Source organism: Palaemon carinicauda, chromosome 28 (assembly GCF_036898095.1).
Source record: "Palaemon carinicauda isolate YSFRI2023 chromosome 28, ASM3689809v2, whole genome shotgun sequence".
Classification (NCBI taxonomy): Eukaryota; Metazoa; Arthropoda; class Malacostraca; order Decapoda; family Palaemonidae; genus Palaemon; species Palaemon carinicauda.
Window position 1 is genome coordinate 56,841,675 of NC_090752.1, and position 122,301 is coordinate 56,963,975.

Here is a 122,301-nt window from a genome sequence, read left to right on the forward strand (position 1 = left end):
TTCCTGGGTACCCTCACTCTCTTCCTCACTTGCCGATTTCGTCAGGTCTTCGAGGTCTGCGTCAGTTAGGGGCTGGGAATGGCAGTCCAACAACTCGTCGACGTCTTCAGTCGTCATGTCGCCAAACCCGTCACCCCCAATTATGGCAGCCAACTGCACAGATTTCCGTATTGCAGAGTGTTGGATTTCCGACGGAGTAAATCCCTTGTCGTCGTAAACAATATCGGGCCACAGCTTCTTCCAGCTCGCATTTACGGTTGCAGGTTTCATCTCTTGAAGTGCCTTTTGAATATTCTGCAGGCACGTGGCTATGGTGTACTGCCGCCAGTACGCCTTCAAGTTGAAGTCTTCATCCTCGTCATCTTGGGCAGCATCCACACACGCAACGAGGTCCGCCAAGGTATTCTTCGTGTAGAGGGCCTTGAACGCCCTGATAACCCCCTGGTCCATTGGTTGAATTAATGACGTGGTGTTGGGTGGCAGGAACTCAACCTGAACGCCCTCACGCGACAGGTCAGTTGCGTGTCCACCAGCGTTATCCATAAGGAGAAGGATCTTGAATGGCAAGCCCTTCTCTAAGAGATATTCATGGACTTGCGGGATGAAACACTGGTGGAACCAGTTGGAGGTCAGCATCTTCGTAATCCATGCTTTTTGATTATGCATCCAGTACACGGGAAGGAGATTCTTATTTTTGTTTTTCAAAGCGCGAGGATTTTTCGACTTATAAATAAGCCCCGGCTTTAACAAAAATCCAGCAGCATTGCCACACATCACGAGGGTAACGCGATCCTTGAATGCCTTAAAGCCAGAGGCTTTGGCTTCCTCTTTGAACAGGAAAGTTCGCGACGGCATTCTCTTCCAAAACAAGCCGGTTTCATCCATATTAAACACTTGTTCCGGCTTGTATCCACCTTCAGCGATAATGTTCTTGAAAGTCTGGTTCACGTAAGTTTCAGCAGCGGCAGTGTCAGCGGAAGCAGACTCCCCATGCAGGGAAACGCTTTTCAGGGCGAAGCGTTTCTGAAACTTCGCGAACCATCCTTTGCTGGCGGAAAAACGTTGTTTCTGACGCTGGGAATCAGTGGAGGTCCCTGGTTGAGGATCATCTACATCATCATCTTCTTCAGCATGGTCGCCATCGTCGTCATGAGGTTCCTTTGCCGCAAAATTCTCATACAAGCTCAAAGCCTTTGTTCGGATGGTGTTCGTATCCAACGCTATGTTCTTCTTCCGACAGTCGGCAATCCACACAGCTAAAGCACCTTCCATGCGTACGATCGTTTTATTAGCGTTGTAACGACTCGCTTCGCTGATCTGCTAAAGGTGATTGCAGCAGTCTTTCTAATGTTCGCCTCGTCCTTCTTGATGTAGCGAACGGTGGATTCGTTGATGCCAAAATGGCGGCCGGCAGCCGCGTAACTTCTACCATCTTTTAACATGTCGAGAAGCGTAACCTTCTCAGCTATCGTCATCATTCTTCGGTGGCGTTTAGGCTCACTACCAGCCTTACTAGAAGCAGAACGCTTGGGAGCCATTGTAACAGAAAGTTCAACAAAAAGTTCAACTTAAAACAGTCGCACACAGCACAGATTAAACTTCACAAAGTTAAGAACGTCTACTCAGCAATACGCGGAAAGAGAAAGTGAACGATGCAGACCCGCGAGAACTGTGATGCTGGAAGTTGAAGATGCGGGCAAAACACCAATCACAGGCTAGATAACAAAACTTGAGTTTTGATTCGTCATCTATCAGCGCTTGAACCAATCACAACCCGTCTTACAGTACATGGTGCGTTGGTTACTCATAGAAGATGCCCCGCGCATACTGAACGTACGTAGATTAAGTACAAGGGTACCGTAATAATAATAAATAATGATAATAATACTGTACAGTAATAATAATAATAATAATGATTAATAATAATAACAATAATAATTTTATTAACAACAACAACAATAATAATAATAATAACAATAATAATAAAAATTTACGTACGTACGCTATTTTACGCCTCTCTCTCTCTCTCTCTCTCTTTCTCTCTCTCGTACGCTTACAGTACTTATTCGAAATGTGATTTTTGCAACAAAGAATATTATTGGATGCAGTACTGTACTACGTACGTATACATACAAAAGATTCATGGAAAAGAAGCACATCCATTACAGTACACACCATTCTAATATGGTATGACTGCATCTGATTTGCGTTTCATGTTCGATTTAATTTTACTACGTACTGAATTATCGTATGATCACATTCTCTTTTCGTGTTTTATTTCTTTCTGTGCTGAATTATATATCATATGTAATGCAATGAACAATCAGTAAGAGCAGATATTACTAATTACAGTATTAATGGAATTACAGGTAACAAAATATCGTATTTGGTTATCTTCAGATTTCGCGGTATTTTCGAATTTTCCGGAAAATCCGCGATATGTATATATATATGGGTTATGGGAAAACCCCGCGAAGTGGTGAATCCGCGATTGTCGAACCGCGAAGTAGCGAGGGTTCACTGTAAAAGCTAAAGACGATATAAAGGGCTCAATGTTGATTAACTTCGGTTTCCAAGTTAGGACCGCCTACTCTCAGGAAGGGTCTATATAAACAAAGCATTAAAATTTATTTTATATGTTTATAAAAAATGGAAAGTTAATCGAAGAGGCCTAATAAAGGCGGAGAGATATAAAATATATAGAGGAAAATCTTTAACGTGATAAGATAATTACTAAAAGCCTAAACACACTTCCGTCTAAGGGAAGGGTCGGCCATTTAAAAGTGAAAGAAAGTCCATACTCTCTTTGTCACCATAATTAAATCTATCCAAAACGAGTTCAAGTTTTGAGATGAAGATAAAACACCTGCATAGCGAAAGCTCAAAACTAGAATAGTGTACTTCACCAATAGTTGTGAAAACAAATCCAGTTAGCACAGCGAATTAGTAGGTCTTGCCGGTAGCCCGACAGAGAGAAAATTGAGTTCTTTGTTTACATTGAGTACTGAGTACCTGCACGACAGATGGCGCTGTTGAAGTACACCCCCTACCTGCATAGCGATCGCTGGCGGATTTTTAACGTAGAGTTTTCTGTCGAGCAACAGAGTTGCAGCTTATATAATCACCGGCTAAGTTAAATATTGAAAAACTGATATTCTTGACTATTCAATGGTTCTGTAAAGTGACCTTTACAAAGGTTACATGTTGTTTCAATAGTTAGAAATAATGCACTTATATACAGTATGTTCTTTCAAGTGTAAGAAATGCTGAACCTGTATCCTATATGTTCTTTCAAGTGTAAGAAATGCTGCACATATATCCTATATGTTCTATTAAGTGTTAGAAACAATGCACTTGTATCCTTTATATTCTTTCATGTGTATGAAATAATGCACCAGTAGCTTACAAGTTCTTTCAAGTGTAAGAAATAATGCATCTGTAGCCTGCATGTACTTTCAAATACAAGAAATAATGTACCTGTAGGCTGTAGCCTATATGCCCTATAAAGTGTAAGAAACAATGCGCCTGTAGCCTAAATGCCCTATAAAGTGTAAGAAATAATGCACCCGTAGCCTACATGTCCTATAAAGTGTAAGAAATAATGCACCTGTAGCCTACATACCATATGAAGTGTAAGAAATAATGCACCTGTAGCCTACATATTCAATTAAGAAAGGCTGTACCTGAAGCTTACATGTCCTTTCAAGTTAAGAAATGCTGCACATGTAGACTACATGTTCTTAAAATTATATACCCATTTCCTACACTTGATTTGTTGCTTCCAAAAAATTCAGTTACAAACTGACAACTTTGCTCAACAACAAAGTTGAAGACAGAAATGGATGAGATAAAAAGAAGTATATGAATGGATTATTTAGGTATAAAACGAGAGAAGCAACAGAACTACGGTAGTCAGGTATTCTCAAATTTTATTGAGTGCTGAGAATAAATACTGTATTGCAAGGAGGATTTAGTGAGAAAAGGTGAACCAATTTTACCACAAGATTGTGTGTACAATTGGCAATCTAAAGGCAAGTGTCTATGGAATAACAAACTATTGTGCAGTGTAAAATTTGATTCGGAACTAGTCAATTCCGTAATCTAATTGTGTAAAAAAAAAAAAAAAAAGTATAAGAACTGCAACATACAATTGAGAAGAGGATGTGCTAAATGAAGTAAGAAAAAACATAGGGTAGAATTGCTTGAGCAGATTATGTTTATGTTGGAAAAATGCTAAGAAAACGTGTTAATTTCAACAGAAGGTTGAAGAGATCACAAAAAAATGGCAAGTTATAATCAGGCACTTGCAGAACAACAACAGAAAAATGACGAGAATAGTGTTTAATCGCCAACAATCAAAATATGACAAATTCGGAGATAATTTGTATTTTTCCTAACCATACAAACCTTAGCTATTTACATAGGGTTTACTTTCGGCGTAGCTGAAATGACGAGCCATTATAATTTAACGAGGGTGTATTACCCCCGCGCTAGTTAGCAAGGGGGTAGGGGAATGGTAGCAAGCTACTCCTCCCCCCCCCCACACACACACCGGTGAACTGCTTCACTTCACTTAGAGGTAGGACTTGCCTCGGGGGACAGGGCTGGCGGGCAAATATGTGTAAATAGCTAAGGTTTGTATGGTTAGGAAAAATACAAATTATCTCCGAATTTGTCATTTGTTCCGTAACCGAAATACAAACCACGCTATTTACATAGGGTGACTTACCCTTAGGAAGGGTGGAAAGTCCCCAGCCTTACTGGCTTTGGCTTACCCGGGGACTCAGAATCCGAGTGAGCAGCACTCGAGAAAAATGAATGATTTAAAGTTTTCAGGCATCCTGACATCTAAGGTCATTGACGCCGGTAACATTTAATTTATGTATACAAAAATAAAAAATGAAATAGAATAAAAAATTAAAGAGTATTCAGTTAAAATCTTAAAAATTGAATGTCATAAAAGTTAAATATTTTTCAGAAGACCTGCTTCTGAAATAAATCTAAAAATGCCACTTGCATGGAAGGACACATCATTTCCAAGAATCTTGGCAAGGATGAACCTGCCACCCTCACCTCGAGCCTCAAACAAATATCTATTCCTCAAGTTGTTATAATTGGGGCATTCGGTCAACAAATGCCTTACTGTTAGAGGTACTAAACAGCTGTCACAATACGGTTGGTGTTGGCCCTTCAGCAGAAACTCATGTGTCAACCGAGTGTGACCAATACGGAGACGACAAAGAGACGTCTCCCATTTTCGGGGCATCATATTATACCTCCAAGGAGATATGTCATTTGTTATCTCTCGCATTTTATTGCCATCTTGACTATCCCATTGCTGTTGCCATTTATTGCAAACCAATTTCTTGATGTCAGGTAAGAAATCATTACAGGGAATGGGATACCTTCTTGGCAGCAACTCGGATGCAGCCTCCTTAGCCAGTGAATCTGCCTTCTCATTCCTGGACACACCTACATGTGCTGGAACCCAACAAAATTGAACTGTTATACCTCTCCGTCCAATAAGGAAAAGCCATTCTAAAATCTTTAAAACTAGAGGGTTATTAGAATTAAAAACTTCCATAGCTTGAAGGACACTCCTTGCATCACTAAAAATTGTAAAATTACCCTCCTTCTCCAACGCTATTTTCTCAATAGCGGTTAATATGCCATACAGTTCGGCAGTAAATATGGAAGCGGTCAGAGGAAGTGCACCTCTACAATTAAAACCATTACTATGTACTCCAAATCCAACGCCAGCATCAGATTTGGAGCCATCAGTATAGATAAAAGTTGATCCTCTATATTCTTTAACATGTTCATTAAAAAGAGACCTGGCTTCTAGGTCTGACATTCTTCTTATCTCCAATAAAATATTTACAAAAAGATATCTCTGGTAACTTCCATGGAGGCGTTGATGATACCTTGAATGGAAGTACCTTATTTCTAATTATATCCAGACTATTTAATAATCGTTTCACCCGAAAGCCATAAGGTTGAGGAGATTTTGGGTGCAACTCAAAGTATGATGCGTATCTTACAAGGCTTGCAGTCTGAAAGGCTAGAGAGTTAGGGAGTCTTTGCAATCTAAACCAATACCGAAGAATGGAAGACATTCGGTAAAGGTCTAGAGGTAACTCTCCAGCATCAACAAGGAGACTTGGGATAGGGGAGGTTTTAAAAGCTCCAGTAGACAATCTAATACCTGCATGATGTATAGAGTCTAATATTTTTAACCGGCTTGGGGTGGCTGAAGAATATGCCTCACAACCATAACTAATTTTGGAAAAAATCAAGGCCTTGTATAATTTTAAAATAGTATTGCGGTCTGCCCCCCATGATGTATGGGACAATACTTTTAAGATATTCAGAGCTTCAACACATTTAGCTTTTAGCGCTTTTAGGTGAGAAACCCATGTAAGTCTACAGTCAAATATCAAACCTAAAAATTTGGTTTCCGATACACATGGTATCCGTTGACCTTTAATGTATATATCCGGGTCTGGATGTACTCCCCGGATACGACAAAAATGGACAATGGTATTTTTACTTGTCGAGAACTTAAATCCATTCATGTCAGCCCACTGGATAATTTTATCAATAGAGAGTTGGATTTTTCTCTCAACCATTGCCATTCTAGTGCCAGCAAATGATATTGAGAGATCATCCACAAATAATGTTGAGAGAACATCCTGGGGAATGGCTGAGGATATCCCATTAATTGCTAGTGCAAAAAGGGTTACACTCAGCACACTACCCTGAGGAACTCCTTCTTCCTGGCACTTACTCTCTGATAGAGTTTCCCCCACTCTCACTTGAAAAACTCTACGTGAAAGAAATGCCTGAATAAATAGTGGCAGCTCTCCTCTCAATCCCAATTCATGAATGGTTTTAAGAATACCATATCTCCATGTGGTATCATATGCCTTTTCAAGGTCAAAAAATACTGTAACATGGTGCTGTTTGGAAGCAAACGCTTCACAAATAGAAGACTCAAGTCGTATCAACACATCAGTCGTTGAGTGCATTTTTCGGAATCCACATTGAATCGGTGATAAAATACCTTTCTTTTCAAGGTACCATATCAGCCTTGCATTGACCATCTTCTCCATGATTTTACATAAACAAGATGTCAATGCAATAGGACGATAGTTTGCAGCTAAAAACTTATCTTTACCGGGTTTTAAAAAGGCTAAAATAATGGCTAGTTCCCAAACACTTGGGTAACTATGATCATGCCATATTCTATTAATAATGCTTAAAATAAATAGCTTTGTATTAAAATGTACATGTTTAATCATTGCATATGGAATTCCATCGGGTCCAGGGGCTGTATCGTTGCAATGAGCAAGTGCGGAATCAAATTCTCTTTCAGTGAAAGGAGAATTATACGACTTCCCTTCTTGTTGCAAAATCTAAAATTTTCTTTTCTTCAGTGCTCCTATACTGGTGACCAGGGGCTCCTTCACACTTGCTGGATACATTTGAAAAATGATTAGCCAGGGCATTGCTAACTTCATTTGCTTCAGTTACATACTGGCCATTCACCTTCAACACTGGTGGTGGGTTGGGGGTGAATTTGCCAGCTATCTTTTTTACTTTCCTCCACACAGAATATGGTGGTGTTCTACTGTTAATGGAGGAAACAAAAGACATCCATGACTGGCGCCTTGCTTCTTTCATGGCACGACGGAACTGTGCTCTACATTTCTTGTACATAGTTAAATTCTCATCAGTTCTGCGTCTACGCAATCGTGTTAGAGATGATCTTGTGGCTCTGTGGAGTGCAGTTAGTTCTGAAGACCACCACGGGACTGGTCGTCGTTTGAATAACCCTGTTGTTTTGGGAATTGAATTGACTCCTGCTGTATGAAGAGTTCCATTCAGTAGGTCTATGGCATCGTCAACACTTTCAAACTGTTCTGCTCTCCCTTCGATTTCACTTAGCTCGGAAAATTTAACCCAGTCTGCCTTGTCTAGATTCCAACGTGGCGATCTTTGCAAAGGCGGACCCTTGTTGGTGTTTATAATGATTGGTGCATGATCACTAGTATGCCAATCATCTAATGTCCTCCAATCAAAATCAAGAAGGCAGTTAGAGCTTGCAATTGAAAGGTCAATGCATGACAAAGTACCTGTCTGAACATGGAAGTGTGTGGGCTCTCCTGTATTAAGGAGTCCCACATCCTCATTCTCCACAATTGATGAGATAATATTGCCCCTAGTGTTGGCCAAAATATCACCCCATAAAGGATGTCTACCATTCATATCTCCCAGTAAGAGAAAAGGTTGAGGGAGTTGTTGAATGACCTCTGCTAAATCATCATACAAAATATTATCATTTGGAGGTAAGTACAGAGAGCATATTGTATATTTTCTCCCTATATCAATTTGTACAACAACTGCCTGCAGGGTTGTACGTATAGACATGGGTATTTGGGGAACATCTCGACGAATGTACACGAGACTTCCGCCATGGGTCCCTGCTTGTTGATTATATGGTGTTCTATAGCTAACATACTCTCGAGGACTAGGAGTGTTAGAATAAAGCATACTTTCCTGTAGACATACAATTATGGGGGAATGCTCATGAATTAGGAGCTTAAGTTCTTCATATTTCGCCCTCAAACCCTGACAGTTCCATTGCAAAATGGAGGAGAAAACTATGGATTATTTCTGGAAGACATCTTGGATGAGGTCTTCCCATTAGCAGTTTTTAATTTAACATTATTACCAGTAGGTTTCTTCAGAGGTGGTCTTGTTATGTTGGGTTTAACGTTGGTGTTTTTCTTTGTATTCTTTTTATCTATTTGTTGAGGTGGATGGTGGACCTCAACTTGAATTTCTGATTTATTCAGTCCATCTTCTGGTTCATTAGAAACATCAATAGACAAAACATCAAATTTATTTGATGTCATAACCTTAACGTTTCTAATGGAGGGTGGAGAGAGAGATGGAGGTCTCTCTCTTTTGCGATTAATAGATGGTGGGATTCGAGGTTTTTGCACCTTTCCCACAACAGGTGCATCAGGTAGGTTAGTCTTAAGTGGAACCTCCATCAGATCAGGCAGGGACATGGCCTGAGAGAGTTACTCGAGAAAAAAAAGAGTGTGTCCCTGCACCTCACAAGTTTCTTGCTACGCAAGAAACGTGCGGCCTACATAAGCTTGTGTGTGGAGGGAAGAAGTGTGACTTGTCCTAGGAAGTCGACCTTAAGTCCTTTAGCTAGAATTCTGGGCTAGGACGTTCCCAATACCACCTCGTCAGGGTATGGGGGACGCGACAGTATTAACTTAATACTAGGAACACAAGGAAGCATAGTTTACCTGCAGAGGTTTGAGGTCAGCTATGCAGAGAACCCAGGATGCTCTTTCCCCAAGAGAAGGGATGATGAAGAAAGAAGTAAGGGCCAGACATACTTCTTTCATTCATGCAGTCTAAAACCGGATAACAATGCCCTCAACCTTCTGCTACCTGTCCATTAAGGAGCCTGAGGTTAGACCAGCTGTTGTGTAGCCACCACAGGGCCGATAGAAAACGTATCGAGGCTCCTGTAGGTCATGTCCTGCAGGTAGTGGGCTGTGAAGGTTGTTAGATACTTCCAGACCCCAGCTTGTAGCACCTGCGTCACAGTAGTTTCTCTTGAAGGCCAGGGACGTTGCAATGCCTCTGACATCGTGTGCTCTAAGGCGACGTGGCAGAGGAGGATCTGGTTTTAGGGCGTGATGGATGACCCTTAGAGTCCAGGCTGAAAAGGCATTCTTGATGACCCTCCTCTCCGTCCTCCCTGTGCTCCCAAACAGGGCTTACACGTGAGGACGAACTGCAGCTGTTCTTCAAGGTAACCCCTCCAACTCCTTACTGGGCATAGGAGGAGGTCTGGGTCATCTGTTACAGAACGGAGACTCAAAATCCTGAAGGAGTCGACCGAAGGTCCGGGATTCCCAGATTTTGAGTCCAGTAACCAACTCAGGGACGACATCGTAAGAGAGACCATGAAGTTCGCTGACACGCTTGGCCGAGGCCAGGGGGAGCAGGAGCACCGTCTTCCAGGACCGGTGACGATCAGAAGCCTGGTGTAATGGTTCGCAAGGAGATCTCTTATGAGCCCGAACCATGTTCCATGGAGGAGGTCTCGCTTCCGACTGGGGGCAGGTAAGTTCGTAGTTTCGTATGAGCGAAGAAAGATCCAGCGAGGAGGAAATGTCTATTCCTTTCAGCCTGAAGGCCAGGCTTAAGGGTGAGCGATAGGCTTCCACCGCCGAGAGATGAAGGTGCATTTCCTCCCGCCGATATACAATAACTCCGCTATGCTGGAATAGTGGCATCAAGGGGAGAGGTACCGCTCCCACGACACCAGCCACAGAAGACTCTTCACTTAGCCTGGTAGACCCCAGCGGAAGACTTTCGCAGGTGTCGAGACATCCGCTCCGCAACTTGCTGCGGAACGCCCCTCTCTGTGAGGAGATGCTGGATGGTCTCCAGGCATGAAGCCAAAACGATGCTACAGCTTGTGGTAGATGTTGCAGTGTGGTTGTTTGAGTAGCTCGTGTCGTGGGGGAAGCTCTCTCAGGAGTTCCGTCAGGAGATGCAGAAGATCCGGGAACCACTCTGCATGATGCCGCAGCGAAGCTATCAGAGTCATCGACAGGTTGACCGATAGTCTGGTCTTGTTGAGCCCCCTTCTCAACAGACAGAACGGTGGGAAGACGTAGACGTCGATGTTGTCCCACCGTGTAGGAAGGCATCTTGCCAGAGTGCCTTGGGGTCTGGGAGTAGTACAGCGGCAGCTTGAAAATTCAAGGCTGTCGCAAACAAGTCCACAAGGTCAGGACTTGTTGGCTACCAGGGGGGGCCGAAGACCACTCAGTACTCTCTATCTGTGAGGCCCTGCTCAGACTGACGGAGAGCACATTCCTTTGTCCGGAATGAAGCGAGCCGATAGGGTATTGAGTGGACTTCGGTTCATCTCAGTATCTCTACTGCAAGATGAGAAAGTTGTCGTTCACGGAGTGACTCGCCAGGGTCTGTTGGAAGTGTTGAAGGGCCAGAATACGGCCTTCATTCCTAGCAGATTGATGTGGAGGTACCCTTCTGGTTCCAACCATAGGCCTGATTCAGAACGTGGCCCCCCCCCCCCTTGTTTTGACGAGTCCGAGAACAGGATCAAATGTGGGGGAAGGATGAGAAGATCCATTCCCTTGCAAAGGTTCCCATAGGTCAACTACCACTGCAGGACCCTTCGTTCCGCAGGTCCCAAAGCAGGGATCTCATCCTGAGGCGGCCGTTGGAACTAGCCTGGCCAAGGAGGAAAGGTGACCTAGGAGGCATAACCAAGGTTGGGCTTGAAGCTCTCCTCGTCTGAGGAAAGGTTCTGCGACTCTCCTCAGCCTTGCTATCCTGTCATCTGATGGGAAGGCTTGGAGATTGGAGTCTAATATCATGCCTAGATATACCAGTTGTTGAGATGGGAGCAGAGAAGACTTCTCGAGAATTACCATGATCCCTAGATCTTGGCAAAGTCCCAGAAGCTTGTCTCGGTGTTGAAGAAGGGTCGATTCCGAGACTGCCTGGGTTAGTCAGACATCCAGAAAGTGAAGGAAACGGATGCCGCTCCTGTGTGCCCATGAAGATAACAGGGTGAACATTCTGGTGGACACCTGCGGTGCTGTGGAGAGATCAAAACACAGCACCTTGAACTGGTATAACTTGTTGTCTAGGGTGAATTTCAAGTACTTCCTGGAAGACGGACCAGTGTGCGCATGAAGTCTTGTGGTCTCACTACAAGCCTGATTGACTCTGCTGTTCCACGCTGCACGAAGTTTGTTCGACAAACTTGATCAGGGCTGAGAGGTCGAGACAGGTTTCCAGCCTTCCGACGCTTTCTTACAAGAAAGAGTCGAATGGAGCAGCCGGGGGGGGGGGGGGGGGAAGCCGTCGATGACCTCTTGGAGAGCATACTTCTAGAGCATGGTCTCGATTCCTGCCCGAAGGGCTAGCCCCTTTGCCGAACCCATGGGATAGGAGTTCAGAGACGCTGCATTCACTGTCAATGGAGGTAGAGATGTAAAGAACGGGACGCGATATCCTTAGCTGACCACGGAGATCGTGCAAGAATCGACCCCGAGTTGTTGCCACCTGAGCGCGCAACCTTAGGCATCCCCCTACTGGGGACCATGCAGGGGGGTTGCCAATCCTAGCATTTGCGGCCTCGGCCACTACCTCAGGATTATTGCCTCCCCAGGAGGACTTCCCGCCCTTCTGCTGGGGCCGGTTCCGATGTCCTAAGCTGACGAGGCTGTTGTTGTTGAGGCGCTGGAGGCTTGTAGGGTCTGGATGTAAGCACCTTGGAGGAACGAATAGTGATTCGACTTTCTCCACCTCTCAGCTGTCCGTTCCCCATCCTTGGGCTCAGACCAAGGTCTGTCCAAGGGTGGAAGAGTGACTGAGCTTGCCGACATCCATGGTTGGGACTTCCGAGAGGAACCTCTCGGTCACTGCATCTCAATGCTTCAACATCGAGTTTGCCCACAAGTTCGAAACTTGGTGAGCCGGGAAGCGATGGTGTTCGTGCCAGAGAAGAGGAAAGTTTCCATGGCCTTCCTGGAGCTCTCCTTGGATAAATTCTCGGATCGCAACAGGATGCCCAGAGATTATTTCAGTGAAGAAATAATCTCCGTGCCTGCGCCCAGATCCAGAGATCGTGGGCGCGAGGGCGAATGTTGGCGCTCATTGCGCACATCAGACGAGGGCGTTCAGATGTGCGCCGGCGAGCAGGCGATCGTGGGCGTTCAGGAGACTGTAGGCGCACATGGCGCGTAGCCGCACAGAAGGTCTCAGAAGAGTTGGCGATCAGGAGATCTACGGCGAGACTCAGCTACAGGAGGTCGCTGAAGTGTTGATTCAGCAGAAATCTGGTCCACAGCAGGAGAGCATTTGTGAACTACTCGCCCGCAGGAGAACGAGGTTGCACAGGTAAAACCTAGCACAAAATGGACTTACTCACACCGTGAGATAAGCCTTTTGCCCCGAAGGGACCCGTGCCCATTTGGAAAAAGGGGAGGACTGGCGCCCGCAGCGCTTCTGCGTCCAGGAACGGAGAAGGAAGACAAGAAGATCTGGCAGGTGTCGGAGATCGCGAACGAACTGCCGACAAGAGTAGCGAAGCAGCTGCAACGGTCTGTTCTCGTCAAGGAAGATCCTCTGCGGCTGAAGATGAAGATGACCACGGACAGGAGCACCATCATCAGTCCTCCGAAGAGGAGTCTCTGTTAGTGAACTCCCCCGAGGGGGAGAGACACTCGCAGGAGAGACCGTTGGACTCAGCTGCCACCTCGAAGGATGTTCGGAGGGGGAAACTGAGCCTTCAGCAACAACAGCAGGTGAAGGTGCCCTTAGGGCCGTTGGATCAGCATGCTGACCATAAAGAGCAACCTCTGAAGAGGAGCTCCTGCAGCTGCTCAGCCCCTTGAGCATAGCTGCAAGTGCGACCGCTCAGCACCAAATGCATAATCGCACAAACACCATGGTCCGGCCTTGCAACCGCTCAGCCCCTTGAGCATGGTTACAAAAGCGGTCGCTCAGCACCAAGAGCATAACCGCCCGAGGATCAGAAAAAATTAAGGTAAGAGAAGTTGCCCCCCCTGAAGGGAAAAAACTCATACCTGGGAAGGGAACCTCCCTCGGAAGGGAAGTTACCCACCCATGGAGGCGAACCTCCTGAGGGTTCTAAATGAACTAAGGAGCTGACAGTTGTCACGGGAGAACTTCTAGGAGAAGGGAACACGCCCATGACGAAGTCGTAGAGGAAGCGGTAACAGCAGACTCCCCAGGCCCCAACAGGACAGCTCTGCTTCGTTGGCACAATAGGCAAACGAAAACTAGATAGATAACTGTGAAAATAAAACCATTAGTTAACATTAATTCCCCCGGGGGAACTCCGAACAGGAACCCCTGAGGGAAAAGAATATAAGAATTACACACCAGGAATGCGCCCTCCTCCCCCACTGACACTCACGGGAAGGGGGGGAAGGCGGAGAACTGTACCAAAACAGAATTAACAATTATAATTATGTAATTCATCTAAGAATGTTCACTAATAGTAAGAACGAATAAACCCCGAAGGGAAGCGTTCTACACAGAAGCTGAAAAGTTAACAAATACAATTAGATTTGATTAAAAATAATTGAGACAAAATAAACGGAGTAGCAACTCATCCCGCAACGCGAAGGAAGCTACCGTCATACGTAGTAGAAATAAAAGGGTGAACGACCTCAAGGAGAGAGAGAGACCGTAGTCAACTAAACTCCCATGTTCCCTACGCTGAGAGACCAAGTTCCCCGTAGGGAAGGAGGAACAGCGGGAAACAGATAATAAATAATGTCCAGCGATGACGATTCCCCATGGCGCCTGCCGAAGGGAGACCGAAGGACCAAGGAGAGATCGCGACCCATGAAATGTCACCGTGGGGGCCTAGGACCACACAAAGAAGTTGTCGTACAATGAGTGGACTTCCTACACACACACACAGCACAAACACTGAAAAGGAAACTTACTGTATTTCTATACTCAAATATATACATAAACATAAGAATGTTTACATATATATTAAGTATAAGAAAAGTAAGTAATTAAGTAAGACAAAACATTAATGGCTGCCATGCGAGGACGGGACAGAGACGTCTATTCATTGTCCGAGCCAAAAGTGAAGTGAAGCAGTTCACCGGTGTGTGAGGGGGGGGAGGGGTAGCTAGCTACCACTCCCCTACCCCCTTGCTAACTAGCGCGGGGGTAATACACCCTCGTTAAATTCTAATGGCTCGTCATTTCAGCTACGCCGAAAGTAAACCCTATGTAAATAGCGTGGTTTGTATTTCGGTTACGGAACAAAACACAATTGGGCTAAGAAAGCTGTGCCAGAGAGGCTCATCAAGTTAGCGATGTCAGTATACTGAAAGACAAAATCTGGAGTGAAGAGCAAGGCAAATATAATGGAAGAATTTAGGATAAATGTTGAAATCCATCTGTATACACCATAATAATGGAAGAAACAACAAAGAGTGAGATAGCCTTAGAAGTTCCTATATATAAATGACCTTGTATTATCAGTACAATCTGAGGTATGTATGTTAAGATTCATCAAGATGAGTGGGATAGAAAAAAATAGAGAGGAAATCAATACGTATGTCATATAATACTTATGTAGCCATGTGGATGCTGAAAAGGATGTTATAGTAAAATTAGTGATAGTTTCATGTCGAAAATGTTACAATTGTTGATACAAGATGCCCACAATTTAGAATTATAAACAGTATGGCATTTATTATGCCTCAGTGCACCGAGAAAATACATTATAGATGACTCATCATACAGTGGTGTAAAGGAGGACTATGAGAAAGGTAGAACATTTACCTTGGGAACTGACTGGAGCAAGATGCATTACTAGAATTGCATAAAAAGATGTGAAATCACCAAAGTGGGAAAACTATTGCATTAGTAAACAGAATGTGCATATGGCCTTCACAATTCTACACAGTAGTAAAAAATGTAGCTTGAAATAAATATAAGGGTTTTGAAGTGTGACGATATGAAATTGCAATCATTATGGTATAAATGAATAGGTCGAAAAATCTACAAATTCTATATAGATAATTAGAATTTTTCCCATAGATACAAACCAGAGTAATTTATATGGGTTTACTACTAAGTCATTTAGTTACAATCAGAATTAAAGAAGTTGTGCGATCCTGGTAACATTGTATGGTTACCAACTATCTCACCAATGCTGGGAACGAGTGACCAAGTCAACAAGACTGCCTCACTTATCATTATCACTAGCTAAGATACAACCCTAGTTGGAAAAGCAGGATGCTATAAGCCTAAGAACTTCAACAGGTCAATAATAGACCCATGAGGAAAAGAAATAAATAGACTACAAGAGAAGTCATGAATAATTTTAAGAACAGTTAAATTGAAAAACATCTTTCATATATAAACTATGAAGAGGCTTCTGTCATCCTGTTCAACAGAGAAATATTTGCTGCAAGTTTGAACTTCTGAAGTTCCATTAATTCAACTGCTCAATTATCAAGATCATTCCACAGTTTGGTTACAGCTGGAATAAAAATTCTAGAATACTGTATATTGTAGTATTGAGCCTTATGATGGATATGTCAGGACTACTAGAATTAGCTGCATACCTAGTATTACAAGCAGAATGGCAGTCTGAGAAGATCTGAATGCAGAGGAGGATCAGGTTTATGAAAAAACTTAAAATCTTATGTGATAGGCATAAAGAACTAACAAAGAGGGGGCCAGATAATATCTAGATCAGGAATAATAAATTTAATAGACGGCACACTGTTGCCTAACAAATTAAGATGAGATTCAGTAGCTGAACACCTGACGGGAGAACATTCGAAACAAGGCAAAATGAAAGAATTACAGTACAACACTTATTCAAAATAGAATGATCACCAAAAATCTTGAAACACTTTCTCAATAAGCCATTTTTTTGTGCAATTAAAGAAGAAACAGACAAAATATGTTTCTCAAAAGTGAATTTGCTATCAAGAATCACATCTTGAGAGGTGGACGAATCAGGACATTTTAAATAAATGACTCCGGTTTGTATAAAGTAGCTTGGAAAAATACAAATTATCTTTAAAATTTGTAGTTTGTTCCTAAGAAAATACAAACCCTAGTCATTTACATGGGGAGTCCTCCTCAGGTGGGAGGAAGTCCTCTGCAGCAGACGGTCATCTGTCTAACCCTTAACCCAAATGAAATAAAGATGGAATTCTAAGACTGGCTTGTAACAGAGGTGAGGTCAAGAAGTCAGCCCCAAGCAAATGACAGGGTCCCTACCCTCACAAGGATTACATGACCATAGCAATACTATAATTTCCTTTTAATATGTTCCAAAATTATTTCAAGTTGAATGTCACATGATAAATCTCTTTACCTGTATGAGTGTTTCTTAAATGGATATATTCCCGAGTGAGGGATGTCCAGTAGAAGAAAGGAAAAGAACTCATTCATTCTACTTTCATACTAGCTTATCCTGAACATAACCAATATTATGGCCAACAGTTAGGTGTCCCAAAAAGGCAATTCTTAAATTATCTGTTGAGCAGCTCCTACTGGACTCAAAAAAGTGTCAAGTGATCTGTGGATACAGTCTTTAGATAATGTGCAGTAAAGGTGATCTGCATTTCCAAGACCCCAGCACTAAGACTTGGGATACCGAGAGGTTTTGTGGAATGCCAAGGATGCAGCAAAATCACAATGTCATGAGCACTGGGAGGGGACCCAATTGGTATTTCTCCTGGGGATTTATGGGTTTTAAGTATGACTTTCTGCACCCAAAAAGAGATGGCGTTCAAGATGTGTTCTTTGTTACCGTCTTTCTGTTGTGACCTGTACTCAATAAGTTACACATTAGGACGAAAAGGAGCAGTTCTCTCAAAGTAACGTCTCTCCACTCCCACAGGACAAAGTAACAGACTGTCTGAATCACCAGTTACCTCTCTAATGGTCGAGATGGAAAAGGAATCAAATCTGTTGTCAACAACAGATGAATTCTAGGTTTTTTGCCACAATCATTTTGAGTACAAACTGGATCAAGTGGGAAATGTCTACGACAGGTTCCCAACCCCGTCAACTTTTTCACCAGAAACAGGTTACTGAAAAGTCCTGGGAACCTGTCTAAAACCTCCTCTATTGCACCCTTCACAAGCATCTAAGACACTTCCTTCTCCAGTAGGTCTTTCCATGATGAATAAAATGAGGATCATCAGAGTCAGAGGAAGGCAATAGCTCCTGAATGGGATGCGATACTCATTGCAGAGCAATTCTACTTCCCAAGGACCCACCCTAAAACAATTGCCCCTTTGTCCAGTGACAACAGGCAACCCCCTTCTGATGGTAAGTTGGGAGACCTGCCCTCCCTAACGGTAGCCTCAACAGCCTCTGTTGATTCGTCCAGAGAAGTGCCCCCTGCGTTGAAGAGAGTGTCTGATCATGTTTTTTGGAGATATGTGCGTTGGCTGGTTCTGGTAGCAAACAATGCTGTTGAGACAATGGCAAAGGCTTACAGACATGGGAATCTTGAGGCTGCAACCCTTGCAGGGAGGGGGAAGAAGTGTAGGGTTGTCAATGATACTTGAATTACTACGAAAAAAAAACGTGTTACTGGGAGTCATCTGTTTTGTGAATTTAGTCAGAACTGCAAACCACCTTTAAAGGACAGTACCACCAAATGGAAGCAGTCTGGTGAAGGATAAACTCCAGTGCTTTTGGTCTTGACCGCACTAGCTTCTCGACTACTTTCTGACGTCTGGATCTATAAGATTTCTTTAAAATTACGAAAAAAAACTGCTCCTGAGTGGTGTCTCAGCTGGGGGTAAGTTTGGAAAGACATGCCAGCTACCTATATATATCTGCATCTCTGATGTCAGGAAGGTGGATGGAAGGTGTGAGAGCTTGTTGCTTGAGACTTGCGGAGTGAGGTTAGCAACATCCATGTTTACTCGGAGAAGGCTCAGATGTGTGTCAGAGTCAATATAGAATTTTCTCTGCATCGGTAAGACAGGGTGCAGTTTTGACGATTACTTGATCTAAGCAAGTTTACTGTTGCTGATGCCTGGTTGTTAAGTAAATAAATTGTGTCCCAAGCTTTGTTAGAAAGGGAAACATCAAACCTGTTACTAGTATTTTGGGAGTTAGAAAGGGAAACATCAAACCTGTGACAAGTATTTGGGGAGTTAGAAAGGGAAAAATCAAACCTGTGACGAGTATTTGGGGAGTTAGAAAGAGAAACATCAAACCTGTGACGAGTATTTGGGGAGTTAGAAAGGGAAACATCAAACCTGTGACGAGTATTTGGGAAGTTAGAAAGGGAAACATCAAACCTGATATGAGTATTTGGGGAGTTAGAAAGGGAAACATCAAACCTGATACAAGTATTTTGGGAGTTAGAAAGGGAAACATCAAACCTGTGACGAGTATTTGGGGAGTTAGAAAGGGAAACATCAAACCTGTGACGAGTATTTTGGGAGTTAGAAAGGGAAACATCAAACCTGTGACGAGTATTTTGGGAGTTAGAAAGGGAAACATCAAACCTGTGACGAGTATTTGGGGAGTTAGAAAGGGAAACATCAAACCTGTGACAAGTATTTTGGGAGTTAGAAAGGGAAACAGCAAACCTGTGACGAGTATTTGGGGAGTTAGAAAGGGAAACATCAATCCTGATACAAGTATTTTGGGAGTTAGAAAGGGAAACATCTAACCTGTTACGAGTATTTTGGGAGTTAGAAAGGGAAACATCAAACCTGTGTCAAGTATTTTGGGAGTTAGAAAGGGAAACATCAAACCTGATACAAGTATTTTGGGAGTTAGAAAGGGAAACATCAAACCTGTGACAAGTATTTGGGGAGTTAGAAAGGGAAACATCAAACCTGATACAAGTATTTGGGAAGTTAGAAAGGGTAACATCAAACCTGTTATGAGTATTTTGGGAGTTAGAAAGGGAAACATCAAACCTGTGTCGAGTATTTTGGGAGTTAGAAAGGGAAACATCAAACCTGTGACAAGTGAAGATTATTTTAGAAGTTAGAAAGGGAAACATCAAACCTGTGACATGTATTTTGAGAAACTGGAAATAACCTATCAATCGTCCACCTTTTACTCGTGACCTGGGTACGAGGGGGTTACCAAAGCTATTCCCTTGCCTAATAAGGCTCATAATTTTCATGAGGTGCAGCACTTGGGACTTCCTGGGGATACCCGATATGATTGGAGGTAACCTCTGGAGACACTTCCGTTGAGTCCTCAACAGTAATAGAAGCTGGTGTGGACATCTGGTGTTCCTGACTAGTCACCACAGTTCTAGGTTCATGGTTAGGGAAGGACCTCTCTAACTTTTCCTACAATATTTTTCCTTTCTCATTTCGTACCTTAAAATCAAGATGAAATTGCTGAAACTGACTGGGGCAAGCTTTGACTCCCAATTTTTTGGCAGACTCTCAATACTCACCGGATACTTCACCTGCAAGTAAGAGCAATCTTGGTATATCACATCTGAAAGGAAAATATGTCCCACCCCAGCTAAGTAGGCTCGCACATGGCGATGGGGACCTGTTGAGGTTCTCAATCTGAAATGAACAAAACCTGTACGGTCTCTTGCTCTGGTTGGACAAGGGGCAAAGTCAGAGTATCATTATGCGTGATGTCGGGTTAACTTTGCCCTACAGGTGACACTACATCTCAGTTTAGGATCCTGAAAAAATGGCCATGATTTTTTGGATACTGGAGTTTTGGAAAGCCTTGGCAAAGGAGGATCTGAATGGGAGATAGCATATGTCACCAAAGATTTCTGTTTATTGCCCCAAATAGGGCATTATATATCTCCCACTGGAAAGGCGGCCACTCCCTGCAAAACTCACAATTAGAGGAAGGGGCACAGCGCTTACCTCGACAACTTGATCAGACCTCGACCCGGTTCATGAAGGTATCATTCAGATGTCCATCTAAGCTGGGACAGGTTCTCATACTAACTTGAACAGCACTAATAAGCAAAAACAAAAAGCACAAGCACAGTGCGGAAACAGTCTTAAACACATCTGACTGCTAGGATATTCAGCATGGGTGGAATAGTTGGTAACCTTACAATGTTACCACAATCACACATTTTAATTCTGCTCTTAACTAAATAAATTAGGAGTAACCCACATAAATGACAATGGTTTTTATTTGCTTAGGAACAGATAAGCTTTAACCAGCTAGAAACAGATCGTTATCAGAAAATTGAAAATGGTAAATATGGCTAGAGATGCATTTCAAGCACATGGAAGTCTCTAACATTAGGGGAAAGACAAAATCTATAGAAGGTATGAATTAAGTCAGAATCTATACAAGATAGAAGACAACAGACAGAAATCCTTCAGACTAATCCTATGAGGACAAATTTGATATAAAAACCTGAATATCAGAACTTTGCTTCAACCATATTCTTTCATTTCTGAACCCAGTGAACTAAATGAAAAAAAAATCTTTCGAAATTAAAACTATTCATTTTAAGCAAAAGCCTTCGTGGATCTTCTTGACAGTGGAGTCAGTATCAAAATAAGCTTCGTCTTGAAACAACTTGGCATGCAGGATTATTCCAACTTGGAATGCAGGATTATTTCAACTTGGCATGGGGGATTACTCCAACTTGGAACGCAGGATTACTGTACTTCAACTTGGAATGCAGGATTACTCCAGCTTGGAACGCAGGATTATTCCTTGCTCGCATCCTCCTTGATATGATAACCTTGATGAGAGAAAATACAGATAAGATAATCCTATTCACACTATGCAACTGATGTAATATACATTTATGTGAATCAAAATCCTCTATTTTGAGAAGAGAAAATTTCATAAGACGCTAACTTTCTTAGTTATCAAAATATTTATACAAAAAGGATTTGCCATCCATTATTCTTCCAGTAAAAAAAACGCTAAAAATTAACACAGCACAATATTATTATACTGTAATTCTGTACATTATTTACAATGTTGTCTGGCTATGAAATTGTGTGTGCTGTTCAACCAAAACCTCCCAAGGTACGGTGGAAGGTAACATAAGATACACTTGACAAATACATGAAAAATGCAGCTGCAGCCTGAATGGTCTGATAAAAAAAAATAATGCTTATAAAGTAATTGAGTTTGAAATGTAACTGTAACCAATAAACCTGACAAATATGTTTAAACTTACATGTATCACGAATTGATAGCAAAATGGCAGGCTTGACTGGACTACAACTGGCAGAGCAGCAGAACGTTTTAACATAGGTTGAAGAATCGAGGACTTTCTTGTTAACTGTGTCCTGAAAAAGAAAAGAAAAAGTGTATTTAGACTGGTGTATTAATTGTAGTTAGATAGTCGTAACAAATGAAATGGAATGGATTTATGAACTCTAGCCATAGGGCCTAGAACTGGGGCATAGGAAGTAATTCAGTACCGATGTGCAAGTGGGAAAAACACCGCAATTTCTGTATGAAGTAAAAATTAGAACGATTGGATAGCAAGATGGAAGTTAGGAAGTTAGGGGTAAAAAAAAGACACTGCAGACCTTAATACATAAAGTGCACCAATTGATGTGCACTGATGGCAGTAGCCTCTACATGATCAGATGGATGAAATGCATCGATGATACATGAAAAAAAAAGACAGTACAAGTCACCAATTTTCAGATATCTGAATTAACAATAAAGAATATTCTTTAATACTAAATGATCTTCAAAGACAACATAATTATAAACAAATTAAATTCTTATACTGGGTACACTTCTAAACATACAGTAGGCCTACAGTATACTTTACTTTCATCTTATTCACAGCTTTTGACACACTGACTGGTCCAAATATTAGTTACTTTCTACAGTAGCTTGATCAAGAAACATGTCTATACCATCCTTAAATTGTGTACATAAATTTTGAATTTTTAAAAAATTCAATCAAATTATTTTCTAAAGTACAGATAACTTTTAACAAGTTTTCCTCAAAAAATAAAAATCATGAAATCTGCAGGTACTGTACAGTCATCTCCCCTTACTTGTGGGGGGAGAGGGTTAGGCGTGAAAAGCGAGAATCCACAATTGACTTAGGGTGGATTAATGCCTAACCAACGACTCCACTGCCCATTGCCTACGTGCGGTCAATTAAAACGCTAATTAACCCACTATATTGCCCAATATTATTTTCACTTGGATTCTACCTTAGTACAAGTGTTGTGTTAATGAATAAACACATTTCAGTAAGTGTACAGTACACTTAACCTTTACACTCCACCACATACACAGGAAGAGTACGGTATACAACATGAATCATCGCCACACTTAAACGTACAAGTAATACTGTACTGCATTTTCTTGTAAGGAACAAAGTTTTTGGTTTATTGAGTTACTTTTACTAATTACCCAATTACCCTGTAACTATGAAAGTGAGAGGAATTTTAATAAAATATTACATATACGCATTCTCCATTGCCATATGAGGCTGTGATTTTTTTTTCTGGAGTTAGTGTTTTTCTTCCTACACATACATACATATACTAAGGCATTTCTCCCAAATTTTTGGGGGTATCCGACATCAAACAAATGAAATAAAAAAGGGAACCTCTCCTCTACGTTCCTCCCAGCCTGACAAGGGACTCAACCGAGTTCGGCTAGTACTGCTAGGGTGACACAGCCCACCCTCCCCAGTTATCCACCACAGATGAAGCTTCATAACTCTAAATCCCCTACTGCTGCTACCTCCGAGGTCAACCAAGGCACCAGAGGAAGCAACAGGGCCTACCGGAACTGCGTCACAATCACTCGCCATTCATTCCTATTTCTAGCACGCTCTCTTGCCTCTCTCACATCTATCTTCCTATCACCCAGAGCTTCCTTCACTCCATCCATCAACCCAAACCTTGGCCTTCCTCTTGTACTTCTCCCATCAACTCATACATTTATCACCTTCTTTAGCAGACAGACATTTTCCATTCTCTCAACATGGCCAAACCACCTCAACACATTCATATCCGAACTAGCTGCTAACTCATTTCTTACATCCGTTCTCACCCTCACTACTTCGTTCCTAACCCTATCTACTCGAGATACACCAGCCATACTCCTTTGACACTTCATCTCAAACACATTCAATTTCTGTCTCTCCATCACTTTCATTCCCCACAACTCCGATCCATACATCACAGTTGGTACAATCACTTTCTCAAACAGAACTCTCTCTACATTTATGCCCAACCCTCTATTGTTTACTACTCCCTTAACTTCCCTCAACACTTTGCATCCTTCATTCACTCTCTGACGTACATCTGCTTCCACTCCACCATTTGCTGCAACAACAGACCCCAAGTACTTCCTTCTTTCACACACCCTTCCAAATTCTGTCACTAATCGGCCAAGCTTCTCTTCTGGGTCCGCAACCAGTACAGTATCATCCGCAAACAACAACTGATTTACCTCCCATACATGGTCATTCTCATCTACCAGTTTTAATCCTCGTCCCAGCACTCGAGCATTCACCTCTCTCACCACTCCATCAACATACAAGTTAAACAACCACGGCGACATCACACATCCCTGTCTCAGCCCCACTCTCACCAGAAACCAATCGCTCACTTCATTTCCTATCCTAACACATGTTTTACTACCTTTGTAGAAACTTTTCACTGCTTGCAACAACCTTCCACCAACTCCATATAACCTCATCACATTCCACATTGCTTCCCTATCCACTCTATCATACGCTTTCTCCAGATCCATAAACACAACATACACCACCTTACCTTTTGCTAAGTATTTCTTGCATATCTGGCTAACTGTAAAAATCTGATTCATACAACCCCTACCTCTTCTAAAATCACCTTGTACTTCTATGATTGCATTCTCTGTTTTATCCTTAATCCTATTAATCAGTACTCTACCATACTCTTTTCCAACTACACTCATGCACATCTCCCTTACCTTTATATAGGGGTACAATACACGCACAAGCCCAGTCTACTGGTACAATTGACAACACAAAATGACAAATTCGAATATAATTTGTATTTTTCCTAACCATACAAACCTTAGCTATTTACATTGGGTTTACCTTTTAGCGCAGCTGAAATGACGAGCCAATAGTTTTAACGAGGGTTAATTACCCCCGCGCTAGTTAGCGGGGGGTAGGGGAAGGGTAGCTTGCTACCCCCCCCCCCCCACACACACCGGTGATTTGCTTCACTTCACTTAGAGGTAGGACTTGACTTGGGGGTCAGGGATGGCTGGCACATATGTGTAAATAGCTAAGGTTTGTATGGTTAGGAAAATGATATTTTACTTATAAAATAAATTTTTGAATATACTTACCCGGTGAATATATAATAGCTGACGTCTCCGACGGCCCGACAGATTCCAAAAACTCGCGAGCAATCGCCATGAAGGTTGCGGGTGTGCCCACCAGCGCCGACTATCGGCCAGATACCGCATATACTTCTCAACCACTCCAGTTCTTCTCAGTCCGCTGGGTCTCTATCGGGGAGGAAGGGAGGGCCTTTAATCTTATATATTCACCGGGTAAGTATATTCAAAAATTTATTTTATAAGGAAAATATAATTTTTAAATATTAAACTTAGCCGGTGAATATATAATAGCTGATTCACACCCATGGTGGTGGGTAGAGACCAGTATTAATACAATAAAGGCTTATATGCTCAAGAGTTTTTTGACAAATATTTCATAAAAAACCAACTTAAGTATAGGTACCTGGTAAGGAAGCTGACTCTGATGATTACTCTGCCTCATTAGTCCGCTTTCCTCATGAAGCCCAGCCATCCTCTCAGGATGCTGAAAGACTCCCAGGAGCTGTTATATCCAGGGCGAACACCCCTATAACAGGACCTCATCAATACCCTTAATCTGGGCGCTCTCAAGAAACAACATTTGACCACCCGCCAAATAAAAAAAATTGCGAAAGACTTCCTAGTCTTCCGTACAACCCAAGACAAGATTAAAAAACATTTCAAGAGAAGATTAAAAGGATATTGGGATTAAGGGAATGTAGTGGTAGAACCCTCACCCACTACTGCACTCGCTGCAACGAATGGACCCAGGGTGTAGCAGTCCTCATAAAGAGTCTGGACGTCTTTTAAGTAAAATGAAGCGAACACTGACTTGCTCCTCCAAAAGGTCGCGTCCATAATACTTCGAAGAGATCTGTTTTGCTTAAAAGCCACCGAAGTTGCTATTGCTCTCACTTTGTGAGTCTTGACCTTAAGCAAACAACGATCTTTCTCATTTAAATGAGAATGTGCCTCCCGCATTAAAAGTCTAATAAAGTACGATAACGCATTTTTAGACATGGGCAACGAGGGCTTCTTAACGGAGCACCATAAGGCCTCAGAACCACCTCGTATAGGTTTAGTTCGAGCTAAGTAAAACTTAAGAGCTCTAACGGGGCACAGCACTCTTTCAACTTCATTACCTACGATTTCTGACAGACTAGGTATTTCAAAAGATTTAGGCCAAGGACGAGACGGCAGTTCGTTCTTGGCCAAAAAACCAAGTTGAAGAGAACATATAGCTTTATTCGTAGAGAAGCCGATGTTCTTACTAAAAGCATGGATCTCACTGACCCTTTTAGCCGAAGCCAAGCTCACCAAAAAAAGTGTCTTGAGGGTAAGATCCTTCAGGGAGGCTGAATGTAATGGCTCAAACCTGTCTGACATTAGGAACTGTAGGACCACGTCTAAGTTCCAAGCAGGAGTCGACATACGACGCTCCTTAGAGGTCTCGAAAGACCTAAGGAGGTCTTGGAGATCTTTGTTATTTGACAGATCCAAGCCTCTATGTCTGAAAACAGACGCCAACATGCTCCTGTAGCCTTTAATGGTGGGAGCAGAGAGGGAGCGAACATTTCTCAGATGCAGGAGAAAGTCCGCAATTTGCGCTACAGAGGTACTGGAAGAGGAAATAGAGGAGGACTTGCACCACTCTTTAAATACCTCTCACTTCGACTGGTAGACCTTGATAGTAGATGATCTCCTAGCCCTCGCAATCGCTCTGGCTGCCTCCTTCAAAAATCCTCGAGCTCTTGAGAGTCTTTCGATAGTCTGAAGGCAGTCAGACGAAGCGCGGGGAGGCTTTAATGAAGTCTCCTTACGTGAGGCTGCCGTAAGAGATCCATCCGTAAGGGCAGACTCCTTGGGACGTCTACCAGCCATAGAAGTACCTCTGTGAACCACTCTCTCGCGGGCCAGAGGGGAGCAACCAACGTCAACCTTGTCCCTTCGTGAGAGGCAAACTTCTGTAACACCTTGTTGATGATCTTGAACGGCGGAAATGCGTAAGCGTCCAGGTGAGACCAGTCCAACAGAAAGGCATCTATGTGGGCCGCCTCTGGATCTGGGACTAGAGAGCAATAAGTTGGGAGCCTTTTGGTCAGCGAGGTCGCAAAGAGGTCTATGGTGGGCTGACCCCAAGTCATCCAAAGACTCTTGCACACATCCTTGTGGAGGGTCCATTCTGTAGGGATCACCTGACCTCTCCGACTGAGACAGTCCGCCAAGACGTTCAATTTCCCTTGGACGAACCTCGTCAACAGTGAGATGCCTCGATCTTTTGACCAGATGAGGAGGTCCCTTGCGATGACGAACAGAGCGTGGGAGTGAGTGTGCCTCCTTGCTTGGAGATGTACGCCAAGGCCGTGGTGTTGTCCGCATTCACTTCTACCACCTTGTTTCGAAGTAGACTCTCGAAACTCGTCAGTGCTAAGTGAACAGCCAACAGCTCCTTGCAGTTGATGTGAAGGCTCCTCTGATCTGTCGTCCAAAGACCCGAACATTCCAGACTGTCCAGAGTCGCTCCCCAACCCAAATCCGACGCGTCTGAAAATAACACGTGGTTTGGGTTCTTGACTGCCAGGGACAGACCTTCTCGAAGACGTATATTGCTGTCCCACCAGCTCAGGCAAGTCTTGACTGGTTCGGAGATCGGGATCGAGACTGCCTCCAAAGTTTTGTCCTTGTTCCAATGGGAGTCTAAATGGAACTGGAGAGGGCGAAGGTGAAGTCTCCCTAGAGAGATAAACTGTTCCAGGGATGATAGCGTCCCTAGGAGGCTCATCCAACTTCTCACAGAGCAATGGTCTTTCCCTAGTATGAGACGGACTTTGAGCAAGGCTTGCTCTATCCTGGTGGCAGACGGAAAAGCCCGAATAGCTAGACTCTGTATCTCCATCCCCAAATAGAGAATCGTTTGGAAGGGAGTCAGCTGAGACTTCTCTATGTTCACCAACAGGCCCAACTCCTTTGCAAGATCCAACGTCCATTGAAGGTCCTGCAGACAGCGATGACGGGACGACGCTCTGAGCAGCCAGTCGTCCAGGTACAGGGAGGCTCGAATCCCCGACAAATGTAGAAATTTTGCTACATTTCTCATGAGCCGCGTAAAAACAAGAGGACCAGGGCTGAGGCCGAAGCACTGTGCTCGGAATTGGTACACCACATTCCTGTATACAAACCTCAGATATGGTTGAGAATCCGGGTGTATAGGAATGTGGAAGTACGCATCCTGCAGGTCGAGAGAGACCATCCAATCTCCCTCTCTGACTGCTGCTAGAACGGATTTGTTGGTCTCCATCGTAAATTTTGTTTTGACAACAAAAATGTTGAGAGCACTGACATCCAGCACCGGCCTCCAACCTCCTGTATGCTTTGGAACTAGGAAGAGACGGTTGTAAAACCCCGGTGATTGAAGGTCCGAGACTTTCACCACCGCCCCCTTCTCTAGCAACTGAGACACCTGCAGATGTAATGCCTGTCTCTTTGACTCCTCTCGATACCTGGGAGAGAGGTCTATAGGGACTTTTACTAGAGGAGGTCTCCTTACAAAAGGTATTTTGTACCCCTCCTTTAGCAACAAAACAGACTCCCGGTCTGCACCCCTCTTCTCCCAGGCCTGCCAGAAGTTGGTCAATCTGGCCCCTACCGCTGTCTGAGGACGTGGGCAATCAGACTCTGCCACGGGAGGACTTAGATCCTCTCCTCTTACCTCTCTTACTATCGGCACGAGCGCCTCCCTTACTGGGAGCTCTGCCACGAAAGGGCGGGATAAATCTCGTCGCTGGAGTATCGAACTTAGGTCTAACGACATAAGAGGATGAAGGAGCAGCCTTACACGCTGACGTAGCCATCAAGACATGGGTATCCTTTTGTACTAGAGACGCTGCGATATCCTTAATCAACTGCTGTGGGAACAAGGCAGACGACAACGGCGCAAAGAGTAGCTCTGACCTTTGACAGGGAGTTACTCCTGCAGACAGGAACGAACAAAGAGTCTCCCTCTTCTTAAGGACTCCTGCTGTAAACATAGCAGCGAGTTCATTAGAGCCATCACGGATAGCTTTGTCCATGCAGGACATAATTTGCACAGATACATCACGGTCAGCTGAAGAGATCTTCCTGCTCAAGGCTCCCAGCGACCAATCCAAGAAGTTAAAAACTTCAAACTATAAACCCCTTTGAGGAAATGATCAAGGTCTGAAGAGGACCAGCAAACTTTTGAGCGTCTCATGGCCAGACGACGAGGAGAGTCTACGAGGCTTGAGAAGTCTCCCTGGGCAGAGGCAGGTACTCCCAAGCCGAGAACTTCTCCCGTGTCATACCAGACGCTCGCTCGAGAAGCCAGTTTAAAAGGGGGAAAAGCAAAGGCTGTCTTCCCCAAACTCCTCCTGGTCATCAACCAGTCGCCTAGTAAACGCAAAGCTCTCTTAGAAGAGCGAGAGAGCACTAGCTTAGTAAACGACGGCGTCGAAGCAGCTAGGCCCAGCGTGAACTCTGATGGAGGCGAACGAGCAGCAGCAGTCACAAAATGGTCAGGAAAAAGTTCCTTAAAAATCAGCATGATCTTTTTAAAATCAAGAGAGGGCTGAGCAACTTTAGGCTCCTCTCCATCTGAAAAAGTTCCCAAAGGCATATCAGTTGGAAGGGGATCAGCGACTTCCTCATCCGATGGAACTTCGTCCGACAACTGCCGAGTCTCGTGATACGGAGAGACATGCCGAGGAGGCAACGCTTGACAGGCAATGTCAACAAGCGACGGAGCAGCAGCAACAGCTGAGGAAACGACGTCACGCCGCGGCTGAAAGGACTGAAAGTCTTGTGACTGACAAACAACAACAGCTTGAGTTGATTGTCGTTCGACATCACGTCGAGACTGCATTGACTGCAGGGTCTGAGCGGGCAAAACAACTTCCGACTGCGGTGACAGACGCTCAACGTCACGTCGAGGCAACGGAGTCGGTCGGCGAACGTCAGTGCGGGGCTGCGGTGGCAGCTGCTGAACGTCAGTCCGAGACTGTAGCAAAGTGGGTTCCACGTCACGTGACTGACGTGAATGACGAGGAACACGACTAGCATCGCGTTTCAAAGCACTAGAAACGTTAGCACTAACATCAAACGAACGAGAAAACACTCGTTTATGCGGCTGAAGGCCAGAGTCACGTTCATCGCACTGGCGAACCGCAAGCAAAGGATCATCGTGAACCTGTTCATGCTCATAACCTTCCATAAGGGAGGAAAGCTTAGACTGCATGTCCCGCAGGACAACCCACTTCGGGTCAACGGGAGTCGGAACGGGCCGTGACGTCGTTAACGTTTGCGCTGGCAAAACATTGCCTCTACCGAGACCCTCGGACTCCGTGTTACGCTTTCGCTTAACAGGCGAACAGTCATCCGATGACTGCAAGTGGTCAGAGCTGCCCCAATGGCTACAGCCAGGACGCTGGACCTGTCCTGAAGGGACTGACTTGCACTTTAAGGGCCTAGATACCTTGCGCCAAGGTTTCTTATGCGACAAGTCGTCGGAGGACGAGGAGAACTTAGTCTCACCCGTCTTATGGTAAGGACGTTCTTGACGAGAAACGTCTGATACCAAAGAGGGAACGTCTGTACGCTGGTTTACACCTCTCGCCCCCTTAAGTCCTACGACATTACTTCTCCCTGGTGCAGGGGAGCCTAAAAGAGGTCTCGGACTAGGGGAGCGACAAGCACGAACAGACGAACCCTCGGTCGCAACACTAAACACATTTTGCGCACTTTTCACTTTACCACTTAAGATTTTCTGCTTTACCACTTTGGCACTTCAACAACTTAACATCGGACATAAGTTGGTTTCTGTCCGAGGCTAAGGACTCAACCTTTTCGCCTAATGCTTGAATCGCTAAAAACAGATCCCGCATAGACGGTTCATGAGTGCTAGCAGGGGGTTCAGGAACAACCACTACAGGGGAAGGATTAGGTTCAGGGGCATGGGAGGAGGAAAATTCCAAAGATCTAGATGAGCTTCTCCTCACCCTATCTCTTTCGAGCTTACGAGTATACTTTTCATACTCTAGCCATTCAAATTACGACAAGACCACGCACTACTCACACCGATCTCCTAATTGGCAGGATTTACCCCGGCAATTAGAACAAACAGTACGAGGGTCGATAGAGGCCTTGGGAAGACGTTTGTTACAATCTCTCGCACACTTGCGATATACAGGAGAAGGGTCAGCCATTTTGAACAACCAGAGAAAATCCAAATCAAAGCCAATTTCATCAACAAGAAACACAAGCCAAAAAAGGGTTTCAAGAGTTTTATTGAAGAAACACACCAACACAGCGAAAGCCAATAAAACAACCAAAACAAAGTACTTCACCAATTCGGTAGAAAACTCGAGGTCTAAAGCGAGCGGAACCAATGTTGTCGGCGACACCGACAGAGAAGAACTGGAGTGGTTGAGAAGTATATGCCGTATCTGGCCGATAGTCGGCGCTGGTGGGCACACCCGCAACCTTCATGGCGATCACTCGCGAGTTTTTGGAATCTGTCGGGCCGTCGGAGACGTCAGCTATTATATATTCACCGGGTAAGTATATTTAAAAAATACAAATTATCTTCGAATTTGTCATTTGTTCCGTAACCGAAATACAAACCACGCTATTTACATTGGGTGACTTGCCCCTTAGGAAGGGTGGAAAGTCCCCAGCCTTACTGACTTCGGCTTGCCCGGGGGCTCGATCCCTCAGTGAGCAGCACTAGAGAAAGGGAGCCCTTGTACCTCACAAGTTCCTAGCATCGCTAGGAACGAGTGGCCTACATAAGCAGTGTGTGGAGGAGAGTGTGACTCGTCCTATGAAGTTGACCTTGAGACCTTCAGATAGGAATTCTAGGATAGGACGTTCCCAATACCACCTCGTCAGGGTATGGGAGACGCAACAGTATTAAGCTTAATACTAGGAGCACAAAGAAGCATGGGTTACCTGTAGGGGTCGAGGTCAGCTATGCGAGGACCAGGATGCTGCTTCCCCAAGAGAGGGGAGAATGAAAAAAGAAGTAAGGGTCAGACATACTCTTTCATTCTCGCAGACTAAGACCGGGTAACAACGCCCTCAACCTACTGCTACTTGTCCAATAAGGAACCTGAGGTTAGACCAGCTGTTGTGCAGCCACCACAGGGCCGATAGAAAACGTATCGAGGCTCCTGTGGGTCACGTCTTGCTGGTAGTGGGCTGTGAAGGTCGTTTGACGCTTCCAGAACCCAGCTTGAAGTACCTGGGTCACAGAGAAGTTTCTCTTGAAGGCCAGGGATGTAGCAATACCCCTGACATCGTGGGCCTGAGGGCGACGTGACGGAGGAGGGTTAGGATTCAAGGCATGGTGGATAACCCTTCGAATCCAAGCTGAGATGGTGTTCCTGGTGACCCTCTTGGTCCTGCCTGTGCTCACAAACAAAACTCGCACTTGAGGACGGACTGCAGCCGTTCTCTTCAGGTAGTGCCTTAGATATCTCACTGGACATAGTAGCAGCTGGTCTGGGTCGCTTGTTACAGAACGGAGACTCCGATCCTGAAAGAGTCGAAGCGAGGATCCGGCACTCCAGGATTCTGATTGATTGATTGATTGATTGAAAGTTTTCTGGCATCCTGACATCTAAGGTCATTGACGCCGATACCATTTACTGTATATAAAAATTAAAAGCAAATTCAATTAAAACCATAAAAATTAAGAAGTCATTACAATGGTTAAATAGTTTTCAGAAGACCTGCTTCTGAAATAAATCTAAAAATTCCGCTCGCATAGTAAGACACATCATGTCCAAGAATCTTGGCAAGGATAAACCTGCCATCCTCACCTCGAGCCTCAAACAGATATCTATTTCTTAAGTTAGTAAAATTAGGGCATTCGGTCAACAAATGCCTCACTGTTAAAGGTACTAAGCAGTCCTCGCAATACGGTTGGTGTTGGCCCTTCAGCAGAAACTCGTGTGTCAACCGTGTGTGACCAATACGGAGACGACAAAGAGTCGTCTCCCATTTTCGGGGAATCATGTTATACCTCCAAGGTGATATGATATTTGTTACTTCCCTCATTTTATTGCCATCTTGACTATCCCAGTGCTGTTGCCATTTATCACATACCAATTTCTTGATGTAAGGTAGGAAATCGTTACATGGAATGGGATACCTCCTTGGTAGCAACTCGGATGCCGCATTCTTCGCCAGTAAATCTGCCTTCTCATTCCCAGACACACCTACATGTGCTGGAACCCAACAAAATCGAACAGTTATACCTTTCCGTCCAATAATAAAAAGCCATTCTAAAATCTTTAAAACTAGAGGGTTACTAGAATTAAAAACTTCTAAAGCTTGAAGAACACTCCTTGCATCACTAAAAATTGTAAAATTACCCTCCTTTTCCAAAGCTATTTTCTCAATAACGGTTAATATGCCATACAGTTCGGCAGTAAATATGGAAGCTGTTAGAGGAAGTGCACCTCTACAGTTAAAATCATTACTATGTACTCCAAATCCAATGCCAGCATCAGATTTGGAGCCATCAGTATATATAAAAGTCGATCCTCTATGTTCTTCAACATGTTCCATAAAGAGAGACCTGGATTCTAAGTCAGTCAAATTCTTCTTAACTCCAATAAAGTATCTACAAAAAGATATGTCAGGTAATTTCCATGGAGGCGTTGATGATACCTTGAAAGGAAGCACCTTATTTCTAATTATATCCAGATTGTTTAATAATTGGTTAACCCGAAACCCAAAAGGTTGAGGAGATTTTGGGTGCAACTCAAAGTAGGTTGAGTGCCTTACAAGGCTTGCAGTTTGAAAGGCTGAAGAATTGGGGAGTCTTTGCAATCTAAACCAATACCGAATAATAGAGGACATTCGGTAAAGGTCCAGAGGCAACTCCCCAGCATCAACAAGGAGACTTGTGATAGGGGAGGTTCTAAAGGCTCCTGTGGACAATCTAATGCTAGCATGATGTATTGAATCTAGTATTTTTAACCGGCTTGGGGTTGCTGAGGAGTATATTTCGCATCCATAACTAATTTTGGAAAATATCAAGGCCTTGTATAATTTTAAAATTGTATTGCGGTCTGCCCCCCATGATGTATGGGACAGGACTTTTAAAAGATTCATAGCTTCAACACATTTAGCTTTTAATGTTTTCAAGTGAGAAACCCATGTAAGCCTACAATCAAATATCAACCCTAAAAATTTTGCTTCACTTGCACATGGGATCCGTTGACCTTTGATGTATATATCCGGGTCTGGATGTACTCCCCGTATACGACAGAAATGGACAATTGTAGTTTTACTTGTTGAGAACTTAAATCCATTCATATCGGCCCAATGGATAATTTTATCAATAGAGAGTTGGATTTTTCTCTCAACCATTGCCATTCTGGCTCCAGCAAATGATATGGAGAGATCATCCACAAATAATGTTGCAAGAACATCCCGGGGAATGACTGAGGATATCCCATTAATTGCTAGTGCAAAAAGGGTTACACTCAGCACACTCCCCTGAGGAACTCCTCCTTCCTGGCATTTACTCTGTGATAGAGCTTCCCCAACTCTCACTTGGAAAACTCTATGTGAAAGAAATGACTCGATGAATAGTGGTAGCTCACCTCTCAATCCGCACTCATGGATTCTTTTAAGTATACCGTATCTCCATGTGGTATCATATGCCTTTTCAAGATAAAAAAAAACTGTCACATGGTGCTGTTTGGAAGCAAAGGCTTCACAAATGGAGGACTCAAGTTGTATCAGCACATCAGTCGTTGAGTGCATTTTCCTGAATCCACATTGAATGGGTGATAAAATATTCTTCTTTTCAAGGTACCAAATCAGTCTTGCATTGACCATCTTCTCCATGATTTTACATAAACAAGATGTCAATGCAATAGGTCGGTAGTTTGCTGCTAAAAACTTGTCCTTACCGGGTTTTAAAAAGGCTAAAATAATCGCTAGTTCCCAAACACTTGGATAACTATGATCATGCCATATTCTATTAAAAATGCTTAAAATAAATAACTTTGTATTAAAAGGTACATGTTTAATCATTGCATATGGAATTCCATCGGGTCCAGGGGCTGTATCGTTACAAGTAGCAAGAGCAGAATCAAATTCTCTTTCAGTAAAAGGAGAATTGTATGACTCTTGCTTTCTTGTTGCGAAGTTTAAAACTTTCTTTTCTTCATTGCTCCTATACTGGTGACCAGGAGCTGCTTGACACTTGCGCGATACATTTGAGAAATGGTCAGCCAGGGCATTGCTAACTTCGGTTGCTCCAGTCATATACTGGCCATTTATCTTTAACACTGGTGGTGGGTTTGGGGTGAATTTTCCTGCTATCTTTTTTACTTTCCTCCACACAGATGATGTTGGTGTTCTACTGTTAATGGAGGAAACAAAGGAAATCCAAGACTGGCGCCTAGCTTCTTTCATGGCACGGCGGAACTGTGCTCTACATTTCTTGTATATGACTAAATTCTCCTCATTACGGTGCATGCGCAATCGAGTTAAAGACTTTCTTGTGGCTCTGTGCAGGGCAGTTAGTTCTGACGACCACCAGGGGACTGGTCGTCGTCTGAATATCCCAGTTGTTTTGGGAATGGAATTCACTCCTGCTGTGTGAAGAGTTCCATTAAGTAAGTCTATGGCATCATCAACACTTTCAAACTGTTCTGCATTTCCTTCAATTTCACTTAACTCCCGAAATCTATTCCAGTCCGCCTTATCAAGATTCCATCGAGGTGATCTTTGTAAAGGTGGACCATTGTTGGTGTTTATAATGATTGGTGCATGATCACTAGTATGCCAATCATCTAATGTTCTCCAATTAAAATCGAGAAGACAGTTAGAGCTTGCAACCGATAGGTCAATGCAGGACAAGGTACCTGTCTGTACATGAAAATGTGTGGGCTCTCCTGTATTGAGGAGTCCCCAGGATTCTGAGTCTTGGCAACAAACTCAGGGACGAACCTGAACGTTACCTCCCCCCATCCCCTTGAATGGGCGATGTCGTACGAGAGACCATGAAGTTCACTAACCCGGTTGGCCGAAGCCAAAGCAAGTAGGAAAGCCGTCTTCCAAGACAGGTGGCGATCGGAGGCCTGGCGTAATGGCTCGAAGGGAGGTCTCTTAAGAGACCTAAGGACTCGAACCACGTTCCAAGGAGGAGGTCTCACTTCCGACTGGGGGCAGGTAAGCTCATAGCTACGTATGAGTAAAGAGAGTTCTAGCGAGGAAGAAATATCCACGCCCTTCAGCCTGAAGGCCAAGCTTAAGGCTGAGCGATAGCCTTTCACTGCCGAGACAGAAAGGCGCATTTCTTCCCGCAGATAAACGAGGAAGTCCGCTATTGCTGGGATAGTGGCATCGAGTGGAGAGATACCCCTTCCACGACACCAACCACAAAAGACTCTCCACTTTGCTTGGTAGACTCCCTCAGAGGACCTTCGCAGGTGCCGAGACATTCTCTCCGCAACCTGTTGCGAAAAGCCTCTCTCCGCGAGGAGACGCTGGATAGTCTCCAGGCGTGAAGCCGAAGCGAGGCTACGGCCTTGTGAGGGACGCTGGAGTGGGGTTGTCTGAGAAGCTCGTGTCGTGGAGGAAGTTCTCTCGGGAGCTGCAGAAGATCCGGAAACCATTCCGTGTGATGCCATAGCGGAGCTACCAGAGTCATTGAAAAGTTGACCGATAGTCTGCTCCTGTTGAGCACCCTTCTCATCAGACAGAACGGTGGGAAGGCGTACACGTCGATGTTGTCCCACCGTTGCTGGAAAGCATCTTGCCAGAGTGCCTTGGGGTCTGGGACTGGGGAGCAGTACAGGGGCAGCTTGAAGTTCAAAGCTGTTGCGAACAAGTCCACAGTCGGGGAACCCCACAAAGTCAGGACTTTGTTGGCTATCTGAGGATCCAAAGACCACTCGGTACTCACTATCTGCGAGGCCCTGCTCAGACTGTCGGTGAGCACATTCCTCTTGCCAGGAATGAAGCGAGCTGATAGTGTTATCGAGTGGGTTTCGGTCCACCTCAAAGTCTCTACTGCAAGATGGAATAGCTGCTGCGAAAAAGTGCCTCCCTGCTTGTTGATATAAGCCACTACCGTGGTGTTGTCGCTCATCACCACCACGGAGTGACCCGCCAGGGACCGTTGGAACTGCTGAAGAGCCAGAAAGACGGCCTTCAATTCCAGCAGGTTGATGTGTAGGCACTTTTCTGATTCTGACCAAAGGCCTGAGGCCCGCTGGTTCAGAACGTGCGCCCCCCACCCTTCTTTTGACGCGTACGAAAACAGAGTCAATTCCGGGTGGAGGATGAGAAGACTCACTCCCTTCCGTAGGTTCTCGTCGACCAGCCACCACCGCAAGTCCACCTGTTCCAGAGACCCTATTGGGATCCGAATGTCCGGGGAATTGGATCCTTGATTCCACCGGGACTTGAGCCGCCATTGAAGGGATCTCATCCTGAGGCGGCCGTTTGGAACCAGACGAGCCAGGGAGAATAGGTGACCTAAGAGACGCAACCACGATTGGGGGGGGAGTTGTTCTCACCTGAGGAAGGGTTCCGCCACCCTCCTCAGCCTTGCTATCCGGTCGTCCGATGGAAAGGCTTTGTGGAGATTGGTGTCTATTAGCATGCCTAGATAAACCAGTCGTTGGGACGGCTGCAGAGATGACTTCTCGAGGTTTACCACGATCCCCAGATCCTGGCAAAGATCCAGAAGCCTGTCCCGGTGCCGAAGAAGGGTCGATTCTGAGTCTGCTAGGATCAGCCAATCGTCCAGATAACGAAGGAGACGAATGCCGTTCCTGTGCGCCCAAGATGAAATCAGGGTGAACACTCTGGTGAACACCTGAGGAGCTGTGGAGAGACCGAAACACAGCACCTTGAACTTGTAGATCTTGTCGTCTAGGCAAAATCTCAGGTACTTCCTGGAAGACGGATGGATTGGGATCTGGAAGTACGCGTCCTTTAGATCCAGTGTGCACATGAAGTCTTGTGGTCTCACCGCAAGTCTGACCGTGTCTGCTGTCTCCATGCTGAACCGGGTTTGTTTGACAAATCCATTCAGAGCTGAGAGGTCGATGACAGGTCTCCAGCCTCCAGTAGCCTTCTCTACAAGAAAGAGTCGACTGAAGAAGCCTGGGGAGCCGTCCACGACCTCCTGGAGAGCACCCTTCTCGAGCATGGTCTCGACTTCGGCCTGAAGGGCCAGCCCCTTTGCCGATCCCGTGGCATAGGAGCTCAACGACACTGGATTCGCTGTCAGGGGAGGTTGAGATGTTGTGAACGGGACGCGATAGCCTTGGCCGATCACTGAGACCGTCCACGCATCGGCCCCATGTTTCTGCCACCTGCCGACGCAACGCTGAAGGCATCCCCCCACAGGTGGACACGCAGGGGGATTGCCACCCCTAGGGCTTGCGGCTGCGGCCGCCACCCCTAGGAGTCTTGCCTCCCCTGGAGGACTTACCGCCCCTCTTGACCTTGGCTGGAAAGGGCTGGGGCTTAGACACCACCTTCTTAACTGCCGGTGCCTGCTTTGGAGCCTTACAAGGCTGCTGCTGCTGTTGCGACAGAGCTGGAGGTTTATAGGGCCGAGCTGTAAGGGGCCTATGGAGGAGGGAATCCGTGCTGGATTTCCTCCACCTCTCAGCCGTACGCTCCATGTCTTGAGGCTCAAACAGATTCTCCCCCAGAAGGGAAGCATGTCGGAGCCTACACACATCCACGGCGGGGACCTTCGGATGGAATCTCTCGGACACAGCATCGCGACGCTTCAACACCGAGTTGGCCCACAGGGTGATAACCTGGTGCGCCAAAAACTCGATGGAGCGGGTGCCCGAGAGCAAGAAGGTCTCCAGGCCTTCCTATTGGTCTCCTTGGACAAGTCCTCCAAGCGCAATAGGATGCCCAGAGATCCTAGCCAAAAGTCCAGCCACGAAGTGGCCTGCATGGCACACTTAGCGACCTTCTCGTGGCTAAGGATCTCTTGCCGCCGAGAACGAAACCTGCCGGGCAGAGAGCTTCTCAAGGGAAACTCCCTTCGCCAGCTCCTCCACAGAGGGATGGAGAGGAAGAGCGAAGTTGGGCTCACCCAGAATCTCGAAATACCTCCTCTGCTGAAGACGAGGAGGAGGGATGAGCTTGTTCCCGGCAGCGGAACGACTGGAGGAGGCAAGAAGCGCGAGCTGAGCGTTGGCCCTAGCTCTGGCACTCTTCAGACCCCGAGACCAGGGCAGAGCCGCACTGGACTTCGGGGCCTTCCGAACGTCAAACACTTCAAGATTGTGTCTTTGCCTTCACGGGGGGCGATGACTGGGTCCATAAGCCCGTTAAGTTGCCTTATCAGGCTTAGGACCTGCCAGAAGGCATGTTTGGATTCCTGCTGTTCTCCTCCCTGCGGGCTGGCAGCTAAGTCTCCTGCCACAGGGATCTCTTCCTGGGGTGAAACGTGGACATTCCCCCGGGGAGCCGTGGGTTCCTGGCGAATCCTTGAAGAAGATTTCGGGACGGTCTTGGAGTCCTTGGATTCCCTCCTGGGAGGGATACAGGATCCCAACAAAGAGGTTCGAGGGGCCCCTTCCTCACGAGATGATTCTCCTCCATGAAGCGAAGTCTCCCCCCTTGGTGCCGAGGGGAAGACTACCGCCCCACTGGACTCACCCGAGGACGGAAAGGCCTCGTCCACGGGAGAAGGAGAAAGCACTTGAGCAGGAGAAGGGGCCTTCGCGACCGACCTCTTGGGAACCAACTTCGCCCTGGGGGAAGTCACCACGAAGTCCACTCCTCTCTTTCTCTTCAGCGTAGGAGAGACAGCCGTTGGTTTGTTACCCTAGTCGGCGAGTGCTGGTTTCATAACCCTCACTAACGCCTGCGCCAGAGGACCAAACCAAGTCTGTTGCTCCAAGGACGCAGAGTCCGAAATCCTCGCTAAAGGGAAAGGGATCGGGCGATCCTTTGGAGTGGACACCACAGTACCTGCCTGAAAAGAAGGTGGGGAAGAACGATGTACTGACCTCTCCTCAGTAATATCCTTGTCCTGCACTACAATCCTGTGTTTGGGTGGAGGCGATCCCGAGCGTTGCCTAGGAACACGCGTTCCTGCTGCTACCACCGGCTGCGGAAATCGCCACGAACGATGGTCGCGCGAGGGCGAACGGTCGCGCGGGAGCGCGGATGAGCGATCGTGCGGGCGCGCAGGCAAATGATCGCGCGGGGCGCGCAGGCGAGCGGTCGCGCGGGCGAGCGGGCGCGCAGGCGAGTGGGCGCGAGGATGGGCTGGTGAATGAGCGCGTGTCCGAGGCGGCGAACGAAAGCGTTGGCGCGATGGCGAGGAAACGCGCTGCCGCGTGGGTGAGGAAGATCGCTGGCGATGTAGATCAACAGGCGATCGGTGGTGAGCTGGCGAGCGCTGAGCGAAGGTGGGCGATGGCGCGTTGTGGCATGGTGACGCGTTGGCGAGCGATAGCAAGCAGCACGCACCGGTGAGCGATCGCGCGATGGCGAGCTAGTAGCTGGCGAACCATGTCCCTTCTGAACCTCCGGTTGACGAAGCGTTGGAGAACGTATGCGCGCAGGCTGTAAAACACGCGGGCGGTCCGGAGATCGCCGAGAAACAGGTGATCGTTGGCGCGTAGAAGAACGCTGGTGAATAGGCGATACCAAAATCACCTGTGCGCGCTGACGAGCAGGTGAATGCTGGCGATCAGGTGAACGCTGGCGCGTAGGCGATCGTTGACGCGTGGGAAAACGCTGGCGAATAGGCGATACTAAAATCGCCTGTGCGTACTGGCGAGCAGGTGAACGCTGGCGAGCAGGAGATCGCTGGCGAGCAGGAGGGCGACGCGAGAGATCCTGTGAAGGGACAGGTGGCGCGGCGCGTTCACGAACAGGAAGATCGCGGGGGCATTGGCGAACATGTGCTTTTGACACACGCGCTGGGGAACGTGAACGATGTTGCGTAGCCACAGGATGAGAGAGCTCAGGAGACTGATGGCGTGCAGGGAGCTCAACAGGAACTGTAGGATGGTCAGAGACCGCAGGGCGATGATCCTCAAATGAGCGCCAACGCTCAGAAGAGAGCTGACGAGCAGGAGAGCGCTGACGAGGAGGGCGAACATCAGGAGAGCGCCGACGAGCAGGTGAGCGCCGACGAGCAGGAGAGCCTTGACGAGCAGGAGAGCGCTGACGAGCAGGAGAGCGCCTGTGCGCTAGCACTGCTCGTGGAAGGGAAGAATCCCTTTGCCCCGGAGGGACCGTCGCCCGTCGGGTGACGAGTTCCCCAGAAGGTGAAGATCTGGCAGGAGTTGGAGAACGGTCTGCAGAGAGGTCCAAGGGAGACGGAGCTGTAGGCTGAGGCTGACGAGGAGAGTCCCCTTCGGAGGAAGAAGATCCAAAAAGGCGCCTCTTAACCCCCTTATAAGGGGAAGGGAGGCCCTTGCGACGCAGCGGACGGTGAGCCTTACGGCGGAGGCGGCCACGGGGAAGATCATCGGGACCATCGGTCCTCCGAAGGGGAGTCTCAGTCAAAGCACTTCCCTTAGAAGGAAGCTGAGCCACAGAAGAGCCCGAAGGATTCGCTTCCCCCTTCGAAGGATGTACGGAAGGGGGAGGAGAGCCCTCAGCACCATCATCCTCAACTGCACCTGCGGAGGATTGCCCAGCCACGTCGGAGGCCTCTGCCACCACGACGTCGACGATAGACAGAGGGTCTACCTCTGCTACCGCCGGCGACTGCTTAACGGCGGCCCCCAACGAGACAAGGTCAATAAAGGCGACCCTGGAGGGCAAGCCCTTAAGCCCCAGGGAAGACCAAATCTGCAAGAGATCATCATTAGTTAAAGCATTATCAACAACCTCCCCCGGAGGAGGAGGGGGAACCGCCTCGCTATGGGAGGCGACGCCCTCTCCCCCCACCCAAGGTCGGGAAACAGAACTAGGGCCTGCGCTACCACTTGGCCGACTCTCCTTAGGAGCCGGACGAGGGGGAGCTTCGGAGGAGATTTGGGCGGCGGAAGAAGAATCCCGAGAACCTTCCTCCTTCAAGGCAAACCCCGAAGGAGAACGGTCTCTCTTGGACTTCTTCTTATGCCAGCGGCCAAACCTCTCCCACTGGGAGGCAGACCACTCCCTACACTCACAGCACATGTTCTCCTGGTCACACCGTCGGCCCCGACACTGAGGGCAAAGGGTGTGAGGGTCCGTAGCTACGGCCGACATAAAGGTCCCACAAGGGCGGCCGGCAACACCAGGGCATGTACGCATTGTAAAATAATAATAATGAAGGTCAACTTCCAACCAACACACAAGCTGTAGAAAGAAAAAGCAGAAAAATTAAAGGCTGTCACGAGGACGATGAACAGACACGTCTGATCACCGCCGACCCAAAAGTGAAGTGAAGCAAATCACCGGTGTGTGTGTGGGGGGGGGGGGGGAAGGGGTAGCAAGCTACCCTTCCCCTACCCCCCGCTAACTAGCGCGGGGGTAATTAACCCGCGTTAAAACTATTGGCTCGTCATTTCAGCTACGCTAAAAGGTAAACCCAATGTAAATAGCGTGGTTTGTATTTCAGTTACGGAACAAACACATTTTAAACAATCTCACCAACCATTCAAGTACAGTCACAGCCCCTTCCTTCAACATCTCAACTCTCACACCATCCATACCAGATGCTTTTCCTACTCTCGTTTCATCTAGTGCCCTCCTCACTTCCTCTCTCGTAATCTCTCTCTCATTCTCATCTCCCATCACCGGCACCTCAACACCTGCAACAGCAATTATATCTGCCTCCCTATTATCCTCAACATTCAGTAAACTTTCAAAATATTACGCCCACCTTTTCCTTGCCTCCTCTCCTTTTAACAACCTTCCATTTCTATCTTTCACTATACAGTACCCCCATATATTGGTATACCAACTGGGACACTTAATTTTATGAGTGGAGCAAGCCACCATAGAGCAAAAACCGTTAGAAGCTTAAAAATATATCTACGAAACAATGACCTATAAGGCGTGCGAGTGCAGCTCAACAATTACCGCTTGGCAAAACGGGAACAGGGATGCAATGTTAACTTTGCAAACGCAGCGAGCCACGGTGGAGCAAAAACCATTGTTTAAAAATATATCTGCGTAATAATGAAACACGGGGTAAGGAACCACAGCTCAACATGTACCGCTTGCCAAAACAGAGGAGCAGGGATGTAATGTTAATTTTGCGAATGAAGCAAGCCACAGTGGAGCAAAAACCATGGTAAATATATGATACTCTAATTTGCATCGAAACTGGAATTCGCTATAAGAAATGGACGAGTGCTTGCTAGTTTGGTATTTTTCTCTGGTAATTGTGTAGGAGACCTCCGCGCTCGATTTAAAAGTTTCTAAAAGTAGAAAACGAAAGAAAACAGTAAATTAGAGCTACAGTTACCTTGAAACTGTGAGATAATCCTCCTACAACCACCTAACTCTTACACAGAAAATGTAAGCATAAACCTACTACTACAATTATGGGGGACCCCAGTGGGAAGCGGGGTTTTTGGTTGGGGGGAGGAGGAGAAAAGTGATTTTTCGGGGCACTACCGAACCTAATACAACTACCTACCCTACCCTGGGGGCCATGTACCCCTACCTAGGCCTACCGGGGGGGGGGGGGGGCTCCGCCCCCCCTGCGACCCCCCCTTAAGGCCACAGTAATTTTCAGGGCACCACCGAACCTAAGACACCCACCTAACCTAGCCTATGGGGCCCTGTACCCCTACCTAGGCCTACCGGGGGGGCCTCCGCCCCCCCTGCGACCCCCCCCCCTTAAGGTCACAGTAATTTTCAGGGCACCACCGAACTTAACTTTGCGTTTCCAAACCATGTACCTTTGAAACAAGACACGAAAAAATTGCACCTCCTCTTCCTTTTCCCACGAGTAACCACACTACGATCACACCGGAATGCTAATTTGTTGTAATCTATACGGCACACATTTTCACAATTGGGGCACTTTTTCTCTGCCAAAATCAAACCATGACGTTGAGCAAATGCAATTAGCAAATCAACTTTCCCTGAATAATGTACACAAAAATCCCCATAAGAAATAAAACAATTGTCACAAGTGACACAGTCGGAACGGGATGAAGGTCCTGCTAATTGCTCCATACTTCACGGCAAAATAAGCTTTTCAGTTTGAAGGGAGATCCGAGACGTGCAAAAATATTCCTCCGCGGAACTTCACGTAAACTGTGGTAACTGGTGGAAAAATAGCAGGGATAAGTGAAGTAATAAGTGTCAGCATTGGCTAGATTTGTAAAAACCGCCATGATTGGTTTTCAAACAGTGTGACGTCAAGAAAACACCTGTTATTGGTTAGAATAGCATTGAGAACTAGTCTGCCATACGTAGTAAGGCGGTGAAACAGCTCATTTTAGCCAAGACATCACACAGTAAACAAAAACAAACACTTAGAAAAAATCCAAGTGAAACATAACTATACACACGAATATCTTCGTTAAATAGAAGCTGCTCATATATTGACTATTATATAAGCGTTCTATATGATATAATAGTGAATTGTAGGTGTTTAAATTCTTCAAGATCTTCCGCGGAGCTCTCCTACACATTTACCTTTTCTCTATATGTTTAATAGGGGCTGGAGCATAACTTATGTATTGGTCTATTAAAATGTGAAGTATGTTTTTCACTCTGCGTCCATTAAAGTTTACATCTGAGAGACTGAAGGGGACTTATTATGTATGCATTTTTTCCCATGGTTTGGGAAGCTTTCCGTGCATTTACAATGACGTATTTGTCAGGTGGTTTTTTTAAACCAATTAACAGCTTACAGGTAATTCTTCCTAAGTTTCCGGATGTTGTTCTACAAGAGCCATTTTTTTTTATCAACTTCCCCTTCAGTTTCAACTTAATGACCATCACATAAAGACGTCTCCAACAGGGAGCTTATGTGAAGTACATCAATCTATTTACAAATTTAGTGTAATATCCTTATGTCGCCAATTGATTATGGTGGAAATGCTCTGCGTTTAGTGTAAAGCTATTGTCACTCGTTTAAAATTAAGAAATAACAGCGAAATAATTCTAAAGGTCTGAGTCTGACTTAATTTTTGCGAAGGCAAGCATATTTTCTACTGTAACGCTTCTGTAAAGATTGCCAAAAAAAAAAAAAAAAAAAAAGTCAATCATAAGCTAGGTTAATTATTTGTGGTTTGCCCTCCAGCTAGGGGCTGTGACCTGGGAATGACTAGGTTAGGTTGGGTGGGTTTGTTAGGTTCTGTACCCTTTTACAAATCTCAAAAGTGTTAAATAATCACGTTTTGGCATGTTTCCAGCCACTTACATGAACCATATATTTTTCCAACTGGTTATCTTGTGCTTATTTTGCATTTCTGGCATAGTTATTGCTGCAAATCACTCATTTATTATATTTCTCCACCCAAAAAACCCCGGTTTCCCACAGGGGTCAACCATAATTGTCTTTATACAAGGGGTCCAAAAACTCATGAACAGGTGATTTGCCCCAATAATCATGGTCATAAATGCATAAAACACAAGATAGCAAGCAGGAAAAATACATGGTTCATGTAATTGACTAGATATTAAAGTATCATATTTACCAAAGCCATTAGATGTTTAAAAATAGACCTCTGTAATGATGAACCACGGGGTACGTGAGCGCAGCTCAACATGTACAGCTTGCTAAAACAGAGGAGCAGTGAAGTAATGTTAATTAGCGAGCATACCGAGCAAATGCGGAGCAAAACACATTAGAACGTTAAGTGAATCAGAGATAATTATGATACTTTAATTTTCAGCCACTTACATAACCATATATTTTTTTCCACTAGTTTTCTTGTGTTTATTTAGCATTTCTGACCACAATTATTACTACAATTCACTGTTTTTTTGGCATTTCCCCCACACAAAAATTTCCAGTTTCCCACTTGGGTACCCCATAGTTGCCTTTACATGAATGGTCCAAAACCTCCAAAGGGTGGTTTGTCCCAAATAATCAAAGTAAAAAAGGTATAGCCTAAAACACAAGATAGCGCGTATGAAAAATATATGGTTTACGTATTTAGCTATAAAATACAGTATATATTTACTAGAAAATTATATGGTTCATATCAAGTCAAATGCACGGTCAGAGATAGATAAAATACATGATAATCAATAATAAAAATGTATGGTTATGTACTTGGCTACACAATGTATCATATATTCACCCAACCCTTTACTTATTAGTTGAAAGAGAGACTAACCTTAGCTACCAGTAAATATCATGAAACCAAAATGGCGTTTATTTTACAGGTTATCTTTGCAGAATTGGTTTAGGCTAACTACACAATTTTCTCTTTTTTCAACTTAATTGTCTGAACATTCGTGAAAATTACTGTGGTTTAGAAGAAGCTTACCTTTAGGAATATTGAAGTTACATGCAGCCATAAGTATTTTTTTTAACAAAATTTGTGTTTTTCTTAAAAAAATACAAACGAGCAACACGAACGACAGCCAAACAGGAACAGGGAGTCACTAGGAGTGTGTTCCTCGGCAGTGTTGCCAGATGGGTTAGTCTAAAAATCCCCAAAAACTCATGATAAAAGATCCCCAAAAAATCCCCATTTCCACAAATACATTTTCTTCTGATCATGTAGGCTTTCCTAATATAGAAATTACTCACTATACTTTATATGAGTGTAAGTAAACTGATTCCAACAATATAAAGATGTACTCAACATTGTTTCTTCATAGAAATTTGTACAGAATATCCCCATCAGACATCCAAAATCCCCAAATCTAGGGATAAATTCCCATATCTGGCAACGCCGTTCCTAGGTTCCAATAATATATACAGCTACTGCCTTCATTTTGGTGATTTGAAAAAAGGCTATTTGCTCGTTAACTCAATTCTAATTTTAGTCATCATGTATCGCTATACATAACAAAAATATTGATATAATACTTGAGTAAGTAAATTCTGGAATTTCTTAACAGAAACTTTTTAAAATTTATGCACCATATAAGTTATCCAAAGTTTTCGGAAAAGCATCCACTTAAAAAACAGTAACTTACACCATAAATATTCAATGAAAATGTAAGATAGCAGGAATTAAATATTTATACTAGCTAGTAAAATACAATAGTAAATACGGTTAGTAATGGTACTGTGATAACTAATAGAATTAATTATCTAAACATACCAAGCAACTTTTTAAAATCAACATTACAGACAAAAAACTATGCTAATTAAGTTTAATTATAATACACAAAAACTGTATTTCATAATATCGTAATAAATATGAAAAATGCTCTAACTTTATATCCTATACATTAAGAAAGAAATTACATGGAAATAAGGTCATATAGTTGATAAGAGCAATTTGAAGTGTAGCAACAGGATTTAAAAATTCCAATAAATTAAAGTGTTGCTTTTCATATTGATAAAGTGAGTGTAAAATGTTTCTTTTAATACAAGTATCTTCCTTCCAATATTATAACGTATCAATGTCTTTGCTACAGTAAGGGAAAGGGTTCTAGTTATAGACAATATGTTCTACCTTCTTTCTGCTTCACTTAGATTCGGGGTTTTTGTACATTATTGGTAATTTCCGTAAGATAGCCAAGAAGTAGGCATACGCGTAATTATTATTATTATTATTATTGTTATTGTTATTAGCTAATATACAACCCTAGTTGGAAAGCAGGATGCTATAAACACAAAAGCTCCAGCAGGAAGAAATAGTATGAAATCACTAAATATAGATTTGTAGCGGGTTTGTATAAAAGTAATGACAATTTACTAAAAGTTTTAACCTTAATGCCAGAATCTATTAATAATTTTCTAAATGCTTCTTTATGTTTATATTGAAATAAGCTTTGAGTTATGCAATTATTATTACAGCTGCATTGGTATAATTGTTGAGCCTATATTGTTGTTACTATTCTATCAGAATTCAGATCAATTGATGAAGCATAAATATAATATGGTTAGCCCAAAATCCCTAGTCTTTGTTACATAAATAGGGGCTTAGACTCACTTACCCACTCTCTCTCTCTCTCTCTCTCTCTCTCTCTCTCTCTCTCTCTCTCTCTCTCTCTCTCTCTCTCTCTCTCTCTCTCTCTCTCTCTCTCTCTATATATATATATATATATATATATATATATATATATATATATATATATATATATATATGTAAATAGATAGAAGACATCATCTTCAATCCGGAAACATTGCCATATTTAAAAGGCACAACCTGACTCGCCATTATGAAATACTTCTAACAAAATTATACCAAATTGCTAGCTAGTAACTATTTTCAATAATCTTTGCTAAATCTTAAAAAGGTAACTTAAACTTTGAATTATAAATTGAATAAGTATTTACCATGAATCCTTAGATACATAAAGAATTTTGAAAAAAGTGCCTAAATAAATATGATGAAAAATAATAGGAAGCATCTTTAATGCGTACACAAAAATAACTATTGTGTTTGTATTTCAATGTAATATTTTCATTTCATTTTTTAAAATAAATTTGTATCAAAGTGAATTTTAATTATTTCAAATGTATTTTTTCGTTAAAGATTATATCTCACTAAATACGATTTTAAGGCTATTTGCCAAAACTAGTTGGTAATATTGTAGAAGAAACAGATAAAAGCCAATAATACAATTATACCAAAATAAATAAAATGGCGTGATTTTAAATGCTACTAACTGTAAGGTGGGAAACACCTTCCAATATCTTTACTTTGAATACGAATCATATATGAGAGAGAGAGAGAGAGAGAGAGAGAGAGAGAGAGAGAGAGAGAGAGAGAGAGAGAGAGAGAGAGAGAGAGAGAGAGAGAGAGAGAGAGAGAGAGAGAGAGAGAGAGAGAGAGAGAGAGAAATAGCCGTATTTACTTAGTTACCCATAAAAATTTTATCGTACCATTTTTTAAGACGTCGATATTCATAGAAAACGATAATATTCATAGTGTGTATGACACTAGAAATTTGAAATTATTATTTTTTTTTGGGGGGGGGGGGGGAATCTTGTGTATGTATTATAGCTTTATAATTTTTTTTTACGGCGTTAAGTCTGAAATGCGGATTATAAAATTACTATAACGGTCAAATACACACACACGTATATATATATATATATATATATATATATATATATATATATATATATATATATATATATATATATATATATATATATATATATATATATATACATATATTACAAAATCTATAAATTTCTCAAAATCTCGAAACTTCTGAAGCAGTTTGCCACAATGGCTTGGTATTTGAATGCAGAGAGAGAGAGAGAGAGAGAGAGAGAGAGAGAGAGAGAGAGAGAGAGAGAGAGAGAGAGAGAGAGAGAGAGAGAGAGAGAGAGAGTTATCTTTTTTCAATAGCTACCCAAATTACTGATTACATTAAACAGTTTTGTTTCCCACATTTTTATAGGAAACGATACAAAATAATTCAGATTACTAGTTTGGAATGTTTTTCAACTGTATTTCATAACTTTTTCATGAAGATATTTTCTACCCTTTAGACCATAATCACGATTATTGAAGGCTAACTGAAAAAAATTCTACTTATTGCTAAGCAACAAGCCACTGTATTGGAGATTCCTTAAATCTAAAAGTTTTCAAAAGATTTTCAGAGGAATTTGCAGCTGTATAGCAAGGTTTTCCGTAAGTGATATTCACTAGTATGTACATCAACATTTCACATGTTTCATCGACACAGGAATATAACTTCTCCTATCTCCACTAATTAGATGAACTAAAATTCAAAACCGAAATATTTGGCGATGTTTAACCAGGTTTGGAAGTAATCGTTTCCAATAGAATTGTCTCTAATCTACGTAACTGGAGGTCCAGTAGAGAGTAGGGTTTCTGGGTTTCCCTGCTGTATATGACCAGAAAAACCGCCATCGAAGTAACACAGGTTTCAAGTTCATACCACTTACATTTCACTACTTGGAATTTGAAAGTGCAAACGCCGTTGTTATTCTTGACTGCCCCGGAAACTATTACAAAAGCTTGTACATACCACAAGTCTGGTAAAAGCAGAAATGGACCACAATGAGGTGTCAGAAAGGGAACACTACCAATAAATTGTCACTTATCTACACTAGATGTCCAAGGTATAGGCTCTTACTTAAATGTCGTGCCTAAAGTTGCGATGTTGTACAATAATCCTTTTGTCAGTATCTTAAGAATCTCAACATTTGTTTCTTATTTTGTCCTCACTTGAGTGTCATAATACTTTAATTTTACTATTGAATAAAGCCAACTTTAATTAAATGTAATCAAGATGTTTAGTTTTGGCCAAATGATTCCTTCCTTATTTCTTTTTTTTTTTTTGCTTACAGTGGCAGGGGTTTTGCTATAAAAACACAAATTGTACATATCATTCAAAGCCTTCTGCAACATAGCAAAATTTTTCTTGGCCTTCAATTTTAAAGCTAATACTAGTATACGTGTCTTTTCTTTCATTTCTCCAGAGGAATATCCACTAGATCCGTCAGTCCTTTATATTCTCCTACTGCACATTGAATTCAGACTCTTCAAGGAACTACATAGTTCTATTTATAGACTTTACCACTCAAGTACCACAGAGCCCTTTATTTTTCGAATTTAACTCGTATTCTTCAAACTTAATTTCCCATGCATGTTCACAGAAACTTTTCTTTTTCATATGGGTATTCTGCTCTGTGACACGATTTGTAAATCGAGTTTCTCCTTGTTTCATGGTTTTTACATTAAAAAAGTCCACAAAGTTATATGTAACAGGTTTCTTGTTTGACTGAGTACCTGTAGGCTATGTAACGGAGCCGAGAGAAGGTTGTGAAAAAGAAAGTTGCTTTCACCCTGCCTTTGACTTCACAACCTCCTCTCGGCTCCATTACATTGGTGATCGTGTGACACACGGTTGGTACAGCTATTTGGAGACACTACGACTGTGTAACCATGTCAGGGGACTGAATGAAGTCAACCTGTCGGTGAAACACTTCAGTAGCTTTCGAAAGATTACCCTTTTCGCAAGTAAAAATGTTTTATACTATTAGATCCTTACTGCAAGATAAAAGTTAACTTTTTAATTGGGTCTATTACTGTTTCAGAATCTCTCACTGTATATGGACACACTCACAAATATATCTATATTATTTTTTTCAGAATTTTAAATTTGAACTTTGAATGTAGCATCTGGAGACAACCGTATTTGAAGAAACAACTCAATATTAATCCCATATAGAGTTGATAAGTAAAGTTGCAAGCCTTTCTCCAGAGTGAGGGCCAAGCATGTGGTAATATTACATTAGGCCTTTTATTTGTAATGGTTGCAGAAGAGCCCTGGCTCTATGTTGAAAGCTGTGGTAATTTTGTTGAAGATACTAGCTAGAATAGCATGGTTGTAGTCAAATAATGACTGCCAAAGTTTGGTAGTTTAGGGATAATAAGGTTCTAATACATGCATCTCAATCTTGCTGGTCATATATGAATGAAGATTGTTGAGCATTTACACTCATTAAAAAATTATCTAAATTCATCTGGTATTGCTGAAATATTGAGCAGGGCTTAAGCGAAGACTTTCATAATGAACAATTTCCATTTCAGTACCGTTTATACATTTAATGCAGCTTCTATATGGATAAGTCATACTCCCAAAATGTCTTGTGGTGAAGAGCCAATTTAAATAATGCCATGGTGATTTGAGGGACTAAAAGTAATCTATATTGACTTATTATGCATGCAACTCTTGTTCCCTGACATGATAAACTGTGTACTGTAGGCTACTTAGTGTTTCATAAAACTGGATCTTGAAACTCATGTTAATCACAATTTGGTCTCCTGGGTTACAAATGGTGAAGCCTTTCAGTCGAACAATATTTTTGGATATGATGTGTACACTATCTTCAACTTTTGCTTTTGAAAATTGTATCAAGAAAATGTCCTCTGGTTTATGTTACATTCCATAAATGATGCCTACTATTGAAGTTTCCTATGAGGGTTAATATCCAAGGAAGGTGCTGCATTAATGCAATCAAATCCTCTCTAGTATCCTATTAAGGAAAAGATAATGGAAACATTAAATAACGTCCACATTTTTCTTAGATGTTTTTGTACTGGGAATACTAACATTTAAGAGGCAGAAAAAGAGCAAGATGGATACGACAGCAAACAAAAGTAGAGGATATTTTAATATGTAAGAAAAAGAAATGGACATGGGCAGGACGTATAATGAAAATGACAGACATTAGATGGACAATAATAATAACTAAAGACTGCAAAAGAAAAACAGGGTAAGGAAGAGAAGACGATGGATAGATGAACTAAGAAAATTTGTGGGCAGACTGGAATCGAATACCATAAAGATGTGAATGAAAGGACATGACCGAAGCCTGTGTCCTTCAGTGGACTAGCAACAGCTGATGATGATACTATAGTATGCAATGGAGTAGAGATTGATAAGGAGAGGTGGGATATAAGGTAAGATTTGGATAAGGCATCAGCTCTGACTTTCCACTTTCAAACCATACAAGGATCTAAAATGCATGTATTACCTTTGGCATAATGAATGTTTGTTTAACCTATTCTCCTGCACATACATACATACCAGAGAAATTTAGTTCAATGGCACCATAAGCTCCTCATAATTGTTCCAAGTCCCACAGTAATAATGAAAAGAATTCTAATAGCTGTAAGACCAAGAGATGTTGCAGTCTTTTTTTTTTTTAATGGATTGGATTCACCTAGCACTGGGGTTTGTGAGAGCTATCAAGAGTCAGAGAAGACTGCCGAGACTCTTCAAGGAAATTGAGGTGTACAGAAGGCAAGAAGCTCTTGCAAGAATTTTCCAATTAGTAGGTCTTCAACTTACATACATAAGATACAAACACAAATACAACTAAATCATAAATATGCGATATTATATCAAAAGTTCATAATGAAATACTGTTATAAAGCTATATCATATACAGTAATTTAATGCAGTAAACAAGAAGACATTTGCAATATTTAATGGGACTATTTGTTGATTTTTGCAGCAGCCGAAAATCTTAGGCATATGTTTGGTGAAGCCTAAACTTAGCCTAAATTTAACAAAATTCAACTTACAAAGAGCTTCTTGGAACCTATCAAGTTTGTAAGTTAAAGACTTTCTGTATTGAACTTTAAACTAGTTTATAGACAGATTGTAAAGTAAAGATTAATTGTTGAGGGGTACCATAGTGATTACCAGAACATAGTTTTTTATTCCTCTTGGACTTTTAATAATATATAGCCTATGCATGGTTTATGATTTGGCATAAAAAGACAAGTGCAATATACTATTATCAGGTTACAATAAAAATTCCACTCTAGAACCCCATAAAGCAATACAGTTTATTTTACTATCTACCATAAAATACCATATAATTTACAAATAGAAAAATATCCAGAAAGTTATCTTTTGTACATGTGTAGCATTGTTTAAATTGAAATCTCAATATTTTATAATTTTCACAGATTTTTTCCTTAGGAAGAAGGCAAAATTATCCTCTTGCTATGATACAAGAGCAGAAGGATGTATAATAATAAAATCTAAACATACTAAAAAGAAGGTGGCATTAAAATTTTACTCGGAGAAAAAATGATGAAATAACTAAACACAAGTTATATTAAAGATTATGTTCCTAAATCAATGGCAGTTCACAAACTTATTTTTTCCCCCCTACCAAACAATATCATGTCATATGCAGACAATTATGAAAAAAAAACTCATTCGTATCGTTACCAATTTTGAAACTGCATATTCATTATTTAAAAATTTGCCAAATATTTCCTCTAATTTCAATAATTTCATACATATGTTCATTCTTGGTAACTCATGTTAAGAACCTCTTGTATAAATGCTTATTCAAATGAAAGGACAGGGAATAGCAATTTCTGCTGAAGATTTTTTCTCCAAAATTAATCATCAAATAAGATTTTTGGAGAATAAATCTGCTGGGCCTGGGATACATTTTAGAGAAGTGTTTCTAAATGCTTCCTTAGCTTTACTACTGGCAAGTTTTATATCTGCCTCATTAGCTTGGATAAAGAGCAGTTTCTCCTTGATATCCTCCGCAGACTTGATTTGCGGCCGACTTAAGATGGTGTCTTTGAGCTTCTTCTGTTGTTCAAGTACCTCATGTATCTCTTGCAGCTCTTCTTCATATCGAGCTTGCATGTATTTTTCCTGTAAGAAATAGACATCCTTCAGCTGATAAGCATTACTACAGATATCTTAAAAATATTTTTTTTCTTTTTAAAATACTCAATATTTCATTGCATACAAACTTATTCTATGGTACTTTTACATTCAATCATCAGCTGGGAAGGGAAAAATATCAATGAACTACACCTGTGTGTTATTTCATGGATAGAGGGAAGAGAACGGTCCTTCAGGTAACCTGTACATACTACTACTTAAGCAGGGTAGTCAAGAGAAAATCTTCCATTGCCTTCATAGATTTCTCTAACTTTCCAAAATAACAAGCAATTTCAATCCATACTTCTCTTGGAGTGTATAGAATAAGGGACCAGGTAGTCTAATTACTCCAATCCATGCTTTAGGGTCTGGATAAATGAACGTTAAAAGCTTCATGTTACCGACGCTATCTAATGTTCAGTATTTTTGGCCAGACAACAAGAGCACTGTTTTCAAAGCCTATTGTGATGCATAGCTTTGTGTTTGTGTGTGTCCTCTACATTATTATCTGTGATCATAGCCTAGTCACTTGTTTACAATGTCCTCATTCAGTCACTGGGTCTATACAGTAGTTAAAGGGAATCTCATTAAATGATAATAAATTTATAAAAATATTCTCTCTCTTTCTCTCTCTCACTCAAGTACAGTATTTTTTCCTGACATTGAGGGTAGAACAAGTCAGTCTACAAGACAAGTGTTGTGAGTAAACGGTTGAGAGAAGCAAAAAACCATCATGCGCACCAACTACCCAGCGAGATGCAATTTACCAATTTCTATTTGACTGTCTGGCCATAGAGAATAAACCCAGAAGTTTGTATCTGCCAAGGAATAAACGACAAGTTATCTTTGACTGTGATGAACAGCTGGGATTCTAATAAGAAATTAAACTACTTTGTAAAAATGTTATTTTTATTAATAAAATAAATTTTTGAATATACTTACCCGATAATCATGTAGCTGTCAACTCCGTTGCCCGACAGAATTCTATGGAGGGATACGCCAGCTATCACAATACTAGAAGGGGGTGTATTTACCAGCGCCACCTGTGGCCAGGTACTCAAGTACTTCTTGTTGACACCTCCTCAATTATTCCTCGGTCCACTGGTTCTCTATGGGGAGGAAGGGAGGGTCGATTAAATCATGATTATCGGGTAAGTATATTCAAAAATTTATTTTATTAATAAAAATAACATTTTTCAATATTAAACTTACCCGATAATCATGTAGCTGATTCACACCCAGGGGGGTGGGTGAAAACCAGTGTACAAGATTAAAGGATAGCTAAGTATCCCATATTTCATATAATCAGTTATCCACAATAACAATGAAATAATAAGTACCTGGTAAGGAAGTCGACTTGAACCGTTACTCTGCCTTTAATAAGATCGTCTTCCTTACTGAGCGCAGCGTTCCTCTTGGGAGGCTGAATCAACTCAAAGGTGCTAAAGTATACAGGGCTGCAACCCATACTAAAGGACCTCATCACAACCTTTAACCTTGGCGCTTCTCAAGAAAGAATTGACCACCCGCCAAATCAATAAGGATGTGGAAGGCTTCTTAGCCGACCGTACAACCCATAAAAAGTATTCAAGAGAAAGGTTAAAAAGTTATGGGATTATGGGAATGTAGTGGCTGAGCCCTCGCCTACTACTGCATTCGTTGCTACGAATAGACCCAGGGTGTAGCAGTACTCGTAAAGAGACTGGACATCTTTGAGATAGAATGATGCGAACACTGACTTGTTTCTCCAATAGGTTGCATCCATAACACTCTGCAGAGAACGGTTCTGTTTGAAGGCCACTGAAGTAGCCACAGCTCTCACTTCATGTGTCCTTACCTTCAGCAAAGCAAGGTCTTCTTCCTTCAGATGAGAATTTGCTTCTCTAATCAGAAGCCTGATGTAGTAAGAAACTGAGTTCTTAGACATTGGTAGAGAAGGCTTCTTGATAGCACACCATAAGGCTTCTGATTGTCCTCGTAATGGTTTTGACCTTTAGATAGTACTTAAGAGCTCTAACTGGGCAAAGTACTCTCTCCAGTTCGTTCCCCACCATGTTGGACAGGCTTGGGATCTCGAACGACTTAGGCCAAGGACGGGAAGGAAGCTCGTTTTTAGCCAAAAAACCGAGCTGTAAGGAACATGTAGCCGTTTCAGATGTGAAACCTATGTTCCTGCTGAAGGCGTGGATCTCACTTACTCTTTTACCTGTTGCTAAGCACACGAGGAAAAGAGTTTTTTAATGTGAGGTCCTTAAAAGAGGCTGATTGGAGCGGTTCAAATCCTGATGACATTAGGAACCTTAGGACCACGTCTAGATTCCAGCCTGGAGTGGACAACCGACGTTCCTTTGAGGTCTCAAAAGACCTAAGGAGGTCCTGTAGATCTTTGTTGGAGGAAAGATCCAAGCCTCTGTGGCGGAAAACCGCTGCCAACAAACTTCTGTAACCCTTGATCGTAGGAGCTGATAGGGAGCTTACGTTCCTTAGATGTAACAGGAAGTCAGCAATCTGGGTTACATTGGAACTGGTTGAGGAAAACTGCATTGGCCTTGCACCAGCTTCGGAAGACTTCCCATAAAGACTGATAGACTCTGAGAGTGGATGTCGTCCCTGCTCTGGCAATCGCTCTGGCTGCCTCCTTCGAAAAGCCTCTAGCTCTTGAGAGTCTTTCGATAGTCTGAAGGCAGTCAGACGAAGAGCGTGGAGGTTGGGAGTACCTTCTTTACATGAGGTTGACGCAGAAGGTCCACTCTAGGAGGAAGAGTCCTGGGAACGTCGACCAGCCATTGCAGTACCTCAGTGAAACATTCTCTCGCGGGCCAGAGGGGAGCAACCAACGTCAGCCGTGTCCCTTTGTGAGAGGCGAACTTCTGAAGTACCCTGTTGACAATCTTGAACGGCGGGAATGCATACAGGTTGAGATGGGACCAATCCAGCAGAAAGGCATCCACGCGAACTGCTGCTGGGTCTGGAATCGGAGAACAATACAAGAGGAGCCTCTTGGTCATCGAGGTAGCGATGCAATAGATGTGAAGTGTCCTTTGCTCCTGATTCCATGTTCCCGAGCATTCCTGTCCGTCCAGTGTCGCACCCCAGCCCGTGTCCGATGCGTCCGAGAAGAGACGGTGGTCGGAGGACTGAACAGCCAACGGTAGACCTTCCTTGAGAAGAATGCTGTTCTTCCACCACGTTAGAGTAGACCTCATCTCTTCGGAAACAGGAACTGAGCCCGTCTCTAGCGTCATGTCCTTTATCCAGTGAGCAGCTAGATGATACTGAAGGGGGCGGAGGTGGAGTCTCCCTAACTCGATGAACAGGGCCAGCGATGAAAGTGTCCCTGTTAGACTCATCCACTGCCTGACTAAGCATCGGTTCCTTCTCAGCATGCTCTGGATGCATTCTAGGGCTTGGAAGATCCTTGGGGCCGACGGACAAGTCCGAAAAGCTCGACTCTGAAGATCCATACCCAAGGAGACAATGGTCTGGGATGGAACGAGCTGAGACTCCTCAAAATTGACCAGGAGGCCCAGTTCCTTGGTCAGATCCATAGTCCATTTGAAAATCTCCAGACAGCGACGACTTGAGGGAGCTCTTAAAAGCCAGTCGTCTGACGGAGCCGGACACAAGATCATGATACTGCTGCACAGTCTGTAAACTGTCAATCATGGGCAAGCGAGGAAGTACAGTGACAACCCGAATCTGTCTAGACTGTCTGGGTCGTACAGACAACTCCTTAACGGGTTGCTGAGGTTGCCCACTGCGTCACAACAAGTCCCTTCTGTTGGTTGTTGAACGTCTTCCCCGTGACACATTGACTCCGTAAACAAAAAATCCTCTAACAAGGACTAAGCTTGGACTGCATGTCATGCAACACAGCTCAAGGTCTATGGGAGCAGGTGTGGTAACAGACGGGATTAGCGGCTGAAGTGTAACCATTACCTTCCCTGTAAGCATGTAATGCTTAAATAAAAGTCCATAAGAGGTTATGCAGCTAAAGGCTCCCTCCAAATGACAGAGTCCTCCAGGGAATATCAGAAGGAGGGAGAAAAGAACTTTCTCATCTACAGGGACCTTATCCTAGAAAAGCTAAGTTCTCTGAGTGAGGGTTCACTGGTGCAAAGCAGCAGACTAGAAGGCAATGTTATGAAACTGCTTGACAGTCTAGTGAGTTGGCAACAACCCAAGATGTGTTGAGAAGCATGCGGTAAGGTATGCAGAGCATGATGTATGCAGAGTATGCTGTATGCAGAGCATGCTGAATGCAGAGCATGCTGTATGCAGAGCATGTTGTATGCAGAGCATGCTGAATGCAGAGCATGCTGAATGCTGAGCATGTAGGAAGTAGAGCTTGCTGTAAGCAGAGCCTGCTGAAAGGAAAGCAGAGCGTGTGCATGGCGTTAAACATTTCTCAGAAATTCCATGACCAGTGCTAGAGTGCTTAATGCATGCTTGCATGGGGTTTAAACCATGGTATGCTGAACAGCAGAGTCAGAACGAGCTGGAACAACAACAGAGGTTTCCTCAACTTGAGGGAAAACCTGAGGTTCAGACTGCATAGGCTGAACAACAGACGGAGCAGAAGGCAGGTGCAAGGGTGAAGGAGGTTGACTCCTAGCAAGAGTTGCACCCAAGGATTGTACCAGCTAAGAGAAGGTTGAGGCTGCGCAGAACAAGGTAAAGTTCTAGCAAGCTGAGGCTCCTGAGGCGCAAGTGCATGGTGTAGATGAGCTTGCCTAGATGAGGGTTGAACTCGGTGCAGCGCTGGTTGAGCAGACAGACTCACGGAGGGGAGAGGTTGTTGTACCCCAACCGAGAGTTGCACCACTGGAGGAGCAGCAAGGGGAGGAGGAGGAAGAGTGTAACTCTCCTGATCCCAAAGCAAGGGTTGCCTTAAAGAAGGCTGAGGCTGAACAACACTGTGAACAGCAAACTCCGAAAGTGGTTCAACCTCGTACGCCTGGCAGATGGAGCTGCGACTGGGTGCAGCGAGTGCAGGCGGGTGCAGCACAGGCTGAACGGGTGCAGGAGGTTGGTGCACCACTGGTGCAGGCGGGTGCAGCATAGGCTGAACGGGTGCAGGAGGTTGGTGCACCACCGGTGCAGGCGGGTGCAGCACAGGCTGAACGGGTGCAGGAGGTTGGTGCACCACCGGTGCAGGCGGGTGCAGCACAGGCTGAACGGGTGCAGGAGGTTGGTGCACCACAGGTGCAGGAGGTGTAACACTCTCAGCACGACACTCACGCATCAAGTCCGAAAGCTGTGCTAGACCGAAAGTTGTGACTGTATGGACTGCAGTAGAGTTAACTTGGGGTCGGCAGACACTAAGTTCTGCTGAGGTAAAGCCTTAACAGCAGAGATCTGTTGTGGCAGAACCTTTCTCCTCTTAGTCGAAGTGAGATCAACTGATGACTTAGGAGAGTCAGAGCTAACCCAACGACTGCATTCGGGTTGTGAACTTTAACTTCGTACGTCTGGCATAGGTCTGGACTTAACGTTTAAGAAGTCTTGAGACCTGAGACCAGCGTTACTCTGCCTTTATTTTCTCCCCTAATCTCTTCTGCAGACGAGCAAAATAAGGGCTCAATCGTCTGCGGGTGGGAGTGACGGTCTCGGTAAGACACGCCCACAACCACCGAGAATACTTCTGTGCGCCGATCAAGGCCTGCTGAACCCTTATGCCCTTCGACATTGCTTCTCCCCTGGGCTTGGGAGCTTGCAAGAGGTCCCGGACTGGGAGGACGACTGGCGCGCACAAAAGTACCCTCACGCACTAATCACTTATCACTTTGATTTCTGTTTGCACTTATTTCACTGAACTCGAAACTTAAGTGGTTTGTACCTGAAATACGCAATTCTATCCTTTCTCAAAGTTAGTAATTGCGAAAAACAGAATTACAATGTAACAGAAAAATCTAATGAAAGATAAATCAGTGGTTGGAAAGAGACTAAACACTAGATCACTCTAGAAACGTTTAGTTTCTTCCCCTAAAGAGACTAGGGAGAAGAGCAAAAATCGATAATGACGTTACTCGTACGCCTGGCAGGCTTGAATGAAACGTTTATCCTCTTTCTCCCTCCGTCTCTATCTCTCTCTCTCTCTCTCTCTCTCTCTCTTGACTTAGAACCTGAGAGAAGAGCCCAATCATATATATCGTTAAAACATATTCTTGTTAAAGGAAAAAACTGAAAAGTTCCTTTATTAGGATCAAAACCATTAAGTTAAGAAAGAATGAACAAAACGCTAGACACGGTTACTCTTACTGCAACGTGAAACCGTGAACATTCTTTCTCTATCGTAACGATAGAGTGCAAGTTGAACGTTCTGAACGTCAACAACTGCAGAGACAAAACAAAACGTTAGTTCAGCTTTGAAAACAGTACGAGACTGTCAAAGAAAATCTTTCAAACTCTGTGGCGGAAATAGCATAATATGTTAACAGGTAAAACCGAAATGACGGGCTCAAAGTTTATTAACTTCGGTAAAAGACCGCCTACTATTAGGAAGGTCGAATATAAACAAATATAAAAATTAATTTTAATGAGTTTATAATAAAAGGAAGTTAATCGAAGAGGCCTATAAGAGGCGGAGAGATATAAAATAAATCTATAACTTTGTTAAGCAAAATTAAGAAAGAGAGTCTATACTCTCTTAGACACCAACACTTCCGTCTAAGGGAAGGGTCGGCCATTGAAAGGTGAACGAGAGTTCATACTCTCTCGTCACCAAAATTAATCAAATTAATTCCAAAAGCTAACTAAGCTAATATAGAAGTTTTCCAGTAAAGCGACAGCCGAAATCAAAGAGAAATACTTCACCAAAGTCGTGAAAATACTCCAAGAACATAAGCGTATCCCAGAACGTCTTGCCGGAAGCACGACAGAGGAATAATTGAGGAGGTGTCAACAAGAAGTACTTGAGTACCTGGCCACAGGTGGCGCTGGTAAATACACCCCCTTCTAGTATTGTGATAGCTGGCGTATCCCTCCATAGAATTCTGTCGGGCAACGGAGTTGACAGCTACATGATTATCGGGTAAGTTTAATATTGAAAAAAGTCAAATTACCTCTGTACTGCCTAGGCTGGTACCATGGGACCTGGGAGGAGAATAGGGAAAACATGGGACAAACAAAAGTCTGCGTTCTGGAAAATTATCCCAAGTGTTTCTGTACCAAATTTGTCTTTAAGTCAAAAAAGGCACTCAAGTACCCAAATTAGAATTGGACTGACAGATAGCCTGGCCACCTATAAAAAATGCAATTTTTACATACATATATATACCAAGGCCCTTCCCCCAATTTTGGGGGTTAGCCAACATCAAACAAATTAAACAAAAAATGGGACCTCTCCTCTCTACGTTCCTCCCAACCTGACACGGGACTCAACAGAGTTCGGCTGGTACTGCTAGGGTGCCACAGCCCACCCTCCCCTGTTATCCACCACAGATGAAGCTTCATAATGCTGAATCCCCTACTGCTGCTACCTCCGCAGTCATCCAAGACACCGGAGGAAGCAGCATGGCCTACCGGAACTGTGTCACACTCTCTCGCCATTCATTCCTATTTCTAGCACGCTCTCTTGCCTCTCTCATATCTATCCTCCTATCACCCAGAGCTTCCTTCACTCCATTCATCCACCTAAACCTTGGCCTTCCTCTTGTACTTCTCCCATCATGTCTTGCATTCATTACCTTCTTTAGCAAACAGCCATTTTCCATTATCTCAACATGGCCAAACCACCAAAACACATTCATATCCACTCTAGCTGCTAACTCATTTCTTACACCCGTTCTCACCCTCACTACTTCGTTCCTAACCCTATCTACTCGAGATACACCAGCCATACTCCTTAGACCCTTCATCTCAAACACATTCAATTTCTGTCTCTCCATCACTATCATTCCCCACAACTCTGATCCATACATCACAGTTGGTACAATCACTTTTTCATACAGAACTCTCTTTACATTCATGCCCAACCCTCTATTTTTTACTACTCTTTTAACTGCCCCCAACACTTTGCAACCTTCATTGACTCTCTGACGTACATCTGCTTCCACTCCACCATTTGCTGCAACAACAGACCCCAAGTACTTAAACTGATCCACCTCCTCAAGTAACTCTCCATTCAACATGACATTCAGCCTTGCACCAACTTCCCTTCTCGTACATCTCATAACCTTACTCTTACCCACATTAACTCTCAACTTCCTTCTCTCACACACCCTTCCAAATTCTGTCACTCATCGGCCAAGCTTCTCTTCCATGTCTGCAACCAGTACAGTATCATCCGCAAACAACAACTGATTTACTTCCCATTCATGGTCATTCTATTTCTGAAATGGCTTTTTCGGATTCTACCGTGTCATGATCTATTTGTCCCTGACCAAAACAACTGTGCAAAAATGAGTAATGACAAGGAAGAAAGGATGAAGGGACAAAATTGTGAAAAATTCAACTCTATACAAGAAAAGATTACGTTGGACAGGGCATCTTGAAATACTAGAATAGAACCAAATTCCAAATATACGAAGAGGGAAGAAAGCTTTAAAAAAATGACCTTGGTTAGTTATCAGAGACAGTCAGACAACTGTCATGTTGGTGAAGAGTCAATCATTCATTCACATGAACTACTACAGTACTACTATTAACAAGGTATTTGAATTCCAGAAATGGCAAAACTCATCAGGTCATTTATAAAATAATGGTGTACTCAGTATAAGTAACTAAATATACAATTTATCTTCCTTATAACAGTACGTAAAAATAAAAATATCACTACATTATACAAATCTAAAAAAAAATCACAAACTTTTAATATCACAAAAAAGGAGAAATAAAATGGCTTCATGATGAAAATTAAGCACTAGCTACAACTTGCATATAATAACACACTTATATACAGCATATAAATATGACAAATTCGTAGATAATTTGTATTTTTCCTAACTATACAAACCTTAGCTATTTAATAGTGGTATTACTTTCGGTGTAGCTGAGATGACGAGCCATTAATTTTTAACGAGGGTTTACAACCCACACCGCTAGTTAGCGGGGGTAGGGGAGGGTAGCTTACCGTCCCCCCTCTCACACACCTGTGCTTGAGCTCACTTTGCTTGGAGGTAGGACTTCAAGGGGGATAGGGCTGGCGGGCAAGTTTGGTTAAATAGCTAAGGTTTGTATAGTTAGGAAAAATACAAATTATCTACGAATTTGTCATTTGTTCCATAACTGAAATACAAACCACGCTATTTAATAGGGGTGGACTCACCCATTAGGAAGGGTGGACGTCCCAGCCAGTCTGGCTTTTGGCTTTGCCCGGGACTCCTTATTTGAGTGTGTAAGCACCTAAGAAATAGTCCCTGCACCTCGCTAGAACCTTGCTACGCAAGGTCTGCGGCCTACGCAAGCTGTGTGTGAAGGTATGAAGAAGTGTGACTCGTCCTAGAAAGTTGTTCTGAAGTTCTTTAGATGGAAACTAGTAGACTAGGACTTTCCCAATACCACCTCGTCAGGGTATGGGGGAATGTAACAGTGTTAATTTTAATACTAGGAACACAAGGGAGCATGGTTTACCTGCAGTGGTTTGAGGTCAGCTATGCAGAGAACCCAGGATGCTGCTTTCCCCAAGAGAGGGGATGATGAAGAAAAGAATAACGGCCAGTCAAACCTTTTCATTCATGCAGACTAAAACCGGGTAACAATGCCCTCAACCTTCTGCTACTTGTCCAATAAGGAGTTTGAGGTTTTAAACCAGCTGTTGTGCAGCCCCAACAGGACCGATAAAGAACGTATCGAGTCTCCTTTGGGTCACGTCTTGCAGGTAGTGGGATGTGAACGTAGTTTGACGTTTCCACACCCCAGCTTGAAGAACTTGTCACTGAAAAATTTCTTATGAAGGCCAGGGACGTAGCTATGCCCCTGACATTATGTGCTCTGGGGCGACATGACGGAGGAGGGTCTGGATTCAGAGCCAGGTCAATGACCCTGCGAATCCATGCAGAGATGGTGTTCTTGGTGACCTTCCTCTTAGTCCTTCCTGTGCAGACGAATAGTGTTGGCACGCGAGAACGGGCTGCGGCTGTTCTTTTGAGGTACAGCCTCAAGCTCCTTACTGGGCATAATAAGAGATGGTCTGGGTCATCTGTTACAGTACGGAGACTAGAAATCCGGAAGGAGTCGAATCGAGGATCCGCTACTCCTGGATTCTGAGTCTTAGCAATAAACTCAGGGACGAAGCTGAATGTTACCTCCCACCATCCCTTTGAATGGGCGATGTTATACGAGAGACCATGAAGTTCACTGACTCGCTTGGCCGAGGCCAAAGCTAGCAGGAATACCGTCTTCCACATTAGGTGGCGATCTGATGCCTGGCGTAATGGTTCATAGGGAGGTCTAACTTCCGACTGAGGCCAGGTAAGTTCATAACTACGTATGAGTAGAGAAAGATCTAGCGATGAGGAAATGTTCATTCCTTTCAGCCTGAAGGCGAGACTTAAGGCTGAGCGATAGCCTTTCACTGCCGAGACTGAAAGGCGCATTTCTTTACGCAAATACACGAGGAACTCCGCTATTGTTGGAATAGTGGCATCGAGTGGAGAGATACCCCTTCCACGACACCAACCACAGAAGACTTTCCACTTTGCCTGGCAGACTGCTGCCGAAGACTTTCGTAGGTGTCCAGACATCCTGATCGCAACTTGTTGCGAAAATCCTCTCTCAGAGAGGAGATGCTGGATAGTCTCCAGGCGTGAAGCCGTAGTGAACCTACGGCTTTGTGGAAGATGTTGGCGTGTGGTTGTTTGAGTAGATTGTGTCGTGGAGGGAGTTCTCTTGGTGGCTCCGTTAGGAGTTGCAGAAGGTCCGGGAACCATTCCGCGGGATGCAATAGCGGAGCTATGAGGGTCATTGAAAGATTGACTGATGTTCTGGTCTTGTTGAGTACCCTCCTCATCAGACAGAACGGGGGAACGGTTTAAACATTGATGTTGTCCCACCGTTGTTGGAAAGCATCTTGCCAGAGACCCTTGGGGTCTGGGACTGGGGAACAGTACAGCGGGAGCCTGAAGTTCAGGGCCGTTGCGAAGAGGTCACAGTCGGAGAACCCCACAAAGTCAGGACTTTGTTGGCTATTAGATGATCCAAAGACCACTCGGTACTCACCATCTAAGATGCTCTTCTCAGGTTGTCGGCGGGCACACTACTTTTGCCCGGAATGAAGCGTCCTGATAGTGGTATCGAGTGGATTTTGGCTCATCTCAGTATCTCTACTGCTAGATGGTATAGTTGCTGCAAAAAAGTACCTCCTTGTTTGTTGATTTACAGTAGGCCACTACCGTTGTGTTGTCGCTCATCACCACCAAAGAGTAACTTGCCAGGTACTGTTGGAACTGTTGAAGGGCCAGAAAGACGGCCTTCATCTCTGGGAGATTTATGTGGAGGTACTTTTCTGACTTTGACCAGAGGCCTGAGGTCGTGTGGTTCAGCACGTGGGGCCCCCCTTTTTTTTTTTGAAGCGTCCGAAAACAGCATCAAATCCGGGGGGAGGACGAGAAGATCCACTCCTTTTCATAGGTTCTCGTCTGCCACCCACCACTGGAGATCCATCAGTTCCGCAGGTCCCATGGGGATCTGGATGTCCGGGGAGTCGTACGCTTGATTCCACCGGGACTTGAGTCGCCACTGGAGGGATCTCATCCTGAGGCGACCATTGGGAACTAGACGGGCCAGCGATGAAAGGTGACCGAGGAGATGTAACCACGATTGGGCTGGAAGTTCTTCTCGTCTGAGAAAAGATCTTGCGACCTTCCTCAGCCTTGCTATCCTGTCGTCTGATGGGAAGGCTTTGTGGAGATTGGTGTCTAAAATCATGCCTAGGTATGCCAGTCTTTGAGTGGGAAGCAGTGAAAACTTCTCAAGATTTACCATGATCCCCAGATCTTGGCAGAGTCTCAGAAGTTTGTCTCGGTGTAGAAGAAGGGTTGACACCGAGTCTGCTAGGATTAACCAGTCATCCAGATAACGGAGGAGACGGATGCAAATCCTGTGTGCCCAAGATGATACTAGGGTGAACACTCTGGTGAAGACTTGTGGTGCTGTGGAGAGACCGAAGCACAGCACCTTGAACTGGTACTTTCCATTGTCTAGGCTGAATCTTAAGTACTTCCTTGAAGAGGGATGGACTGGGATCTGGAAGTACGCGTCCTTTAGGTCCAGTGTGCACATGAAGTCTTGCGGTCTTAGTGCTAGTCTGACCGTGTCCGCCGTCTCCATGCTGAACGGAGTTTGTTTGACAAACTTGTTCAGAGCTGAGAGGTCGATGACTGGTCTCCAGCCTCCAGATGCCTTCTTTACAAGAGTCGACTGAAGAAGCCTGGAGATCCGTCGAGGACCTCTTGGAGAGCGCCCTTCTTCAACAGGGTCTGGACTTCTGCCCGAAGGGCTTGCCCCCTGGCCGATCCCATGGCAAGGGAGTTCAATGACACTGGAATCGTCGTCAGGGGAGGTATTGATGTTATGAACGGGACGCGATATCCTAGGCTGATCACGGAGATTGTCCAGGAATCGGGCCCCGAGTTGCTTCCACCTGTTTGAGCAACTTTGTAGGCATCTCCCCACTGGTGGACATGCAGGGGGACTGCCTATCCTAGCGTTTGCGGCCTCGGCTGCTCCCTCTAGGATTCTTGCCTCCCCTGGAGGACTTTTTGCCTTTCCTTTCTTTGGCAGGAAAGGGCTTAGACACCAAGGTCTTTGCTGCTGTTGTCGTCTTAGTGGTCTTGACTAGACGGGACTGCTGTGGTGCTGGAGTCTTATAGGGCTTGGATGTTAAAGCCCTATAAAGGAGGGAGTCTTGATGAGACTTCCTCCACCTCTCAGTGGCATGTTCCACATCCTTAGGCTCGAAAAAGACGGATCCCTCTAGGGAGGAATGTCTGAGCCTATTGATCTCTGTGCTAGGGACCTTCTGATGGAATCTCTCAGCTACTGCATCCCAAAGTTTCAGGATGGTATTTGCCCACAAGTTCGAGACTTGGTGGGCCAGAAACTCGATCGTGCGAGTACCTGAGAGAAGGAAGGTTTCCATAGCTTTCCTGGTACGTTCTTTGGGGAAATCCTCAGAACGTATCAGGATACCTAAGGTCCCCAACCAGATATCGAGCCACGAAGTGGCTGGCTTGCATAGCACACTTCGCAACTTTCTCCTGGTTGAGGATCTCAGCTGCCGAAAACGAGACCTGCTGGTTGGAGAGCCTTTCACGAGGGACTCCCCTAGTTAGCTCTTCAAGCGAGTGGTGAAGAGGAAGAGCTAAACAAGGCTCCTCAAGGATCTCGAAGTACCTCCTCTGCTGTACGTGAGGAGGTGGGAGGAGCTTGTTGGTGGCACTGGAACGGTAGGAGGAGGACGTCTCTGAGAGCTGTAGTGAGATCTTGTCCCTGCTACTCTTAACCCCTTGAGACCAGGGCAGTGCTGCACTGGTCTTGGAGGGTTTCTGAGTACCAAAGACACGGTCCAAGACCGTGTCCTTGCCCTCTCGAGGAGAGATATCTGGGTCGCAAAACCGGTTGAGAGCCCTCATGACTTGTCAAAACACATGTTCTGACTCTTCCTGGTCTCCTCCTGTTGTAGGACTTGCAGCGAAGTCTCCTCCTGTCCCCAAAGGCTCTTCTTGGGGAGAGTCGCGGACGTTCCCTGAGTGGCTAGCTGGCTCCATCCTAGATCCTAGTCCTAGTAGAGGACTTCGGCAATTTTTGGAGTCCTTAGATTCCTTACAGGGAAGAATGTAGGACTCCAACATTAACGAGGGTGGCATGTTCCTTTCAATCCCCGACTGAGTAGACCCCTCGGCGCGAGGAGAGGTTTCCCCCATTGGTGTGCTGGGGGAAAGTCTCTCTTCACGTGATTCCCCTAGGGACGGGAAATCTTCGACCGAAAGGGAAGGAGAGGCAGTCTGAGGAAAGGAAGGAATCTGCCTCGAAGGTCTGCGTGGAGTCAGTTTCGCCCTTGGGAAAGTGACTGCGTCTGGAACTCCTCTTTTTCAGTAATCTCGCGCGCGAGAGGATATTGACGCTCGCGCGAGGGAAAATAATGGCGCTCGCGCGAGGGAGAATAATGGCACTTACGCGAGGGAGAATATCGGGGCGTGGGCACGCGGGAGACTGTTGGCGTGCGTGGGGGATACTGTTGGCACACTGGCGCGCGCGAGGGAGACTGTTGGCGTGTGCGCAAGCGCGCGTGCGGGAGACTGTTGGTGCGTGCGCGCGGGAGTATTCGCACGCGCGGGCGCGCAGGATCAATACATTGAGTGCGCGGGAGAGAGTTCGCAGGTGCATGGGAGAGAGTTCGCGCGTACCTGTACCAGCCGTAGGGCGCGCGATAGAACGTTGGCGCGCATCCTTTGGAGAGGATAGGCGAGTGCGCGCGTATCCTCGCAGATGCGTGCAGAGAAGGCTGGAGCGAAGGTGAGCACTGGCGCATGGGAGAAGCCAGCTTTGTTGACTTCCCAGCAGCACCATGTCCAGTAGATCGTTGGCGCGTGGACAGGAGACTGATGGCACGCGAGAGACCGCTGGCGCGTAGGAGGTTGATGGCGTGTAGGTGAATGTTGGCGCGCAGCTGGGCACAGGCACGTAGGAGAATGTTTGCGCGTAGGCTCAGGCAAGACCTGGTGCGCAGGAGAACGTGGGCGCGTATGCGCATGAGGCGCATAGCGCGTGATGGAGCTATGCTCCTGTTGGGACGTATGCGCGTGTTGGGACGTATGCGCATGTTGGCGCGTACGCCCTTGATGCCCTGTGTTAGGGTTTAGTGATGGGGCCTGACGAGCTACTAAAGAGCGTTCTTCAGGTTTTGTTGACGCGTATCTGGTTGGCGCGCCTTAGCGTGCTTAGGTGAAGCCTTGTTATGCCCATGTAGAAAAGGTGACGGCAGGCCGGCAGGTCTGTCGGATGGAAGGTCGACGTGCCCTTTAAAAGGACGACCTTCAACTGACGGAGATCGCGAATGATCTGCAGAAAGGTCAGGACCAGTGCAGGAGCAGTGATAGGTGATTGGTCTCGAGGCTCCTCTGCGGTAGACTGCATCGAAGGTGTTGAACCAAAGAGGCACCTCCTCATCGCAGGTGAAGGAAGGCCTCTATGGCGATGAGGAAGGCGAGTCTTCCGACGAATGCGCCCTCTGGGGGCCGTTGGATCAGCAAGCTGACCTTCTGCAGTCCTCCGAAAAGGAATCTCTGTAACTGAACTCCCCCGAGGAGAAGAAACACTAGCAGGAGAGACTGACGATGGACTTAGTTTCTCCCTCGTAGGTTGAACAGGAACGGGAGAAACTAAGCCGTCAGCTACCGTAGGGTTTGAAGAGGCAGAGGTGATGGGTGATACTGCATTGGATACCTCTGACACCACAACATCGACAAGAGACAGCGGATCAACCTCTGACGGTGACGGCGATTGCTTGACAGCGGCACCCAATCGGATGTAGTTAAGCAAAACCTCCTTGGAGGGCGAACCCGTAAGCCCCAAGGAGGACCAAGGCTGAAATAAAGTTAGTGACATATCCTCCCCCGGGGGGAGAGGTGGAGCTGCTTCGTTAGGGGAAGCAACGTCATCTCTCGAGCCCCGAGGTTGGTAAACAGTACATCGGTCTACGCTACCACTCGACGGTCTCTCGAAAGAGACCGATCGAGTGGGGGCTTCGGAGGTGGTTTGGGCAACGGAAGAAAAGGCCATGGGTTTTTCTCCTTTCAAAGAAACCTTCGAAGGAGAAAAATCCCGTTTGGACTTCTTCTTCCGTCGTCGCGAAAACCTCTCCCACTGGGAGGTAGACCACTCCCTACCCTCACTACACCTGTTGTTGCTATCACACCGTTGGCCCTTACAAGAAGGACAAAGGACGTGAGGATCAGTCTCGACCGCCGACATGAATGTTCCACAGGGGCGGTCGGGAAACCCAGGGCAGGTGCACATGATTGCAGAGGCCAACTTCACATACAGAACTAGAAAAAGAAAAGACAAAAGCAATTAAATGGCTGCCAAATGACGGCGAGGATGAGAGCGGACACGTCCGACTACCATCCGCGCCGAGAGCAAAGCAAGCTCAAGCACAAGTGTGTGAGAGGGGGCGGTTAGCAACCTACTCTCCCCTACCCCGCTAACTAGCGGTGTGGGTAGTAAACCCTCGTTAAAAATTAAAGGCTCGTCATTTCAGCTACGCCGAAAGTAATACCCCTATTAAATAGCGTGGTTTGTATTCCAGTTACGGAACAAATACATACATACATAAGTAACTTAACTTACATTCTTTAACCGTATGTGTAGACTATCAATCTCAGCTTGTAAAAGAGTAATATCTGCAGCGGACACTTGAGCTACTTGCTCCATGTCACTTGGGAGAAGAATGTGTGGAGGTATTTTCATGAGAGTGCCAAGAACAATATTCTGCAACAAGAAACTGAATTAGAATACAAAATAATTAATATATGTCCTTCCATAATTATGAAAGAGAAATTTCCAAGAAACTCATGTAAAGAGGAAAATCATTTTGAAAAATATAAGAAATATAAATATTGGAAAACTAGAGACAAGTTACAAATAAATTTGACCATTCATGTAGGCAATTGAAAATATGACAAATTCCTAGATAATTTGTATTTTTCCTAACTATACAAACCTTAGCTATTTACATGGGGTAATTACTTCGGCGTAGCTGAATGACGAGCCATAAAGTTTTAACGAGGGTTTCCTACCCTACCGCTAGTTAGCGGGGGGTAGGGAGGGGTAGCTAGCTACCCCTCCCCCCTCACACACACCGGTGAATAGCTCACTTTACTTAGAGGTAGGACTTATCTTGGGGGACAGAGCTGGCGGGCACATAACTGTAAATAGCTAAGGTTTGTATAGTTAGGAAAAATACAAATTATCTACGAATTTGTCATTTGTTCCGTAACTGAAATACAAACCACGCTATTTACATGGCTTTGGCTTGCCCGGCGATTCCATATTCGAGCGATCAATTACTCGGACAATAGGGAATCCCTGCTCCTCGCTGGCGGTTGTGAAACTGCCGCGGCCTACGTAAGGTGTGTGCGAAGGTGAAAAGTGACTTGTCCCAGGCAGTTGCCCTGGAGTCCCTCAGAAGGAAATCCAGGCTAGGACTCTCCCAATACCACCTCGTTAGGGTATGGGGACATGACAGTATTACACGTAATACTAGGAACACAAGGAAGCATGGTCTACCTGCAGTGGTTTGAGGTCAGCTGTGCAGAGGACCCAGGATGCTGCAATCTCCGTGGGAGGAGAGGATGAAGAAAAGAATAAGGGCCAGACAGATCTTTTCATTCATGCAAACTAACACCAGGTAACAATGCCCTCAACCTTCTGCTACTTGTCCATCAAGGAGCCTGAGGCTTAGACCAGCTGTTGTGAAGCCACCACAGGGCCGAGCCTCCTGTGGGTCATGTCTTGCAGGTAAGGGGCTGAGAAGAAGGTCTGATGCTTCAACATCCCCGCTTGCAGGACCTGCGTCGCTGAATGATGCTCCATGAAGGGCAGGGACGTAGCTACGCCCCTGACATCATGGGCTCTAGGGCGAAGCGATGGAGAAGGGTCAGGACTCAAGGCCGGGTGTAACACCCTGCGAATCCGGACCGAGATGGTACTCCTGGAGACCCTTCTCTTCATTACCCAGGATCCACAAACGAGGCTTGAGCCTGGAGATGAACTGCAGCCGTCCTCTGAAGACGCCAACTCAGACTCCCTACCGGCAAGGTAGGAGATGGTCTGGGTCATCTGCTAAAGGACGGAGACTCGAACCCTGGAAGGAGCCAAACAGCGGGTCCGGCACTCCCGGATCCTGAGTCTCGGCAACAAACCCAGGGACAAACCTGAATGTTGCCTTCCCCTAACCCCCTGAATGGACGAAGTCATATGAGAGACCATGTGACTCGCTTGGCTGAAGATAGGCTGGCAGGAACACTGTCTACCCAGAAAGGTGGTGATCTGGGGACTACGTAATGGTTCGTCAGGGGATCTCTTTAGAGACTTGAGGACTCGAACCACGTCCCAAGGAAGAGGTCTCACCTTCGACTGAGGGCAGGAGAGGACAAGGCTTCGTAGCGAAGGAAGAGTTCCAGCGGGGGAGAAAAGTTGTCCCTAGAGCCTGGAGGCAAGACTTAAGGCTGAGGGATAGCCTTTCCCAGTCGAAACTGAAAGGCACATTTATCCCGCAATCCCACTAGGGGCTACGCTATTGCTGGTAGCGGCATCGTGTGGAGGGATGCCCTCTCCCCGACACCGGCCACAAAAACTCGCTCTTTCGCCTGGGAGACTACTGCGGAAGACTTGCGCAGGTGTCCAGGCCTCCTTTTCGCCACTTGTTGTGAAAATCCTCTCTTCCTGAGGAGATGCTGGATAGACTCCCGGTAGGAAGAGGAGCAAGCTACGGAAGGCATCCTACCAGGGGGCCTTGGGATCCGTGACCGGAGAGCAGTACAACGGGAGCTTGCAGCTCAGTGCTGTAGCGAAACGGTCCACAGAGGGAGCCCCACCGAGTCAGGACTTGTAGGCTACTAGAGGATCCCAAGACCACTCGGAATGTGGTGCCCGTGTCACACTGCTCAGACTGTCGGCGAGCCCATTCCTTTGCCTGGAATCAAGCGAGCTGCTAAGGAGACCGAGGGGGACTCAGACCATCCCGGTATCTCTACCGCAGGATGGGATTGTTGTACTGAAAAGTACCTCCTTGTCTGGGCCAGACAACCATCACTGTGGTGTTGTTGATCCTCATAACCACAGAGCAGTCCGCCAGGCTAGGTGGAGCTACTGAAGTGCCAGAAACACGGTTTCCATCTCTAGTAGGTCTAGAGAAGGTTCCTCCTGGTTCTGACCACCGGCCTGAGGACCCGTGGATCCGAACGTGGGCCCCCCCCCCTTTCTTTGACGTGTCCGAAGACAGCATCAAGTTTGGGGGAAGGACGAGAAGGACTACTCCCTATTGAAGATCCTCATCTGATTCCCACCCCTATGGGTCCGTCTGTACCGGTTGTCCCCTAGGGGACTCGGCGCCTGGGGAGACGTGCCCCCGACTCCCCCGCGCCCCGAGTTGCCACTGGAGAGAACTCATCCTGAGGCGACTGTGGAAACCAGACGGGCCAGGGAGGAGAGACGCAAAAACCTTAGGTTGGTGGGGAAAGGTCTCGCGACCTTCCTCTGCCTTGGTACCCTGTTGCCTGAAGGGAAGGCTTCGGGAGATAAGAGCCTAAGACCAGGCTCGGTATACCAGACTCTGAGAGGGCTGCGGGGAGGACTCCTCGAGGACCACCATGATCTTTAGAACTTGGCAAAGTCCGAGGAGCTTGTCCCGATGACGAAGAAGGGGTGCCTTCGAGTCTGCTAGGATCGGCCAGTCACCCAGGAAACGGAGTGGACAGATGCCGATCCTGAGAGCCCGTGAAGAGAACAGAGAGGAAGTATCGGTGAACTGATGAGGTGCTGTGGAGAGGCCGAAGCACAGCCCTTGAACTGGTATATCCGCCTACAAGGCAAACTCCAAAGTACTTCCTTGAAGATGGGTGAACCGGAACCGGAAGTACGAGTCCTACCGGACCAGTGTACACATGAAGACTTGTGGTCTCAACGCAAAGCTGACCGCGTCTGCTGTCGCTATGCTGAACGGAGACTGTTTGACAACCCTGTACAGAGTCGAGAAGGGAAGGAGACGATTAAAGAGGCCTCGGAACCCGTAGGCCACCTCTTGGAGGGAGCGTATCTCCGACATGGACTGGACTTCCGCCCAGAGGGCCCGTCCCCTCACCGATCCCTACTCAGGGAGGAGGAAGGGGCTCGATACCAACCGGGACTGTTGAAGGAGACAAGCTCGGAGAGCTGGCCCTCGGCCTAGTCTCTGGCGCTCTCCATTCCCTGAGACCAGGGCAAGCTGCACTGGCGTAAGGGAGTCCTTGGGTGAGCAAACTCAGTCCAGGACCGTATCATTCCCTTACCGAAGAGGAATCTCTGAATCTGGGATCCCCTTGAGGATTCCCCCGAGCGCCAGAACCTGCCAGAATGCAAGTTCCGACCCCTAGAGCTCCTCCTCTTGATGGACTGGCAGCGAGGTCTCCCGTCCCTGGAGGCTCTTTCTGGGGAGACTCGTAGACATGCCCCCAAGGGTCCAACTGGATCCTGTCGGATCCTGTCGGATCCTTGCGGAAGACTGGGCCTTAGGATCCCTCCTACGAGGGAAACAGGACCCCAGCGATGAAGGATGTAAGGCTTTCGCCCCCTCCGCACGACAGGACTCTCAGGAAGAGGCGGGGATTCTCCCTATGGAGTGAAGGGGGAGAGGACCGGGTCTTCCGACCCTCCTGGGGATGGGTAATGCTCATCCGCAGGGGAGGGGAGATGAAGTCTGAGGAGGGCTCATCGCCTGCGTAAGGATTCGCGAAGGGACAGGATAGTCCTTGGGGGAGATACCATGCCAGGGATTCCTCTCACCCCCTTCAGGGGGAGAGGAAGCTGCTACTGATTAGTGACCCCAGTCAGAAGGCACAGGCTCATTGCCTGCATGAGTGCTCTGCCGACAGCATCCCACCAGGGATGCCGACCAACCCTCGCGCTGACAGGGAGTCCCTCTGGATGGAAGAGGATCGTTCTATCCTCTGGGGGAGATGACACATGAGGGTTGGCCCTGTAGAGAATCTGCAATGAAGGGAGAAGAGACCTTTGACCTGTCCGGAAACCTCACCCCCTCCGAAGAGGGCGCTGCCCTGCGCTGCGGGGGAGGGAAACGCGGAGGTGGCCTGACCGCCAGAAGCCTTGATGTAATCAGGGCGCGGTCGCGTCGGAGAACGGTGCGCCGATCATGCTGACGATCGCGCGAAAAGCACAGATCTGGGTAGCGCGTGAATAAAACATGTGTAGCAGTATAACCGCGCCCGCATGCACGCGTACCCACGTGAGCGTGGGTGTATCGGCGTCCGCGTGAACGATCCCTGCGCGTAAGAAGATCGCTGGCGCTTGCGCATGAAAGATCGTGGGCGATAGCAAGGGAAACCATCCCACGCGTGGGGGCGATCTCGGCGACAAAAGATCGCCGGAGCTAGCGCCGTTGGCGATTGCGTGTGGGAAACCATCCCACGTGCGGAAAAAATAACGCTGACGATCTTCGGCGCTTATGCGAGTACGAAGATCGTCGGCGCTAGCGCGAGAGAAGATCGTAGGAGACAGTGAGCGGGAAACCATGGTGCCCGCGTGCGTATGAACTCCAACTATGTAAGACGATCGTCAGCGATTCGCGCGAGCACGCACGATCTTCGACGCTCACGCGTGCGAAGATTGTCGGCGCTCGTGCGCAAGAGAAGATAGTCGGCGATCGCGAGCGGGAAAACCTCAGTGCCTGCGCGCGGACGATCTACGAGGATCGCGAGCGGCAAACCGCGCGATGATTGCGTGAGCCTCAATGGTCGCGCGCGGAAAACCATCCCGTGCACGGAACGATCTTTGGCGCTTACGCGTACAGTACCGTGAAGATCGTCGGGGCTCGCGCGCCTAGCGCCGAATCTGAAGATCGGCGGCTAACGGCCGTCGACGAATGCGAGCGGAGAACCGCGCGCGGACGGCATCGTTGTCGTGCGCGGGAAAACCATCCTGCGCACAGAACGATTATCGGAGCTTATGCGTACTATGAAGATTGTTGGCGCTTGCGCGCTTAGCGCCGGATCCGAAGATCGCCGGCTAACGGCCGTCGATGATCGCGTGCGAAGAACCGCGCGCGGACGGCCTCGTTGTCGCGCGCGGGAAACCATCTTGCGCGCAGACCGATCTTCGTCGCTTACGCGCACTAAGAAAATCGTCCGCTTGCACGCCTAGCGCTGGATACGAAGATCGCCGGCTAACGACAGTCTCCGGGCGATCACGCGCAAAAGAACCGCGAGCGGAAGGGCCTTGAAGATCGCGCGCGGGCGATCTTCAGCACTTACGCGTTAGCGCGTATCAGAAGATCGTCGGCTAACGATCCTCGACGATCGCGCTGAAGGGCCTCGAAGATCGCGCGCGGGCGATCTCCAGCGCTTGCGCGCGAGTGAAAATCGTAAGCCCCTGTGAAACAGAAGATCGTCGGATAGCGCGCACACGCGCTTGGTTGAAGGATCGGCTAACACGTAGATCAGGAACTGGGATGTGTCCCTAAAAGGGAGGGCATCCCCTGAAGAGGACCAGGAGGTCTGCTTCAGAGCCGACGATCAACTGAAGTACTGCTAAACACTCCGAGGAGTGGTCTCTGTGAGGGACCTTTCCCGCGAACGGGAGAGGTGTCCTTCGTAGAAGAGACTTAAAGACACCGCAGGCTGAACTGCTGGTGAGCGCCTGTGCGCTATCTCAGGAACCCCAACGATGTGCGCAAATGCGCAGGGAACGTTGGTAGCAGCCTAAATGAATTACTGGAACAGGGTGTCTCTGGAAGGCAGTCTCAGGAACAGCAGGAACAGCAGCCGAGCGCTAGCGCGCAAGGGAACGTTAGCGCGCAGGGGATACCTGGCACTAAGGGACTTACTCACGGTGTGAGAAAGTCTCTACTGCCCCGGAGGGAGGAGCCCGTTGGATAACGGGGGGCGTGGGCGCCCAAGGCGCGTCAGCAGTCAGGACCGGATACAGCAGGCAGCAGGTCCACTGAGGGCACGAGAGACCAAAGGTCTAACGTAGCCTGAGTAGCGAGGCCCCGAGGGGATTAGTTGCAAGACCCCGAAGGGTCAGCGCAACGAGAAACCGAAGTTTCTCCGTCACTAATCACCGAAGTGTAGAAGTGACTAAAGTTACGAGAGCCCGAGGGAACTGCGTAACTAAAGCTCCGAGACCCCGAAGGGTCAGGGAAAAAAGGGAAACCGAAGTTTCCCTGTCACTAAACACCAAAGTGCTAGTGACTGATCAGCAAGCTGTTGTCAACAGGAACAATCCTCCAAAGAGGAGTCTCTATGAGTGGCCTCTCTCGAGAACGAGAGAGGTGAGCACTTCGTAGAAGAGACTGGTGATGGGCCCCGATGGGCCGTGAGATCAGCTGATGTAAATAGGAACAATCCTCCGAAAAGGAGTCTCTGTGAGTGTCTTCTCACGCGAACGGGAGGAGACACTTCGTAGAAGAGACAAAAGGAGCAATCCTCCGAAGAGGAGCCCTTAGTGCGGCCTCCCTCGCGAACGAGAGAGGTCCAGACTGATCTTGCAGCTGCCCAGCCCCTTGAGCATAGCTACAGAAGCGACCGCTCAGCCCCGAGAGCAAAATCGCTAGTACCAGGGTCCAGCCTTGCCACCGCTCAGCCCCTTGAGCGAGTCGCAAGGGCGGTCGCTCAGCCCCAAGAGCATAACCGCCTAAGGACCAGGGAAAAGTAAAAAGGGAAGTTAACTAACTACCCTGGAGGCGAACCTCCTTATCGTTCTAGGATACACTGAAGAGCTGGCAGTAGTCACGGAGGAACTTCTAAGAGAAGGAAACGCCCCTGACGATTGTCTTGAGAGACGGCGGCGAAGCCGACTCCCCAGGCATAAAGAGGACAGCTCTGCTTCGAAGGCACACAACAGGCACGAAGAAACAGCATCGTAAACTGGAAAATAAAAAAGAATAATTATCTAACAGGAATTCCCCCGGGTGAAACTCCGAAGAGAAACCCCGAGGGAAAGAAAACGTAAGAACGAAAGAAGGTATCCCCCCCCGCCATGCCCGGGGAGTGAGGGGCGAAAACTTAACAAAAACAAATTATAACATTATAATTATGCAACTGACTTTGAATGTTCCAAGGCTCACCGACCCTCGAAGGGACGTGAGCCCCGGCTAAAAAGTAAAAAACAAAACACAATTATATTCATAAAAATAATTGAGACAAATAAAACGAAATAGCGACTCGGTCCTGAGAAGCTATCGTAGGCGTATTACGGAGTAAGAGGTGAACGACCTCAAGAGAAGGGCCGGTCTCCACGAAGGCAACCATGGTGGCCTAGGAGTTAAAGGCCGTGATCAATAAAAGATCGTGGTGGCCTGCAAAGCCAGCGATCACTCTCGTAGACGAACACAACACCGAAAGCAAAGGAACTTACTATTTCCTATACACAAAAATATATATAAACATCAATAATGTTTAAATATATTAAGTACAGTATAAGAAAAGGTAAGTTAAAAGACAAAACAATAATGGCCGTCAAGTGAGGATAGGAGCGGAGACTTCCAATCGCTATCCGAGCCAAAAGTAAAGTGAGCTATTCACCAGTGTGTGTGAGGGGGGAGGGGTAGCTAGCTACCCCTCCCTACCCCCCGTTAACTAGCGGTAGGGCAGGAAACCCTCGTTAAAACTTTATGGCTCGTCATTCAGCTACGCCGAAGTAATTACCCCATGTAAATAGCGTGGTTTGTATTTCAGTTACGGAACAAATGTAAATTTATTCATCTGAATACAGTATGCCCCCCCCATACGACATTAATCCGTTCCGGAGTTGGTATTGTATGGTGAAAATGTCATATGGCGGGCAATAGAATAGCTAATGCGTGCAAAACCCCAGGAAAAAACATTGAAAATTAGTACAGTATATAACAAAATAGTATAGTAAGCACTGTACAGTACTACAGTATACTTATATATGATATACATGTAATGTACAGTATATTATTAAATAACATTACAGGATAAATAAAAATTATATACTGTACAGTACTGTAAAGGAAAAATGAAATTTTATTTTCCTTTGGAGTGACGTGACTTGAGTAGGTAGTGTGTGGAGGCAGAGGGGGGAGGAGACGGTAGATATAAAAACGTATCGATGCTAATTATGTTATGTGCACTTAATAATAAATTTATTCTTACTATTAAACGCTTAAAATTAAAAATGCTTTTTTTTTATTTATTTTTTTCTTATGAAAAATATTTTTAATTTTTTTAGAACTTAGGAAATTACTCTTTTTTAGCTTTTTTAATAGAATCACTTATCATCTTTGCTTTCTGACACTTCTCTTTTGAGAAATATCTATCCAAAGAAGCCTGTTTCTGACAATTCCTCAACATATTTCTAAAACGACTCATACACTTGTCATTAACACTCTCCATAAGACGACTTGTGAGAAGTTTTTCTGGGCGTTTCTTTTCAATGAAACTCGTAAGGTTTTCATACCAACCGATAGCTTCCCTTACTTCTGCCGATGTCGTTTCTTCAGTCTCCCCCCGTCCTCGCCACCACTAGAGCTGTGCTCTTCTTGAATGATGGTCAACTGCATTGCCTCCAACTCCTTCAAGTCTTCAGTCGTAAGCTCCTCCCTGTGCTCCTCGATAAGGTTATGGACGTCAGCCTCATCAACAAAAAGCCCCATGGACCTCCCGATTGAAATTATTTCCTCAACATCCCCCTCAGGGGCAGGATCATCAATGGCCTCGTCTTCGGTTGAGGGATCGAAACCTTCAAAGTCTCGTTCTGCCACAACAGCTGGGCATAGTTTCTTCCATGAGGAGTTCAAGGTGCGCCGTGAAACCTAATTCCAAGCTTTGTCGATCATCTTCAGGCATTGAACGATGTCAAAATGCCCCTTACAAAATTCACAGAGGGTGAGTTGAATGCTTTCAGTCACTTCGAAGCATCTCTTGAATAGTTGCTTCGTGTAAAGCTTCTTAAAGTTGGCAATCACTTGCTGGTCCATAGGCTGGAGGAGAGGGGTGGTGTTTGGTGGCAGATAGAAAACCTTGATGAAGGAGAAGTCAGGATGAATGATGTCCTTGAGGCCAGGAGGGTGAGCAGGGTCATTGTCCAGTACCAGGAGACATTTGAGAGGAAGATTGTTCTCTTCTAAAAAGTTCTTGACAGCAGGACCGAAGCAGACGTTTATCCACTCAATAAATATGGTCCTCGTGACCCAGGCCTTGGCATTAGATTTCCAAAATACCGAGAGCCTCTCCTTCGTGATATTTTGTGCCTTGAAGGCACGAGGATTCGAGTGGTATACCAGTAGGGGCTTAATTTTTAAGTCCCCACTGGCATTTGCACAAAATGCGAGCGTAAGTCTGTCCTCCATCGGTTTATGGCCAGGAAGTTTCTTTTCTCCAGCTGTGATATATGTATGGCGGGGCATTTTCTTCCAGAAAAGGCCAGTTTCATCACAGTTAAACACTTGCTGAGGAACGTAGCCTTCTCTGGAAATTACTTTCTCAAACTTCTTGAGGAATTCTTCTGCTGCTTTCTTGTCAGAACTGGCCACCTCTCCATGCCTGACGACTGAGTGAATACCAGTCCTCTTCCTAAAGCGATCAAACCACCCATGAGAAGCATTGAACTCTTGGGGGGCTTGCTGCGATGTTCCTTCGTCTCCGCCGTCTCTCTGGGCTTCCACGAGATCGGCAAAGATGGCACTCGCCTTGTGCAAAATTACCGATTGCGTGAGTGTATCACGAGCTATTTCCTTCTCTTTAATACATAGAAAAAGGAGTCTTTCCATCTGGTCATTGATTGAGGTCCTTCCACTGGCATGGACAGTCATGCCTTTAGAAGACTTACTTGCTTTAATGGCTTCCTTATTCTTGATAATTGTACCAATCGTAGACTGGTTACGGCCATACATACTAATGAGGGTAACGATGTGCATGCCTTCTTCATATTTCTTTATGATCTCCTGCTTCGTTTCCATAGTAATCATCTTCTTACTTCTCCCTTTAACATCACTAGCAATCTTGGGACCTATGGCTAACGAATTAAAGTTATAATTAAGCACTAAAATGCACAAAAAATACGATATCGCAGGCACTCACACGAGATCAAGTCTTTACGAAACGCACCCGAGATTTTGGACTGAGCGCGCGTATAACAAAGAGAGAGAGAGGCAGCATCTCTCTCAGGCACTGTGGGAGGGATTTCGGCCAATAGCGTATCGGCATCTTAGTGACGCCAACCAATAGCAGACCAGCTTCTTAGTGACGTATGCAGTGATGTATGAGCGTGGTGGTAAGCTAGTGACTCGCACAGTTGTACGTGTAAAAACCGCCAAATTTGAGTTTTCGAATTCGATGCCGTGAGGTGGGGAAAAATGTCGTAACGAGGGGACAAAAAAACATCGTATTCCACACCGTAACGTGAAAAAAACGTAAGCTGGGGATACCGTACCCCGAGGGTCTACTGTATACAGTACCTCTCAGAGAAAGCTAGAATGGATTTAGAAACCCGGTAAACGAGTTGCTTAACTAGGGACAAGCTGGTAAGGTAAAGGATATACTGTGCTACCTCTTACATACGAGGCCTATAGGAATAAGTTGAAGATAATGAGATTGGTTTCAGGTAGGATTGTATCCTAAATCTGCTTATCCTCCAGATTTCCAATTTATTCCAACACGTATACAACCAATTGTTATTTATAGGAACTTGCTTACTTGGATAAGAGGGACAGTTAATGAACTAACTGGTATGACCATCCATGCCTAGTAATGTCAGTTTCCAAGTCAAGAACACATGCAGGAGAAAAATAACGCCTGCATACAGTACCACCTATGCAAACCTGACATACAGATAGCAAGGCTTGACAAGAACACATGACATTATATGTTGTGTATGTAGCTATACTTTGGAATATTAAAATACTGAAAAAAAAAATTGCCATCTAGGAAGGTAAAAATACTGTATCATGAAATCGCTCGACATATATGGTATCCTGCCTCGTTAAAAAGGCTGAAGGGGTCTCATTCTCTCAAAATTAATTGTCTAGAAACAGGTCATACTGTTGAGTAAGCCATCTACAGTCCATGTTGCAAAAACATGGCCTGTAGCAATGAAGCTACGACCAGCAACTGTCGTACAACCTTTCATTACGATAAACCTAAGATGAGATTCTATTTAGTTAAATACTGACCATCATACTTATGCTACCAAAAAGTTCTTTTTAAAATGTAGCAACTGGCAATGCCTTTTAACTCTGTGATATCTTCATCATGGTAACAAGTTGGCACCTTTTACTGAAGCTTCATATGCACATTAAAGCATGAAGTCAGAAAGTGTTCTCAGACATCTCTTTTGTTCCTGCTGGTGCTAATGATCCATGTCTTTGACACTCGAACCTAAGGTGTTAAGTCCTTTGGAGACAACTATGCAAAACTCTCCCCGAGCACGACAGTATCCCATCAAGATTAAACCAAACAAAGCTCTTAGGGGAGGGGATTGGGTCTCTCATCAAGAAGTGAAGGATTCTGGTTTTTCTACACAAACTTTAAGAATGCATGAAAACGGGTGATTCCCATCTATTAACAACGTACCTAGTACAATAGGTGGAACATCTCCATTTGTAGCTTCCATCAGGAGCTTGAAGTATACAGGGCCTGGGTGAGGTTACACATGACACTAGGCATCTATCTCCATAGATCTGTAGGTAAAAGTCCTTGAAGCTCCTCAAAAACATTAAGGCTACTACTGAAATAGAGAAGTCTGAATCCTTTAGTCAACATACCTGAGAAAGGGAATATAGCCTACCTGCCTGACAAACTGCCTAACTAAGTACCCCTCTTCCCAACCATTACCAAAAAACCCATCATCTCAATGTGCCACCAGTATAAAATAAGGCACTCCGATTTCATTACTGTTGATATGCAAGGAGTGTCATTCTGTTCCATGTCCCCGAGATGACGAATCATTCATCTGCATGCCCGTCCCTATTATGACAAGTTTGATAACAGAAACATCTTAAAAAGGGGAAGTCAATGTAACTCCCAGAAGGGAATCTATGTCTTCCATCCACCAAGAAAGATCAGCCTTCACTATCTGACAGAGTTGATCTAGAAGAGTGGGAAGACCTACAGAGGATGATCAGTGCCGCTTCAGGTGCCACTAAAGCGACAGATGGTGGATTTGCCCACAAGGGTCAAACTTCTCCAAGGACATCAGGTGGCCTATAACAATCTGTGCAAATCGAGATCAAAGGCTGCATTGACACTGCACTGAACTTAGGATTCGAGAGTTTGTAGGTAAACTTTCAATGCATACTTATTAATTAACAGGTGCAGACAATTCGTCTCCCAATTGGGCAGCTCTCACTTTTCCCAGTTTATAACTTCAGCAATCGCTCTTTGTAAGACACAAGGATCAGCCAGCTAAGATACTGGAGATGGATCATAAGCAAGTGAACCAAATCCTGCTTTAGCAATTTCCCTTTCTCTTTCATTGATTGCTCTTCTTATACCTTTTGGACTTTGAATGCCTTTTATTCCATTCACATTTTGTAATCCTGAGCATTTGAGACCCCACCTGTTATAGACAGTAGAGAGTTACATTCATACGAAAGCACTACCTCTGCCCCTTCATGGCATCATTCCTAACTGGTTCTTTTATTTTACTTCCTTTCCAACCACAGTAAGCTTTGTTTTACCTGATTTTTAATCATCTCTTATTCATTAACCGGGGTTTACACTGTCGAACGGTTAGTTGAACCTGCTTGTCAAATGGTTTGAAGAGATGGAGTCACCCAAAAATGCATAAGGTTTGTGGACAATGAAACCCCGCCCACAAAAGTCAGGCGAGAACAGACTTTCTTCGAACAGTTCAACAATCAAATACAGTGATACCTCGGTACTCGACCATAATCCGTTCGGGATCAGTGTTCGACCTCCGATTTGTTCGAGTACCGAAACCTTTTTTCCCAGAAGAAATAATGGTATTTATTTTTATACGTTCTTACGCACTCCAAAATGGCCAAAATATTAATAAAACGTGTACCTAAACAACAATAATTATTTAAATGTGTACGAAATTGGTCGGAAAACTATATAAAACAATTTTAAACCATTTACTGTACATACCTTTGAGCAGCGGTTCGATGGCATACAGGAATGGATGTGGAGAGGATGGAAGGGGGGAGGTTACTGCTTGGAAGGAGAGTTTCCTTCCATGATGTGGCTGGGTAGTTCTCCTTCAGGGGTTTTTTCTCTCTGCAGTAAAAGGTCGGGCAAATCTCCTTCAGGGGTTTTTTCTCTTCTGTTTCTCTGCTTTGGAAGGGAATCAGGCTGGGATGTAGCAGCTCTCTTTTCTTTTATGAAAAACATGTCAATTGTCAGCTGCTTCTTTCTCTTCTGCACTATTCTTCTAAAGTGAGACATAACATTATCATTAATGTAGGTATTGGCCAGCATTTTCTTCCAAAATAACCCGGTCTCATCGCAATTGAAGACTTGCTGCGGGATCAAATTTTGTTCCTTAATGTATTGGTCGAATTCATCAACGTATTTTTCAGCTGCCGCCTGATCCGAACTGGCTGCCTCCCCATGCCTAGTCACACGGTGAATACCAGTTCTGTTCCGGAATTTCTCGAACCAGCCCCTGCTTGCTTTAAAAGTAAATGACGAATCACTTTCACTAGTACTGGCCCTTTTCTTCACCAATTCTTCATAAATATGAAGAGCTTTCTCGCAAATGAAAGCTTCACTTATACTTTTCCCGGCCAACTGCTTTTCTTTAATAAATATAAGGAGCAACTTTTCCATTTCCTCAATTACTTGTGGCCTTTGCTTACTAATTGCTGTCACTCCCTGTGCAACATTAGCTTTCTTTATCAAAAAGGTCGAAATGGTCGACTTCGCCATGCCATACTGTAAGGCTAGATCAGACTCTCGTACACCATTCTCGTATTTCGCAATAATTTCCTTCTTCAACTCGATCGTTGTTCTCACCGTTTTCCTCTTATCCTTCCCCTTATCACTAACTTCCTTGGGGCCCATTATTATCGGCAAAAAAAGACAATAAAACGCACTAAATCACAATAAATTCTCAACACGTGTTGTCGGACTGACGCTCTCTCTTGAAATGATGCTACCCGACCAAGCGAGAGTAGCCGAGATGGCCGCTCATCTCACTCGGCCACGCGTTCGGCTGTTCAAGTTTCGATTTTTTGTTCAAACACCGCAGCAAAAATTACTCGAATTTTTTGGTCGAACTCCAATTTGTTCGAATTTAGAGTCGTTCGACTACCGAGGTATCACTGTACCCTGTTCACACGTTCGAACACCAATTCAAACACAAGTCTGCTGAACCCCGTTCAGCCGTGTAAACCCGTCTTTACACAAATCTGACATGAATAACATGGGGCAAGGTATGGAGCTCCAGGATAGGCGTGGCGAGTCATATCAATGCACACAGATGGAGCGAGAAGTACCACCATATTGGAGAACCCATGCTACCACATTTATCATCAACCGAGTAATATCGAACGTCATTGGTTACAATGAGCTGCTGAGGTTCAAGTTATTTTGTTTATTTTTCTTACATTAGTACAGCATCTATAACCTTCATGTTGAGAGACAAATTAAACCACCAATCAATCAAATGTAAGTGAGGACTTTACCAATAATTCGGATAAAACGATGTGATTTCTGCATAGCAGCCCCCAGGGGCTTTCTTGGTGCCCTCATTCACAGTTTCTTCTTACTACACTGAACTATAATTACTTCAATGCTGATGCTCGATGAAAACTTAAAATGATATTTTAATTATAAAATAAATTTTTGAATATACTTACCCGGTGAATATATAATAGCTGCTACTCAGCGGCTCGACAGAAAACACACTCAAAAAACTCGCGAGCGATCGCTATGAAGGTTGCGGGTGTGCCCACCAGCGCCAACTATCGGTCAGATACCACTCTTGCATGTAAACAAACCCTTCAATTCTTCTCGTCCCGCTGCGTCTCTATTGGGGAGGAAGGGAGGGCCTTTAATTTATATATTCACCGGGTAAGTATATTCAAAAATTTATTTTATAATCAAAATATCATTTTTAAATATTTAACTTAGCCGGTGAATATATAATAGCTGATTCACACCCAAGGCGGTGGGTAGACACCAGAGTTAATTAAGTTTACAGCGTATAAGCTAAGAGTTTTTGACAGTTATCAATATAACAAAACCAAAATATATAGGTACCTGGTAAGGAAGTTGACTTAGACGATTACTCTGCCTTGTAAGTCTGTCTTCCTCACGAAGCCCAGCGATCCTCTTAGGATGCTGAAAGACTCCCAGGAGCTGAAGTATAAAGGGTTGCAACCCATACTAACAGGACCTCATCAAACCCCTAATCTGGGCGCTCTCAAGAAATGACTTTGACCACCCGCCAAATCAACCAGGATGCGAAAGGCTTCTTAGCCTTCCGTACAACCCATAAAACAATATTAAAAACATTTCAAGAGACAGATTAAAAAGGATATTGGAATTAGGGAAGTGTAGTGGTAGAACCCTCACCCACTACTGCACTCGCTGCTACGAATGGACCCAGTGTGTAGCAGTCCTCGTAAAGAGTCTGGACATCTTTCAAGTAAAATGACGAGAACACTGACTTGCTTCTCCAAAAGGTCGCGTCCATGATACTTTGCAGAGATCTATTTTGCTTGAAGGCCACGGAGGTTGCTATAGATCTAATCTCGTGCGTCTTAACCTTAAGCAAAGATCGGTCTTCCTCACTCAAGTGGGAATGGGCTTCTCGTATTAAAAATCTGATAAAATATGACAAAGCATTCTTTGACATAGGTAAGGATGGTTTCTTAACCGAACACCATAACGCTTCAGATTTACCTCGTAATGGCTTAGTACGAGCTAAATAGAACTTAAGAGCTCTAACGGGACATAACACTCTCTCCAGTTCGTTGCCTACGATCTCTGATAAGCAAGGAATATCAAAAGATTTAGGCCAAGGACGAGAAGGCAGTTCATTCTTGGCCAGGAAACCAAGTTGCAGAGAACAAGTGGCTTTTTCTGTAGAAAAACCGATGTTCTTGCTGAAGGCATGAAGTTCACTGACTCTTTTAGCCGAGGCCAAGCATACCAGGAAAAGTGTCTTAAGAGTGAGATCCTTCAGGGAGGCTGAATGTAATGGCTCAAACCTGTCTGACATGAGGAACCTTAGGACCACGTCTAAGTTCCATCCAGGAGTAGCCAAACGACGTTCCTTAGAGGTTTCAAAAGACTTAAGGAGATCTTGTAGATCTTTATCGTTGGAAAGATCTAAGCCTCTATGCCGGAAGACCGAAGCCAACATGCTCCTGTAGCCCTTGATCGTGGAAGCTGAAAGGGAGCGAACCTTTCTCAGGTGTAAGAGAAAATCAGCGATTTGGGCTACAGAGGTACTGGACGAGGATACAGATACTGACTTGCACCAGTTTCGGAAGATTTCCCACTTCGATTGGTATACTCTAATGGTAGAAGCTCTCCTCGCTCTTGCAATCGCACTGGCTGCCTCCTTCGAAAAGCCTCTAGCTCTAGAGTCTTTCGATAGTCTGAAGGCAGTCAGACGAAGAGCGGGGAGGCCTTGGTGTACATTCTTTACGTGGGGCTGACGTAACAGGTCTACTCTTAGAGGAAGACTTCTTGGAAAGTCTACCAGCCATCGAAGTACCTCGGTGAACCATTCTCTCGCGGGCCAGAGGGGAGCAACTAACGTCAACCTTGTCCCTTCGTGAGAGGCGAACTTCTGCAGTACCTTGTTGACAATCTTGAATGGTGGGAATGCATATAGGTCTAGATGAGACCAATCTAGAAAAGCGTCTATATGTATTGCTGCTGGGTCTGGGACTGGAGAGCAATAGATTGGAAGTCTCTTGGTCATCGAGGTTGCAAAGAGGTCTATGGTGGGTTGACCCCAAGTCGCCCAAAGCCTCTTGCACACGTCCTTGTGGAGGGTCCATTCCGTAGGAATTACCTGACCCTTCCGACTGAGGCAATCTGCTAAGACGTTCAAGTCGCCCAGGATAAACCTCGTTAACAGGGAGATGCCTCGATCTCTTGACCAAATGAGCAGATCCCTTGCGATCTCGTACAGTGTCAGGGAGTGGGTGCCTCCTTGCTTGGAAATGTATGCCAAGGCTGTGGTATTGTCCGAGTTGATCTCCACCACCTTGTTTCGAAGGAGACTCTCGAAGTTCATCAAGGCCAGGTGGACTGCCAAAAGCTCCTTGCCGTTGATGTGCATGCTCCTCTGACTTGAGGTCCACAGACCTGAGCATTCCCGACCGTCCAGGGTCGCACCCCAACCCAAATCCGATGCGTCTGAGAATAGAACGTGGTTTGGTTTCTGAACTGCTAGGGGAAGTCCCTCTCTTAGACTGATATTGTCGTTCCACCAATTCAGGCATGCCTTTACTGTTTCGGAGATCGGGATTGAGACCGCCTCTAGCGTCTTGTCCTTTTTCCAGTGAAAAGCTAGATGGAACTGGAGAGGTCGAAGGTGTAGCCTTCCTAGCGAGACAAACTGCTCCAGGGATGATAGAGTTCCTACTAGACTCATCCAATTCCTGACTGAGCAGCGTTCTCTCTTCAACATCCGTTGGATTATGAGCAGGGCTTGCTCTAATCGGGGGGCAGACGGAAAAGCCCGAAAAACTGGACTGCGAATCTCCATCCCTAAATACAGTATAGATTGGGATGGAATCAGCTGGGACTTTTCCATGTTGACCAAAAGTCCCAATTCCTTGGTCAGATCCAATGTCCAATGAAGATCCTGCAGACAGCGATGACTGGACGAGGCTCTGAGAAGCCAGTCGTCCAAGTAAAGGGAGGCTCGGATTCCCGATAAATGGAGGAATTTTGCCACATTCCTCATAAGCCTCGTAAACACGAGAGGAGCAGGACTTAGGCCAAAGCACAGGGCCCGAAACTGGTACACCACATTGTCGAAAACAAACCTCAGAAAAGGTTGGGAATCTGAGTGAATGGGGATGTGGAAGTATGCGTCTCTTAGGTCGAGAGAGACCATCCAGTCTCCCTTTCTGACCGCTGCTAAGACTGATTTCGTGGTCTCCATGGTAAACTTTGTCTTCGTGACAAAGACGTTCAGAGCACTGACGTCTAGCACCGGTCTCCAACCTCCTGTCTTCTTCGGTACTAGGAAGAGGCGGTTGTAAAACCCCGGTGATTGAAGGTCCGAGACTTTCACCACCGCTCCCTTCTCTAGCAAAAGAGACACTTCTAGTTTCAGGGCTTGTCTCTTTGATTCCTCTCGGTACCTGGGAGAGAGGTCGATGGGGGAAGTCGCTAGAGGAGGTTTGTGTACAAATGGAATTTTGTACCCCTCTCTGAGCAACCTCACAGACTGTTGGTCTGCGCCCCTCTTCTCCCAGGCTTGCCAGAAGTTCTTGAGTCTGGCACCTACTGCTGTCTGAGGCTGCGGGCAGTCAGACTCTGCCACGTGAGGACTTGGCTCCTCTCTTCTTTCCTCTCTTTCCCTCGGCACGAGTACTTCCCCTGCTGGGAGCTCTGCCACGAAAGGGCGGAATAAACCTGGACGCCGGAGTGTCTATCCTTGGTCTTGCAGAAAAGGATGTCGAAGGAGTCCCTTTGCGAGCAGAGGACGCTACCAAGTCATGGGTGTCCTTCTGCACGAGTGACAAAGCTATGTCCTTAACCAAATGTTCAGGGAACAAAAACTTCGATAAGGGAGCAAAGAGTAGCTCAGATCTTTGACAGGGAGTAACTCCTGCCGACAGATAAGAGCAAAGGGACTCTCGCTTCTTAAGGACTCCTGAAGTAAAAGAGGAGGAGAGCTCATTGGATCCATCGCGGATGGCTTTATCCATGCAGGACATAATGAGTACGGAGACATCTCTATCAGCCGATGAGATTTTCCTACTTAAGGCTCCCAAACACCAGTCAAGGAAGTTGAAAACTTCAAAGGCTCTTAAAATGCCTTTCAGCAGATGGTCAAGGTCCGAGGATGACCAACTAATCTTCAAGCGTCTTATGGCTAGGCGGCGGGGAGAGTCTACAAGGCTTGAGAAGTCGCCCTGGGCAGAGGCAGGGACTCCCAAGCCGAGAACTTCTCCCGTGGCATACCAGACGCTCGATCTAGACGAGAGTTTAGATGGAGGGAAGGCAAAGGCCGTCTTCCCCAAACTCCTCTTGGTTTCCAACCAATCGCCTAACAGCCGTAAAGCTCTCTTGGATGAGCGAGAGAGCACAAGTTTTGTAAAGGCTGGCATGTCAGCAGGTACGCCTAAAACAAACTCAGACGGCGGCGAACGAGGGGCAACAGAGACGAAGTGATCGGGAAACAACTCCTTAAAAATTAACATGACTTTCTTAAAGTCCATTGATGGCGGAACTGTTCTGGGTTCATCAATATCTGAAGGATGATCCTCAGGCTGAGGGTCAGCAACGTCCTCATCTGAAGGTTCCTCATCTGACAACTGCTGAGAAACAAGCAAAGGGGTTGGCAATGCTTGACACGCAGCGTCCACACGCACTGGTGCATTAGTAGCGGACCAGGACGCAACGTCATGTAACTGCTTGACAGTCTGTGAACTGTCAACAACAACAGGTGCGTGAGGACGCACAGCGTCCACCCGAGACTGCTTTGACCGCCTAGTCTGAGCAGTCAAAACAACTCTAGACTGCGGAAGTTGACGCTCAGCGTCAAAACAAGTCAACTCCGATGGTTGGCGAACGTCCTGAACGTCAACAGGAGCATCAGCAAGTTGCCTAACGTCCAAATACGGCTGAAAATCCACACGAGACCGCATCGAGTGTGGTTCTAAACAACCTGACTGACGTGACTTGGCTACGCCAACGTCAACAGGACGCACAAAGGAACGTTTGGGTGGCTGAAGGCCAGGATCTCGATGAGATAAACGGCTAGGCTCAACGGAAACCTTATCGGCAGAATAGTCTTCCATAAGAGAGGCAAGCTTAGACTGCATGTCCTGCAGTATAACCCATTTAGGGTCCACGGGAATGGGTGCGGTAACCGACGGGGTTAACGTCTGAGACGGCACAACCTTGCCTTGCTTAGGCGGCGAGCAGTCATCCGATGACTGCAACGGGTCCGAACTGTCCCAATGACTACATCCAGGACGCTGGACCTGTCCTGAAGGGACCGACTTCCGTTTAAGAGGCCTAGAAACCTTGCTCCACGGTTTCTTGCGCGAAAAGCCTTCGGAAGACGAGGAGAAAATGGGCTCTCTCGTCTTATGGTAGGGGCGATCTTGGTGAGATACGCCTGATACCATAGAGGGAACGTCTGTTCGCTGATCAAGGCCTCTCGAACCCATAAGTCGTACGACATTACTTCTCCCCTGGGCTTGGGAGCTTGCAAGAGGTCCCGGACTAGGTGAACGACAGGCACGAACAGACGAACCCTCGGTCGCAACACTGTTCACAACCCTTTGCGCACTAATCACTTTCCCACTTTCCGCTGTGGCACTCTGACACTTAAGTTCCTTCACGTCAGCCATGAGTTGATTACGATCAGTTGCTAACGCTTCAACTCTTTCCCCCAAGGCATGAATAGCACGTAACATGTCTTGCATAGATGGTTCCTGAGTGCTAGAAGGGGGGTTAGGAACAACCACTACAGGGGAAGGATTAGGTTCAGGGGCATGTGGAGAGGAAAAATCTACAGACCTAGATGAACTCCTCCTTACCCTATCTCTCTCTAGCCTACGTGCATACTTATCGTATTCGAGCCAATCGAATTCCGAAAGGCCCACGCATTCCTCACACCGATCTCCCAATTGACAGGTTTTACCCCGACAATTGGAACACACAGTATGTGGGTCGAGAGATGCCTTTGGAAGACGCCTATTACAGTCCCTAGCATTACACTTCCGAAATCTAGGTACTTGTGAAGGGTCAGCCATTTTGAATTAGTCAAAGAAATTCCAAAAAACAATCCAAGTCATCAACAATTAATCTGATTCAATAAAGAGTTCAAGAGTTTATGTTGAGGAAAAACACCTGCACTGCGAAAGCTCAAACCAAAATGAAGTACTTCACCAAATATGTTGAGAAAACTCCAGGTTCTACAGCGAGTATTGATACGTCTTGTCGTCAAGGTCGACAGAGAAGAATTGAAGGGTTTGTTTACATGCAAGAGTGGTATCTGACCGATAGTTGGCGCTGGTGGGCACACCCGCAACCTTCATAGCGATCGCTCGCGAGTTTTTTTAGTGTGTTTTCTGTCGAGCCGCTGAGTAGCAGCTATTATATATTCACCGGCTAAGTTAAATATTTAAAAATTAATTTTCAATTCCCCTACAATACTGAACCTACTAATGTGTCCTTCAGGTGGCTAATTCTAATAATCCATATAAATCCTTCCTTCATTAATCCTCTTTCTGGGACTTCTGGTGGACGTATGGAATTTTGGGATAATCATTATTATTATCACTAGCTAAGTTACAACCCTTGTTGGAAATGCAAGATGCTTCAAGACCAGGGGCTCCTACAGGAAAAAAATAGCCTGGAGAGGAAAGGAAATAAGGAAATGAATAAACTGCAAGCGAAGTAATAAACAATTAAAATAAAATACTTTAAGAACATTAACAACATTAAAATAGATCTTTAATATGTAACCTATGGAGAAACTTATGTCGGCCTGTTCAACAAAAAAGCATTTCCTGCAAGTTTGAACTTCTGAAGTTCTACCAATTCAACAACCTATTTAAGAAGATTATTCCCAAACTTGGTCACAGCTCAAACAAAATTTCTATAATACAGTGCAGTATTGAGCCTTATGAATAAGAAGGCATGACCATTAGAATTAACTGCATACATAGTACAGTATTACATACAGGATGGTACTGTCCGGAAAGATCTGAATGCAAAGAATGGTCAGAATTATGAAAAATCTTATGCAACATGCACAATGAACTAACTGAACGGCAGTGCCAGAGATTAATATCTAGATCAGGAATAAGAAATTTAATAGACTAAGTTCCTGTCCAACAAATTAAGATGAGATTTACCAGCTGAAGACCAGACAGGAAAACAATACTCCATACAAGTTAGAATGAAAGAATTATAACACTTCAGAATAGATTGATCACCAAAAATCTTACATAACTTTCTCAGTAAGCCAATTTTTTTTTGGAACTGAAGAAGACAGACCTAATGAGTTTCTCAGAAGAAATCACACCTAAAATTCTAAGTCATACAGAGTTAAAGAAACATTAACTATGCTGACTGTTCATTTAGCCAGGTAGAATGCAGCTGAATATTACCGGAGGAATCCGAACATATTTTTCTGCAACTTGCTGCAAAAATCCTCTCTTCACGAGGGGATGTTGGATAACCTCTAGGCGTAATGACGTAGGGACTCAACTGCTTTTTGGTAGATCTTTACATGGAGGGAGTTCTCTCGGGACTTCTTTTAGCAGTTGAAGGAGGTCCGAGAAACATTCCACATGATGTCATAATATGGCTATGAGGGTCATTGCTAAGTTGGAGGACGTAATTGCCTTGTTGAATACTCTTCTCATCCTGCAAAACAGGGCAAACACGTGGACATCGATGTTGTCCCAACGTTGTTGAAGTATATCTTGACAGAGCGACTGGGGATATGATACCAGGGAACAGTACAAAGGAAGCTTCCTGTTCAGAGGTGTTGGCTACTAGATGATTCAAAGACAACTTGGAGCCCACCGTCTTAGTTGCTTTGCTCAGGTTGTCTGCGAGAACATTCCTTTTGTCTGGAATGAAGAGAGCTGATAGGGACACTGCGTTTTCTTTGGTAGACTCTCAACAAACTATTCTTTCGCAGAAGACCAGAAAGTCCAAAGGAAGGCAGGAGTTGCCGCAAGCGGCATTTGGAAGATATTCCCTTAATGGTAAATGACACCGCTTTCTAAGGAAAACAATGATGACCACACTTGCAGGTTGTCCGTGGGTTGAGCACTCTATCAGTGCAATACCTTTAAAGCGGCCATCACTCTTACTCGATCGTTCTCCATAGGAAAACGAGCGAGCGGAGTCAAAGAAGAGGGAATCGCTGACGGTAAAGTTTGGGGTTACTTGGCTTCAAGGAAAACAAAGAGTACCTTAGACCTCCTTTTTGCTGCCTACCAATTTCCCTCTCTGGGGGAGAGTCCTACAAGCAGAGAGAGACTGCATGCACAACGACTCCAGAACAAGAAAAGCCATAAGGCCAGTTCGGTAACGGGGGAGACAGAACAGAAAGTTCTTACTCCTCTGAGCCAAAAGCAAAAGTGACAAGACGACAACAGGAGTTTGTGAGTGGGGTAGCTGGTACTAATCCTTGAGCTAACTAGTGGTGGAGTAATTATACCTTGCTTAAAGTCTTTTGTCTAGCCTTCCAGATTCGCTGAAAGTATATTTCCAATTAAAGAGCAACAGGGCTTATATTAGTGACGGAACAATGAAATTATTTCATTAAACACATACGGTAATTTCTTTGTAATGGTATTTTTCAAGTACCATACTCTTGCTGTTTTATTTCTCTATTATTATTATTACTAGCTAAGCTACAACCCTAGATGGAAAAGCAAGATGCTATAAGCCCAAGGGCCCCAACAGGGAAAAATAGCCCAGTGAGGGAAGGAAATAAGGAAATAAACAATATAAGTAATGAAAAATTAAAACAAAAAATATTTTAATAACATTAACATTAAAACAGATATTTGATATATAAACTATAAAAGGACCTATGTAAGCCTGTTCAACATCAAAACATTTGCTGCGAGTTTGAACTTTTGAAGTGCCTCTTATGCTATAAACATTACTGTAACACATTCTGTAACCTCTTGATTCTATTTCATCATCTAATGTACTGTACTGTATTATACTGTATTCTTATGGATTCTCGCCGGTTCATGAATACCAAACAAGTTTTCTTACAAAAGATTCTGATGAGCCCTCAAAAACATGATAAACTTAGCCCTTAAACTGCTATATTACAGATAAAATATTATAAAGGACAGTATATAAGCTTCATGAAATCACTTCCTTACCTCTAACTTTTGAATGGTCTTGGTAGCATTACTGTCAGTATGCTGACGAAGACTTGTAATTCCTTGCGCCACTTCTTCTTTGGGAAGTATGCTTTCAGGAACCTGAAAATTTGAAATCTTTAATAAAATAATTTCATAACAATACCATTAATTACAAAAGGAATATTATACTATAAACATAAGTTGTCATTGTTACTAAATCTTATTTCAGACCGTCCCTCTATTCTATCTTCCAAAACTCTAATCAGATCTAGGTCTAAATCTTTCCCTTTAACATTTTTTCACAATGATCTTAGCCTTCCTACCAGTCTATTCCCTGCCAGATCTGTTCCCTAGGCTTTTCTGTTTTCTAACCGACAATTCCTCATGTAATATCATCACAGGTACAAACTCTCTCAATCTTTAAGATCTGAACCTCTTCTCTACACTAATTCATCATTCATAGTATGATCTTCACACCAAACTCCAGTTGTGAAGCTCAACAGTCCAAGGTCACGCATTAAAATAAAATTGCTTCCACTTGTTAATACCAATGTTTTTTTCTGCATATAGTACAGGCCTAATGCACCTTTAATTTCTACAAATGGGAGATTTGTATTTACTAGTTGTATAGCAATCTCGCATCAAACCATTCCATGCTGTATTCACTTTCATTCTTAGTCCAATGTTGTCATGATAACATAAATCTTTCACAACAAGCAGCTCTTGGGACATACAGTACAGTAATCTATTACACTTAGCAGGCGGCAGAGTCCCCCGACACACCTTTCCCATAACAACCCTGTGGACACATTATCATTATTACTTGCTAGGCTACAACCCTCGTTGAAAAAGCAGGATGTTATAAGACCAGGGGCTCCAACAGGGAAAATAGTGCAGTAAGGAAAGGAAACCAGGAAAAATGACAAATCCAGGAAAAAATGACAAATTCGGAGATAATTTGTACTTTTCCTAACCATACAAACCTTAGCTATTTACATAGGGCATTACTTTCGGCGTAGCTGAAGAGGTATACTGGTGACTCTCCCGTGTCCTCCCTGTGCTCCCAACCCGGCTGCACGTGAGGACAAACTGCAGCTGTTCTCAAAGATAACCCCTCGATTCCTTTACTGGCAAGAAGGAGAAGGTTTGGGTCATCTGATACAGAATGGAGACTCGAAATCTTGAAGGAGTCGGACCGAAGGCCCGTGACTCCAAGATTCTGAGTATAGAAAACAACTCAGGAGCGAACCTGAATGTTGCCTTCCCCTATTCTCACGAAAGGGCGGAGTCGTACGAGACCATGAAGATTGCTTACACACTGGCCGAGGCCAGAGTGAGCAGGAGCACCGTCCCCCAAGACGGAATACTATCAGAGGCCTGACGTAATGGTTCTTGAGAAGATCTCTTAAGGGACTAAAGAGTCCGAAACATGCTCCATGGAGGTGGTCTCACTCTGACTGGGGGCAGGGATGTTCGCAGCTTCGCATGAGCAAAGAAAGGTCCAGCGGGAAGGAAAAAGTCTATTCCTTTCAGCCTGAAGGCCAGGGAAAGGCTGAGCGATAGGCTTCACTGCCGAGAGCGGAAAAGAGTTTCCTCCCGCCGAAAAGCAATAACTCCATTATTGCTGGAGAAGAGGCCTCAAGGGAAGAGGTATCTTCTTCCACGACAGAAGACTCTCCACTTCGCCTGGTAGACCCCTGCGGATGACTATCGCAGGTGACGCGACCTCCGCTCCGCGACTGTAGCGGGTTGTCTCTTCTTGAGGAGGCGGCGTAGTGTCTCCAGGCGTGAAGCCGAAGCGATGTAATGGCTCGTGAAAGATGTTGAAGTGTGGTTGTTTGAGTAACCTGTGCCGTGGAAGAAGCTCTCCCGGGAGTTCCGTCAGGGGAAGCAGAGGGTCCGGAAACTGTTCTGCGTATAGTCACAGTGGAGCTCTCAGGGCCATCGAAAGGTTGACAGACAACCTGGTCTTGCTGAGACCCATTCTCAACAGACAACAATGGTGGGAAGACGCAGGCGTCGATGTTGTCCCACCGTCACCGGAAAGCATCTTGCCAAAGAGTCTTGTGGTCTGAGACTGGGGGGAAGAACAGCGGAAGCTTGAAGTTCCAGGTTGTCGCGATCAGGTCCCCCAGGCCAGGACTTGCTGGTTACTATAGGCCAAAGACCCCCAGGTACTCTCTATCTGCGAGGCTCTGCTCAGATAGTCGGAGAGAACATTCCTCTGCCCGGAATGAGCGAGCCGATAGTGGTAGTGAGAGGACCTCGGATCATCTCAGTATCTCTACTGCAAGATACGAAGGTATGAAAATGCGTCCCCTGCTGGTTGGAATACGCCAATACCATGAAGTCGTCGCGCACGGAGCGACTCGGCAGGAACTGTAGGATCTGTAGAGGGGCCAGACTACGGCCCCTAAGCCTGCCTGAATGATGGGGAGGTATCCTTCAGGTCCTGACCATAGGCCTGAACCGGAACATGTCCCCCCCCCTTTTCTTTGACGAGTCCGAGAACAGCATCAAAATGTGGGGAAAGGACGAGAATATCCACTCCCATCAAGAGGCTCCATAGGTCAATCCCCATTGCAGATCTAAACGTTCCACTGGTCCCATAGGGGCCAGAAAGTCCAGTTAATCGTTGCTTTGATACCACCGGAACTTGGGCCGCCTCACAAGGAACTTATCCTGAGGCGACCGTTCGGGACTTTAGACGGGTCAATGAGGAAAAGAGACCCAGGAAACGTTCCAAGGTAGGGCTGAAAGCTCTGCTTGATTGAGAACAGGTACTGCGACTCTCCTCAGCCTTGCCACAGTCAACTGAAGGGAAGGCTCGGAGAAGGAGGCAACAGCATCTGGTGTTCCCAGGCGGTCACCCATCCAAGTACTGACCAGACCCAACGTTGCTTAACTTCGCTGATCGGACGAGAAGCGGTGTTTTCAACGTGGTATGGCCGTTGACTCAATATCATGGCTAGATACTCCAGATGTTGAGGCAGAAGTAGACAAGGCTCCTAGCAAATTACCATGATCCCTCACTCTTGGTAAAGACCCGGAAGCTTCTCCCGGCATTGAAGAAGGTCGAACCCGAGCCTACCAGAGTTGACCAGACCTCCAAAAAGCGAAGGAGGCGGAAGCCTGCTCCTGAGCGGCCATGAGGAAAGCAGGGAGAGTTCTCTGGGGAAAAACCTGCGATGCCGCGGCGGGATCGCCACACCGCATCTTAAGCAGGAACACCTGTAGTCTAGGCTGAATTCCAAGAGCTTCCTGGAAGATGGATGGAATGGAAACTGGAAGTACCCGTCCTTCCGATCCAGGGCCTAAGGAGTCCTGCAGCCTCGTTACCAGTCTGATCGACTCTGCTGTTCCACGCTGGACGAAGTTTGTTCGACAAACTTGATCAGAGCTGAGAGGTCGACGACGGAACTCCCGTCTCAGATGCTTTCCTACGAGAAAGGATCGACTGAAGAAGCCGGGGGGTGAAGCCGTCGACGACCCTATGGAGGACCTTCTCCTAAGGCATGGATCCTTCTGCCCAAACGGGCAAAACTCTTGCCGACCCCATGGCATAGAGGCTCAGTGACACTGGATTCACTGACAGAGACGGAGAGATGGTAAGAGCGAGGCGCGATATCCTTGGCTGATCACGGAGATCGTGCAGGAATCGGCATCGGGAAGCTGTTATCCGGATGAGTAACCTTAGGCATCCCCCCAGCGTGAGACCTGCAAGGGGGGGTTGCCAATCCTAGAGTTTGTGAACTCTGCCGCTCCCTCTAGGATTATGCCTCCCCGGGAGAGCCTCCCGTGCTACCTGTCCCTGACAGGAGGGGACTGCTATTGTACACCTTGTCTTAGCTGCCGTAGCCGGTCCGATAACTTAGGCCGACGATGCTGAAAGAAGAGGTGTTAGAGGCTTGCAGGGTCTGGAAGAAAGCGACTTGGAGGAGTGAAAACGGAAGTCGACTTCCTCCGCACAACAGCTGTCCATGTCTCTGTCCTTGGGCTCAAACAAGCTCTTCCCAAGGATGTTAGAGTGTCTGAGCTTGTCGACATCCACGGATGAGACACCCGAGGGGAAGCCCTCGGTCACTGTGTCTAGATGCTCCAACATTGAGTTTGCCCGCAAGTTCGAAACTTGGCGACGGAATGCAAAGGAGCTTGAGCCTGAGAGGAGGAAAGTACCTATGATCTTCCTGGAGCTTCCTTGTACAAAACCCCGGGTCGCAACCGAGGAGGGAAAGGACCTGGTAAGCCCCTTCCACGGGATGGAGAAGAGGAAGGGCTAAACCAGTCACCCCTTGCCCCCAAGGTTCTGGAAAGAAGAATGTTGCCCAGACCTCTCTGAAGATTCTTCCTGCTCTTGCACGTGCCATGCTCTGCGTTTACAGGGTAAAGACCGTGTTCTGGAAATACGCTCTCCAAAAGACTCACCAGGCTGGCCGTGTTGCGAAACCCCGATGGGAATCGCGGTCGCAATCGCAATCGCCCTGGCGCTTGCGCGATGGTAAATCAATGGTTCGCGTGTGGCCGAACGTGGAAGCGCCCGTGCGCGGGCACGCAGGAGCGCGGACGAAAGTGCGCGAGGGAGCGCAGAAAGAGGGCGAGCGTGGTTGGAAGGGCGAGAGCTGGCGGTAGGAATCCAATAGTTCAGAGGCGAGCAATGACCCGTAGGCAAGCAATGGCTACTGCAGGAATCAAGCCGGTGCTGCGCGACGGAACCCCGTCGGCTCGGGCGACGGAACACCGTCGGCTCGCGCGACGGAACACCGTCGGTTCGCGCGACGGAACACCGTCGGTTCGCGCGACGGAACACCGTTGATTGGCGCGATGGAACACCGTTGGTTCGCGCGTGGGCGAACATTGGAGCGCATGTGCACGGGCGTGCGGTCGCGCGGGCACGTGGGCGTGTGGTCGTGCAGGCACGTGGGCGCGCGGGCGAGCGCAGGCGGGTGATGGCGCGTTGACGAGCGATGGCGCGTCTTGGCGAGCAAAGGCCCGTAGGCGAGTGAAGGCGCGTTGGCAAGCGATGGGGCGTCGGCAAGCGATGGCGCATTGGCAAGCGACGGCGCGTTGGCGAGCGACGGCGCGTTGGCAAGCGGTGGTGCGTTAACAAAACGCTAGCGCGCAGGCGAAGAATCCCGCGGGCGCGTAGGAGATCGCTGACGCGTAAGAGACTAGGGATGATTAGCGCGCATCGCGCTAATCAGAAGGCGCGCAGGTGCATCAGGAAGGTGAGCGTCGATGCGAGCTGTCAATCAGGCGATCCTGGACGGTCAAGAAAAACTGTTGGCGCCCATTGGTGCGTGGCAGAAAAGGGCGCGCAGATGTGCGCTGGCGATTGAAGGAAGCTGGCGCACAGAAGGACAGAAGTAAAGGTGAGTGCTGGCGAGCAGGAGGAAGATCTATGGCAAGACTCAGCTACCGGAGATCGTGGTCCACAGCAGGCGAGTGCTAGATCGCTACTGATGGTGTCCAGGGGACCTGACACACGTGGAAGATCGATAGCGATCGTTGACGCGCAGGAGATCGCTGACGAGCAGGCGAACGTTGACGCGTCTGTGGTCGCTGGCGAGCAGAATGGCGACGCGTGGAATCCTGTGCGTAGAAGAAGAGTCCTTGTCCAAGACCTGAACCGAAGTTCTAGGTTGCGTGGGCGAACGTGGGCGCATATCAGGAACTAGAAGCGCAGGTGCGCTCTGACGGGCAGGAGATCTTGAGCGCTCAGGAGACCGATGGCGCGCATGGCGCACAACAGGAACAGCAGGATGATCAGAGTCCTCAGGAGAGCGCTGGCGAGCAGTGAGGCGACGATCATCAGGAGAGCGCTGACTAACAGGAAAGCGCTGGCGAACAGGAGAGTGCTGGCGAACAGGAGAGCGCTAGCGATCAGAAGAACTCTGATGAGCAGGAGAGCGCCTGTGCACTAACACTGCAGAGGGGCGTGCAGGGGAACCCTGACACGCAAGGGAAGACCCCCCGTGGGAGGCAACCCTTTGCCCCGAAGGGACCGTTGCCCGTCGGATGACAAGGTCAGACTGCTGTCCAGCTGCACCAGGGGCGGAAGGTCAGGAAGGCGTTGGAGATCGATCCTCGGAGAGATCTAAGGAGGTAGGAGCTGCAGGCTGCATACGGAGGAGATTCAAAAAGGCGCCTCTTAGCACCCTTATAGGGAGATGGGAGGCCCTTACGACGTAGCGGACGGAGAGCCTTACGGCGAAGGCGGCCAACAGCAACAACAGCAGAAGAGTCCTCCGAAGAGGAGTCTCTATGAGTGTACTCCCTCGCGAATGAAAGAGAAACACTTCGTAGAAGAGACAGGTCAGCCAGTGACCTAAAAGAGGGGCTCCTGCAGTTGCCCAGCCCCTTGAGCGTAACTACAGGTGCAACCGCTCAGCACCAAGAGCATAGTCGCACGAACGAAAAGGCAAGAGGAGATCCCCCAAAGGGAAAAAACTTAAGCCTGGATAGGAAAACTTCCCTCGGAAGGAAAGTTACCCACCCAAGGAGGCGAGCCTCCCGAGTGTTCTAAAATGAACTGGAGAGCTGTCAATCGTCAGGGGAGTACTACCAGGAGAAGGAGACACGCAACTGATGAAGATCTATAGGGGAGGCAGCAACAGCAGAACCCCTAGGCCTCAACAAGACAGCTCACACCGTTGCCACATTACAGAAACGAACTACTGTAGATCGTTAACTGTGAAAAATAAAAACAAAAATCATTAGTTAACATTCATTCCCCCGGGAAGACTCCGAAGAGGAATCCCGAGGAAAAAGAACACAAGAATTACACAACAGGCACGTGCCCTCACAACCACTTACACTCACGGAAGGAGAGCTGTAACAAACACAGAATTATAACAATTATAATTATGTAACTATGTAAGTGCGTAATTTAAAAAAATGAATGAACACTAAATAAAGAACGAAAACCCCGAAAGGAATCGTTCTACAAAACTGAAAATCAACCAATACAATTAGATTCATAAACTAATTGAGACAAAACATACGGTGTAGCAACCCCACCCACACGGGAAGGAAGCTACTCAGACGTAGTAAAGGTAACGTAGTAAGGGTGAACGACCTCACCAGAGAGAGAGAGAAAGACCGAAGTCAAACTCGATCGCAACCCATGAAATTACACCGTGGTGGCCTAACTGCCGAGGGCTCCACGGAGATATTGTACACTACACACACAAGCACGAACTCTGAAAAGGAAACTTACTGATTTCTATACTCAAATATATACATAAACACGAAAAAATGTTTACATATATATTGAGTAAAAGAAAAGTAAGTGATTAAGTAAAGACCAAACAAAAAATGGCTGCCAAGCGAGGACAAAGACAGGCACGTCTGTCCATTGTCCGAGCCAAAAGTGAAGTGAGACATTTCACCGGTGTGTGAGGGAGGGAGGGGTAGCAAGCTACCCCTCCCCCTACCCCTGCTAACTAGCGCGGGGTAGGAAACCCTCGTTAAAATCTAATGGCTCGTCATTTCAGCTACTCCGAAAGTAATACCCAATGTAAATAGCGTGGTTACGGAACAATGACAAATTCGGAGATAATTTATATTTTTCCTAACCATACAAACCTTAGCTATTTACATGGGGTATTACTTTCGGCGTAGCTGAATGACGAGCCATTAGATTTTTAACGAGGGTTAACTACCCCCTCGGTAGTTAGCAAGAGGGTAAGGGAGGGTAGCTAGCTACCCCTCCCCCCTCACACACCAGTGAACTGATTCACTTCGCTTAGAGGTAGGACTTCATGGGGGACAGAGCTGGCGGGCAAGTATGTGTAAATAGCTAAGGTTTGTATGGTTAGGAAAAATACAAATTATCTCCGAATTTGTCATTTGTTCCGTAACCGAAATACAAACCACGCTATTTACATGGGGTGACTCAACTCTTAGGTAGGAAGGTAAGTCCCAGCCTTACTGGCTTTGGCTTTGCACGGGGACTCAGAATCCGAGTGTGTAGCACTCGAGATAAGGAGTCCCTGCACCTCACAAGTTCCTTGCTCCGCAAGGAATGTGCGGCCTACATAAGCTTGTGTGTGAAGGAAAGGGGTGTGACTCGTCCTAGGAAGTTGACCTGAAGTCCTTTAGATGGAATTCTAGGCTAGGACGTTCCCAATTCCACCTCGTCAGGGTATGGGGGACGCGACAGTATTATTTAATACTAGGAACACAAGGAAGCATGGTTTACCTGTAGTGGTTTGAGGTCAGCTATGCAGAGAACCCAGGATGCTGCTTTCCCCAAGAGAGGGGAGGATGAAGAAAGAGTAAGGCCCAGGCATACTTTTTCATTCATGCAGACTAAAACCGGGTAACAATGCCCTCAACCTTCTGCTACTTGTCCATTAAGGAGCCTGAGGTTAGACCAGCTGTTGTGCAGCCACCACAGGGCCGATAGAGAACGTATCGAGCCTCCTGTGGGTCCCGTCCTGCAGGTAGTGGGCTGTGAAGGCCGTTTGACGCTTCCAGACTCTAGTTTGTAGAACCTGCGTTACTGAGAAGTTTCTCTTGAATGCCAGGGACGTAGCGATGCCTCTGACATCGTGTGCTCTAGGGCGACGTGATGGAGGAGGGTCTGGATTCAGGGAATGGTGGATGACCCTGCGAATCCAACCTGAGATGGTGTTCTTAGTGACGCTCCTCTTCGTCCTTCCTGTGCTCACAAACAGGGCTTGCACTCGAGGACGAACTGCAGCTGTTCTCTTAAGATAGAGCCTCAGACTCCTTACTGGGCATAGTAGGAGATGATCTGGGTCATCTGTTACAGAACGGAGACTCAAAATCCTGAAGGAGTCGAACCGTGGGTCCGGAACTCCAGGATTCTGAGTCTTAGCAACAAACTCAGGGACGAACCCGAATGTTACCTCCCCCCATCCCCTTGAATGGGCGACGTCGTACGACAGACCATGAAGTTCACTGACTCGCTTGGCTCTAGCCAGAGCGAGCAGGAACACCGTCTTCAAAGTCAGGTGACGATCAGAACCTGGTTCGAACGGAGGTCTCTTAAGAGACCTGAGGACTCAAACCACGTTCCATGGAAGAGGTCTCACTTCCGACTGAGGGCAGGTAAGCTCGTAGCTTCGTATGAGTAGAGAAAGTTCCAGAGAGGAGGAAATGTCCATTCCCTTCAGCCTGAAGGCCAGGCTTAAGGCTGAGCGATAGCCTTTCACCGACGAGACCGAAAGGCGCATTTCTTCCCGCAAATACACAAGAAACTCCGCTATTGCTGGAATAGTGGCATCGAGGGGAGAGATACCCCTTCCACGACACCAACCACAGAAGACTCTCCACTTCGCCTGGTAGACCCCTGCAGATGACTTTCGCAGGTGTCGAGACATCCTTTTCGCAACTTGTTGCGAAAAGCCTCTCTCTGTGAGGAGATGCTGGATAGTCTCCAGGCGTGAAGCCGAAGCAATGCTACGGCTTTGTGGAAGATGTTGCAGTGTGGTTGCTTGAGTAGCTCGTGTCGTGGAGGAAGTTCTCTCGGGAGTTCCGTCAGGAGCTGCAGAAGGTCCGGGAACCACTCTGCATGATGCCATAGCAGAGCTATTAAGGTCATTGACAGGTTGACCGATAGTCTGGTCTTGTTGAGCACCCTTCTCATCAGACAGAACGGTGGGAAGGCGTAAACGTCGATATTGTCCCACCGTTGTTGGAAGGCATTTTGCCAGAGTGCCTTGTGGTCCGGGACTGGGGAACAGTACAGCGGAAGCTTGAAGTTCAAGGCTGTCGCGAACAGGTCCACCGTCGGGGAACCCCACAAAGTCAGGACTTTGCTGGCTACTAGAGGATCCAAAGACCACTCGGTACTCACTATCTGCGATGCTCTGCTCAGACTGTCGGCGAGCACATTCCTCTTGCCCAAAATGAAGCGAGCCGATAGTGGAAACGAGTGGACTTCGGTCCATCTCAGTATCTCTACTGCAAGATGGGATAGCTGTTGTGAAAAGGTACCTCCCTGCTTGTTGATGTAAGCCACTACCGTGGTGTTGTCACTCATCACCACCACAGAGTGACCCGCCAGGATCTGTTGGAACTGTTGAAGTGCCAGATATACGGCCTTCATTTCTAGCAGATTTATGTGGAGGCACTTTTCTGATTCTGACCATAGGCCTGAGATCCTGTGGTTCAGAACGTGGGCCCCCCACCCTTTTTTGAAGCGTCCGAGAACAGCATCAAATCCGGTGGGAGGACGAGAAGATCCACTCCCTTTCGAAGGTTTCCGTCGGTCACCCACCACTGAAGGTCCGTCCGTTCCGTAGGACCCATAGGGACCAGAACGTCCGGGGAATCGTGGCCTTGATTCCACCGGGACTTGAGCCGCCATTGCAGGGATCTCATCCTGAGGCGGCCGTTTGGAACCTGACGGGCCAAGGAGGAAAGGTGACCTAGGAGACGTAACCAAGATTGGGCTGGAAGCTCTTCTCGTCTGAGGAAAGGATCTGCGACCCTCCTCAGCCTTGCTATCCTGTCGTCTGATGGAAAGGCTTTGTGGAGATTGGTGTCCAATATCATGCCTAGATATACCAGTCGTTGAGATGGAAGCAGAGAAGACTTCTCGAGATTTACCATGATCCCTAGATCTTGGCAAAGTCCCAGAAGCTTGTCTCGGTGTCGAAGAAGGGTCGACTCCGAGTCTGCCAGGATCAGCCAGTCGTCCAGATAGTGGAGGAGACGGTTGCCGATCCTGTGTGCCCACGAAGATATCAGGGTGAACACTGGTGAATACCTGGGGTGCTGTGGAGAGACCGAAACACAGCACCTTGAACTGGTAGATCTTGTTGTCTAGGCTGAATCTTAAGTACTTCCTGGAAGACGGATGGATTGGGATCTGAAAGTATGCGTCCTTCAGATCCTGTGTACACATGAAGTCTTGCGGTCTCACTGCAAGTCTGACCGTGTCTGCTGTTTCCATGCTGAACGGAGTTTGTTTGACAAACTTGTTCAGGGCTGAGAGGCCGATGACAGGTCTCCAGCCTCCAGACGCCTTCTTTACAAGAAAGAGTCGACTGAAGAAGCCTGGGGAGCCGTCGATGACCTCCTGGAGAGCATCCTTCTTGAGCATGGTGTCGACTTCTGCCCGAAGGGCTAGCCCCTTTACCGATCCCATGGCATAGGAGCTCAACGACACTGGATTCGCTGTCAGGGGAGGAAGAGATGTTATGAACGGGACGCGATATCTCTGACTGATCACGGAGATCGTCCAGGAATCGGCCCCAAGTTGCTGCCACCTGAATGCGCAACTTTGCAGGCATCCCCCCACTGGTGGACATGCAGGGGGATTGCCAATCCTAGCGTTTGCAGCCTCGGCCGCTCCCTCTAGGATTCTTGCCTCCCCTGGAGGACTTTCCGCCCTTCTTGTCTTTGACAGGAAAGGGCCCTAGCCAGACATCCAGCCACGAAGTGGCCTGCATGGCACACTTTGCAACCTTCTCCTGACTCAGGATCTCTGTTGCCGAGAATGTCACCTGCTGGTTGGAGAGTGTCTCAAGAGAAGCTCCCCTGGAAAGCTCTTCCACGGAGTGGTGGAGCGGGAGAGCTAAACAAGGCTCCTCCATGATCTCAAAGTACCTCCTCTGTTGCACACGAGGAGGTGGGAGGAGCTTGTTACCAGCAGAGGAACGGCTGGAGGAGGCGAGCTCGGAAAGCTGGCCCTCAACCTTATCTCTGGCACTGTTCACCCCTTGGGACCAAGGCAGAGCCGCACTGACCTTAGAGGGTTTCCGAGTGCCATAGACTTGGTCCAGGACCGTATGCTTGCCTTCACGAGGGGCGGTCTCCGGGTCCTTGAACTTGTTGAGATGCCTCATCAGAGTCAGGACTTGCCAGAAGGCGTGCTCTGAATCATGCTGCTCTCCTCCTGGTGAACTAGCAGCAAAGTCTCCTGTCCCCAACTGCTCTACTTGGGGGGACACGTGGACGTTCTCCTGGGGTCTCGCTGGCTCTGGTCGAATCCTGGAAGAAGACTTTGGGATGGTCTTCGAGTCCTTCGGTTCCCTTCTAGGAGGGATGCAGGACTCCAGTAAAGAAGTCTGAGGGCTCTTCTCCGCCCCAACACGCGACGATTCTCCTACGCGTGGTGGGGTTTCTCTCATTGGTGCGGCGGGAGAAGGTCTCACCTGGATAGATTCTCCTGAGGACGGAAAAGCTTCGTCCACAGGAGAAGGAGAGAACGTCTGAGGGGAGGAAGGAACCTTCCTTACGGATTTCTTAGGAGCCAGTTTGACCCTAGGAGAAGTCACCACGAACTCTACTCTCTTCCTCTTCAGTGCGGTCGAAGCTGTCGTTGGTTTGAGACCCAAATCAGCGAAGGCGGGCTTAACAGCTTGGACGACAGCTCTGATAAGGGACCCAAACCAAGGCTGCCGACTGACAGATGCAGTGTCAGAGACTCCCACTGGAGGGAGGGGATCGGGTGATCCTTCGGAGTAGAAACCATAGGGCCTGCCTTAAAGGAAGAAGAAGAAGATTGGTACCTAGACCTCTCTGAAGACCTCCCCTCCTCCTGCGAGCGCGCTGTTCTGCACTTGCGGGGGGGGGGGGGGGGTGTGTCGTGAGGATGATGACCTGGTTGTACGCGCTCCTGAAGACTCACTATGCTGCTCGCGTTGCGAAACCCGGCGGGAATCGCGATGGAAAAATCGCTCGCTCGCGCGCGGAGATGAAAGCGCGGGCGTAAGGACGAGCGTTGGCGGACAGGAGAATGACGGCGCACAGGTGAGCGACGGCGCGTTGGCAAGCGATGGCGCACAGGCGAGCGACGGCGGGTTGGCAAGCGACGGCAGGTTGGCAAGCGACGGCGGGTTGGCAAGCGATGGCGCGCAGGCGAGCGATGGCGCGTGGGGCGAGAAGGGGAGCGACTGCGCACAGGTGAGATTGCGCGTGGGCGCATAGGTGACCTTCGGCGAGCAGGATCGTGGGCGCGCGGGCGTGCTGGAGAGTGCTTGCGCGCAGGCGATGGATCGCGCGGGCGCGCAGGTGCGTGGTCTGGAGAAGACAGCAGGGGCGCAGGACCAGTAGGTGTAGAAGCGCGTACCGGAGGCTGCTCGTGGGCGTGTGCAGGAAAACTCTCGTGAGCGCGTAGTCTCGTGTCCAACTATGGAAGTGCGCAAAGATGAGTGCGCACGATGGCGCGCAGGCGAGGGCTGACGCGTGGGCGAGTTCCGAGGGCGCGCAGGTGATCGCGGGCGAGGAGAAGGAGAAGGAAGAGTCTTCTTGCCTGCGCCCCGATCCGGAGATCGTGGGCGCGCGGGCGAACGATGGCGCGCATGGCACGTGACAGGAACAGGGCACGCAGATGTGCACTGGCGAGAAGGAGAGCGCTGGTGCACAGGAGATCGGTGATGAGCAGGAGAGCGCTGACGAGTTGACTCTGCTTCTGCTGCAGGAGATCCCTGGCACGTTGATTCTGGTGCAGGATGGTCCTCAGCAACAGTAGGAGCGCGCGCAAGAGAACGTGGGCGCACAGGTGAAACCTGGCACTTAAGGGACTTGCTCACATTGTGAGGCAAGCCCTTTTGCCCCGAAGGTACCGGTGCCCGTTGAAAAACGTGGTGCGTGGGCGCCCACTGCGCGTCAGCTTCCAGGAACGGTGAAGGAAGATCCACAGGTCTGGCAGGCGTGGGAGATCGCGAACGATCTGCAGAGAGGTCCAGAGATGCAGCTGCAACGGTCGACTCACGTCGAGGAGGATCCTCTGCGGGGGATGTCGAGGGCGAAGAACCGAAGAGGCGCCTCCTAACTCCCTTGTAGGGAGAAGGAAGACCTCTACGGCGAAGAGGAGGGCGAGCCTTGCGGCAAAGACGACCTCTAGGAGCAAGAACACCATCGTCGGTCCTCCGAAGAGGAGTCTCTGTCAGTGAACTCCCCCGAGGGGGAGAATCATCCGCAGGAGAGACCGTTGGACTCAGCTCCTCCCTTGAAGGATGTTCGGAGGGGGGAACTGAGCCTTCAGCAACACCAGCAACCAAGGCAGGGGTTTGACCCGACCCGTCGGAAGCCTCTGCCACAACAACATCGACGATAGAAAGAGGATCTACCTCCGCTATCACCGGCGACTGCTTGACAGCTGCGCCCAACTGGATCAAGTAAAACAGGGCTTCCCTGGAGGGCGAACCCTTAAGCCCCAAGGAAGCCCAAAGCTGTAATAAATTATCATTATACAGTGTTATCAAAATCCTCCCCCGGAGGAGGAGGAGGAGCTGCCTCGCTATGCGAGGCAACTCCCTCTCCCGAACCCCGAGGTTGGTCAACAAAAGAATGGCCTAAGCTACCACTCGCCGGCCTCTCACGAGAGACCGATCGAGTGGGAGCTTCAGAGGAGGTTCGGGCAACGGACGAAGAGTCCTTGGAACCTTCCTTCTTCAAGGAAACCCTTGAAGGAGAAAGATCCTGCTTAGACTTCTTCTTCCGTCGCAGGGAAAACCTCTCCCACTGGGAGGTAGACCACTCCCTGCACTCACTGCACACTTTGTCTCTATCACACCGTTGACCTCTGCAGTACGAACACAAGGTGTGAGGGTCCGCCTCGACCGCCGACATAAAAGTCCCACAAGGGCGGTCGGGTAAGCCAGGGCACTTCCGCATGATAGAGGTAGAGGCCAACTTCTGAACACAACTGCAAAAAAAAAAAAAAAAAAAAGAAAAAAAAAAAAAAAAAAAAGAAGACATGTCTGACCATCACCCGAGCCAAAAGCGAAGTGAATCAGTTCACCGGTGTGTGAGGGGGGAGGTGTAGCTAGCTACCCCTCCCCTACCCCCTTGCTAACTAGCGAGGGGGTAGTTAACCCTCGTTAAAAATCTAATGGCTCGTCATTCAGCTACACCGAAAGTAATACCCCATGTAAATAGAGTGGTTTGTATTTCGGTTATGGAACAAATAACATATTTTAAGAGTAACATTATTAAAATAAATATCTCCTATTTAGAAAATAAAAACTTTAACAAAACAAGAGGAAGAGAAATCAGATAGAACAGGGCCCCCGAGTGTACCCTCAAGCAAGAGAACTAACCCAAGACAGAGGAGGACCAAGGTACAGAGGCTATGACCAGTTACCGTTAGCTATATTTTGTTTGTGATGATTTTAAACAGTTTCCTCTCAATTCTACCATTCCAAAACTTCCTCAGACTCTGCTATTATTAATGCTAGGTCATCTGTATGAAGCAGCTCCCAGGAGCTCAAATCGCATATTCAGTACACCAGACACAAGGTATTAATACCTAAAACAAACAATAGGTGTAAAACAAACATATCTACTATCTTTTGGGAAAAAAGCCATGGTTCTAAAAATATGAAATGGCTAAACTATATAATCATTTATCTTTTAAACTGTACAAAAACATCATTTATATGCACTCACTTTTACTAACTGTTCTTCAAGCTGATCAATTCCTTCACAAAGCCGTTCAATGACGATTCCTTTCACTGAAAAAGTAGTGTGCCTTTCAAAAAAACTATTATACTTCACACTAATCACAATAATCTTACATAATATTTGTTTCATAAATACAAACCAGTTCACTCTCAAAACTTGCCAATGAGCCAGGAGAATAAAGGAAGAGTCTGGAAGAAGCAGAGCACCTTCATGGCCATTTACTTGCCAGAGTATATCCCTAGACACCTTTGGTCCTGATGAGCATAATGCTTTGATCGAAGTGAGTTACTGGTGTACAGTATATTACAAGATAAAACACCACATTTTCAGAGATGAAATTCACTTCTATTGCAAGTACTGTACCCTTAAATGTACCATTTCACTACTATACAAAACTAACTCCTTTAATGTGATCCAACCACAAGTACCCTAAAAAGTACTATACACAGCACAGGGGAGAAAAATTTATACAGAAAACATACCCTGATTTTTACCTCAATGGTGGTGTGAAAAAAAACTAGAATAATTCCAGATATACTGTACACCAATCTATATAGAAACAGAGAGATAACAACAGAGGGTAAGGAGGTGGAGCAGGGTCGGAAAAAGAAGGCCAGCCCGTGATTTGTGTGAGAATGGCAACACTGGGGGAATTCCTCGTTCTCAGGTCTCTTGGCCATTTCTAGCTGAGCAGAGCACAAAGTCTTATTACAGTAGACTGAACACCTGTAACACTACAGTATTCAACACTTAAAAGATACAATCAAAATACAAGATACAGTATGACATGTACTTCAGACAAACATGGCTGAGTTCTGAATGAAGACAATGGCATATTTACAGTATATTAATTACATATTTAGAAGGCTAATATCCAAGAATTTACTGGGTGCTGTTCCAAATACTAAAGAACATGCGAGGTGGTAAACCTTTGCCACATCCCATCAGTGAGTGCTTACAATGCAGACTGAAGGAATATCCAAACATACACCCAGATTGTCAGGACCTGGCCATGAATATGATTATGCAATAGTAGAATCTTGCAAACTTATAGGAAACGTGGCATAATGAAGCAAAGGTTGAAATAGCCCTGTGACCAAGTCTGGTATGCCTAATGAAATCTTGGAAGGCTCATGAAAATTTTCCTACCTCTGCCAGACAAACATGAACATGAGTAGAGTAATCAAGAGCTTGGAAGAGCACAAGAGGAAAAAGGTGCCAGAATTGGATGCATCTCTTCACCAGCCTAAGCCCAAACAAGAACCACAGGAGATGCAAAATACCTGATCCAAACTAGGAAAGCTACACAATAGCTTGAGAACACACCTTAGGGTTAAAGACAGCGAGTCTAATGACTTTGTGTCCCCTTGTAGAAAAAGAAAAGAACTCGACCAATCAGGTTCCTATAATGCACACCATCACCAAAATCTAAAGTTACTCAAGGAAAGACTAAAGTTAGATGAAAAGTCAATTGATTGATTCGAGAACGATAAGCTTGTTTTCAAAATTATGAGTCCCTGACACCAAAAAGAACACAATTAACAATAATAAAGATAAAAAAAATTGCACGCAATATCATATAACATTTCAAACCACTGAATAAGAAAAATTACAAAATCACATTCAAATATGTTAAAACAAAACTTTTCATAGAGTACAAACATACAGCGTACAGTACAGTACTTGAAAATATGACATAATACCGTACAGAACTGTCAAGTGCTCGCTGAACCAGAATATATGGACCTTGAAGCAAACCAATTTGGAGCCAAATCTGACTTGCAGAAAATTACTAAAATAGCCGATTTCTAAAGGCAATTTGTATTTTTTTAGCTATAGAAACCTAAAGCCTATTACTTGGGCGTATTCGTACGCAAGACCTCGAAACGGGTGTTGAAGGTTGGTAATGAATAAGTTAGCATGATGTAAGTCATTCACTTTTTTATTAGGTCTTATGACTAAAATGAGGGCAAATGAGATGCATTTAGATCAAATTAACTTCCACTCTGTAAAGCTAGGGAAAATAAATTCTTAAAATGTTATTTTCATTAGTAAAATAAATTTTTGAATATACTTACCCGATGATCATGTAGCTGTCAACTCCGTTGCCCGATAGAAATCTACGGTCGGGATACGCCAGCGATCGCTATACAGGTGGGGGTGTACCCAACAGCGCCATCTGTGAGTAGGTACTCAAGTACTTCTTGTCAACAAGAACTCAATTTTCTCCTCGGTCCACTGGTTCTCTATGGGGAGGAAGGGCGGGTCCTTAAATTCATGATCATCGGGTAAGTATATTCAAAAATTTATTTTACTAATGAAAATAACATTTTTCAATATTAATCTTACCCGATGATCATGTAGCTGATTCACACCCAGGGTGGTGGGTGGAGACCAGCATACATGTTAACAGAGAAGCTAAGTATCCCGTATTTCATTTTAGCAGTTATTCAAAATAACAAACATAAAATAAATAAGTACCTGGTAAGGAAGTCGACTTGAACTATTACTCTGCCTTTTTTAAGTACGTCTTCCTTACTGAGCCTAGCGGTCCTCTTAGGATGCTGAACGACTCCTAGGTGCTGAAGTATAAAGGGCTGCAACCCATACTAAAGGACCTCATCACAACCTCTAACCTAGGCGCTTCTCAAGAAAGAATTTGACCACCCGCCAAATCAACCAGGATGCGGAAGGCTTCTTAGCCTTCCGTACAACCCAAAAACAACAATAAAAAGTATTCAAGAGAAAGATTAAAAAGGTTATGGGATTATGGGAATGTAGTGGCTGAGCCCTCACCTACTACTGCACTCGCTGCTACGAATGGTCCCAGGGTGTAGCAGTTCTCGTAAAGAGACTGGACATCTTTGAGATAGAATGATGCGAACACTGATTTGCTTCTCCAATAGGTTGCATCCATAACACTCTGCAGAGAACGGTTCTGTTTGAAGGCCACTGAAGTAGCGACAGCTCTAACTTCATGTGTCCTTACCTTCAGCAAAGCAAGGTCTTCTTCCTTCAGATGAGAATGTGCTTCTCTAATCAGAAGCCTGATGTAGTAAGAAACTGCGTTCTTAGACATCGGAAGAGAAGGCTTCTTGATAGCACACCATAAAGCTTCTGATTGTCCTCGTAATGGCTTTGACCGTCTTAAATAGTACTTAAGAGCTCTTACTGGGCAAAGTACTCTCTCTAGTTCGTTCCCCACCAAGTTGGACAGGCTTGGGATCTCGAACGACTTAGGCCAAGGACGGGAAGGAAGCTCGTTTTTAGCCAAAAAACCGAGCTGCAAGGAACATGTAGCCGTTTCAGATGTAAAACCTATGTTCCTGCTGAAGGCGTGGATCTCACTGACTCTTTTAGCTGTTGCTAAGCAGACGAGGAAAAGAGTTTTTAATGTGAGGTCCTTAAAAGAGGCTGATTGGAGCGGTTCAAATCTTGATGACATTAGGAACCTTAAAACCACGTCTAGGTTCCAGCCTGGTGTGGACAACCGACGTTCCTTTGAGGTCTCAAAAGACCTAAGGAGGTCCTGTAGATCTTTGTTGGTGGAAAGATCCAAGCCTCTGTGGCGGAAGACCGCTGCCAACATACTCCTGTAACCCTTGATCGTAGGAGCTGAAAGGGATCTTACGTTCCTTAGATGTAACAGGAAGTCAGCAATCTGGGTTACAGTGGTACTGGTTGAGGAAACTGCATTCGCCTTGCACCAGCTTCGGAAGACTTCCCATTTAGACTGATAGACTCTGAGAGTGGATGTCCTCCTTGCTCTGGCAATCGCTCTGGCTGCCTCCTTCGAAAAGCCTCTAGCTCTTGAGAGTCTTTCGATAGTCTGAAGGCAGTCAGACGAAGAGCGTGGAGGTTTGGGTGTACCTTCTTTACATGAGGTTGACGCAGAAGGTCCACTCTTAGAGGAAGAGTCCTGGGAACGTCCACTAGCCATTGCAGTACCTCGGTGAACCATTCTCTCGCGGGCCAGAGGGGAGCAACCAACGTCAACCGTGTCCCTTCGTGCGAGGCGAACTTCTGAAGTACCCTGTTGACAATCTTGAACGGCGGGAACGCATACAGGTCGAGATGGGACCAATCCAGCAGAAAGGCATCCACGTGAACTGCTGCTGGGTCTGGAATCGGAGAACAATACATCGGGAGCCTCTTGGTCATCGAGGTAGCGAATAGATCTATGGTGGGCTGACCCTTCCGGCTGAGGCGATCTGCCATGACATTCATATCGCCCTGAATGAACCTCGTTACCAGCGAAAGCTTTCGATCTTTTGACCAAATGAGGAGGTCCCTTGCGATCTCGAACAACTTCCTCGAATGAGTCCCTCCTTGCTTGGAGATGTAAGCCAAGGCTGTGGTGTTGTCGGAGTTCACCTCCACCACCTTGTTTAGCTGGAGGGACTTGAAGTTTATCAAGGCCAGATGAACTGCCAACAACTCCTTGCAATTGATGTGAAGTGTCCTTTGCTCCTGATTCCACGTGCCCGAGCATTCCTGTCCGTCCAGTGTCGCACCCCAGCCCGTGTCCGATGCGTCCGAGAAGAGACGGTGGTCGGGGGTCTGAACAGCTAATGGCAGACCTTCCTTGAGAAGAATGCTGTTCTTCCACCACGTTAGCATAGACCTCATCTCTTCGGAAACAGGCACTGAGACCGCCTCTAGCGTCATGTCCTTTCTCCAGTGAGCAGCTAGATGATACTGAAGGGGGCGGAGGTGGAGTCTCCCTAACTCGATGAACTGGGCCACCGATGATAGTGTCCCTGTTAGACTCATCCACTGCCTGACCGAACATCGGTTCCTTCTCAGCATGCTCTGGATGCATTCTAGGGCTTGATTGATCCTTGGGGCCGACGGAAAAGCCCGAAAAGCTCGACTCTGAATCTCCATACCTAGATAGACAATGGTCTGGGATGGGACGAGCTGGGACTTCTCTATATTGACCAGGAGGCCCAATTCCTTGGTCAGATCCATAGTCCATCTGAGATTCTCCAGACAGCGACGACTTGTTGGAGCTCTTAAAAGCCAGTCGTCCAAATAGAGGGAGGCTCTGATGTCTGCCAAGTGAAGGAATTTGGCAATATTCCTCATCAGTCTGGTAAACACAAGAGGTGCCGTGCTTAGGCCAAAGCACAGGGCTTGGAACTGGTACACAACCTTTCCAAAGACGAACCTTAGGAAAGGTTGGGAGTCTGGATGGATGGGGACGTGAAAGTACGCGTCTTTCAGGTCTAACGAGACCATCCAGTCCTCCTTCCTGACCGCTGCTAGGACCGACTTCGTCGTCTCCATCGTGAACGTCTGCTTGGTGACAAAAGCATTGAGAGCACTGACGTCCAGCACCGGTCTCCAACCTCCTGTCTTCTTCGCTACCAGGAAGAGACGGTTGTAGAAGCCCGGGGATTGATGATCCCGGACTATGACCATCGCTTCCTTTTGTAGCAAGAGCGACACCTCTTGTTGCAACGCTAGCCTCTTGTCCTTCTCCTAGTAGTTGGGAGAGAGGTTGATGGGAGATGTAGCTAGAGGGGGACTGCGGCAGAACGGAATTCTGTACCCCTCTCTTAGCCACTTCACAGACTGAGCGTCTGCACCTCTGCTCTCCCAAGCTTGCCAGAAGGTCTTGAGTCTGGCTCCCACTGCCGTCTGGAGAGGAAGGCAGTCAGAACTTGCCTTTTGCGGACTTGGAACCCTTCTTGGATTTGCCACGGTGACTGTCGGCACGGGTACCTCCTCTGCTGGAGGTTCTGCCACGAAAGGGCGGGATGAACCTAGTAGCAGGTGTGTCTACTGCTGCAGGGCGGAAGGGTCTAGGCACGGAAGGTAAGGTTTTAGCCTTACGTGCGGAAGAAGCCATAAGATCATGGGTATCCTTCTGGATAAGGGAGGCAGCCATCCCCTTAATCAGCTCCTTCGGAAACAGACACTTGGAGAGAGGAGCAAACAACAACTCTGACTTCTGGCAAGGAGTGATACCAGCCGATAAGAAGGAGCAAAGATGTTCTCTCTTCTTAAGCACTCCCGACACGTACGAAGCCGCAAGCTCACCAGACCCATCCCGAATGGCTTTGTCCATGCTAGACATGATTAGCATGGCAGAGTCCTTATCCGAAGGGGAAGTCTTTCTGCTTAAGGCTCCCAAACACCAATCGAGAAAGTTGAAGATCTCGAAGGCACGAAAGACTCCCTTCAACAGATGATCCAAGTCAGAAAAGGACCAGCAGATCTTCGATCGTCTCATAGCCAGCCTGCGGGGAGAGTCAACCAGACTTGAGAAGTCGCCCTGGGCAGAGGCAGGAACTCCCAAGCCGGGTTCCTCTCCCGTGGCATACCAGACGCTCGACTTGGAAGCAAGCTTGGTAGGAGGAAAGATGAAAGCAGTCTTTCCCAGTTGCTTCTTGGACTGCAACCACTCTCCCATAACCCTCAAAGCTCTCTTGGATGAGCGTGCGAGAACAAGCTTGGTGAAGGCAGGAGCAGCAGACTGCATGCCCAGAGCAAACTCGGAGGGAGGAGAGCGAGGGGTTGCAGACACAAACTGTTCAGGATACAAGTCCCTGAACAAGGCAAGGACTTTACGAAAGTCTAAGGAGGGAGGCGTAGACTTGGGCCCTTCAAAGTCGGAGTGCGGTTCATCCAAATGTGCAGCTTCGTCATCTGATACTCCATCATCCGAAAGCTGAGTAGTAAGTGGCAAAGGCAGAGCAGAAAGCTGAACGGCTGAATCCGGCAGTACGGGTGCATGCGTAGCTGCTGCGGATCCAACATCATGCCGCTGCTGGACAGTCTGCGAGCTGGTAACAACAAAAGCAGAGTGCTGGTGCGTGGGAGGGGTTGCGGTGGGTTGCGGAGCATGCTGTATGGTATGCGGAGCATGCTGTATGGTATGCGGAGCATGCCGCATGGGTTGCGGAGCATGCCGCATAGTGTCAGAACCCGGCAGCTCTACAGCACCTTCCCACTGCTGATGCGGTAGCTCACGCATGTCAACGGATGGTGCGACAAGAACATGCGTCTGGCAGAGTGGACTGCGCATCGGTGGTGGAGCTCTCACAGGTGGAGTGTGGGAGCAGGCAGCCGCAGTATCTGCTGAGCGCACAACCTCGGCGGGTTGTAGGTTAACAGGTGCAGTGTCAACCTTCTCAGCATGATACTCCTGCATGAATGCCGCAAGCTGAGACTGCATAGTCTGCAGCATGGACCACTTAGGGTCTACCGTGGTTGGAGCAGCAACAGACGGAGCAGTAGCCTGTTGTGGAACCACTCTACCTCTCTTGGGAGGTGTGCAGTCATCGGAAGACTGCGGCGAGTCCGAACTGACCCAGTGGCTACACCTGGGCCGTTGGACTCGCTCGGAAGGGACCTTACGCTTGAGCGGTCGTGAAACCTTGGTCCATCGTCTCCTCCTGGAAACTTCTTCCACAGACGAGGAATGTAAGGGCTCATTCGTCTGTTTGTGGATGGGACGATCTTTGACAGATACGTCCGCAACCACTGAGGATACATCCGTGCGCTGATCAAGGCCTGCCGAACCCTTTGGTCCTTCGACATTGCTTCTCCCCTGGGCTTGGGAGCTTGCAAGAGGTCCCGGACTGGGAGGACGACTGGCACGCACAGATGTACCCTCATGCGCAACACTGACACTGACACTTTTCACATCACTAGCACTGATAACACTTCCCACTGCACTTTTCGCTTTCAGCTCTTTGACATCTGCCAAAAGCTGATTACGGTCATTAGCCAATGACTCCACTCTGTCACCGAGAGCCTGAATGGCACGCATCATATCCGCCATGGATGGCTGAGCACTAGTAGCAGGTTCGGGAGTCACCACTACAGGGGAAGGAAAAGGTTGAGGGGCATGGGGAGAGGAAAAATCCACAGAGCGAGAAGAACTCCTCCTGATTCTCTCCTTCTCTAACCTACGTGCATTTTTAAGGAATTCGTTAAAATCGAATTCCGAAAGCCCAGCGCATTCCCCACATCGATCTTCCAATTGACAGGATTTACCCCTACAATTGGAACAAACGGTGTGAGGATCTATAGAGGCCTTCGGAAGACGCCTAGCACAAGCCCTAACGCTACACTGCCTGTACTTAGGGACTTGAGACTGGTCAGACATCTTGAATTGTAGAAGTAGTCAAGGGGGAATTCCAAAATCTAGCAAAGTTCGTTAATAATTAATCCAAATTAATTCCAAAAGCTTGCTAAGCTAATGATAAAGCTTCCTGAATAGCGAAGGCTAAACTCTAGAGTGAATACATCACCAAATCGTGAACAACAACTCCAGAATCAACAGCGTATCCAAGTAGGTCTTGCCGGTGGCACGACAGAGGAAAAATTGAGTTCTTGTTGACAAGAAGTACTTGAGTACCTACTCACAGATGGCGCTGTTGTGTACACCCCCACCTGTATAGCGATCGCTGGCGTATCCCGACCGTAGATTTCTGTCGGGCAACGGAGTTGACAGCTACATGATCATCGGGTAAGATTAATATTGAAAAATGGTTTAGCGAGTATCCTCAGCACATGAAAAACCTTAATGAATAGAAGAATGACCAGCCTAAGAGGGGAAAAGACACCTGAGAATATTTTCTAGCCTTCATCCTTCCATACTTATCCCACTAGAAAAACAACCACAAAAAGGTAAACCTGTGAATAGGAATGGCCCCTACCAAAAAAAAGTGTAAGGATCTGTGGATAATTTTTACACAAACCTACCAGACAGCTCACCTTTACCTGGATACCTCAGCATAGAATTTTTTGGGTAATTTAATCCATGCTAGGAAGTTTGCTACTCACAATACCTACGAAAAAGCACACGAGAAATCGGAGAATGTTAATAAAGAGCTGTAAATATCTCTAAAATGACAACCAAATAAAAAGTTAATCAATTACTCTGAAGCATAGATGCGAGTACGATACCTCGCTGATCTGTCACTCCCAAACTACTTTGTTAAGTTTTAATGATGGCTCCACTGCACCTGCTGAATTATCTCCAGGGTGCAAATGCATTTCTGTATAGCAGGTTGGCATAAGTCATGTAGTTTCAAAGTTTATATGTTACCGGTATTTATTTGTTGAACATTCATATCTATTTCTATATATGAATAGTTATTGCTTTATCTTGATTTACAATACCATGTACTAGTATGTTTCCCTTCTGTACTAGGATGCTTTCCTTGTTGGGGCTAACGAGTTTATGGTATTCTTCTTCTTCAACTCTAGGTAACGCTTGGTTAACAACATTGATCATATACCCAAAAAACCAAAGGCTGTACCAGTGTAGGAACAAATAGAATTTCGCTAGCCACATTCACATCATAAGGTAGCGGAAGATGTATGGTTCTCTTAGTCGGGTTGGGTTGTGGGTCCAGGCCATGGCTAAATGAGGACACACTGCCCTAACCAAGTCAAGGAGCGTTTGTAGCTAAGTGGACACAGACAACGAGGTGTATGTAAGACAGCGGCCACCTGCATGTATGATGACGGCTGGATAAGAATACGACAGTGTAAGGGGGTCGCAGGGCCCACGTTAGGTAAGGACACGCCTATCAGGTTAGGTTAGGTGGGGTTCTTATGTTGAGGTTTTGCTTAAAAATGGACAGTTTTGTAGTACAGAGGGTCACATCTTACGAACTACTAGAAAATTGAAAGAAAATTCCCAAGCGGGAGGAGTTGGCCGCAGATATACAAATGCTCCCATATAACTTTAAGCATAGAAGGGGAGCGTTTGTAGATAGGCTGACACAAGTGAGCCCATGAATAGAAAAATGGTTGTTTGTAAGGGGTTGGGTTGCAGTTCAGATATTAAGTAAAATTGACCTAAGATCACTTTGCCTTAAAAATAACATTTGTCTGTCCCTACACCATGCGTACTACCAGAAAAAGGAAAGGGGGTGTACGTATGATAGCGGCCACTTGTGTGTACGATGACGGCTGACTAAGAATACGGCAGTGTAAAGGGGGTTGCAGGGGGCATTAACACCCTCCTTAGGTAAGTAGGTAAAAACAGCTTGTAGGTTAGGTTGGGGGGGGGGGTTTAGATTAGGTATTTTACCAAATAGCTATGGCCTAATGTAAAATACACCCACCTCACCCTGAGTGTTATTACCAGGCTGCTAACGTCCCCTGAAACCCCAAGTGACCTCTACGAAAACTAGATAGCAGGTGTGCCCGCTGTTCTACAAACTATCATCTTTCTGTTAATCTACAAGCAAATACTACCTTTAGGGTCCCCTAGAGACATTAGGTACACGAAGGGCGGCGAATTGTGAAGATCGAATAGCTGGTAATAATAATAATAATAATAATAATAATAATAATAATAATAACCGTTAACCGTGTTTTCTGTGGCCCCCTTAAAGTCTTAACAAACAACTAACCTGCTTCAAAGAAAGCTGATGGTGAAAACTCAAAGAGTTGAGTTTCATATTCTTCATTGTTTGCACTGTTATTTGATGCCATGTTTAACAATATTGACTGTTTGCTTCCCTCTTTGTTTGTACTTAGTTCCTTAACTTCCTTTAACACACAACGGTCAACGGTTTGTTTACTTTTTTGATTTTGGGGCGTGTCTTCTACTTCTTCCTGATTCCTGTAGGATTTAGATTTGGAAATGGCGTTACAACGGGTCCTTTAATAACTCATCTCAATGGTACACTCCTTTTTAGGTAGGCTAGAACAAATTAACCATTAATATTCGTTTCAATTTGCTTTATATTAATCTATATTGATTTCTTATAGGATTTAGACTTATTTATGCCGTTACAACGGCTCTTCTACTAACTCATCTCGATGGTACACTAATTTTCATGTAGGGCCAGAGCAAAATAACCATTACTATTCTTTTAATTTGAATTCTATTAATATATATATATATATATATATATATATATATATATATATATATATATATATATATATATATATATATATATATATATATATATATATATATAAACATCTTTAGATATAGTGCATAAAAGCATTTGAATATTCATATCATCATCAGCCGTCGCTAGTCCACTGCCGGACAATGGGTTCAGACATGTCCTTCCACTTGCATCTGTATATGCTATATGGTCTAGCTATGTCAGTCTTCGGTTCCAAATTTTCGTAGATCGTCAATTTATCGTCTTCTCGTCCTTCCCTTGCTTCGTTTAAAATCTCTAGGGACTCACTGTTATTTTTCTTGTCCATCTATTATTTGTCTTTCTCGTTATATTCTCTGTCCCCGTCCAATACTTATTCTTACATGTTAGAATATCCTCTATTTTAGTTTGCTCTCGTATCCATTTTGCTCTTTTTATTATTCTTTCCTTAGTTCTTTGAGCTGTAACGAGCTTGCGTTCTATTTCTAAGCCTTTAGTAAGTCTCCAAGTTTCTGATGCACAAGTTAATACCGGTTGGAACATCTGATTAAATACTTTTCTTTTCTGAGAAAGTGACATTTTAATTTATTTGTAATCTAATTTTGCTTACCAAAATCTCTCCATCCCATTCTTATCTGTCTTTTAATTTTGGTCTCAAGTTCTATGGAAACACTTACTTTCTGTACGGTACCAAGTACGTATATTCATTAACAATCTCTATTGGTTCGTTCATATCACTTATTTATTATTAATACAAGTTAAACTACAATTCTAGTTTGAAAAGTAAGATGTTACAAGCCCAAGGGCTCTAACAAGAAAAAAATAACAGTAAGGAAAGGAATAAGGAAATAAATAGACTGCAAGAAAAGTATTGAACAATTCAAATAAAATATTTCAAGAGCAGTAACAGCATTAAAATAAACCTTTCACATATAAACTATAAAAACTTAAAAAAAAACAAGATGAAGAGAAATGGGATAGAATAGTGCGCCCGAGTGTACCCTTAAGCAAGAGAACTCTAACCCAAGACAGTGGAAGACCATGGTACAGAGGCTGTGGCACTACCCAAGACTGGAGGACAGTGGTTTTGATTTTTTTACTCTGCATATTAATTGAACATTTTATATATATATATATATATATATATATATATATATATATATATATATATATATATATATATATATATATAATGAAAATCTTATGATCTTCCTAATAAGGTAGTTGAAT

General features: G+C 45.9%; 1 protein-coding gene, 1 long non-coding RNA gene and 1 other non-coding gene across 3 annotated transcripts; all 3 read right to left on the minus strand.

Moving 5' to 3' along the window:
* Positions 1-16,378: 16,378 nt before the first annotated feature.
* Positions 16,379-46,439, minus strand: LOC137622053 (uncharacterized). Its single transcript, XR_011040339.1, has 3 exons — positions 46,305-46,439; positions 21,761-21,872; positions 16,379-21,313 (listed from the first exon to the last, which is right to left on the minus strand). It is a non-coding gene; the product is annotated as an uncharacterized lncRNA (long non-coding RNA).
* Positions 46,440-53,261: 6,822 nt separating this feature from the next.
* On the minus strand, positions 53,262-120,732 carry LOC137622055 (protein MIS12 homolog). Its single transcript, XM_068352532.1, has 5 exons — positions 120,583-120,732; positions 110,186-110,250; positions 94,835-94,936; positions 70,417-70,557; positions 53,262-54,114 (listed from the first exon to the last, which is right to left on the minus strand). The coding sequence occupies exons 1-5, from the start codon at positions 120,662-120,664 to the stop codon at positions 53,854-53,856; spliced, it is 651 nt and encodes a 216-aa protein (XP_068208633.1). The 5' UTR covers positions 120,665-120,732; the 3' UTR covers positions 53,262-53,853.
* On the minus strand, positions 97,654-97,772 carry LOC137622140 (5S ribosomal RNA). Its single transcript, XR_011040375.1, has one exon. It is a non-coding gene; the product is annotated as a 5S ribosomal RNA (ribosomal RNA).
* Positions 120,733-122,301: the final 1,569 nt, after the last annotated feature.

What these genes read in the sequence shown, in the direction of transcription:
- LOC137622055 (XM_068352532.1), bottom strand. Translation starts at nt 120,664, where the DNA reads ATGGCATCAAATAACAGTGCAAACAATGAAGAATATGAAACTCAACTC. An exon ending in ATCAGCTTTCTTTGAAGCAG is followed by an intron (nt 110,251 to 120,582) that starts GTTAGTTGTTTG and finishes CTACTTTTTCAG; the next exon opens with TGAAAGGAATCGTCATTGAA. An exon ending in TTGAAGAACAGTTAGTAAAA is followed by an intron (nt 94,937 to 110,185) that starts GTGAGTGCATAT and finishes TCAAATTTTCAG; the next exon opens with GTTCCTGAAAGCATACTTCC.